This window comes from Dasypus novemcinctus, chromosome X, assembly GCF_030445035.2.
Source record: "Dasypus novemcinctus isolate mDasNov1 chromosome X, mDasNov1.1.hap2, whole genome shotgun sequence".
Classification (NCBI taxonomy): domain Eukaryota; kingdom Metazoa; phylum Chordata; class Mammalia; order Cingulata; family Dasypodidae; genus Dasypus; species Dasypus novemcinctus.
Window position 1 is genome coordinate 20,280,585 of NC_080704.1, and position 144,179 is coordinate 20,424,763.

The following is a 144,179-nucleotide window of genomic DNA, read 5'->3' on the forward strand; positions in this document are numbered from 1 at the left end:
AGGACCAGCTGAAGCTGTAACCCTACACGCGGAGCGGGCGCCTGGTGACGATAAAAGAACGGTCTCGCAACGGCTTTTCCGCCTGTTCACGGTCCCAGGAACAGCTGGATCCGCACTAATTGCTAGACGTGAAAGGAAGCGCCTTAACTTTAAAAGCAGGCGTGCAATCCTCAGCCTCTCGCCAGCACAGTTTCAGACACAAGTGTGCTGCACCACCTAATGGGTTTATTTTAAAGGTACATTCGCAGTTTCTCATTTGGGCAGGTGGCTTTCAGCCGTCAGCTAAGAGCCCCGCACTGTTCTCACCTCCCAGGTACCCTGCGTTCATCTAGCCGCAAAGCGCTAAACCGGGGCTCCTCCACTGCTGATCTTAGGAGCTGGCTAGGTCACTGTTGTGGGGACTGTCCTGTGCATGGCAGGAGGTTGAGCAGCATCCCAGGCCTCGACCCACCAGATGCCCACAATCGTGACAACTGGAAATGTCCCCGGACATGGTCAAATGTCCCCTGGGCTGGGGAGCACAACTGCCCCAGCTGAGAACTACTGGGCAAAATTTATGAGCCAGCTTGTAATCCATCAGCAGCTGACTCTTCTCTCATCTGGACTGGCCTTGGGCAGTATTTTGGACTTGCAATATTTTCAGTGATTCAGAACCATGCTCTCACTGCCCTTGAAAAGAGGGTCCTTTCCAGCTAAACATGTTGGGGAGGCGGGAGGGCCATTTTCCCGGCAGTGACATTTGTCTGTTTTATTCTATGGAAGTTTCCGACACAGAATTTTACACCCAAGGACCATCTGAGCTGGAAGGGGCCTTGAGTACTTGAAACTCTCCTCTCCCCGCCCCATCGTTTTACCAATGAAGAAAATGAGGTGTGAGGGGGAAGTGACTTCCCTAAGGTTCTACAAATCCCTAATCCTTCTTTTATGGATTCTTTTCTCCCCGAAATGCCCAAAGAGCTGCAGTCTCCAACGCAGATAACTTGCAGCATTTCACCAGAGAGACTTTTGCCCAAACCCTCCCAATTAAGGAATGCACATTTTGTAAATGACAGCATACTGCAACCAGTTAGTGCAAACAAACATTTATTGTGAAATATTCATCCTACCCTTTATCAGGTATTACATCATCAAAGCACTTTGTGGCAATGAAAATAGCTTTTTTACCCCTCTGATTCACCCAATATTCCATTAAAGCTGCAAAAAATGTGCAATCTGCTTGAAAAATAGGTTGCTCTTATTTACTTATTTGTGAAAAGTCAAAAATTAAAAAAGAAAATGACACTAGCTTACAAGGGCCTCTAGAGCCCCTTTACCTTCCCTCTTCCCAACCACTCCCCCAAATAATTAACAAAGATAATTTGTTTTAAACGCCTTTTTATAAAACCAATGCACCTTTCCCCATATTATAATCATAAAAATGTTTAAAAAGCCATGATTTACTTCCTTGGAAAAAAGGTGGCCAGCCGTTGTTTTTTGATGGGAAGCATGTGTATTTCCTGGGAGTTCACTTTCTTTAACTTTATGCTCCGGTTTTTGACGGCTTTCCTAAGAGGCTCTGCATTTTCCACGGATTCTTCTCCTTGGCTGTTGATGTCGTAGCCCTGAAGCACGGAGTCTTCTCTTTTGAAGGAGAAGTTCTTGGTGGACACCCCCGAGAGGCCTTTAGCCTTGCCACAGAAGATGGCAGGCACGGCGTCTTCCACCGAGACAATCACCTTGGCTGCCTGGGAGTCACTGACGAGCTCCCTGTGGTTTTCGGCCTTGACCTCGCCGCCGGGCTGGCGGGGCTGGCTCGGCATCTCGGGGGCCTCGCCGCTGTTGCCGTGGCTCTCCATCCTGGCCGAGGCCTCGTGGGGCGTGGCAGGGGCGAAGGGCATGTCCCTGCCGCCGTCATACGGCGTCTCCGGGGGTGGCTCAGACTTCCGGTGCGCTGCCAGCGACAGGTCCAGGACCGCGTCTTCCGGGAAGGCGGGGGGCCCCACTTCGCCTGCCTCGAGCCAGGGCACCGACTTCATGGAGAGGTCCAGGGCCTCGTTCTCGCTCCCCATCTTGATGACCGTGTGGCGGCTGAGCTGGAAGTATTCCCTCGGCTGGAGGATGTCGAAGGGCTTCCGTTCCTCCTTGTCCAGGGGGCTGGGGGTGCCCTTGCAGGGGTGCAGGTTGCAGGAAGATGGTGGCTTGGGAAAACCGGGGCTGAACTTGGATTCGGAACTCTGAGGCACCGGGATGGGGATGGGAATGGGGACTGGCACGGGCAAGGGGACGATGACAGGATAGGGCACCAAGAGGGTGGCCGGCGGGACCAGGGGGGACAAGGGGGCGGTGAAGGGCTGGGGGGGCACGGAGGGGTAGCCAGGAGGAGGCTGACACGGCGGGGGTCCCAGTGCGCCCTGGGAGGGAAACAGATTCTGGAGCACAGTTTCAAACGGCAAGGGGGGCTCCTGCGGCTGGCTCGGGTTCCTCAGGTCCAGGAGCTGGGGCTGCGCCTCGGGGCTCTCGGCTGCCTGGAAGAGGTTGCTGTGCATGGCCCCGGAGGAGCACGGGGCCTCCTGGGGCAGGACCAGAGGGGAGTTGAGGTGCTGGAAAACGTGCTGCTCCAGCACCACGGGCAGCTGCACGGGGCCCTGCGCGGCCATGACGTAGGTGGCATTGCCGCTCGGGTTGAGCTGGGGCGCGGCGCTGCCCTCCACCTGCATGTGAATGGGCATCACCACCGGGCTCTCCCCGAGGCAGAGGGGCTGCAGCACGGTGGCCGCCACCTTCAGCGCCATGCCGCTCTGGGACTCGGCGGGGGGGTTCAGGATGCTGGGGGCCGGCACGGTCACCAGGGCCTTCTTGACCAGGTCGGTGGAGTTGATGTTCCAGGCCTCGGTCGTGATGAGCTGGGCCATGCCGTTCTCCAGTCTGTTGTTGGCCAAGGCGGGCGGGGAGTCGGTCATGTCCATGGCGAGGTTCCGGGACTGCAGGTCATCCATCACTCGGCTCGGCTGTCGCTCGGCCTGCAACACAGAACACACAAGAGCAATCTCGCTGCGGACCAGGCTGCCGCTGCCCTCCCGAGCACTGCCCAGCCTTACACAGCCACCCGACCTTGGGTAACCGGGGAGCCTCACGCGGCCCTCCGCGCACCTCCGCATCCGAGGCATTTCCTACCATAAACCAACACACCCAGCCCATCAGCTGTGGGCGGACGGCCCCAATTTAACAGACGATTAAGCCACAAACACAGATGATGTCATGACTCAAGAACCAAAGGAGGTTAAGCGGGGGATTTTGTAGCCACTCAGCTGAGGTGTTTAGCCTTCGACCAGCACAGAGTTTCCTTCCCGGCCGCTATCTTGGGCAGAGCTGTGACCCGTTTCAGGTCAAAGCAGCGGCAAATGCTACCTTTCCTTGAAGGACAAAAGACAAAACCCTTGTCACAGGGGAATCCTCTGAATAGGAAAGGGTGCTTCTCCAATTGGGAAGTGGTTTAAAAGAATTCACGGCAGGAATTCTTCCAAAATAGATTTGACAAGAGGAACAGCGGTGTGCTGACACAAGGGTGTCACAGTTGTCCCACTGTCTCCCTCCAACCCAAGACGCCCCGCTTTCCTCCCTGTAATAGAAAGCCCGCCCTGGGAGCAGGGCAGTGATGATGACTTGCGCCATGTGTCGTAACGGGTACAGGAGGGCATCGGGCCCAGCTTCAGCTTGCCCCAGTCAGCTCCTCTGCCTGACCCATGATCTCTTCTAACTTCTACCTGTGGGGGGGGGGGGGGGGGGAGGGTGAAATGCTGATGATTCTAGGGGAAAGGGAATGCTTCTTGGAAAGAAAAGTCTCGAAGGTGAGCTGACCATTCCTGATGCCCAAAGCCCCTTGTGCAGCCCTCTGGCCACCTCTGGAGAGGCCAAAAGAACCCAGAGAGGGTGCTTCCTGGAGGAAGCGCAGCTGCAGCTGCGCTATGGCTCTCCATGGAAACTCATCCACATTTAGCATCGTTACCATGGAGAAGGCAGGCACCATGTCGAACTCAGGGATCTGTGCAGCCCTGGAGCCTGGTTGGGGTTCAATAATAATTCGATAAGCCTCAAGTTTGCCGGGCGGGCCTCTGGTCATTCAGTGGCCTGCCCTCACCTGGCTGGCCTGTCTACAACGCCAGCCCTGTCGCCCTCCCGTCCCCCTCCCTCCCACCCCCAAATGACCAACACACCCTCCAAAACCGGGAAGGGAGGTGGACCAGGGAGGGCATCCTGGGTTGAGAAGTAAACACACGCAGCCTCACTCCAGGAAGGCAGCTTTCGCAAATGAACAGCTCGGTGATATTTCCAGGCTATCAAAACGTGTCGACTGCACAGAACAAGGAGTTTCGGTGCAGCAGGAGGAGGGGAGGGGAGGAGAAGGAGGCTGTGCAAAGAACTCTACGAAGGACTGGTGGGGGATGTTCTTGCAGGGCGCGCTGTGGGGCCTTCTGGAAACCTCCAGGTGGCCCAGCTGTGCCGCCTGATAATCGCCTTGGGGCAGAGAGAATGGATGCAGCCTCGCCCCCAGAAGGGCTGAGGGGGCTTGCTGCAGCTGGAGGGCCTGGCTCTTCCTGAGATGAGCGTTCCCTGACTCAGCTCAGAAAATGCCATGCCTCCAACACACCACTCGCTCATCCATTCATTCGCTCGTCCAACCAATTTCTTGACTGTCTGTGGATGCTTTGCTGGGGGAGGGCGATGCTGTCGTGAGCAGGGCACGCGAGGCCCCTGCTGTCGTGAGCGGGGCACACGAGGCCCCTGCTTTCGTGGAGGTTATAGCTGAGAGGCGGGACGTGACTTTGATCAGAGATTTCTTGAGCGGCAAAGGCATCGACTTTATGCCAGGAGAGACACGGACGCGGCAAGACCAAGCCCTGTTGGCCCCCTGCACACAGCCCTGTGAAGGGTCTCCAGATCCCAGGCCTCCTCCAGCCCTGGAGAGGCACAGACGGGTCTGTCCAGTCCCTTGCAGCGGCCAGACCCCTCGGGGGCAGTGAGGGAAGACTCAAGGGCAGCTGCGAACAAGGACAGCGGTGGATCCTTAACGGCCTGAGAAGAAGTCAAAGGCATGGTCTGTGCCACCTTTGGGCTTCCTGAGGGTTTAGGAGCACCCCGCTGAAGAACGCCTTCTCATAATGGCTGCCCCTGCCCAGCCTTCCAGAAGCGGTGGCCCTCCCTCTTCACCCTGCCCGCCTCCCTCAGCCTCCTCTCAAGGGCGAGAAGGCACATTTCCGGATGCCCCCTCCAGCTGCTCCTCACATATACCTTCAGGGAACGTGTCAGTTCTCGCCTCTTCCTGCAAAACCTCACTGCCCGCCCGGACAGGCCCTGTTTCGAGGCCTGCAACACCCCCAAAACCCTCCTGCTCAGAGTATGAGAATGGGACTGTGCCCCAGGGCACCCCCCACAGGCCCCTGCTCCTCCCATAGATGGCAAGAGCTAAAATGCACTGAGCGCTTACTACCTGCCAGGCCCTCTGCTGAGGGCATTCCATGCACTACCTCATTTCATGCTCAGAATGCCCTGTGAGAGGGGTCCTATCATTCTGTACATTTTACTGGGGAGAAAACTGATCCCTCAGGGGAGGTAAGGAAGTACCTGCAGGTTGCACTAAGGCTGGCTTTAGAGTCCAGTCCAATCCCAGGCTCCTTCTCTCGTATTGGCGACAAGAGGGTCATCCCCGAGTGCATGTGTCTACAGAAGAGTGCAAGAGAACACTTGGGCCTAAGATTTCTTCCAAGGGGTGGCCCGGTCCTTTCCAGTAAACTCTTCAAACTGTTTGTTCATTCCCTCAAGGGCCTCCTCCATCTGCCTTACCAGGTACGGTGGTTTGGAGGTATATAACCCAGAAAAGCATGGGTTATTTCAGCTAAGGTGTGGCCCACCTCAATCAGAATAGGTCTTAATCCTGTTCTTGGAGTCCTTTACAAGCAGAGTGAAATTCAGAGAGAGAAAGAAAGCCATGGGAATAAGAAGCAGAAGATCAATGGAATCCAGAAGAGAAGGAGAGGCCCAGAGAGGCCGCCATGTGCATTGCCATGTGACAGAGGAGCCCAGGACCAAGGATGGCCAGCTAACAGCCCCAGAACACCAGTCTTTGGGAAGAAAGCATCACCGTCGTGACACCTTGATTTGGACTTCTCCCAGCCTCCAAACCGTGACATTCCCATTGTTTAAGCCAACCCACTGCGTGGGAACTGCTTGAGCAGCCAAGGAAACGAAAACACCAGGGAAGGGTAAGAGGCCTCCATTCCCTCAGCCTAGCTCTAGTGACCCACCATCCCTACCCCAGCCTGCATTCCTGAGACAGATGACACAGGGCTGGGAGGCCCACTGGCACCCACGATTTACAGGGGGCCTTGGGATCCCCAGCTGGGGCTTCCGAGTCTCTGGGTCTAGAATCTGGGCCAGACAGGATGCAGGGCAGGTTGGGGTGTGGGTGGGGGCAGGCAGCATGCAAGTATCTGAGGGATGCCAAGGGGAAAGGAAGCCACGGGCCACTGCCTCTGGCATGCCAGCTCTGGCTTGGTGGCACAAGGCGTGCATGTCCTCCACCATCGGCTGAGTGCCCAGCGGTCATGAGGCCAGGCCCAGGGATACGTGGGTAAAGCAAACATGAGCCCTGCCTGCATGATAGGCTTCTCACCTCCCCTCTTTCTCTCTCCACCTCCTCCCCTCACCAGCCCGCCAGCACTCATCGCCCCCCACTCTGTCAGCAGCTGATGGGCCTGAGCTGGCACAGAGACCGGACAGTGACTGTCACCACCACAGGAGGCAGCCCCAGAAGCCATAGAGCTGTTCTGAGAATAAAAGCAGGCTCATGAAGTGAGGGTTCAAAGGGCACATCTCCTGCCCTGGGGACAAGCCAAGAAGCCAGATAATGACGAGAGAGAGAACACGCAGCCAGTCTTCCCTGCTCTGCCGCAAAGCTGCTTATTAGTGTGGGCAGAGGGTGGGTCCGGGACCTCTTCAAACCACCGGAGTGTCACATGAGCCACCGACTCATGCTCAGGCAGAGGGGCGGGTCTTCCTTCAGAGGCGGCAGGGAACGTTCTGTTTGGGTTTCTCAACACCTCACGTTCAGATGGGTTTAAACGAGGCGGCCCATCCATCCCGCCTGCTACCCATCGTCACTGGGAGTAAACGGTGGCAGCTGAGGCAGGGTGGAGACTCTGGGGACAGCCTCAGGTCCCAGGGAAGCTGGGGAAGGCCTGCTTGTGGGCAGTAGGTGGGCTTGGAGACTTGGGGGGGGGGCTGGTCACAGAGTTGTCATTTGAATCCCCTAGTCTAATGGTCACGAGGAGTGCATGATACCAAACGCCACGAAGCAGCCCAGGGTGGCCGCTGGTCCAATGGAAGATGGAAGGCCAGAAAGCCGGGGCCTCTGGCCAGTTCTCCCTCGAGTCTGTCCCGCAGCCTGGAACCCTCTCCAGTACTTGCCTTCACCTGGCTACCTCTTGCTTATCTGTCAGACTTTGGGGCTCAGCCTCAATGTGGCTTCCTCTGAGATCTTCCCTTACCCTCGATGAGCTCCCACAGGACCCCAGCGTATCCCTGTCTAGTCCTGACCCCAATCCTGGGATGGACTTGTTTCCCCAGGAGGGAAGAACTGTCTCTCTTCCTCACCTTTATGCCCTTGTATCTGGCACTGTATCTGGTGAATAGTAGGTGCTCGATAAATATTTTCTAAACAAATGCCCACATGCATGGATGCCCAGGCCTCCTGAGCCTGGCATTCTCTTCAGCCTCTTGTCACAGGCTCCCATTTAAAGAATCGTGGCAAGTTGAGGCTAGTCGGGGCATTAAAGCTTACAAGAGCTCTATCCTCTTCCTGACACTTTTTATAGACGTGGAAACTGAGACCCAGAAAGGCTAACTGACTTGTTCAAGGCCGCTTATTACCAAGGTCACCACAGTCTTGCTGCGGAAATTACAGAAAGTCAGGCGCCACAGGTGACATGGGAAGATAGCATGGGGGCCGCCCACCTTCACAGCCAGGAGGAGGCAGTCGATGAGAAAGCTCTTTCTGGATGGAGCTGGGACTCATGGGGGTGAGGCATGAATTCATTCATCTGGGGTTCCCATGTGTTTCTGATAGACCTCCGCGAGGAAAATCAAAGCGACACAGCATGTGGGCCATCTTCCTTATGAAGAGCCAGGTTCACGAAGACGCCAACATCGGAACTCACGCCCCGGTAGTCGGTGAGCAACTTGCCCCCACAGTCCCCCCACCGGGTGCTCACTTGGCGGGAGGTTCTGCCACACAAATCTGGCCTGCCTCTCAGGCCTTCTCTGCCCAGAGGCTCACACAAAGCCCTCATTTCCCCCCTCAAGCTTCTGTGGAGACTGACCAGGTCATAATGAAGATTCATATTAGGACTTAATTTTAAAAAAGCAAAAATAATTAACCGCTCAGAGAATGTGACTTTTCTCCTGGTCTAAAGCCCATTTATTTCCTCCCTCTGGGCATTTGACACTGTGTCACACACACACAAATAACCTAATATCCTCACCCCTAACACCCTCAGCCATGTGCTAAAGGATCTGAGTCAAGAGGAAATTCACACCCTCTGCCGACCCTGTGCCAACTCAAACTGAACGACACTCAAGAATGTGACTGTGGACCCCACACTGACCCAGAACAGGGTCCCTGAAAGCACCCCAGCCTGAGCCTGGTTGCTGAGCTAGGAAGGCCTGGGACATGCCGGGGCCCCCCTTTCAGAGGCCTGCCTCGTCTTCTCCAGGGTGGTTTACCTTTATTTTGTGAATGGGAAGCATTTCCACAGCAGAAACAACTCTAAAGGCAGCCAGGAGGCTCCTGGGCAGCAGGCCAAGCGCCTGAGGGAATTCTACAGGAGGGGGCGCCCTAGGGCACTGTGGGGAGAGGCCTGAACTCAAGCAGGGCCTGCTGCTGCTCTAGGGCTGCTCTAGGGTCTCGAAGGCCCCTGGGATACCTGAGTGAGGTGCCTGGAAGGTGAGCTCAGCCTCGGGGGAGCCTGCCTCCGAGGGCCATACTTTAGGGATCTGGGCCATACTTTAGGGATTTAGCAGGGATCTGCTAAAGCGCCACTCCAGCAACTCTTGGTCCAAAGGCCAGAGAACAAGACCCCCGGCCAGCCAGCTACCTTCTTGGTGGCTAACCGTGCCCCTTGCTTTACAGAAAAGACTCAAGCCCTCAACACTCCAAACTCCCTCAACTTTACCCCTGCCCCTCACAGTCCCTCCCCCATGGCCCCCCTACCCCCAGGAAGAGCTGAGGAGGTGACTCTCCCCATGGCAAGGCTGGTTTCCTAGAGACCTCTGCTGAGAATCCTGTGGCCCCCAGCAGCCCCGCCCTCTCCTACATCTATTTTCTGATTGTGAGCCTGTGCTGACACCCTCAATGCCCGACCTAATTCTGTACAAAACTCACCAGCCACTCACTAGGAGTCAAATTAGAAAAGAGTATTTTCTGTCCTTTCATACAACATGGATATGGTGTCACCATTTGGGATCTGAGCTGCACTAAATATCTAAGTAATTCCGACCGGGTTAAAAAAAAAATGGCTTTTTTCTCCCCATAGGGTGTAATAATTGTCAATTACTTGCCCCAGTGATTAAATTTTCTGAGCTTTAAACATCAGCACAGGGCTTTTCTACTGAAGCTGTGAACATAATTACCGCAGGAATGTGTTCCCAAATGGGCTAAAATATGGAGAATACACAAAATAGTTGCCCATCTTAAGGCAGATTGCCTTTTACACCCAGAGGTATATATGCAGCTCTCCAAAAGGAAAGCAACTACCCCAGTCAGGTTCTGAAATAAGTTTCCCTAACACACGACCCAATTCATTGAAGCAGCAGTGGCTGTGCGGTTTACAAGTGCATCTAAGCTTAGTGAAGAGGGGCAGTGGCCGTGGGGGAGTTCCGCTAGAGAGGAAGAGGGTGAATCTCAGCTTATACTGGATTTGCCCACAAATGCTGGTTGAAAAATCAAAGTGGTGAGCCAGCCCGAGCACCTAACCTGCCCATCAACACCAGGGTACTCGAAGGTCTCCCCTGGTAGTGGGGGGCGGGCAGGTCATACACTAGGGTGCCATCAAACTGGTATCTATGCTCATTTTCTCATCGCATCCTTTTTATCCCCAATTTTCTATTGTATGTAATAACAAAATATAGGAGGATTTGCATGGAATTTAACAATGAGCAAATACCTATATATTGAGGGGGTGGTCAATTATTTTTTTCTGATAGAAGTCCAAGAATGAACAAGTTGCAGCTCAGCAGGAGAGAGGAAGCTCTCAAGTCCCAGCAAGGCTTCCAGAGTTCCTCTACCCAATAGAGTGAATGGTGTCCCCACCAAAGATACGTTCATGTCCTAACTTTGGTCCTGCGAATGAGACCCAATGTGGAAATGGGATCTTTGCAGAGGAGATCAGTCAAGATGAGGCCAAACTGGATGAGGGTGGGTCCTTAACTGAATATGTTCTTCTCAGCAGAGGAAGTCTGGACCAGCAGGAGTGGGCCAGCCATGTGATGGAGGCAGAAAGGGAGTTACGCCACAAGCCAAGGAACATCATGCATTGCCCGCCCACCACCAGATCCCCATAGACTTCAAAGGAAGCACCACCCTGCTGACACCTGGATTCAGACTTCTGGCCTCCAGAGCCATGAGACAATGAACTTCTGTTGCTTAAGCCCAAGAGTCTGTGGTACTTTGTCCCAGCAGCCCTAGGAAATGACTCCACCCTGTCTGAACCAGTCTTGGAGTCAGTGGCCCACTCCACCCATTTTGTAGACCAGGAAGCTGAGGCCCAGAAGCTAAGTAACTTGTTTGAGGTCGCACAGCATAGAGTGAGTTAAATCCCAGTCCTGTGCTTCTTCCTCAAAAGTGCATTACCTCACGCCTGGCCAGCTGCTAGCAGGAGGCACTCACCTGATGGGGGACTGTGAAAGTCAGCGAGTGTCCATCCCTGCATTTGGCCAAAGCCCCACAGCCTTCCCGCCAACACCCAGAGCCCACATCACCCACTGGTGCTGAGGCCGGAGCGGCCATCTTGTGAAGGAGTCCAGGTCACAGTTAAGCTCTCGGGCCAGGGGCTTGCATCGTACAAAGCTATGGTTTGGGGGGATGTTTTCCTGGCAACAAAGAAATCTCTTAAATTCGGAACAAAGAAGGAGAGAAAACCTGCCCCTGGAAGAGAAAATACTTCTAATTAGATTGAGATACAAAGGTTAAATTTTTGTTCTGGGAAAAGGACTGTTTATAATCCTGTGTCATTAGCAGGACATTTTCCAGAGACCAGTGTGCCAGAAATAGACCCTCTGAGGGGTCACTAGAGGGAAGAGGTGTAGATTTTTTAAGTACAAAGGACTGGAGATGAGCTTTTCCTCTTCCCTTAAATCATCTGTGCCCCTCACCAACCACTGGCATGGAGACAGTGCCAGCCACACTTGGGCACTGGCCCCCCTGGGACCTATGAGAATGGTCAGGGGGACAAGCTTTGAACCCAAACAGGCCTGGGTTTAAATCTCAACTGTCTAACTTTGCTAGTGTGGCCCTGCACGAGTTAGTTCTAAGCCTCAGTTTCCCTCTGTGTAAAATGAAGATTTAAAAAGAAGACCTGTCACATGCAGTGGTTGTAACGATTAGCAGAGATAATCTATGTAAAGCACTGGAAAATGCTCAGTAAATCATGGCTATCATCACTGTCATTGGCACCATCACCATCATCCCTGTCATAATAGTGGCTGTCATTGTCATTGTCATGATTGCCTTCATCGTTGTTCCCTTTGTCATTGCCATCATCATCGTTGTCATCACCAATGTCATGGTTGCCGTCCTGTCATTGGCATCACTATTATCAGCATCAGATGTTGTCAGCTTTGCATCCACTGACACTATTTCCTCTAAGCATTTTGAGTAGCAGTACAAATGCCCTCTTTGTATCTGAATGGATTTGCACATTCAGTTCCCAATTTACATCCCTGTTGGTTCAAAGGTTATTTTGAAAATCAGCTGCTAAGACCTGGGAAGGTATTTCCCATAGACTACCTTCTGGTGAGGTTTCCAGGCCAGTTAATGCCCAATGCAGCTGAAATATTAAACATTTGCAGTGAAAATGGAAAACAACACAGTTGCAATATTAGAAATTAAAGACAATGGGAAAACACTCTAAATAAATGCAAAAAGCTATTTCTTATTCAGGCTGTAAGGCTGGTAGAGAAAGAAGAGGTGGCCAGAGCCTTTTGCAGCTTGAATGTGGACTTATGAGCAGTTTCAAGGGTTCTGAAGTGACCCCTGATGGCTACTATACATAAATTCACTTCAGATGCTACCATTTTCCTTCTCTTTGACACACGGCCTAAGTAGCTCTTCTCTCCTACTTATCAGCAGTGATTAGGGTCATTTTCTCATTCACAAGAGGAACAAAGACAAAGGAAGGGGGAGGAGGAGAGGAAGAGGGCAAGGATAAGTGAGAGAGAAAAAGCAAAGAGATTTCTTTGACACGACTGGGCAAGAGTTGAAGGAGCAAATGGGGGAATTAAAAAGTTGTATAGCTCCAAACAAGAAAGAGATTGCTCAGCTAGAAGATATAGGACACAGAGAAACTGGGGAGATGGGAGGGGGCCTAGAACAGGGAAAGAAAGGAAGCTGGGAGGGCCACAGTGAATCTGAGTTATTCACCTGGCCACAAGGGGATGTCGTTGAGTTACAACAGCTTGGTAGCTGCCCAGTATGGTAGGAGAGGGGGAAATGAAACATCTCAGCAGAGTTAAGGATGTGGTAAAATGAAAAAAAAAAGAAAGAAAATTTTCACAAGTATTAGAGGTACATAAGGAAGGAGATCTGAATTTTGGCAGAGCTTCTCTCATGCTTTTAAAATCCCCAAGCACATGTGCTTGTGACTTGGCTGCAGTATCTGTCAGTTCTACGGAAAAAACAAACAAACTGTAAATGATCTTCATTTTTGCCTACTCCCTTCCCCTCCTTGGGCAGTCAGTACGGGGTTTCCCTCAACAAAATTGGGTTTTCCAGAAAGAAGCTGATAAACTCATTCACACTGAGGTGTAAAACCGATAAAGCTTAAGTACTGTGTTTCCTTCACTGGCCTAACTAACATAATTCAGTCAGTGATAAAGCTATGAGCAAAGAAAGCAAACTCTAATTGAGGAATTGCAGACACCAGTCCCGAGGAAGAATCTTTCTAATTGTCTTGAAATCTCTGCTTAGGAACAAGAGCTTACAACTCTGACCAAGTTTGCTGGCTCCACCTGAGGTCTTAAAAAAAAAAAAGAGCAGGCGAACCGGTGGCCTCAACCTTTAAACACTCAGTGAGAGGAAAGGAAGTGAATGTGAGGCAATCATTCTTTCCTTTGTAGAGCCAATCAACCAACACTTATTGCTCACCCAATAGGGGCGTCAAGAGAATGTGCCTCCTGAGACTTCAGCAGTATCTGGGATGGTCCTGACTTTACACTACAGGGTCCAGTTAACAAACTGCCTACCTCTTGAATCTCTGGTTTCTGTCCTTCCATGTTTTCCAGGCAGAAGTTATGGGCTCTCAAAGGACGGAGACTGTGCTCACCTGCACGCACGCATGCCACTGTGAAGCTACAGTAGCGCTACAGTCACAATGGAAACTCAAGGAGCATCACCAGGGGTGATGAACATTGTGAGGGAGGGGCAGGAGGGAGGCTGCTGGGTTTTGGTGAACCCAAGGGGCTAGTCATCTTAGTTTGGGTTCCCTCACAAGCAGACCCTGAGGCAAGATTTGACTGAAAAAAAAAAGTTTAATTGGGGAAAGATTTCAGGAAACACCAACAGGGGAGTAACGCGGTGAGAGAGGGGAAGGAAGAAAGCCAATTTACCAAGCAGTTCGCCACTGTGGGCAATGGGAGCTCAACTCCACTGGGAGATGCTGGGAGACAGCATAGAACACATGCCTTAGAAGGATCCCAACTAAGAGGCCAGGAAGTTGTGTTTCTTTGCCAAGCCCAGTCCACCATGGAGGATGCATTCATTCCTCTGCACTTCCCACTAGGCCAGCATGCAAGCCTAGTGTCCTCTTGACACCGATAAAGTGAAACTTTTAAAACCCTTAGGCAGACTCCCAGGGATTTGCAGCGAGCAGTCATTGACGTATAGAGTAAATCCCCACGGATATGGGCAGGGCACCAGCAGTGTCTGTTACACAAGCCATGCCCTGGAAAGTTCCAACCATGCTTCGCATGGGAAGACCCAAATGTACTCATTCAAGCCATCAAGATCATCGGTTTCTCTGATAAGAGGCCCCTTCTCTGGCCCCTATGACGACAATACTATAAGCCCCACACTGCAGAAGAATCAGCTCAAAAGGAGGGTGGATCAAGGTCTCATAGTGAACCAGGAACATGAGGAGGCCAGAAATGGCTGTCTTTCCAAGAGCAAGATGGCCCAGATATGTGCAGCTTGGCTAACGTGTTCCTCTGCTGGAATATAACTGAGGCCCTTTAGAAAGTTCTTTTAATCATATTTATGCTGGCTGGAATGCGAGATGTTCCTGGGATGAGTCACAGAGGGAGTTTCTTTTCTGGTGATCTTGTATTCCAACTCAGGCACATAAAAAAACAACAAATAAACAAACACCACTTCACTTCATCAGCTGCATATCGCTCAAAAATCATCAAAACAACCTCCATCTAAGGACGCAGACAAGCAGGAAGGAGAAGAAGAGGGAGGAGGGGTGCTCATCTTTTAAACAGGGAGTCTTCTTTCTGGAATTCTGTTTTGTTAAAAGCACCCTTCTGCCTGGAGGCGAGCTCTCTTGAAAGCAAAACAACCTACTTTGCAGAATCTTGAGGCTGGTGAGTGTTTTGAAGCGCCAATAAATGTGCTATATTTATCTTAAATCAAGTACCCTGGTTGGAGCTAAGATAGCCTAAACAGTGCAAAGTTGGAGTAGGGGAAGGAAAAAGATAGGCTGTTTAACATCTGGCTAGTTGACATTGAAGATTATAGGTGTTGTTTCTTATTTACTTTAGGGGAAGACTTCTTCTGGAATGCAAATGTTCATACACATACACACACATGCACACACACACACACACAGGTGAGCAAGGAGGAATGAAGCCTCCTGTTGTCTCTCTAATTCTCAAGGCAGTTCCTCTAATCAGGCTTCATGTCAATTCTCCGTCCTCATCTGCTCCACCTCATGTATTTTTCCCTGAATTCCTGGCACTGAATCTCTTTTCCTGGAGTAGGTGGCATGGGATCTGGGCCTGGCCGCATGGGCAGGATGTCAGCAGAGGAGACGGTGGAATGGAGGGTTTTCCAAAAGTACAGGAGAAAAAGTACAAGAGGAAAGGCGTGCCCTGGGGGAAAGGCAAGCAGGCTGGGTTGCTGGAGGCCAGGCTGGGGAGAGACAAAGATGCTGTCTCTTGCAAAGGGTGTTACAAGTTGTCCTTCAGCAATTAACCCTGTGCCCTACAAAATCAACAATGCACGATGCCAAGTAGCCAACCCAACCAATGCAATTTCGATGCCTTTGCTAGCTCCCTCTTCGCGTGCGCACGCTCTCACTCTCTCGCTCTCTCACATACACACATGATGATGATGATGATGATGATGATAAACCATTTACTAATCATTTACTTAGAATGTGCCAGGCACCCTGCTAGGTATTTTACATTTCATTTTCTCATTTCAGCTTCTCAGCAACCCCAGCAGATCAGGACCATCTTGGTGTGAATTGGTTTGTCGGATTTTTTTTCCCCCTAGGAACTGAGCTGTGAATCCCTGGAGAACGGTTGGTTGGATGGGAGGGAGGAACAATGCTTTCCAGAACATGAACAACATTCACTGCAGAGAAGGCTGGGAAAAAGGGTGGGCAAATGTTCCTGGCACCCTTATGAGGGTAGGTGGGGGGGAGGGTTCTTATCTCTGACCTTGGCCTACTTCTGTGTCTGGGATAGGCCTGCCTAGTGTTGCTTTCTCCACCCAGCTCTAAGCTGATGCCTCCACTACTACCACTGCAGCCAGTGATTCCCGGTCCCTGAAGAAAACAGCCTGAAATAAATGTTCCCATATCTTTTTGGAGCCCAACTCCTTCTTCCTTGGCTTCTATACCAGCTTGCATCCCTGGCAGGGATCCATTCCCGTCTTTCCCAGGAATATTTCATCTGTGGCTGACTGGCAAGCCATTCGGAATCTGTTTCCGTTTCTTTCTTGGGCACCCTGCTGGGCTACATTTCCCAGCATCCCTGTGGTGACCCTGTAACAGTTCTAGCCAATAGGACACAGTTGGAAGTGATGCGCACTACTTCCAGGCCTGGCTCCTAAAGACTTTCCACCCATAATCCTCCAATATCTTTCCCCTTTCTTTAGCTTGAGGCACAGTGACCTTTTAGAAGCTGTTTAATGAAGATAGTAGAGCCACCACATGGCAGGGGCCTGTGAGCCTGACTCATGGCCTGGAGGAGAGCCGCCTGCCACCAGGATGTCCATTTTGGACTTTATGTGAGTGAGAAATACACACTTCTTGTGTTTGAGGCATGAAGCCCTTTTGATTTGTTCGTTAACGGCAGCTGGCATGACGTCAATTGACATAGTGCCTCCTGGGGCCCTCTCTGTACCCGGTGCTGGGGGCATACGGCCTGGCCCCTGCCCACTGGGAGATCCCCCTCTCAGTGTCCCTCCGAGGCACGGCATCCTGAGACCCACCAGATGGAAACCAGAACTGCAGGAGTCGCCCAGCTGCCCCGAGTCCGCTTCTGAGCCCACCCGTGCTAACTTTTCCTTGGCCGTTCCTCCTGACTTGAATGGATTTATTGACGTGGGTTCAGGGTCAGCCTTTGGTCCCTGTGTCTCATCGGCATTCGTGGCGCTGGCAGGAGGCAGGTGGTGGGCGAGACGCTGCCTTCAGAGAGCAGGGAGACCCAGGGCACAGCGGGTGGCCCTCCCTTGCGGGAGTGGGGAGTGGGTGTGGGAGCGAGAACAGCAGGCCCCCAGCACAACACGGGCAGGCAGGCTCGGGAAGCCAGCAGGCCTAGCATCATGCCAGAGGCAACTGCCAGGCCCGTGGCACCCCGTTCTTCCTCCGTCCCCTTTGCTAACGACCCTCTGCCTTGATCTGCGGAGCAGGGAGGTCTGGGGTTTCTGCCCGTCCGCCTGCCACACCTCCCCTCCCCAGCACACCAGATTCCTTATGTCCCCGAGTATCCCCCCATGCCACCCATGACGGAAGCCCCACCGTTTGCAAGCTCTTGCATTGTGTTTAACATTATTGCCCTCTTTCTGGATGTCTCTCCCAAAAGCCTGACCCTTCTAAGTCACACCGTGGGCCATGGCGGCCACACGGGGGTGACAGAACCGATCAGAATGCTCTGCCCATGGTGAGGGCTTTCCGGGGCAGAGTCCCATCCAAGTCTCATTTGTCACCTTCAGCACCACCCCAGGAGATAGGCAGGGACCGCTGCCATTTTACAGCTGAGGAAACTGAGACTTGCCCCAGCCTGGCAAGCAAGAGCAGAACTGGCTCAGAGCCAGGCCCTCCCTCCCTGCCCCTGCCGAGGCCGGGAAAGCATCCCTTCAGCCCGAGCTCCCCAGATCCCGGCCACCCTTGACGAGGGGCTCTGATGTCTGTAAGGTACCCTGAAATGCACCAGCACCCACAGCGGGACCTTCCGGCCTGGGGGAAGCTCTTGCCCAGCGGGCCAGCTTTCTAATCAAGACGGCCCACCGCAGGGGTGGCCAGCTCAAGTTCTAACCAGGAAGCCACAGCCCGCGGCTGCCCCGGCCACTGGGTGGGCTCTTTCTCTCCATCCATACTTGCAGCTTGGCTAATAAGCCCAGACGCTGTGGGAAAGGAATTTTTTTTAGGCATGAAGTGGATGGCTCGTGAATTACCACGATGACAAGAAGAGAGTTAACTGAGTGACAGTCAAGATATGTGGGCTGGCTCTGCTATTTTCGAGGCCGTTCCCACCCTCGCGCCAACAGGATGGGAGAATCTAGGAAAGCCTGCAGCGGGCCCCCCTCAGCGATGGTTCTGCGGCTGGCCCCCTGGCTGGGCCCAGGCCAGGCTACTGGTTTTGGAGGCGCTCCGGCTGCCTGCGCTGACTAGAAGGTCACAAAACCCTGCCTCGGACCTGCCACCCTCCCTGCCTGAAGTGCAGCTTTCCCCCGGTGTGTGGGAACAGCAGCGAAAAGGGCGGCTGGCTGGCGCTCCCTCAGCAGCGTGGGCCCCGGTTCGGTTCGTGCCTGCCGGCTGCTCACCTGGGAGGCCTGCGCCGCCGGTGTGTGCCACACAATTTGCTCTGAGGTTTGCCTCCACTGGCAGCTGGGCTCGGGGTTGTGCGGGAATAGCTACCCACTCCTTTTCCTCAAGGAGAGGCCCTGACAGTCCCGCGGCTGTCCCCGAGGCTGTCATAGTGTGACTCCAAGCTAGGGCCGGGTCCCCCTTTCCTCTCCTCTGCCCTTCTTACTTGCCTCCTTCCCCTTTCCTTGATCTCCCCCTCAGGGCCTTTGGCCTTGAGCTTGCCCTGCGGCAGCCCACAGGGCTGGAAGGATTCTGCTTGAGGGACAGGGATGAGTAGCTGAAACCTCCTGTCTGTAAACATTTAACCCTCGCCTTCCTCTCCTGCAGGACCTTTTCGGTGTCTGAGCTGGCATCAGCTGACATGCTTGAAAATCTTGAAAAATGTCCTTAAGGAAAAATAAAACCCTAAGCAACTAAACTCCATCCAAATGTCGGGAAGGATATGGAGCAACCGGAATGCTCAGACGCTGCTGGCAAGAGGGTCCGACCACTTTGGAGAACTGTCCGCCCATTTCTTAAAAAGTTCAACAACTGCCTACCCTATGGCCCATCAATTCCACCCCTCATTATTCGCCCAGGAGAAATGAAAGCACGTGTGCCCCCAAACACTTGCACACAGGCATTCACAGCAGTTCTCTCCTGAAGAAGCACAACCTGAAATCAGCCCGAAGGTCTGTCAGCAGGAGAACGGATAAACACGCCGTGGGACACCCACAGCGCGGAGTAGTACTCAGCGATGAAAAGGAAAGAAAGTTCAGCCACAGGCAATGACAGAGATGAAGCTCAGAAACATTACACTGAGCTCAAGAAGCTGGACACAAAAACGGACATACTATAAGATTTCCTTGGCACGCAGTCCAAAAGCAGGCAAAAGTAATTCCTAATGACAGGCGCCACAAAGTGGTTGCGCTGCGGAGGGAGGAGCAGGCATAAACTGCCAATTATCCCTCAATTTAAGAAAAGAGACAGTTGAAATGCTGTCAAACAACTGCGAAGAGGAAAAACACCCCACACCTAAGTGGTGCCGCGTGATGACCAGAGAGGGGAGCAGCAGCGGGGGGCGAGGGGGCGCGAGCCCCTCGGGTGCAAACGCAGGAGGCGGCCGTGCCTGCCCTCAAACGCGGGCCCTCGGTGAAGTCAAGTAACAGAGACCCCGAGGAAAGCTGGCCCGCAAGTGTGGGAGAGGCACCGGGCACTGAGCCAAAACCACCTTCCAGGAAATGCCAATATTTTTCTATTTGGGAAAGCAGAGGGAGTATTAAGGCGAGCGGGAGCCCAAACGTGCTGGTCCTTGGCCAACGGCTGCTCGACTGAGGGGCCCCGCGGGAGGGGCTGCTAAGTCCCTGCTACTGAGATCTCCTCCGCAGCTCTCTGCACTGGAGGCCCCAATCAAAGCCGTGACCGGTGCGGAGTGGGAAGTGCCCTAAAAGGCAAAGGTCTCCTGTTTTGCCCCGTGGAAGGGGGTCTCTTCTATTTCCCTAGTAAAAGGCCGGCCAGGGTCTCAGCGAGCCCCTGCCTTGAATCCTCGAGTAGGCAATGGGGCTTCCTTATCTACTGGCACCGGCGGGACTCAGGGCTGCACCACCCCCCCAGACGTGCCCCCTGCAAACGGGGCGGCCTTAGGAAAGGCACTCACCCTCTGAGCTGTATGGGGAACCTAACACCCACTTGGCTGGCCGAGGAGAAACTGCCCGATGCCTGGCAAACGCTCGACGGAGAACCACGACTGGGCTCCAGAGGGCTTTCCCGGCCATCGACGCCCGTCTCCCGGCCGGAGGCGGAATCCCTTCCAGCCCAGCGCGCGCCCATTTGTTTTTCAGTTTCGGACTTCGTGTGCACAGAATTCACCTGATCATAATTTTGGGTTCAGGCCATTTTCATACGTGGCTTACTTTTCTTTGCGTATGAAAATTTTAAGATCATGACATTTGAAAGGATGCCATCCCTGTGCACTACGCCCTCCCCCAGCCCGACAACCCGGGAGCCTGCCTCTGGGCTCTCTAGGCTATTCCATGGGTTCCTCTGACCATCCCTGCACCAGTGCCACACGCCTCACTGTTCTTTCTTCCTTACCAGTGAACAGGGTAAATGGCCAGAGAGTGACATGGGGAGGGGGTGGGGAAGGGACAACTTCAGGTAGTCTCTGAGGTGGGGTTATTTGAGCAAAGACCTGAAAGAAGAAAAGGAGATACCATGGCATAATGGCATTCCAGCATTCCAAGACAATATGTGTGTGTGTGTGTGTGTGTGTGTGTGTGTGTGTAGGTGGGGGAGTGAGCAAGTTCCAGAGGGGCAGGAAAGAAAGGCGGGGGTTAGATCCTATATGGCTTTCTAGTTTCCATTTTATAAAAACCATCCATTCTACAGATGAGGAAACAAAAGCTCAGAAAAGGTGGCTTGCCCCAGGCCACACATCTAGTTAGGGGCAGAGGTAGGGTTAGAGTTCAAGGTCCTTCTAGGCTCTCTAATAGTTCGGATTCCACAAAACGCCTCCAAGTGCCTTTCAGGTAATGTGTGATCTAAGTGACAAATAGTATATTGAAACTGTGTTCTTCCAGCAGAACTTCTTTATCACGCAAAAAAGATAATTTCAATGCTAATTAGGATTCTGACATTCTTTAAGGCAAATGCTGTAGGGCCATGTCAAAATCCATGTGAATAGCTCCAAATAATTTTCTTACTATAAGTGATATTTATTCTCAAGGCGAAGTTGAGGAAATGTTTGTGACATTCTCTGAGTTCGAGTTGGGTGCTATGATTGTATAAGTAGAAGCAAGACTTCTTTACAGCCTACAAATAACTGAGAAATACACAAATAGTACATGAGCAATTTTACACGTATTTGAATACCATCTCTTCAGCTCAAGAGAAGACAAGAATCCTTATTCCTAATAACGTGGTTGAAAATATTAAGGCCAGGTTTTAAAGGCTCCCCTACCCCTTTCTTTTGAAATTCTGTGCTGGGTACCAGATAAAAACAGGGTCTCTCCCCGTGACTAAAGACATTTGAGTAGGTCTGACCTGCATTCCCTATTAAACTTTCAGTGTAAATGGATTTCTCAAATCTGTTTTCGTCTTTGGCCTGCTAATCCCTTTCCTTCAGTCCCCAACTCGTCTATGGCAACAGCCCCACGTGCTATTCCCATCTTGCGTCCTTACCCTGGGCTCTGATACAACTGCAGAAATTATGACTCAAGAGATCAAGATTCCTGACTTCCGAGAGCCTCTGATTTCTCCCAGGAGAAAAAGCAGATGAGACGCTCAACGCATTTTCAAAGACAGGCGAAATTCAGGCTGTTTCTGAATCACACCGAGGCTTCCCTGGGTCTCTCGCTGCGTTTGCAAGGACAATTCTGACAGCCTGCAGATGAGAGAGTGCTCGAGTCCCCTCGGCAGAGGGAAGGACTGTCAACTCCATCCGGTGACTGCAGCTAAAGTGAATCAAACTCTTATGAAGGCAGAGGGACTGCAACGCCCCCCTCGAGAAAACTGTCACTTATAATACAAAAATGATTTGGAAGTAGTCACATGGATTTTGACACGTACTCGCCCTGGCAAGCAAGTTCCTTAACCTCGCTGTGCCTCAGTTTCCTCATCCACAGAGCGAGGAGGATGGTAACAGTCTACCTCCCACCAGATTGTTCAGGGGAGGAAATGGGTTAACATATGCAAAACATACGCTTCCAACAGTTCCTGGCACATGGCAAGCGCTCACTAGGTGTTAGCGATGGTTCTAATAAAAGATAGGGAGCCAAAGAAGCCCTCACAGTGGGGCACTAAGTGAGAAAGGTGACAATATTTTAAACTGTGAATACACAATAAATACGATGGAAAGGAGGTGCTTTTCCTCCATGGCAGTTTTTCGTGGCAGTAGGTTAGCCTATTCGAACACACACTTGCTGCAACGCTGGCCTCCCCTGGCCCCGGTGGGCAAGGGGTGCTGGTGGATGGGAACCGCCATCCAGCCCAACGCGGCAAGTGTAAGGTCAAGAGCAGAGGCGGTGGGAACCTGAGGGAGGGATTTCATTAGGCCAGATTCCTTGGGGTGAGGACCCCTCTTCCCGAGCCTGGACCCCTCCGTGAATGGAGAGCCTATCGTGGCCAGTTGGCAGGAGACCCGGACACAGAGTTTCAATTCTCTTCACCGCAACAAAGAGAAAGCCCACCGAGCCACATCCAGAGCAGGAATTGATTATTATCTGTCTATGAACGCACAGCCTTGGTGCTGAATCAATAAGCGAATGAATGAATGCAGGCACGCATGAACGAAGGCAGCGCCAGAGCAAGTATCTGCTGATATGGAAGTAAAACTGGTTCGAAACTTTCTGGAGGGCAATTTGAAAGCATTCATACCCACTGACCCTGAAAATCTACCTCTTGGAATCACCCCAAGGAAATTCAGGCCCTGGCAGTTCTGATTAAAGAGAGCGCCGTGGCCAATAGGGGCAGCGGGGCGGACCCTCCAGGCTGGCTGTGCTCTGGGGGCACCCTCAGGCAAGGCCCAGGCCGTGTTTCTCTCTTTAGGGTTTGCGCTCTGCCCAGATTTTCAGATAAGAACTCAGCTGTTCAGCAGCCTAAGAACAAGAGGCTCTTCTAGAAAGAGAAAGGTTATAGAAAGGTCCCTGCCAGCCAGTCACCTAGGCCATAAAAACCCAAACAAGAAAAAACCCAAACCCACAGCCAGGCAGAGCCAAGGGCCAGATTTGAGCAGCCCTCTATCAGTGCCCCCCACCACCCAGGATGAGTTAACTGTCAAATGTGCCTCCCTGTGGTTAATGATGTGACCAGATCCTGCCAGCTGGTAAGAACAAAGATGTCAGCATTTTGAAGCCTTGTGCAACACACTAAAGGCAGGTATTTAACTTGGCGGAGTTAGAAACCTGCCCTTTCTGAAAACGGGATAGCTTCCCCTTCGAGGTCCTCTTTTTTTTTTTTTTTTTTACAGTTTAATTGGCAGGTTTTATTCTTTCTTAGCAGTACATAAAATTTGGGGTGTTTTACCATGGCATCTTAGATTTGTTGCAAATACAGTACTTGTATGGTTTTAATGACAAATTATTCACTGATCATCTCTTTGTTCAGGGCCATCGCACTTAGTACTTAAGAGAAAATAGAACCTTCTTAAATTTAAAAACATTCCCTGGATAAGACCACTTATAAGAAGTTCAGTCCAGAAAAAATATTATTCTTGTGTTACAAAATCAAAGCAGTAGGGGGGGGTGGAATCAAAGGGAATGATCAGGCAGGAAAAATGTCTAGGTTCCAAAATGCTGTGGGAGACCGCAGAAAAAGCACGGCAACATTTAAGCTTGTGCTAAACATACTTTTTTTCTACAGTCACTTTTCACCAAGTATAAGTTTCTAGGGACTTTGTTAAATGCCTCTTGGAGGATTTATTCAGAGGGCTTTCCTACTACTCTTGGCCTTCCAAGTTCAGGCAAGGTTAAGGGGCTGGGTAGACCCTGGAAGTGAAAGGCCACACAGACGACAGCCAGCAGGCCATGGCATTGAGGAGGCCGAGGTGTCCCCTCTGAGCCCCGCCTGGCCCCATTTATCCTTAGATTAGATACATAAGGTAGGGGGTGAGGGCAGGCCTCCTGCTCTGTCACAGGCCACTGTGGCTGGCCATTCACAGTGAACGTGGGTCACGGAGCACACGGAGGCCCAGGGGCTGGTACTGGCCCATAACTGGAAGATCACCCAAGGAGTAAGTGGCGGGCACGTAGTGACTTCTTAGTCGCCAAGGATGCTCTCGCCACCACCACTCTCGTTGTGACTGCAGTATTAAGAAATGTTAGCAAAGTATCGATCACTCCAAATGCAAGTGCCTATTCCTTGGTGACACTGTAGGTTCTAAAACAAGAAGCCAGAGCAAGCAGCTAGTCTCTACTTCACCATGGAAACTGCTCGGGTTAAGGTCACATCAACCTCCCCATGGCCAGATCCCCTGGTAGATTCTCTCGGCCCTCATTTCACTGATTTCAGCAGCATCCGACACAGTTGAACATTCCCTCCTTCTTTCAAAACATAAATCAGATTGTTTTAGTCATCTGCATAAAATGCTCCAATGGGGTCTTCTACTTTGAAAGAAAAGCCAAACCCTACGAACAAAGCCTTATCTGACCTGGCCCCACTTTAGCCCTTTCCAATCTCATCTCGTACTGCTTTCCTCCTCCATCAGAACACTTTTTTCCCTAGACGGCATCGAGCCATTTCCTGCCTCAGGACCTTCGCACCACCCGTTTCCTCCACTTGGAATGCCCTTCCCACAGCTAGTTCCTTTTCAGCCTTTAAGTCTCAAATCAAAACAATCTCCTTGGCGAAGATTTGATGACCATCAGATCTGCACTTCTGTCCTAGCTATTCTCTCTCATGTCACTCTGTGTGTCTTTCCCACAGCACCAATTACATTCTCAAATGATCTTTTGTTATTTGTTTACTGTTTATTGTCTCCTTGGGAACAGAGATGGACTACCGTGTTCACTGGTGTATCTCCAGCACCTAGGTTGACATTTGGTTCATAGTTAGTGCTCAGGGAATATTGATTTAGGGCAGGGGTTCTTAACCATTTTTGTCCCATGGACCCCTTTTGGTTGTCAGGTGACAACCACAGACCTCTTACTAAGTCTGTGCTGTACTGTGTATTATTTAATAAATCTATCACACCCGTACCAACACATCCCCACAAGAATAATGTTTTTTCTGAATTTTCAATTCAAGCTCATGGACCCCCTGAAGTCTTTCCACAGACCCTTTCTGTGGACCTCTGGTTTAGAAGCCCTGATTTAGAGGAAGGAAGGGAGTGAGGGAGGAAGAGAGGAAGGAGGGAAACAAATACGGTAGGTCAGTTTTCCAACTAGTGTGCCCAAAGACTGGTATCCTTCACATCCCTCATAGACGTTCCACTACACTTTGGATAATGGGTCCGATGTATTTTGGCCATAGCTGAGGAGACACAGAGCTGGGTTGCTGTCAAATGGGAAGTTGAGCTGAGGTGGTTGCGTGGTGCAGGGCAGAAAGAGCATTCGACTTGTGATTTAAGAAGTGCTGTGTGGGGCGCTGAGGCCAGATGCTGTGTCCACTGGGATTTTGAGGCCTTTACTTGGAGACTGTCTAGGGAAACACGGCCAGGGCAGTGGGCTCTGCTCCCACAGTGCCCCCTAGTGCCGAGAGGGAGTGATCCTCTTGCAGGCTACAGAATCCCGCCTAAGTTACTGCTGGCCTATGGCCAAACTCGGAGCATCTCTTGAGGAGGGGTAGGTGCTTCCGCAGCACCCAATAAAGAGTGGTTCAAGGATGTATTTGACAGAAGTGCCTATTATGCTCCAGGTACCCTTCTATAGGTTTACAAATACTTCATCCTTACAGCAACAACACTATAAGGGAGATCCTAGTATGCCTGCTGCTTTACAGATAGGAAACTGAGTCATAAAAAGGATAAGGAACTTGTTACTAAGTGGCAGAGCCGGGATGTGAACTTGCACAGCCTTGGCTCCCAAGTTCATGATCTTACCCACCAACTCGGGCTACCAAGATTTTCCAGGAGTACAGCACCCTGGACCAAGGGCAGGGGGGAGGGAAGGCTGCGTGGAACAGGGATAAATGGAAAAGCTGAGTACTTAGCCCTTACGGGAACCCCGGATGAGGAAGCCCCACACCCTTTACACACCGTTTCCCGGATCCACTCTGCTAGCTGGCAGAAGATGGAGCAATGGAACTTTGGGGGTCCTGCATTTCCAACTCAGGCCCCCGGACGCATGCAGCAGATTATTTGGCCCGTGGTTCTCCATGGAGAGCAATTCTGCCCATAACCGCCAGGGGGCATTCAGCCATGTCTGGACATCTTTTTTGGTTGTCACAAGATGGGGCGGGCATGTTGGCGATGCTCCTGGCATCTAGTGGGTGCAGGCAGGAGATGCTCCTAAACGTCCCACGAGGTACAGGATGGCCCCCACAGCAAAGAATTATCCGGTCCAGATGCCAGGGGTGCTGAGGCTGAAGACACCTGGTCTCAGCCCAGTGACCATTTTTCAGAAAAAGTTAGGAAGGTGCTTGCAAGGCAGGCCCCTCTGGGAATCCCTGGGAAAGGCCAGGCTGGATCCTGCTTCGCTCTGGAAACATCTGCAGGGAAGAAGGTGAGGGCCTTCCCGCTTGCTGCCGCTCTCTCCCGCTTCCTGGCACCACATCTGCTCCTGCCTGGTGAGAAGGGCGGCCCTCGGCCACAGGGCACACAGCAGAGGCTGCTAACACCCACTTTCTTTGGCAGTGTCTTGATATTCTTGGCTTGGGATTTGGTATTCCTCGAGTCCTGTTTCTTAATTGCGTTCTAGAGATGACAGGAAACCTACGTGGGATTCAGGAATGGCCCTACCTTTGATTCCTCTCAAACATGCCACACCAGCGCTGTTCCTCCAAATGGACCAGGGAGATCTCTGAAGAAGTGGCCGTGAGTGGACCTGGGTGAGCCCAGCCGGGGCAGGACCAGGGCTCCAAGCTGGTGCCCAGGGCAGAACTGAACAAAATCGAGAATGTTCCTTATGGATGATGAAAAGAAGGTGCCTTGGAGTCAGCCTTGGGGTGGGAGAACTAGGTGGCACAATCATCCGTGGCAGCCTGGATGTGAATCAGCCCCAAGAACGGGGGCCTGGGGTCATCCCTCTGCTTCTCCCATCTGCGCAATAGGCTTCACAACATCGCCCTCATAAAGATGCTGTGAGGGTCGGGGTGGGGGTGGGGTTGTGAAAGGGTCTCCCACTGTGTGCGGATTAGAGGAGAGACCTACTGAATTTGTGTTCACTCACTTGCCACCATTGATCCTTTTCTTCTCTTAGCACCATGTACCCTTTCAACCATCCTGACACCTGCGGAATTCAAAAGCTCTGTCTCTAGCCCACCAACCTGGGAGTCATCCGATGTCCTGAGCACGCAGTAAAATAATAACAAACAAAAACAAACCTGGAGCAAGAGTGTGTGAAGTGATTCATAATTGCCTGAAGGAATCGTGGAGTTGGTTGTATTTTTAAACCGGCTTCAGCTGATGAATAAATGTTCAAATCGGAGCCATTCAAATCGGAGCCAAAGACATTTGCTGAGATACTATTTCGTGGCCGCCCGTGCAGCAAAAAGTTGTCTAGGAGAGTTTGGGTAGAATCTTGTCTGGGAAAAATGGACTGGAGCAGCTGTTCTCAAACGGGGCTAATCGTCAAGAGGCCTGGGGAGCTTTCTGAGCTCCCAGGCCCAGATTCTCGGTCCCCCAGCAGCCTGACCCGATACCTCTTACGGGATCCAGGAATGGGCAGGGCCAAAGCTTCCTCCAGATGTTCCTGAGGTCAGCCGGATTTAGGAACCTCATGAGGAGGTTACTATATCGTGGGGAGCAATTTACCAAGTGCCAGCTACTAACCCGTGATCCTTAAATCTCTTCCCAAATCCTTAACCAAGCCATTTCACCAGCATTGTTTGAAGTTGTATTTGCTTTTACATCTAAGAGAACATTTTTTTAGATATGAGATTTGTTTTCCTTCCAGCAAGATGCTCGGCGTCACTACTACCAATTAGGCAAGTTCATTTAAACGCTTTGAATCCATACTTGTAAAATTCCCCCCTTTACCCATCCAACTTTATGTCTAAACAGTGCAGCTGATGGCTGTACAGTTCCATTTATGAATTCCACTCTTGTGAATGTATTTCCAAAATTGTTTCAGAATTTCTTTGTGTGGGAAAGCCAGGCCTGCTGGTTTTAATAAGAACATGGTTTAAACATAGTTATCCAGGTCACTGATATTTCAGACAGCTCACAGCACCGACAGTACCTTCTCTTCTTAAAGCCCCAACTGCCGCCACCCAACTCTACCCTTTGCTCTTGCTAAAGGACTCTCTTCTCATTCCTGTTTTCCATGAGTTGTTCTTAAGAAAAAGTGACATGTCTTAAGAGAAGGAAAATGGAGTGTAGACCAAGTGAAAAGTAAGTCCTGCCTCTGGTTAAAACTCACCAATTTTACAAGATACACACCAGTGCCTAGCAAAGGGGCTTGCACACAGTAGGTGCTCAACCACTAACTGAATGCATCCAGGTCTTTGAAGGAATTCTTACACCTCCACTTAGGAAACCACAAACAAGAATTCCCTAAACAATTGGGACCTTCCATAGCATCCACATCTGAGGACATGTTCAATGACATAATCAACAAAGTAAAAAGAACTTTATTTTTAGCTACCGATTCGCAGGGAAGATCCAAGTCCTATTTAAACTTCCCTTTCATCCCTAACCTTCAAGTGACACTCCTATGATTTGCTTTTCAAATTTGTATTTTTTTTCAAATGACTCAGTTAAAGACGGCCTCGAGCATGTTTAAAACAATACAAAACAACAGGAGAAATAAACCAGATGGCAAAAAATCATAAATCAGGACAAGCCGTGCTGAACGAGCCACAAAGAAAGGCAGCATCAAACTGTAAAGGGAAAAGACACTTAGTTCCTCATGGGTAAATCTCCATTATTGCTTCCTTGCAAAGGAAAGTTGGAAGGCCATCCAGGGGAGGGTGGCGTCATCCTTGCCTTAACCAGTCACGTGTTAGACTCGCGAGAGCTACGTGAGCGCTGGGAGCCCCAAATGGTCAGTACTCAGGGCAGGTATGTGGTGGGTTGCTTCCCATGCGATTAAAAAGAAAAGGATAGTTTTGCAGGATCTCTGTTTTAATTGCACAATGGCAAAGGAAGGGAAAGAAGAAAAAAAAAATTAACCCAAGGTATCTGCGCTGTTTCTAGTAAATGACAAACACAACAAACACTCCCTTCTAGAAAAGTCCTCCACCCCTATCTCTTCCACAGCCATCAATCAAAGGGCACACCTGATAGAAACAGCATGGGCACCTTCTAGGCTGAAGAGTACACATGAGGGGCTCTAAAATTCAGGCCCACCCTGCTTGGCTCTGTCTCAGGCACTAGACTAAGTGTTGAGACCTTCCCAGGGAGATAAGAGCTTTAGTTTGGGGAGGTTTGTTCTGTTTTTCTGGATCTGTTGGCTGGGTGGAAAGTCAAATATTCACGGGCCCATTTGGGCACATGTACACACACACACACATACACACACACACATCCAGTACAGTGTCTGAAGTACAGGAAACTCTCTAGATAACTGTTGAATGAATGAATGAAGTAACCTGCGTTGGGCTGGCTTTTCCACTCTTAGAACAGCTGCCATCTATTTCTGGTATGTGAAAAAGGTTTTTTGGGTTTTTTTTCATAACCAACAATAACTGGGCCTCTTGGGCAGGAGACCATGTCCATTAGTTTTAGATATTTAAACGGTACATGCTGTTCTGTTGTAACACAACACGCAGAAAATCTGGCACTAACTCTTCGGTACTGGAGCCCTGTTTACAAACGTACTGAATTAGCAACCCCAGTACATCATCTCGGCTCTCCCCCACATCCCTTTTTATCTACATGACTGGGAGAGATGCAAAGGTAAACTCCAACGACTCCTGGCCACCACACAACTGGTTGCTTTTTCCTATCCAACAGGGACTGAGTGGGAGAAGAAATGCAGCAGGAAGATGCTTTGGGGTTTCGGAGCAGTGCAAAGGTATTCAATCAATAGACCGAAACCTGTCCTAGTCCTCCTCACCCCTGTCCCTCCACCCTCTTTGTGCCATGGCTATTTTGAACGCATCAGAGTTTGCTGGTGGTTGTTCTTCTGAGGTGCTCTAGAACTCTGTGAATAAGCCAAGGAGAGAAAGAACCGGTAGGGGAATAGACGCCTTTCCCACCCATTTCCATAGCCTCCAGAACTTTTTTTTTTTTTTCAAATTCTTCTCAATTTATTCATTTTTTAAAAAAATATTGCATTCAAAAAATATGAGGTCCCCATTCACCCCCACTGCCCCCACCCCACCACTCCCCCCACAGTAACACTCTCCCCCATCATCATGACACATCCATTGCATCTGGTGAGTACATCTCTGGGCATCGCTGCACCCCATGTCCTGTGGTCCACACCATAGCCCACACTCTCCCACGTTCCATCCAGTGGGCCATGGGAGGACCTACAATGTCCGGTAATTGTCCCTGCAGCACCACCCAGGACAACTCCAAGTCTCAAAAATGCCTCCACATCTCATCTCTTCCTCCCATTCCCCACACTCAGCAGCCACCATGGCCACTTTTTCCACACCAATGCCACATTTTCTTGATTATTAACCACAGTAGTTCATGAATAGAATATCATTAAGTCCACTCTGATCCTTACTGTATTCCTCCTTCCTGTGGACCTTGGCTTGGTTGTGTCCATTCCACATCTATGTCAAGAGGGGGCTTAGATTCCACATGGATACTGGATGCAATCCTCCTACTTTCAGTTGTAGGCACTCTGGGCTCCATGGTGTGGTGGTTGACTTTCTTCAACTCCATGTTAGCTGAGTGGGGTAAGTCCAATAAATCAGAGTGTAGGAGCTGAAGTCTGTTGAGGCTCAGGGCCTGGCTATCATATTGTCAGTCCAGAGATTCAAATCCCGTAGATATATCTTAAACCCCAGCACCAACTACAATTCCAGTAAAGTAGCATGAAAGGCTTGTGAAAAGAGATCCCATCTGAGTCCAGCTCCATCACGCTGAAACACCAGCTCCAAAGAAGGGCCAACTGGCATGGCAGTGAACCCCATCTGCCATGACTATAGAACATGTGGGTCTCTTTAGCCTTCAAAAGAACTAATACCTGGGGTTGTATCTACTGAAGTTCTTTTTTTTTTTTAATTGACTTTGTAATAATATTACATTAAAAATATATATGTGAGGTCCCATTCAACCCCACCCCCCCACCCCACCTCTCCCCCCCCCCCCCCCCCCAGCAACACTCGTTCCCATCATCATGACACATCCATTGGATTTGGTAAGTACATCTTTGGGCACCTCTGCACCTCATAGACAATGGTTCACATCATGGCCCATACTCTCCTCCATTCCATCCAGTGGGCCCTGTGAGGATTTACAATGTCCGGTGATTACCTCTGAAGCACCATCCAGGGCAGCTCCATGTCCCAAAGACGCCTCCACCTCTCATCTTTTCCTGCCTTTCCCCATACCCATCGTCCACCATGTCCACTTTTCCCAATCCAATGCCACCTCTTCTATGTGGACATTGGATTGGTTGTGTCCATTGCACCTCTATGTCAAGAGGAGGCTCAGATTCCACATGGATGCTGGATGCAATCCTCCCATTTTCAGTTGTAATCACTCTAGGCTCCATGGTGTGGTGGTTGTCCTTCTTCAACTCCATCTTAGCTGAGTGTGGTAAGTCCAATAGATCAGATTGTAGGTGCTGGAGTCTGTTGAGGCTCAGGACCTGGCTATCACATTGTCAGTCCAGAGATTCAAATCCCCTAAATATATCTTAAACCCCAACATTAACTGCCATTTTGTTGCTTTATTACCCCTTTGAAAGCGAGCTTTGCACTGAACTGCAATCACTTCTTTAGATCCCATCTTTCTCACCAGAAGAAGTACAATGGAAGAGGGGCAGGTATGAGGAATGCCCTGTTGATTACCACCCTATCCCCCAAACCTTGCACGGTGCAGGGTCTGTAGTAGATGCCCAATAAAGATTTCACTGAATGCACAAATGGGTGAAAAGGTCTCCCTTTTCTAGGCCCAGGACTAAAGGAATTCCCAGGACATGTGATCTTCTGGGCTCTAACAGGGACAGTCCCAGGCAAACCGGATGGTCAGTCACCCTCCTCTCGGTTTCTGCATCCTCAGGTCCAGCTTGCAGATCGGCCCCTCCCAGGAGTTCCCAGCCCTGCTGCACCTGTCCACCCCACCCACCAGCGGGAAGGAGGGGGCAGCCTCCTAAGATGACCAACCTTTGCGCCCTGTTCCTGCCCACTGACAAATGCCTACGCTGGTCCACCTGTCTGTTCAGCTTCTTTATGAGAGGTAATAATGGTTTCTTTATTTCTCAGATTCAGATGATGGGAAGGTGTCAGAATGATAAGGAAAGGTGCCCACATTTGAATGTGTCCCTGTGTCTGCGGGCATTCCACATGAGGAATGGCCACGCCTTTCCCTTCCTAGCTGCCTTCCAAGCCACCCCAAGTCCCACCTTCGCACCTGTTTCCTGAGCTATAGATAAGACCGGCCACAGGCTTTGCTTACTATGTAATAGCCTTCTTGTCTCTCCAACCTGCGGACATGTGGTGAGAGAGCACGAAGCCAGCTTGACTCTTTAGGGAAAGAAAACCAGACAGTCTTATCACTCAGAGTATAGAATGCTTGTTCATGCAAAGGTGAGTGGCTTTTGTCACCAGTTTGGAACAGGTTCACTCATGGGCACATCATTTTTATGTACTTCTAGGATGCCTTTCTATAGACCATATAGCAAATACAGTTTAAGTTCAAACTAAAGGCGAGGGGAAAACTAGAAACAACCTAAATGTCCATCAATAGAAGAAAAACAATAACTTGCTATACTCACTCACTAGAATATTCCAGAGCAACAAGAGAGAAGGAATTAGTGAGACACACACCACCACGGATGAATCTTGATGATATCACATTGAGCGCAAGAAGCCAGAGGCAAAAGGACATACTAGATGGCACATTTTGTAGGAAGTTCAAAGGCAGGCCAAACTGATCTGTACTGTTAGAACTGAGGAAAGTGGTGGCCTCGGGGATGGGGGGAGGATGGCGGAGGGGGGGGGCACCAAAGAGGGAGAGGTATAGCGATAGGAAAGTAAAATTTTGCAAGGATGGAAATGTTTTATATCTTGACTTGGGCGGTGGTTATATGAATGTATATGTTGGCAAAAATTTCTTTGGGTTGTCCGCTTAAGGTTAGTTTCCATTACTGTGTGTACTTTATACCTTAATTTTTTAAAAAGGAAAAAAAAAACAAAACAAACAACCCAGAAATACAAAGGCAACAGAAGAGATGCTTTTACATCCTGGTCCAGGAAGCCATGTCATTGAACCTGAGGGAAGCATCCTCTGTAAGTACGCTACACTACCTACCTGCTTCAGCTGTCAAATTAAAGATGAAACGAGTGTTAAATGTATGCCTGACAGAGGCAACGCTGTCAATTCCAATGAAATTAGGGTTTGTCAAACAAAGGATCTGATTTACACACACACACACACACACACACACACACACACACATAAAGAGGCAGCTCTCTGAATTTAGGACTCTCTCTCAAATACTTTTGCAGCAGCTGTATCTCTCAGACTATTAGTCAAGGGCAGGCACCCAGCCAGCTGTTCGCTGGATTTGACTTCCCGCTACATGAGCATTTCAAAGGTCGTGTATATGTTAATTTACTACCTGGTTGTTATTTAAGAGGATTTTATTATACCATTTTATGTTGATTTATTCGTTCTCCTCCTCTAGGAAATTCTGGATTCGAGAGCGACCAATGGCGGGGTAGCTCTGCGTGAGTACTGAGACATCAAAGAAATCACTGCTGTCACTTTTCAAATTAAACATGAACACACACCAGCAACGTGTTTTGGTCAGACATGATTTTGATCGCCATTGTCTGGAGCTGGAAGAAAGAGGTGGTTTAGGCAAAAATTGTTCATCAAAAAAAAAAAAAAATCAGAGAGCGAGTGAGCAAGGGGGACACCGCAGCAGCCCTATCTAAAGAATCGCTCGCGGCCACGCCCAGATGCTGAGTCTGGTCATGCCTGCCTGCTTATGACCTGACTCAATTTACGTCCTCCCCAGGCATACCTGTTTTATTGTAAGGAAACGCGCTTTTATTTTCTGGGGGTTCTGTGCGGCCGATGGTATTCAAAGGCTGGGATCGAATGGGCAAAGCGCATGGGAGACGGCGGTGAAAGATGGCTGTGCGGAGGCAGCTTCTCGGGGAGGGTGAGCGGAGGGGCGGCGCACGTGGGCGAGGCAGGAGCCACATGCCGGTTCTGGGGTGGTGGTGGAGGGGCAGAAGCGGGGACAAAAACAGGAAATGACAGGGGGCCACAAGAATAGGGGGCTTGGGGGTGGGCGAAGGCCCTCATAAAGGCACTTTCTGGCTCTCAGGTGAGCCTGCCGGGGCCTTGCATCCTTTTGACCGGCACCTGGCACCTGCCAGCCCTCGCCCCCAGGGGCTCACGGTGGAGAAAAGAGTGACTCACGCTCCAGCGTGGTCAGCGAGGGATCACCATTGTTCTCCCGCTCAGATGTCACTGTTCAGGTGCCCGTACGCTGCCATTCAGAAATCTATTAGCAGCAGAGCCAAGTCATGAACTGCTGTGACCTACTTTTGCCAGACAGTGGGTTCTTCTAATTCTGCAATCAGTGAAACAGCAAAAACGATGAGAAGACAAGACGCGGGCGGCCGGGTGCCTGCTCGGGGCAAGATTCACAGAAGGTGCCTTAAAGGGCCTGGGTGCTGCTAAATGCCTGCGGGCGCCCAGGAGCCCAAGAGGGAAGGGAGCCTTTGAAACCAAGCCCACGCCCCCCTCCCTCCAGCAGCCCTCACCTTCTCCCACCCAGCCCTTCGTGCTCCAGCTCTGCCCCTGACAGAGCTGAACTAAGGTCTCTAGCTGCAGCTTGACATCTTGCCCTCTTCCAATGCCGAAGGCCTCAGGATAACCCCGGGCCCCCTCAGAGAGGACCATGTGCACCGTTCCAGAACCGCCAGTTCACACTCACGTCCTCCAGTGCTCGCTCTAATGATATCCCCCTGCCCCCAGCCCCACCCTCCTCCTCGGGTCCCTTCCTCAAAAATTGTGTGGGAGAAACACCCCTCCAAGAGAAGACGGAAAAGAAAGAACCCGGGCCAGCGGCTTTGGGCACCACGGTTTTTCTCCCCCACAAGAATTCGTCTTAGAATTTGTTAGAGATGTTTCACACCTACATTACAACCCCGTTTTGGAAAAGCAAAGGCAAAAAATTCCATTCAGGAGTCTGACGCCCAGAACAGATAAAAACGATTTTTTTCAAGGAATTAATCTATCACCGCAGAGAGATCTTTTTTTTTTTCACTCTGTATTTCATGATAAGCTATTTTTCCCCAGGGCGACAGAGTGGCTTAGAATTCCCTTAAGTAGCAACGCCCTCCCCCCGAGGGGAGTCTGAGTGATTCCATTTGCCCACACCTTCCTGCAGTGACACATCTACCACCCACATCCCTGAGAGCACGGCGGGAGGGAGCAGCGGGATGAGGGCTGTCTGCCTCCATCGCAGCTCCAAAATGAAACACTGTTATTGTCCTCCCCTGTGTCGGCCACTGATCTCGAACTTCTCCCCAGCAAGACACCAGGTGGGGGATGGAGGGATCCCCGGCTGGGTGATACAAAGGAGGGGGTCAACTTCCCAAACAAAATTAATGCAGGTGAATTTTTTGCCTGGGGAGGTAACTGCCCCAGCTTAGGTCCCCCCACCTCAAAGCAGACCCTGAGACAAAGATTCGAGTGCCTAGAGTTTATGTGGGAGAGGGTCCCAGGAAACATCAGCAGGGCAGTGGGGCAGTGTGTCCTGGAAGGGAAGGCAGCCACCCCAGGGTGCGTCGACGAGCAGGTGACCTCTGGGGCCGCTGGAGCTCCATCCCACTGCGACTTCACCTCAGAGTCACTCCAGCCGAGGGGGCGGAAGCTGGGGCCTCCACCGCCCAAATGCATCACATCATTGGTAGAGAGCTGCTTCCTGGGACATAAAGTCTCCAGCGCCTTGGGCTTGCTTGGCACAGGGGCCCAGCCTGCTTCCAGGGCCAGGGCCGACGTCTCGGAGCAGATAGCACACGTTCACAGTGGGGGCACCGGGGTGTGGCAGTGAGTGCCAGGGGCTCGGGAGTGGGCACTGCGCGAGAGCTTCTGCTCTAGAGAGGGTCAAGGGTGAAGGTGCTGCTGACCCCCAAAGCCCTCTGGGCAGGTGCAGGCCTGTTCTTCCTTTTCACTCCCTGGCATCCCTTCTGGTTCCTTGTGGACAGGCAACCGGCTTGGAATTTTTCCAAGTCCCAAGTTCCCTAAAAGTACATTTGGTACCTTCAGAGGCTGTCTGCATTCAGTCTTAAGGGGGCTCCCGGTAGAAAAACTCTTGGCTTGTAGTTGGGGCTGAAATCATCGCTCCCTGAGCCTGAAGCAGCTAATGCCACCTCCAAAGACCCCAGTGTACCTTCAGAGAGTATTTTATGCACTGGGGAAATCTGGCTCCATAAATACTAAAATGCTCACCGATGGTAGCAGTACTCCAATTCAAGGGAAGCCTCACACTTCAGGGAAGTCTATTGCTTCATTCTTCTTGGGAAACCTGCTGGGGTAAGTTGGGCGCTGGTTTGTGAATGTGTGTGTGCGTGTTTGGTTGGCGTTTTGTTGTGTTTTTGGCAGGGACTGCCTTTCTGCAAACTCTAGCTTTGTCAAATGCTATCACAGGCAACATTAAGACAGCTCTACATATGGCCACCGAGAGACACATTCAAGAATGCTCACAGCAGCTTTATTTGCAATGGCCTCAAACTGGAAAGCACCCAGATGTCCATCAGCAGGAGATACATCCAGACTGTAAGATACTACATGGCAATAAAAAGGAACAAACTACTGATACATGAGACAGCACGGGTAAAGCCCAAAAAGCATGATGCTAAGTGAAAGCAGCCAGATCCTAAAGATGACATACTGCATGATTCCACTTACATGAAATTCCAGAACAGGCCAAAGTAATCTATGGAGACCGAAGTCAGAACAGCGGTTGCCATTGGGGGATACTGATGGGAAAGGGGCTCAAGGGAGCTTTCTGGGGTGCTGGAAATACATTCTAGTTTGATTGGGGTGGGGGTGGCTACATGGGTGTGAACACATGGAAAAATCCAGACACTTGAGAACTCTGCACTTTACTGTATGTGTTACATATGCCTCTGTAAAAGGGTAAAATGGAATAAGAACATAACAAAAAGAGAAGAGTCTTAAAAGGTCCAGAGAACATGGCCTCCTCTTCTCTAACCGTGGCAGGTCATGCAGTGACCAGCAGAGACTCTAGCCCTCCCCTAGAGCTTGTCCTTCTGTGGGAGGACACAGTCAAGCGCGATCTCCGGGGCGCAGTTGGCATTGTTGCCACAGGAAATAGGGAGGACAGGAAGGAATACTCAGAGCCAGCATGGAGCCTTTGGCCTCTGGGGATTGGAAGGGTGCCCCTCCAATACATACACACATACCCACCCCCTGCCCTGCACCGATACCACAACAGACCCCTCAGTTCACACACGTACCCCACACACGCATCATGCTCACACACACGATGACATCACGCCGCACACATCCCCGGCTACCCACATTCACACACAGCCGCTATGTACCCCACACACAGCACCCGCACACACCCCTCGGGAGCGCACGCCCGCACACACGCACGCACTCAGAGGGGAGGCAGGTTTAGGCTCTGAGCGCTCCAGCGCTCCTTCCTCCCGCTGCCCACGGGGCCCACCGTCGTCATAGGTAGCATCACCATCCTCAGACCTGGAGCAGCCCTCAGGGACAGGGAACGTCCCGGCGCGTGCACAGCTGTACACGCAGACAAAGACATCTGTCCCGAGCTGCCTGCTCGCCCCAAAAGCTGTCCAGGCACATCGGGTTTGGGCCTGGCTCTGAGCAGGGAGCCCCAGCGTGACCCTCGCGATGACGCCCCCACGTCCTCCTTCTCCCTTTCCCTCTGTCCTCCTGGCCACCGCCTCCTCCTTCATCAGGAAGCCTGGCTTCCCTGCTCGGTGTGGAATGGTGTCTTCCCCGGCCCCAGGTGGACCCTGCCCCTCTTGGCCACACGACCCGCCTTGCCGGGAGCATGCACGCCTTCTCCATCTGGGAGGCCAGTGCCTCCTCACCGTGACCCTCTGCCACGGGCTTGAGGTGTGTCTGCAACCTTCGGATGGCCTGGAAACCTTTGTTGCCACTGTTCTGTGTTGCCTGAACTGGGAGAACGAAGTCCCTTGAATCCATTTCAACAGCTAATGACCATCTGGACCTTCTGCATAAATAGGACTCTTCATGTGGAAGACATTGAAAAATGCCCATCCGGGTGCCTGCAATTTCCCTCGTAGGAACCTATGCACAAGATACACGCACAAACACGGTTACCCCAGCTCATTTTCTGTTATAAAGACGAGAAACAACTTCAATGCCAACGGAGAGGGAATTGGTTAATTATCACGGATTATTACCCAGACAACAGCCCAGTTGTTGAAAAGGATGACAGAGACCAGTACGTCCTGACATGGAAATGATGTCCAAGGAAATTATTTAAGGACAGAATGCACTTCATAGTCACACGATGGGAGAGAATAGAGATTGATTCTATACAAGGTGAACCAGTTTGTGTTGAGGGTGCATGTGTACCGCATTAAGGACTTCCAGAACAAAACCAGACTTGAACCAGGAGTTTTCTCTGATAAGTGAGATGGCAGAGGATCATTTCTTTGTTTTATATCTCTACATTGCTTGTATTTTTAAATATATGTTACTTTCCTGGTCAAAAACCCAAGCTGAGAGATGAAAAGGCTGTCTCCTAAGTGTCCATCCTTGGCTCCGCACCCATTCTTTTTGAGGTCTTGGGTTACAGACACCCTGAGGCAGCTGGATCTTGAAGCCAGACAAACAGCAGCCCCAGCACTTTCTGGCTGTGGGCCCTGGGCACGTGGCTCTGTCTCGCCCAGCCTTCCTTTCCTGCATCTTCCAGCTTTGCTGAGGGCCCACTCAGTGCCACGCTCTGTGCCAGCTCTGGGGCGACCATGGGGGGACGTGCTCTTCAGTCCCATCCCACTCGACAGATTGAGCTGTATATCTTTAAACCAATGGTACCTTGGAAAAGATGATTACTAACATAAACAACTCCTGACACAGGAAAGGCCTTCGAAAATTGTCAGCGACATCTTTTTAAATATCCAAGGAGTGTGTCTCACTTAGGGGAGGACAGGCTGCCCGACAAATACCTCCAAACCTGTAATGGCTTAATAAAGGAAGTTTATTTCTTGCTTGTGTAACAGTCTAGGGTGGGGATTCCAGGTCAGGCTATCCTGTTCCATGCAATTCTTCTCCCCAGGCAGAGGAGGCTCTGCCATCTTTCACAGTACCTTCCAAGGTTAACCCTGGGGTTTTTCCACCCGTCCACATAGCCAGTGGAGGAGAAAAGAAGCTGGAGGACAGCCCTTAAGGCTTTCCTGGTTGGACCAGCAGGGCACATATCATGTCCACTCATATCCCATTGGCCATGACTCAGGCACATGGCCACACAAAAAACTGCAAGGGAGGCTGGGGAAGTAGTCTAGCTGGGTGCCCAGGAAAAGGAAGAAAACAGATTTGGGGGAATCACCAGCAACCGGGGCCACCACGAATTAGAGGAGGAAACACCTAGGTGACACTGCACGTTCGTGTAGGTGTTTGTGTGTCCAGTCTGCGAAAGGCAGACGCTCGCACAGCCCTTTGCTCTGGGAAGGTTGGAAGCTCTTTTTGGCTGAGCTTTTTAGTTTTTCAGAAGACCTCTAAGAAGACATCTTCTTCAGCCTCTTTATATCATCAAGGTTGCCCTGCCACTCTCTGAGATATTACTGAAAAAACAACACCAGCCTCCGGCTTTGACTTTCACAAGATTTGAGATACTGTCAAAAATAGATGCCGACTCATCAGATTCCGTCTGAAAGAGATGCCAACACAGATCTGCCTCAAACTTTGTCAAAGCTTCAGACAAGAAGCTGGACTGCGCATATGTTGCCACTCATCCTCCCCTGAAGAGCCTTCTATGCTGATTCCACAGGCTTAATAATGGGAACTAAGAGGAAACATACTTTTTTTCCCCCTAAAGCTGGAACTTGGCAGACCTGAGACTTACGTGGCTGTCTGTCAGAAGCTTACGTTATAGATTCAAAGGGCTAGAGAATTAATTCTACAGTTTGGCTTGCTTTTTGCGATTCTGGAGGCTGCAGAAAGCCGATGGTGCAGTTGAGATAGAGGTAAGATATGTACAATGTGATGTTATTCATCCATTCATTTATTCAATCAATCAATAAATCTGTGTCGAGCAACTTCTCATTTACAGGCACCGTGGATCCCAAGCTGAGGACACCAAGATGGGTGAGCTCATAATTACAATGCAGCAAGACGCTGGCTGCAGGGAAAGCACATGCAGTGACAGTGGGAGCCCCAGGAACAGATGATTAGAGAGGCCACTTGATTCTTTACCACTTCTCCGATTTACTTGGCATAGAAGCTGGAAATCTGCATAAAGGAACTCATTAGAAATTCTTCTATGCTCATTAGATGAAGCAACTAGAAATGTGGAGAGAAAGGCAAGGGCTCTGTATTGACGCTGTCATTGGAAAGAGGAGGAGGCAAAACACTAGTCTCCACAGCTGGGGGATCCCTACTGGGTACCAGGCACCGTGCAGGCTTGCCACTTATCCTGCCAGGCAGGTACCACCAGCAGCCACTCCCTAGATGGCATCTCTGAGGCTCACAGAGGTTGAAGTTAAGTCAACCTCTTGTTGTTGAGACTTCCTCAATGGAAGTCTTGTTCCATTATGCACTCATCAGCGGACCTGGGAATTCAGTCTGTTTGACTTGGAAGACTGGGCAGTTTTCACTACCACCCCATCCTGCCTCCCCACGTGGAAGATAAGAGAGAGTAGACGGACAGACGTGGTGGGACCTACGGCTTCATCGGGCTGTCAGGAAGAGGCAGCAAAGTCCTGTGGGAAGAGATCAGCCTCAGGAGTGGATGCTCACTTCCTAGAAGTCATGAGTGAGTAAGCTGCCTTCCTCCATTTGCTCAACGATGGTTATTAGCAGACACTCTCCTAGGTGCTGGGGACATGGCCGTGAACAAGCGGTGGGGGACAGTGCAAGAGGAGGACTAGATGCCCGAAAGATGTGTCACAGCTGAGAGAGCTTAAGGGAGATGTCCTTTCATTCCTGATGTTACTAGTGAGAGAAATGTATGGTAAAGGAGGTTTTGAAAAAAGGAATTCTAAGCTGAGGAACACTTCAAGTTGTGGAACACACCTTCCAGCTTCCCAGGAAAGATAAAGGATGTACGTATTGGGGAAAAAAGGCTCTAAGGACATGAACCTAAAACGTCCACAGTGGTGACAACGGTAGCAGGATTACAAGTGATAATTCTTCACTTCTTGGCATCCTCCCACATTTGTAAATTTTCTAAGATAATGGCGTTAACTTTTATAATCATAGAAAAACACATTTTACTGAAAAGTTAAAGAAAATAAAACACCAAAGACCCAAAAAACAAACAAACGAACAAAAAAACCCAAGAGGCTGCCTCGTGTTCCGTGTCCCTTTCTCCCCTGGCATTTAGGCAGCAGCTGTGAAGACAGGGCAAGGTCTCCCTCCTACGGCAGTTCCGGATGATGCCTTATGTCAACACACTCCCTCCCAGGAGCAGCCACGGAAGGAGACACACATTCATCCCTGAGATACGAGGGACTGAATCCCGAAGCTTCGTTTTTCATTAGGGCATTGGGCCATTTTTCAACTAAGACAGGTTCATCCATGTCTTTCTTTCCTTTCTTTCTTTTTTTTTTTGAGAAGTGCTGATGTGCACAACCTCATTTCCTCCCTTAGCACCCTCGCCTATGGATTTTATTTTTAATTTATTTCCATGTGCTCATAAGCGTGGCAGAGAAACTGAGCTGGGGAGCTGTTTTACCACAGTACTCCTGGAGCTGGAAGGGCAACTGCAGCTTTGTGAGAACAATGCTCTGGAAAATCGGGAAAACCAAGCTGAACACACCTAAGGCTTGGGCATGTGGAAGGCGGGCACAACTGACAGAGGCTCTGACAGTGAGAAAGGACACAGAGAAGCCACCCAGCCCCTCAGCAATGAACGTGTCTGGATTAATCGGTCAGGCATCACCTAGAAGCCAAGGAAGAATTGTCTAATGATGTCTGGATATAGTGGCTTCATTGCATTATCTCTTTATTAAAAGCATTTGCCATGTTCTTAAATAAGACTGTCCTTCCACCCTGCAAGTGTCAAATCTAGAAATGAAAATACCCTTATTCCAACGAACAGGGTCTGTGAGGGGCTTAGGTTCTCAGCATAAGGCTCTGTTTGCTACTAGAAATACTGTCTCAGAAAAAGTAGAAGCCATGATAGAAGGACCACAGGAAACATCTGTGTATACAAATAGGCCAGCTCCCCAGGAATAAAAATGCATTATGCATCACGAAAGTCTAAATATTTTTATTAGCACAGTTTGTTAACCAAGAACTGAGAAGTAAGGTTCCCTCAGAGTTCCCCCCTCAAATGCTTTCTTTAATATTTTATTTTATTCTTAGGAGAAAACCGACTGTGAAATCTTATCTTAGATTTTAGCAATGAGTTTTCTATTAAAAGTTATTTCTTTTCCATCTCAGGCTGAGCAAAGCTCTGGGCCAAGGAGGTTAGGGAATTTGTTTCATAAAACTGACAGCTTGGCAAGCATTCAATCACTCGGCACTACACGGCCCAGAAGAACAAATAAGTCCTTTTCGGATGCCATTCTGGACACCTGACGGTGTATGTTCCATAGCTTTATGCCTGCGCTTGTACTGTTTGCTTCCTGAGGCACAAAGAACAGAGGGCAGAATGCACATCGAAAAATACGATGAAACCTGGGAGGAAGCTAAATCAATCAATCACACTCCCCGTCGGAAGATGGAGGAAAATGTCCACACTGGAGATGCTGTTTCAGTGGCTGGGCCTGACCTAACTTTCCAGAAGGCCGCTACGCGCAGGGGACTCCCGGCCATTTTGTCACCCTGTCCTTAGTCCACTGTCTTTCCAGATATGTGTCTTTGCAAGATCTGAAGGAGGGTTTAATAGAGAGAGGAGGCAAGCTCGGCGGCTGCCTGTGGCCGAGGTGGCGCCAAGAGCAGGTTTACCAACTTACAGCAAGAACACGGCTCTGAGGCTTCCTGCTTAGCAGGCCTAATTCGGAGAGGCCACAGAAAGGAAACCACTGAACTTTTCTGTCCCCCACCCCAGACGAAATCACAAAGAGATATATATATATATATACATAGTATGACACACAAAGCCACAATGAAAAAACTCCTCTACAAGCCTAAACAAATCTCTGCTGTTGGAAGAGAACAGTCACCCTCGGTGAGGGGGTTCATGAGGAGGGCAGGAGGGGGCTTTTGGGGGGGTGCTGTGGGCTGTCAGTGGACATTCTTTGTGTGCAACAGGTGTACTTTTCTGTATGTACCTTAGGATTTTAGGCAAAAAGCCTCAAAGGAAAATCTTGTATGGATAATTCTGAGGGCATCTCCCCTTCCTAGAGTTGGCTTTAAAAATCAAACCTACCAAAAAACATATTCAACCATATCCATCCACTGCTTAAGAATTCTGACCTATTTAAAGTGCATGTGAAATTGGGAAGTGGATTTGGTTCAATGGATAGAGCGTCTGCCAACCATATGGGAGGTCCAGGGTTCAAACCCCGGGCCTCCCTGACCCGTGTGGAGCTGGCCCATGCGCAGTGCTGATGCGCGCAAGGAGTGCCATGCCACGCAGGGGTGTCCCCTGCGTAGGGGAGCCCCATGCGCAAGGAGTGCGCCCCGTATGGAGAGCCACCCTGCATGAAAAAAGCACAACCTGCCCAGGAGTGGCGCCGCACACACGGAGAGCTGACACAGCAAGATGACGCAACAAAAAGAAACACAGATTCCTGGTGCCGCTGACAACAACGCAGGCGGACACAGAAGAACACACAGAGAACAGACAACTGAGGGGGGTGGGGAAGGGGAGAAAAATAAATAAAATAAATCTTAAAAAAAAATTATAAATAAAGTGCATGTGAAATAGAAAACCTTTTTCAAATGCCGATGCTATTGAAGTTTTTACCCATCACGGGCTTAACGCTTGGGAAAGAATACACTGGAGGCAATTTTCCTACAACCAAGAGCCACTCTTCACAAGACGGTGAGGCAGGACACACATAAATGACAAAGCTCATCTTCATGTTCAGATTCGTTTGAGGACAGGGTGCTGTTGGGGGAGAGGGGCTTCTTTCCAAAGACCCTAAGTCCCACTCGGACTTTTCTCACTCCTTCCCTAGCTGAGCCGCGAGCCCAAAGGAGTCTCCTCCATGCGTTTGTCAGACCTTGCTCTGTTCCGTTCCTTTCTCTTGGATTTTCCCGCACCGATTTCCTCCTAGAGCGCCACCCTAATTCCTGCCGCAGTGTGTGCGGACACCTTCACGAGAGTGCACGGAGGGCTTGCCCCATCGCTGTCGTTCTAAGACGAGTGTCTGCATTTCTGCTTGTGTCTGAAGGCGCAGAGCAGGCCTTCACAGGAGAAGGCTGCCCTATTGGCGTCCTATTCTAAGGGCTCCTCTGTCCCCACCACTCACAACGCGCTGTTTCTTTATCGAGGCTGATTTTGCAAGGGAGAATGTTGAGGGGTGGGGCCAGGGAAGGGAAGTTGTGGGAGACTTAAAAAACTGCCATTTAGTTTCAGAAGAGTTATGAATAATGGTGAGCTACTGTCGCTTTGCAAATTAAGATCTAAAGAGCCTACCGCTACAAATTATGCAGCATTTCGCTGCTTTTTATAAAGTGAAAAAATTTTTCAAAGACGTAGGAATGCATTATATAAAGAAATGGCTTTTCTCACCCAGGACCCAATTAAAAATATCCCCATATCTGGCTGAGGACTTGTAAGTCCTGGATTCTGGCAGGCCCAAAGAATTTGTCCACGCACCCAAAATTCACCAGAAATGCCTGGAAAAGACCTTGGCAAGGCAGGATTATAAGGAGGACACGGCACAATTTAGTTTCCACGAAAGCAGAACGGAAGTTCTTGGGTTCCTATTTTAAGAGAAGCACTTCATTCAGAACCAGAGAAGCTATCTGAAGAAGGCTTGGGATGACTTCTCGTGTTTTCTATTCCCAAGCTCGCTTTCTGCTCCATGGTGGCATCCACAGACCCAGTTCCCAGACCGAGCTGCGTTTCCCCTGCTTTGGCCCCAACCAGGGGGGCCAACTCATCCCCGTGTGCCCGGGACCGTCCTGGTTTTAAAGCTGAAAGTTCCGTATCTCAGGAAACCCCTCAGTGCTGGGCAAACCCGACTGTGGGTCACCCTACTGGCAGGCCACCAGCCCAACCCGTCTGCCCCAGCTGGCCTGGGTCGAGGCCTGAACCAGCAGGCTCACGGCTGCCAGGGGTGCCTGGCCATGGAGCACGGCTGTCCCCCGATTCTTCCCAGAGTGGCTTTAAGAGGCTCACCCCCCTCCCGAGGCCCCCGGCCCACCCAGGGGCACTAAAAGACAGAAACCAGGGCACTCATCGTTTGCCCTCAAGTCCCACACAGTCCGCCTCCTAAATACGTTTACTTTTATTTTTTAAAGATTTTTAAAAATTTTCATCCCCCCCACCCACCCATTGTCTGCTCTCTGTGTCCATTCGCTGTGTGTTCTTCTGTGTCCGCTTACATTCTTGTCAGCAGCACCAGGAATCTGTGTCTCTTTTTGTTGCGTCATCTTGCTGCATCAGCTCTCCGTGTATGCGGCACCACTCCTGGGCAGGCTGCACTTTTTTTGCACTGGGCGGCTCTCCTTATGGGGTGCACTCCTTGCGTGTGGGGCTCCCCTACATGCAGTACACTCCTGCCTGGCACGGCACTCCTTGCGCGCATCAGCACTGCGCATGGGCCAGCTCCACACGGGTCAAGGAGGCGCGGAGTTTGAACCCTGGACCTCCTACATGGTAGGCAGACACTCTATCAGTTGGGCCACATCTGCTTCCCCCAAATACTTTTATTTATTTTTTAACATCTTTTTTTTCCTTCCCCTCCTCCTCCCTGCTGCTGTTGGTTTTTTGTTTGTTTTTTGCTTTCTGTGTCTATCTGCTCTGTGACCCTCTGTATCTATTTCTCTTTTTGTCTTCTCTTCTCATCTTTCTCCTCTTGGGTTCACCAGGATTTGATCCCGGGGACCTCTGACATGGAGAGAGGTTCCCTGTCAATTGCGCCACCTCAGTTCCTGGTCTCTGCTGCTCTTCACCTTGACTCTCCCCTTCGTCTCTCTTTTGTTGTGTCATCATCTTGCTGCGTGACTCACTTGCATGGGCACTGGCTTGCCGCACGGGCACTAGCACAGGCACTCGGCTTGCCACATGGACACTCAGCTCGCTGCGTGGGCACCTGTGTGGGCACTCAGCTCACCACATGAGCACTCGGCTCACCGCGCGGGCACACGGCTCACCATGTGGGCACCGTATGGGCGCGTGGTTCACCGTGTGGGCACTCAGCTCACTGCATGGGCACTTGGCTCACTGTGTGGGCACTGGCTCACCATGCAGGCACACTTTCTCTTCTTTTTCACCAGGAGGCCCCAGGGATTGAACCCAGGTCCTCCTATATGGTAGGCGGAGGCCCTATCACTTGAGCCACATCCGCTTCCCTAAATACTTTTGGAATCCAACAACTTTCATCCCTATCCACCATCACCCCTGTTTTGGTTCTTCATCTCTCTCCTGCCCAGGAGCCTTTTGGGCCTTCCTTCCCCCAGCTTCCCTCTCCCCCAATTCATACTCCACTGGGAAAACACCAAATACCTACAATAGCTAGAGTCACCAGCCTTCCTGAAATGGCTCAGGCTAAAGTCCAAGTTCTTTACCAAGGCTTACAAGGTCCGTCAAGATCTGGCCCCTGCCCACCTTTTCTGTGCACATCTCCCAACTTTTACTCCCAGGGTGCTTAACCTTTCACCCCCAAACCTGCCTTATCAGCAAATGAAAATACCTCTTTTCAAGGATTGCTGTGTGGTTTAAGAGAGATGGCAAAAGGTCAGTTTCTGGCCAGGAATCCCCATCGTGAATTTGAGGAACTTGGGGTTCTTTACCCCCATTCTCAGAAGTGATAAAAAAGGGATGAGGGATAAGGGTGGGGCATTTGGCACAGTCCACTACAGGGGGGAGGGGGCAAGTGACAGATTTGAAAGAAGGAAAGTATCCTGTATGGATGGGGGATGAGCTTTGTGTTCCAAAGATTCAAGATGGAGTTGAGAGCATGTCCAGTGTTTAGAGCAGGGGTTCATAACATTTTCTGTCCCACGGACCCCTTTGCCAGTCAGGTGAAAACCATGGACCCCTTACTAAGTCCACACGATACTGTGTACTAATTAATACATACATCACACCTGCACCAACACATCCCCACAAGAATAATGTTTTTCTGAATTTCAATTCAAGTTCATGGACCCCTGAACTAGAGGAAGGTGAGTCCCCTCCCCAGATGAGTGATGGTGATAGGGACGAGAGGGGCAGGGGCGCAGAGACCCAACCATGTCTTTGCCGTTACTGAGCTCTCGCGTGGTAGGTGGCACAGGGCTAGGGAGCGGGAAGATGGAAGTACTCAAAGCACAAGAATTAGACATTTGAACACCAATTAATGGGGACAGAAACAATAGAAACAAGGCCTTGGGTCAAGCCTTTGAAGACTTGCTTCTGGAAACAGGCAAACTGGGGGACATTTGTATGTCTGTATATATATAGTTAAATATATCATCAGCATTCAGTGCTATAGAATACACTGCCCGGAGCCCAGGGGGCTTGAATTGTTAGAGATGGTGTTTAAAATGAGCTTTAGGAAGTGCTGCTTGGCTCAAGAGAATGATTGCTGGTTTGAGCCCAAACTGCACAAAAAGGCCCACAGTTCCAATGAAAGGAAAGAGGGACAGAGGCACGGAGGGAGGCAGGGAGCAAGAAAGGAAGGAGGGAAGAAAGGAAGGGAGAAAAAGCTTGGGTTATTTGGGAGAAAACACAGATTTGTGCACACTTAGTAAAAGATGAGTTCCACTTCACTTTTTTTTTTAATGTTACATTCAAAAAATATAAGAGGTCCCCACATACCCCCACCCCCCTCACCCCACTCCTCCCAAATCAACAACCTCTTTAAATACTAGTAAGAAAAAGAGCTTAACAGCTATTCTCATGAGTAACTTCAGCTACTTCTTTACAAGCACTTTTCCTTAACAGGAGAATATCTTCGGCGCTCTTGGAATCTGGCTTGCCAGTCGAGGTGGCCGCTGTCATAGGCCGCCTCTCTGGAGAACCTTCTGGTGTCTGCTCGCCCCCTTGCCGCTCACACGCCGTCTCCCATCCTGCCCCCCAGCATCTGGCTTCTTGCCCACCAAAACAGACAAAAATTTTAATTAGATTGAAGAAAACGGGATAGGGCCCTGCTTCGTGATCTAATTTGCCTCCCTTGCTTCAGTTTTTCCTTTCCCAGCTATCTTTTCTGTCCCCATCTCATTACAGAGAATGGCAGATGAGACAGCCTAAACCACCAGGGCGGGGGGCAGCTCCTGGAGACCGTGCCTCCTCCTTCACCCCGCCTGGCTCGCCACCCCTCCCAGAGAGGCTCCCCCCAATGAATACATTAAAGAACTCCCGAGGGAATGACAAGAGCTAACTGTCACCTCAATAAAACCAGGCCAGGGAGAGGGTCACTTCCCCAGGACAGCAGTCAGAAGGAATTTTCCCCTACCAAAGGGTGGGCCAATGCAGTGGAAGGAGCCTACACCAGAGCGGCGTGGTCCAATATCGCTCACCAGTGGTAAGCTGGTGATCACGAGCTGTAAGTGGCTATGCGTGTTTAAAATGTATTAAAAATAATTGCATAGGAGTTCTTTATATGTGCAAGATATTAGTCTCCTAACCCACTGAATGTACTAGGGGAGAGTGTAGACTACAATGTAGACCACTGTCCATGCCGGTGCAGCAGTGCTCCAAAATGTATTCACTAGGTGCAGTGAATGTGCCACACTGATGGAAGAGGTTGTTGATGTGGGAGGAGAGGGATGGAGTGGGGTGGGGGGAATATAGGAACCTCTTGTATTTTTTAATGTAACATTTTTTGTGATTCATGTATCTTTGAAAAAAAAAGACAATTTAATAAAAAAATATATTTTAAAAAATGCAACAAAAAAGTCCAGGCTCAGTCACACTAGCCACATTTCTAGTGCTCAATGAAGGACATCCATCGCTGCAGAAAGTTCTATTGGACCAGGCTTTATGGAATCCCAGTTTCACCTCCTGTGAGCTGAGTGACCTGGGGTTAAGTTACTAAGCTTCTCTGAGCCTCCGATTCCTCTTCCGTGAAATGGAGCTCCTTACACCCACCTACCTCGTGGGGTTGTTACGGAGCTGGAAAAAATAATATATGTGAATTCCCCTGCGCAGCTGCCCAGCCAATAGCAGGAGCTTGATAAATTATTGGTAATATTGTTGTAGTTGCTGAAGATGTTTTCTAATGGAATGAACAGTCTGCATTGGCTGGATGGACTCCTAGTACTACGTTGCCATTTCAAATTTCAGAACTTTAGATCAGTGGCTCTAATTTCAGCAGGATAAACCAGCCCTTCCTTTCTGAAGCAATACCCACTCGCTGGAAAGTTAGCAAGTTGACATTCTAGACTTGCAGTAAAGTTCATTAAAAATTCTTTTCCTTTCAGAATTTATTAAAAATTCAATTCTTGAAGCCAGAAAGCCTCATTTCACTTGGGGCTTTCTGTTCTTTACCCACTAAGGCCATAATCCCTGGGACGCTCCCTTACAGTTGACTCAAGGCTTCAGTTTTCTTCATCTAGAAAGACCCACAAGAGATCTTGTAAACCTTCCCCCAGAGAAGACAACAAACAAAGCGCAGTCCAGAGCAGCTGTACACCCTGGAGATACCCTCCCGTGATCCAGGCCAGGCTGGGCTACGAGAATGGGGACTGGGCTAGAAACAGGGGAAGAGGGCTCATAAGAGGAGCTTTATTGTAATTAATTAGGACATAGCGAGTCAGTGGACGTCCTTGAGCTAGGGTGTTGAACCCAGAGAGGTGCTTTAGCAAGGGCAAGCTGACTCAGATGTGCAGGACAGCAGCTGGAGGAACAACGACGGGACACAGGTGGAGCAGTGAGGAGGCTGAGGCAAGACCCAGGGTGAGCTGTTCCAGGTCTGTGCTGAAGGTGACGGCGGGCAGGGCTGAGGAGAGGATGCGGGTGAGAGACACAGAGCCTGACAGGGTTGAGCCCAGGTGAACCGGCTGGAGAGTGGACCTCGGGAAGTAGGGATAAAGTGGTCTCAGCGCCAAAGCTGGCCACTCAGACGTTAGTGTCCCAGAGACCAGAGCTACCCCTTCCGATTTCTCTGAAGAAACAATTCCATTCGTTGTGTGGGCTTTGGACAAACCCCACTTCCTGTGGGAGAGATCAGAAGAGTCAGGCTAAGGGACTGGGGGCAGCGGTGCCAGCACCCTCACTCAGATCGGGCTTTCCCATCCAGGAACCGTAGCAGAGGCTCCCCTTCTGGATCCACACAGGCCTCTCGAGCGAAGCCCCTGCTCTCTCATGTTCTGGATCGGGCAAATGTAAAGGGGGTGGGAGTGTCCAATACGAAATGGGACAGCTTCGTCCTCTGTCAAATAAAGACGTGAAAAATACAAATGCCACCTTCTACCTTGATCATTCATGAAAGAGACTTTCACACCAAGAAAAGCTGGAAAGGCCTTTTTGGCCTAAAGGGCACTTCTGTAGAATGGAACGTTTTGCATTTTTAAAAACCCACTACGTTTTCACTGGCCATTTCACTGGGAACCGGGAGAAATTCTGTCCCATCCAGGTAGTGGCCCGCAAGCCTGGTTTCGGGGGACTGCTGGTTTATGTGACATTCCAATATGGTTCCCTGGGTGGTCTGGGTGGCAGGCTGCAGTGGGGATGGCCTAGCTCCTAAGGGTAGACTAGAGCTTGAGTTCCCCGGTGCAGGGGTGTCCCACGGGCAAAGGTAGGGCAGCATGGGGCTGCGCTGGCCTCCTTCAGATGCAAACGAGACGCTACAAAGTCTCCTAGCACAAACGGTCTCATATTGATATTTTCACGTTCAATAATTTCATATTTAGTCTAGCGAGCCAGTGACTTTTTTTCATAGGAGGAAATTGCAGCCAGAGCTAATTGCTCAATCTGAAATGTATCTGGACATGGTTTAGACGTCAGAAAGGAAACAGTAACACTGTACCAAAGAGAATGGCATTATTTTAGGGGAAAAAATTGAAATGCAAGTTAATTAAAACTTTTAGCCCTTATTAAAGCTTTAGCCCTCAAAGCTTTAATGTATACAGTTGAAAGAGCACCCCTATTCTGAGATTTCCTTAACATTTTTTTTCTGATTTCTAAAATGCACAGGGAAATTCACCAACACAGGCGCAATCCATTCCCATCCATTGATCTGTTAGCCAATCAATGGCCATTGTAAGCTGGAAAAAATAACACCAGTTTCTATGAACCTTTCCAAGCGAGGCCGTGCTCAGCTAAGCTTAATAAAGAGCAAAACGGCAAGGGCCATCTGGAAAACACTCTTCCGGAGTCGCAAAAGAAGAGAGTGGCAGCCTTTGCCCAACCTGCTATAAATAAGTGTCTCCGGAAAAAAAAAAGAGAAAAAACAACGAATTTCAAATCTGTTTCCACTTAATCCAGCTGCAATAGAGTTTATTTAGCTTTTCCTGATAGCAGGAAGACTGTTTGCATTTTTATGACAAGGGGCTAAATGTTTTTCACAGCCATTTCCATTGCCACTATTTTGAGGAACAACATACCACTTGGACCTGTCTGTCTGCTTCTGCAGCACAGTCGTGGCCTCAGTGGCCTCGGAACCACGAAACCTGGCCTCCAAGGTCGAGAGCGATGAGCCTGTTTCCTCTCCCGCTGTTGTAACCATCACCCGAGTCCCAGCCTGCGAGGGGCTGGCAACGGGACTCCAAGAATGACCAAGTGTCATGTGCTGCAAATCAATTATTTACTCGCCTGGACCCAGCAGCACACGGTGGAGGCCTGCCAGCTCACTGCCTCGCCTTTCACTACAACGAGGAAGGCTCCCACCACTCCTCAAGTCAGGCTGGAGCTCAGCCCTTGCTGGCAGGCTATGTTGCTGGCTTGGCACCCCCCCAAACGCCCACCTTTCCACCTTTCCTTACTACTGGCTAAGCCTGCGAAGGAATCCCCCTAAACATGGCATTCTGAACTCCAGGGACCTTTTGGAAAAGGTCCGCTTACCTTGGATGGCTGCAAAATGAAGTGGCCTCCCAGGATTTCTGTACGAAGCAGCAGTCAGGGCCCTACAGCACCCCTGACACCCACCCCATCCCCAGAGACAGGAAGGGTAGGGTGGACCCCTGTGGCGTGTTCCCTGTGTAATGCGTGATCCCCTTCTCTGCCTCCCCCAGGCCCCCAGAGCCCATCCCATTTCCATGTACGTGAGGACAGGGCTTACCCCCACCCATGGCCCGTTCTCTGTGCAGTGTATGATCCCCCCACTTCCTGCCTTTCGAGGGACCATCAGAAGGAAGAGCAGGTGGGGCTTGTCCCGGTGGCAAGGATACCTGCTGACTGTGGCAATGACCGGATCCTAGCGGCCTGCAGGCAGCCTATTGGAGTTATCTTTCCTGGAGGAGTTTCCCAAGCAGAATGATGACAAGGAAACAAAGGTAAGAGGAAGAAATGGGAGTGGGGTGGTGGGAACCACCTGAATTCTACTGTCCAATAATTTTGCAAAATGTTCCACCTACCCAACGTTGACTTTCTTTCCCAGCAGTGCTGGAAAACAGAGAAATTAGTGGTGGGCAAAAGGGCTGCTACAACCTGAAATGAAGCCTATTACACTGCTCCGAGCTCTCACAAGGAAGCTAAAGGGCTAAATTAAATGGCTCAGGCTTAAGATGCTACAGGAGAAATGACAGTGGGGCGGCATGGGGGTGGAGGAAGGTGCTTGGTGGCTTTGAAGTCAGATCTAGAATCAGGTGCATATGAATAAGAAATTAGGGAGGAATAAACGCGTCCTCTTTATGAAAAACCAGAGAGGCTGCTCCTTGTTACCGTGTGCCCTCGAATTACCTATGACTTATTCACTTGCCTGACTTAAAAAAAAAAAATCGGTGCTTATACAATCTCAAAGACCCTTCTCCCCACCGGAGAATTAAATCAGGCACATGACCCACTTTCAACTGTTAATTAATCACCCCCACGAATAGTATATAAAAGTCAGAGGGGGGGGGATTGTGTCTGTTTTATTATTTTAAATTGAATTTGCCCAAAACCACAGATTACTTATTACATTTTGTTCTAAACCAGTGGTTCTCAACCAGGGGCGATTTTGCCCCCAAGGGGACATTTGGCAATGTCTGGAGACATTTTTGATTGTTACAGCTGGTGGGGGGGGGGTTGGTGCTCGTGACATCTAGTGTGTGGAGGCCAGGGACACTGCTCGCCATCCTACAATGGACAGGGCGGCCCCCACCACAGAGTGATCTGGCCTAAAATGTCAATAGGGTCAAGGTCGAGAAACCCTGCTCTGGATGAAACCAAATATGCTTGTCCGTTAACTTGGCTTTGGCAGTGACCAAAAAGAGCCGACCCCGTTTCTTTGAAATCTAAGGTGGGTCTGCGTAAATGCTGGCTTAAGACATATTTACTCCCTTTCCACATAAATGAAATAGATTCTTAATCTGAAGCTAGAGACCTTAAAGAAATACTGCAGCGCTGGTGGGGGTATAGGTAGGGCACATTTTATAAGCCAGTTTCATCCGTCTAAATGAATAGAAATTAATATCTCATAAAATAAAATGTTCATCTAGTTATGTTCCCTGCAAAACCAAAATCAATACATTGTATCTTACTTAACCTGCAATTAGAGTTTAGAAAACAACAACAAAAACAACTCAAAGAAAGAAATGCCAGTCTTTTCCCTTTCTTGCTAGTTGGATACACACTTCTTGGCATGAGGCATTAAAAAACAAACAAGCAAACAAAAACCTTTTTTTTTTAAGCAGATTTTTCCAGAGCATAAAAAGCTTCCTGAATCATTTGTTTTATTTACTGAAGATTCCATCATTCTTCAGTGTGCAAAACATGTAGCCCATTCTCTTGGTTATGCCTGCCCTGCTTTCCAAATGCCCTCAAAACCGGGATGATGAATCACATACTTTGGCCCCACTGTGCCAATTAATAATAAGCAAAAGAATTCCACACAGTCAAGGCAGGACTTTCTGCCTCCTGCCTGGTGGGGGGGGAGGAGGAGGGGGGAAGCGGTGGGGGGTGGAGCTCCTTCAGCTAACTGCTTTCAGAGGGTCTTAAGGGCAGGTGCTGAGAGTCCCTAAAATTCCTGTAGTTCTGGAACATTCTATGTGGCTCTGCCGCTGCCTCAGCTTGGGGAAGGGCTTTGGTCAGGAAAAACCTATATTCCTAGAGTCAGCCTAGAGCTTCCAGGCTTAAACCCTGAAGGAAGGAACGGCTGACAGCTACACCATTTCGACCCTTCTAGGCCACCGTTCCTTCCTCTGAATTATAAGGCAAGAGTGGCCACACACCCAAAGGCAACAACAACAAAAACGCCCAAATGCACCCAGCCTTGGCTGCCAGCGAAGCTCCAATCGGCTGCTGAAAGAGAAACAGTTGCTACAGTGCAGCTGGAGGAGCTCTTCCAGGGAACTGGTAATACCCTGGTTGTTAATGAATTATTTTTCGCCAGAATGTCGGATTCTTCCTGTGCTCCAGTAAACAGTCTGCTTCTGCCATGGGAAACAAAACCAGCTCCTTCCAAGGAGCCCAAGGAGGTCAGCCAAGGGTCCCCCTGTGGGGGCAGCCCCCTCAGGAGCCAGAGCCCCGGGCTCTTAAATCACTTATAAATCACCTCAGTCCCAAGTTCATTATTGCATCCCTTTCCATCTATTCGGGACATGCTCAGGGCCCAGGGAAGGGCCCAGGAATGTATTGCCATGGCTTGCCACGGGACGGGGTGCCCCAAACCCCTCAAATGTCCTTGGTCGGGTTTCCCCACGGCAGCAGCACAGGCGTGTGAAATTGGGCTGCCTTCCATTTATTCTTCCTCCACCAGGGAGATCTTATTTATTTCCTTGCTCTTGCTTTCATCCAGCTGTCAGGAAATGATTGCGTGCATCCTCTTTTCTCCTGTTTCTTCTTGAAGGTTGGCTCGGGTCCCGCATAACCAATGTCAGATTAGGGTGTCTACCTGGGACATTATTCTCCATGCACAAATCCCTGGGAGGGTATGGCTTGAAGCTGCTACCAGAGCACGCGTCGAAGAAGACAGCTAGCTCAGGCAGGAGGCAACTCTCCAGTGGACGAGGGCAAGGGCTTGGGGTGGGGTGGTGAGAAAGCCAAGGAAAGGGGCATTTTTTGTTCAAGCCAACTCTTACCATTGCTCTCTCGTCTCCATTAAGTTTCTGGAGCCCATGCGACTCACAGGACTTGCCTGAGCAAACAAGCTCACGGGTAAGCCTGGTCAAGACACCCCAAAACGGCCCCTTAGCTACCGAAAATCAGTCCCTGGATACCAGGCTGAGGCCGCAGAGTTGGCAGTTAGTTTGTGCTGGAGCAGTGCTCTCCAAGAGAAAATATATATAATTTTCCATTTTCTAGCAGCCACATTAAGAAACAAAAAGAGGCCAGGGAAATCCATTTTATTGTATAATTTTATTTTATAGTATATCTTTTCTTAGGATAGCCGATCTTATTTCACCCAGTGTATTCGAAATATTCTCATTTCAACACGTAATCAATATAAACATTATTCATGAGCTATTTTACATTCTCTCTTTTTTTCGTACTAAGTCTTAGAAATCTAGAAATCTACTTTATCCTTAGAGCATATCCTAATTTGGACTAGCTATATTTCAAGTGTTCAGTAGCCACCTATGTACTAGAGAGCACACATATAGAATATACCTGTCATCACAGAAAGCGCTGTTAGGGTGCCGCTGAAAGGTCAAGAAAGTTCTGGGAAGAGAAGTGATAGGTGTGAGCAGGATGTGCTTCAAAATTCTCTAAATGAATGAGTGGAACTAAGAAGTCCAGCAGAAAAAAAAAAAACCCTCAGAATTACTAGGACTGGAAGGTTCTAGAAGCCCAACCTAACTTCCAAGTCGGGATTAAAATGGGCTTTTATGACAGGTCCAGGGGCCACGCCTACCCTGCCGGGGCCTGCCCCACAGCAGCGGGGAGGCCAGCGTGTGTCATCACTCCCCAGGGCATCTGCTCATGGCACCGCCTCCATCTTGGCTGTTCTGCTCATCTGCGGGCAGGGGCTGGGACAGAAGCCCACCAAAGTCACGTACGATCTTTCAATAACAATTCTGGGGAGGCAATCTAATTTGGTACAGCAGATACAGAAACGTGATCAAATTAAGTGTGCCTGTTGTCTGCCCGTGCGTGTGTGTTCGTGTGTGTGTGTGTGTTCCTGGCTGGAGAGAGAAGGAGGGTGGTGGGTGAAATCCAGAAGAACTAACGTGGCCACCGAAGTCCCCTCCTCACCAGCCACCGTCCGAGCACGGAGGAGTGGGAGCTCGAGAGGTGTTTCAAAAAATTGGAAGCCACAAATGGGAGGCCTCGAGCCCTGAAAGAATGAGATGACGGGGCTGGGGGGTGGGGGGTGGGGTGGGGGAGATGATCAGGTGGGAAGGAGAAATGGTAACCAGAGGCATTTTCCAGAGACAAGAGCTGCAGTCGCAACTCGAATGCAAGGACTCACCCTGATCCCCAAATCAAGCTTGATTCATAATCCCACACAGGCTTTTGTGCATAGGAAAAATGCAGTTAGCCATCTTCCCCACTCCTGGGGAGCCTCTTCCTCTCAGGTCCCCCTCATCTTTTGACTGGGGAGACAGCAGAGTGGGGAAACTCCTCGTGTGTGGATGCCAATCCTGGCTCTACCAGTGGCTCCAGAATTTCTAGGGGGTTAAAGGTCACCATCTGGCTGGAAGGGGACTAGGCGGTTGGCCTTGACAATGCCTTTGCATGGCAAGTCCCCATCTCATGTAGAGCATTGGCTTCACCCATTCTTTGGTCCCACTCTGGACGTTGGGCTAATAATCCGTAACCTGCCTGAGCCTCAGTTTCCTCATTGACAAGATGGGAACAGTACCGCCCACCTCACAGGGGTGCGGGAAGGACGAAATTAGGGCTTGTCAGCGCGGAACTGCCAAGGGCTGGAACTGGAGCTTGACACCAGGAACTCTGGTTCTCCAACAAAACACACAAACCTCTGGATCTCGCCCTGCTGGGTTTCCCTTGACAAGGATTCCCAGTTCCTTCCCCACCACCATCCCCTCCACCAGCGAGATTCTTTAGTCACTCGACTCGCATTTATCAAGCCAACAGCTGAGTGTTGGGGATTCCTGAGATGTAATGGCACTGTGGTCATCAGGAAGACTGAGGAACCATTTCTCTCTACTCAGCACCTAAGCACCATGGGTGACCGGCTGCCTCACTGGCGAGCTCTTCTCCTCTAGGTAGGTCCTACATTTTGTGAAGGGGTACGGGCTGAGGAATCCGGCCTTTAAGAGAAATAAATAAGGGACTCGGAGGAGGGGTTAAGGGGCAGGTTGCCCCTTTGAACCGTAACCACAAAGTCTGGAATCAGACAAAGGTCTGGACATTTCTCTGAGCCTCAGTTTCCTTATCTACCAAAACAATGCCCTCGCCACAGAGCAGTGGAGAAGATTCCCCTCGTAGGAAGTGCCTGGCAGACAGAGGGCCACAGCACATGTTAATCCCCCTCTCAATTTCTTTTCCTCCACTCACCCCCTCCCTAAAGCGTAGGGCGAAGCGAGGAGCTGGAGAACACACATTTTCTATTTACTCCTCGTCGTTTCACAGGACACTGTTTGGGGTCATCTTCCTTCTCCATTCCGGGTCAGAGGGACTTGGGGAGTCCATACTTTCCAGGTCCTTAGCTAGAGCTGTCTCCTGGTGCACGCCCAGCAACACCTCATCACACGCTCCAGTCTTTTTTTTTCTCTTTCTTGCATTTCTAATGACACTGCCCCAGTGATCCTGCTTTCTGGGCACCACGTTTTTATTTATATCGCGGTTCTTGCCCAACTCCCTAACTCCAAGCTCTCACACTGGCAACGGGAATCGCCTGGAAAATGGTTTTCTCATTTGTTCCTGAGACCGGCAGGTTTTCCAAAGTCAAGCCTCACTCTAGGAGGCCTGGGGCTTCTTTGCATAATAAAGGACCCCCGCCCCCCCACCTGGTGGTTAAATGACCCCAAGTTCCAGTCTGACTTGGTTCACGGTCATGCCTCTGGCGGGCATCTGTTGGGATGGAGAAGCAAGGGTCCAGTTCCAGAAGGCTGTGAGTGGGAGGGGGAAGAGGAAGCTGCTCTGGGCTTCTCAGGGACAGAGAAACTGGGATGCTCCCGGGCGTATGACTCCGTGCCTTCAAACGCACCCTGAAGGTGGCAGAGCCCCCCACATCCACCCTTGAGAAGAAAGCATGAAGCAAAAGCCAGTGAGGGGGCAAGAGCCCAAAGCGCTCTGGTGAGCTGCCCGCCAGCCCCCCAATTGTCCCCAATCCAATATCACCACTCCTTCACTGTAACAAAGGCACATTCACACTATGTTCTCAAAGTTATCATGAGTGTCTACGTCAATCCACAGACAATTCTGTTGACTCCAGAGTGAAAAGAGAGACCTCTAGAAAACGGTGGAAAAGAGTCCCTGGGAAAAGCAGAGGAAAACCTGGCCTGATGCATGCAAAGCTCGGAATTATTTTCTCCCTGCTGGCTGCTTTGCTCTCTGTTCTGAAGAGAAGCTTTCAAGCATCAGCCAAATAAAGGGATCACACCAGAGGATGTGAGATAATACTAAACCAACAAAAACAAAGACCCAAACGAAACAGAGCGAGCCCTGAGAAGACGCGGCTATCAAAACTTTGTTTGGCCCTATCTATCTATCATCGCTGCACACCCGGGCTCTGCGGAATATCATTCTGTTGATGTCACTTACCCTCGGCAAAATATTTACACATCCTTAAAAACGCCAGATTTGGGGAGGGGGGGCAGGGCGGGCCGCAAGTCGCCCTTCCAGCCCCATCGCCGAGATCTGGGCAGACCGATAGGAGGGCGGTACGGCGGCGGGTGGCTCCAGCGGGCACAGGTAAGAGCCAGCGACAGTTCCCGGCCCGCGGCCACCCAGGCGCTGCGCCCTGCTCTGCCCGGCCCACCTCTCCCCTACCTGCCTGGAGGCAGCAGCCACATCCCCGCTATGGTGTCAGCGCCACCGCCGCCGCCGCCTCCTGCCTTGCTCATTGATTAAGTTCTCAAACCATTGTTAAAGCCGGGCTGTCTTTCCCAGGAAAACTGGGCTGCATTCATTAAGCTTCCCCCTGCCACAAAAGGAATATTCATAAAAGTTTGGCAGGCAGAAAGGGAGGTTGACTGCGTGCCATGGGGTGGGTGACAATTCTCGCCTCCAAGGCCACCTTCTTCCTCCGTGCCTCTTCCCTCCCTCCATGCAGCCGTCGTGCCCCAAACCCACTCCAGGGACTTCTGATATGGAAACACAAAGCAGCAGCTGTTTGGCAACATTTCTACCCCTCGCCAGCAACTGGGGTGGGATGCCATTTCCCCACCCAGGCGCAGCTCCGCCGGAACAATAGTCGGGCTTTAAATGGCAAACAAGCCAACACACGGAGCACAACCCCGAGCCCGCGGGAGCCAGCGCCGACAGCGGCGCCCAACTCCCTCCGCGGCAGCAGGCGCCCCCGAAACGCACGCCCCGAGGCGGCGGGGGCCGCCGCTCCGCGCGGAACATGGCAGCGGAGCCCGCCCGCGGCGGGGCACCAGGGCCCCCGGCCGCCGCCGCACACTCACCCGGCTCCGGGGGGCCGCAGGGCCGGCCGAGCGGCACAAAGAGGAGCCCGGCGCGATTGGGCAAAACCCAACTTTCCACCCGGCTCGCCAGGGCCTCCCGATGCGTCAACAGAATCCATCTTCCGAAGGGCCTGGAAGGCGCCGGGGGTTCCGGGCCGGGGCAGAAGGGCCGAGGCGGAGGCGGCCCGGTGCGGTGCCCGGGCGCGGAGTCCGCCGCGCGCCGCCCCTCGGCGCCCGCTGCCAAGGCGGGCGGCGGCCCAAACCCCACTTCGGGGCCCCCGCCCCGCCCGCCGGCGCCGCCTCCCCGGCCGGCCCCGGCCCCGCCGACCAGTGCGCGGCGCCCCGAGCCCGAGCGCGGCCCCGGGCGCGCCTCCCGGCCGGCGGCCTCGGCCCGCGTCCCCGCCCCCGCCGGCCCTGCCCGCTGGCCCCGGCCTCCGGGCGCCCGTCCTGCCCCCCGGGCGCAGGCCCCTCCCCGGGCGCCGGGCCCCGCCGGGCGCACCCAGCCCCGCGCGCGCCCCGCGCCCCGCGCCCCGCGGGCAGGTCCGCGCCGGGGAGGGCGGGGGCGACCCCGGCCCGCACGGGGGCGCCGCGTCCGCTACCTCGCAGGCGCGGCCGCCGCCTCCAGGAAGCCGCGGGGTGGTCGCGGGTGCGGGACCTCTCGCCTCCGGCCTCGCCGCCGCCGGCCTGCAGGGGCTGCGCGGGGGTGCGAGCCTCCGTCGCCGCTGTCACCGAGCCGCTGTCGCCGCCCCGCCGCTGGTGCGTGAGTGTGTGCGCGCCTGTGTCCGGGCGAGTGTGTGTGTCTGCGAGCGGCGCCCGGCCTTTACTATATACACCAGGGGTGGGAGGAGGCGGGGAAGGGGAGGGCTTGGGGGAGGTGGCGGCGGAGGGGGGAGCCGGAGGGGGGCGAAAGGGTACCCGAGGAGGCGGCGGCGGAGGAGGGACAGGTGATCTCGCCCACGGGGAGGGCGTGGCTGTGGGCGGCGCGGGGTGTCAGGAGGAAGGGACGCGACGGTGGGGCGGGAGGGGGGGTGGCCGGGGAAGGCCCGCGGAGCGGGTACCCTGCAGCCTCCCGGCGGGCTGGGGACCAATTCCAGACCCCGGGAGGACGAGGAAAGAGGAAGAGAGCGAGGGGGGAGCAGAGGCTGGCCGGGGAGGGCGGGAGAGCTGGGAAGGACCCAGCCATCAGCCCGAAATCCCAATTGTCATCCAGGTGACTCGCCTTCTCGCAAGATATGAGAGGATTGGGAACAAACGTAGTCCACGCACAAAATCTAAATTTCCACCTCCTCGCCGGCGAGGCGATGCGTGTGTTCCTCTGATGGCGTTTATTAAGCACCTCGTGTTTGCCAGACACCAGACCCAGAACCAGAGTTGCCGAGATGCTGGAGCCATGGTTGCCGCCTGGAAAACGCATAACAAGCTTCAGTCGCACCCTTGATCATTTACAAATAATAATAAAAACAGCAACCCCCGCCCTTAAAAATGTTTTTCAGAACGCAGAGGAAACGACTACGTTAATTAATCCCTAAAGATGTAAAGGGTTTTTTTTTTCTTTCTATTATTCAAAAATAGGGTGAAGATATTTGAGAGACCACAGAGAGCAGGAATTACTCTCATCAGGACAGAGAGCAGGAGGAATCCAGCTGTCCTGCGCGTTTCAAACCCCCTCAGGCCGCGGGTCTGTAAGTAAGAGCCATGACAGCCCTCCAGTAGAGTTTAGGGTGGCCATCGAATGTGCCAGACCCGGACAGCAGGCTTGCTTATACTTGGTGTGGGAACCGGAGTGTGTTGCAAACGTTCTGTTATGACGGCGATGTGGGCTAGCAAGATGCCGTGGCGAGGCGTTATGACGTTTCACGGGCGCTTTGGTCTTTGTGGGCCCTTTCCTCAAAAAAATAAATAAATTTATATATATATATTTAGAGCTGTCTTGATAAAGACAAATATATCGATAGATACAGTAAAGCCTCTTTTTTTTTTTTTTTACCTAAAAGGTCATTTATTTTTGCCTGATTTGAAAAGAAATGTAAACATTTCGTGGCGTCCACAAAGTGTGCGGGGGGCCCAGGCACTGTGCCTGCTGCGCTCGGTGGCGAATTTGGCCCCCCTGGATGACCATTTCTTGATACCGAATTTCCTCTTTTGAAACAGAAAAGTTAAGAAGGACCCAATTGAATTGGGGCAGAAAGACACACAATGAAAGCCCAAGCTTCGATAATAATGAATACCAACAGACAGTACCAGTTCTCATTTGTTTCGGTCAGGCTCTTGGGGTTTTCAATCAGCTCCGAATCATTAATGATACCTGTGGAAAGAGTTGCCTGTGCCTGTGTCTTCAACCATTTCAGTAACGGAAGGCTTCCTCTGCAGATCTCGTAACTGTTCTGAGTACTTGGATCAGGTATGTGAGGTGTTGGTTGCCAGGACCTAGGTTGAATAAAACTAAAGACACAGCTGGGCAATTATAATTGGGCAAGTTCATGGATGAAAGATCCATAAAGGTTGTGTGTGTGTTTAGGGGGCATGTGTGTCTAAGGTAGGCTTGATATCCTGCAAGGCAATTACCAGCCTGCTTCTTTTGTTGGCCTCGTCACAACCCTGGGTTAATGTTTCATCCTCTCTGGCAGTCGTGATTCATATTTGCTGCCCTTTGAGGTGTTTCTGTTTTCGGGAGAGTCTATATTGATTGACATTAATACATAATAAACAGGCATCGTGGCCTCCATTCCCAAAGAAATGTACAGTGATACCTTTCTGTATAAAAGAATTGTGGCTGCCCTTGCAGAGGAAAGGAAAAAAGGAGTCCCCAAAGGGCAGGTCTGGAAATTGGGGGGGGGGGGGGGTGAGAAAGAGAGACAGAATCAGAGAGACAGTGGGAGAGAAGGGGGCATGTAGGGGGAGGTTGGGGACTGGAATAGGATATTAATATGGAAGAATTGTGTTTGCACAATTAAAGCGGTGCATAAGAAAATGGAGGGCATAAAGGACAAGCCCAAATAGCAGGAAAGAAGAATAACAACAACAAAATCGAGGGTCAGTCCGGATGATTTTTGAAATCTGTAATTCTAGTATTTGGTGATTTTCAGTAAGGACCCAAGACATTTCCCATCTCAGATCTGATTCTTTGATCTGTATCTTACTTTTCTAACCCAGTATCTCCTCATAGTCTAGTCTTCCCATACTCACCAGATGAACGATTCATTTATTTAGCCAATAAAGGTTTATTAAGCATTGACTGTATACCAGGCACTGAGCTAAGGACTGGGATTAGGACTGGGATTAGGAATGATTGGTGACACAAAGGAATTCACGGGCCAGTAAGTGAAGAGTTAATAATGCAATGTGTACATGATACGTTCGAACATGGGCTCCTTGACCCGCTCAGGAACGGGCCTGTCCCTGTACCGAGAAGGAGTGGGGAATGGGACGAGGGGGCAGGGCTGTCAGAAAAGATTTCACAGAGATGGTGACAGAAGCTCAGTGTTGAGAGCTCAAGAGGAGTTTTCTAGGGCGAGGGGAAGGCATGACAAGTGGCGGGAACAGCAGGCACCAAAGCATAAGGCGCAGAGCATCTTCTGGAGGCCTCAGTTATTGTGAGACTGGAGGCAGAGAAGAAGAGCAGAGGAGAGAGAAAAGGCAGGTGGGGTCAGCTGAGGTCCTTGGTCTGCCTTGCAAAGGAGCTTTTCCTGGTAGTTAGCGGGGAGCCACAGAAGGGCTCTCAGCGAGGGAGTGATGAGGAAAGAACTGGATTTAGGAGCCAGGACTCTGGCAGTCAGTGCGGAGAGCTGACTGGAGGGACACCAGCCTGGCGAGAGGCTGTGGCGGTGACTAGGGTTGGAATCGAGACAGTGCCAGCAGAGCTGAAGAGGAGGCACTGGAGTCCAGTGATCCTAATGGTGCAGACTCCGCAGGACCTGATGGTAAAACCGGCCTGGCGGGGGGTGTGGTCCCTGAGACAGAGGGCCTGCAAGTTCATTTGGACAGTGAAAGGAACACTGGTAGGGGAGTGGGGAAGTGAGGCAGAAGAGACAGCAGCCACTAGGGTTATGTTATCACGGCCTTTTACCCCTGCGGGCGTCTGGAGCTTAATCTCACACACAGACTCTTGGACATGGTACAAAACACCCACTTCAGAATTATCCCGCTCAAGAGGTAAGAAAGCTAGTTGCGGGTCATCCCAGGGAGGCTGGCAAATTCTGGCCCGCTGCCCGGCTGAGGCAGAGGGTCCTTCTCAGGTACGGAGCTGCGGTACTGGCCGCTGGGGCACACACCCACGGGGCATGCGTGGAGCAGGGTCAGTGTCTGCTCCCGGGAGTTCTGCTTAGGACATCTTGAGTTTGAGGAACCTGTTGGGTGGCTACATAGACACGTCCACAAGGTGTTTGGAAGTTCAAAAGTGACGCTGGCGTTGTTAGGCCACGGGTGTTGGATGAACCCGGATGGGGATGCGCTCTGCAGAGGGCATGTGTAAATCGAAAAGGTGACTGAGCCCCTACTTGGAGGCATGCCGATATTATTTGACCTGACCTGCCTGAACGTCATTTGGGGCTTCTCAAGGGGCCCCTGAAACCCCCGAAGCTGTAGGTGCCAGTTTAGTGCTCATGAGTGTGGATGTGTTTGGGGGAAGAGGGCTCGTGGCTTTTAAGAGATTTTTAAGAGCTTTCTATTTGAAGCAGAAGATGGTATTTAAAGTTGAAACTTCTTTTAAAACATTTTTTGGTGGTCAACAGTATTTATAGGATGATTCAGTGCTTGAATGAGGCAGACATTTGAAAATATAAACACAATGCAAAGGGCTGCATAAGGAGGGAAAAAACACATATTGTCAGGGGTAACTGGAACACAGAGGATTGAAATCAAATCCAGGCTTAGGAAAAGATGATGGCAAGCATTCAGAGACAGAGTCCAGCAAGAATGACATTTTTACCTGAGGAAGGTTCAGAGCCCATGGGGTAAGGGAAAGATTGAGTATTTTGATAGCACAGAGACTTCTAATGGGGTCTGCACGAGGGCTGCAGAATTCTTCATGAGAAGATTTCCTGTGAACTGTGTAATGCCCGGGGGGAAAATGAGCAAAGATGGAATCAAAGGATATGTGCCCTGGTCCTTCAGGTAGTCGGCCAATGAGCATCAGCTGAGCAGCTGTTACTTCCCAGTACTGGCCCAAGTGCTGGACCCCAAAGGGTGATCAAGCATCATTCCTGCCCAGCACTGAGTCCCTCTCAGTGGTTGTAGCTCCTTCTAGTTTCAGTCAGTAGAGCCTTGTGAGAAATTAGCAAGAGCAAGGAGCAGGCTCCTCACGAACAACTGCTGGTGGCCGTCCCGCTCTGCCTGCCCCCATTCCTCTTTCCTAGGGGAAGCCCAGTGCTGTTCGGGGATCCATCCCTCTCCTAGGAAACCCACGTGCCTTTAGAATTTGATCCCAGCTTCAGGGAGGGTCTGTTTGATCTAAGGAAAATTGTATTCCTCATCACCAAACAGATCAGAGAAGAGATTTGCTGGGGGCCTAAGGGTAAGTATTTATTTGTTGAGGAGAGCATCCCTTCTTCTACCGATGGATATGAACAGGATGCAACGAGCAGCAAAAACGTGATGCAGGTGACCGTAGAATTTAGCATCTAAGCCAGGACCCTACTGAAGGAGAAAAGGGTTGCTATTAATGGCTGTGTTGGGCCCAAAGGCATAAACTGGGTCTCCCCAGCAAACCAGGCTGTGTGGTCATCACCCCATCGTGGTGCTATAGAGCAGGCCTAGGAGGAAGCGGATGCTGAAGGCAACACCACAAAGAAAGAACCGGGACCATGCTGACGTTGTTGAGCTGCTAGAGTAACCAACTCCGGAGCCCCTCCACCTTGGCCTTCCTTTATGCCAATTATTACATTGCTTGATAGGTTCAATTTCTTTGAGTCAGGTCTCTATTGCTGGGTGGTGAAAGCATCCTAAGCCACACACGAAACCAGCTTTTTGGATAGGATGGTTTTTGTTTTGTTTTGTTCTTGTTTTGTTTTAGTCCCTGCGGGGTACAGCCTATTCTGGAGACAAGTGATCTAGCAAAAGCAAGTACAGGGAGGAAGTGGGTCGGGAATCGACCTTTTAATCAGTCTGTAACGAGAAGTGAAGAAAATCATCTAAACCAGAACGTGGTTGAAGGACGTGGTTCCGCTGGCATGGAAGGCCAGTCGTGCGCGTTGTTTTCATCCTGGCTGTGTCTTAAAGGCATGCTCCTGCCTCTCCAAAGGTGCAACTCCTCGCCAAGGGCCAGGACAAGTTATCTCCATCTCCCACTCTGTCACTAAGTAGCTGAGGTCTTTGGACAAGCTATCTTCTCCCTCTTGGGACTTGGACTCCTGGGAACGGTCGTAGCCATCCTCTCCCTTAGGTCTTGTCTTCTAACTTGACTGTTAGCATCGAGGGAGGCTCCAGGGAGTATATCTTCCACAGAACCTATAGAGTACGTGAGCCAAAGGAGATAACTCTGAAGAGATTACATAGTACTCTTTATACACATAGGAGGTCCTCGATAAGTCAGTGTCAAATTTGTCGTTCTCTCCCCTCACGTTTGTAGTCTGGTCTCTTATTCCTAAACTGCTTTGACATCCGTCATCTTGTACAAGCAATGTAAGGCTCAAATGCACTTCCCTTTGGGCGTGGAAGGAGGATGGTGCCAAGGGGGAGGCTTGTGGTTGGGGGGTCACATGACTGTCACGTGAGGCCGGCGGGCTTGCCCACATCAGCGGGGCGTGGCAAGTCTGTAGGAGGCACGTGAGCAGCCAGGCTGCGTGACACAGAGCTAGGGTCTGTGCGTGTCACCAGGACAAAAAGGACAAGAAAGAGGAATCAGAGCCAGGATAAGGACTGGGAGTCGGGGACATGAAACAATAAGGCCGTGGGTTTCGCTTAAGTGGAAAAGCCACCCAGACTTGATCTTGAAGAGGTGACTTGTTTTTGCCAGATGGGACACCTGTGCCAACTATGGTGCGAAAGTGGTTGAAATACCGACCCATAAAGGACCGGGAGGGGCCGGCTCAGAGGGGACACCACAAGAGGGGCAGAGCAGGTGCCTTCACCCAGCCTTCAGCTGAGGAAAGGAAGGCCTAAAGAGGATGTGCAAGAACTGACCGTGCGCACGCCGGCCCACGCTTTCCACAGGCCCGTGCCCGTTCTGCAGCTGGCCCCACCTTTTCCTGTTTACAAATTCAGTCACAAATGACCAGACTGATCTCCCAGAAAGAAAGGAAAAATCTGCAAAGTTGCCCTGGAGTAACGAGGTGGACACTGAGTACAATCCAAACCACACCATAAAAAACGAACCGCTGAGACCTTCCCAGACGAGGAAGGTCTTAGAGAGGACGGCCAAGTGGTGGCCTGCAGTATCTCCAGGCACCCTGTATTAGTCAGCCAAAGGGTGCTGATGCAAAATACCAGAAATTGGTCGTTTTTTATAAAGGGTATTTATTTGGGGTAGAAGCTTACAGTTACCAGGCCATAAAGAGTAAGTTAACTTCCCTCACCAAAGTCTGTTGCCATGTGATGGAGCAAGGTGGCTGCCAGGGTTCAGGCCTCCTGGGTTCCTCTCTTCCTGTGGTTCGTTTCTCTCTGGGCTCAGCTCCTCTGTTTTCTTCACAAGACCAATTGTGCCAGGTCAGCATCTCCTTGTCATCCCAAAATAGCTCGCCATCAGCCTCTGCCTCCCTCGGCCCCTCTCGGGTGAATCCTCAGAAGCTCTCCCCACCTAAGATCACCCTTGCTGGTGCCTGAGCCAGCCCGCAAGACTTTGGGGTTGGAAATGAAGCTGCCCCCTCCTGCCCGGGCTCCTCATGCTCCTGAACTGAGCCCACGGGGCTTTGCTCATCCACGGAGCCATGGCACTCACCTGTCACCCTCCCCGACACCCTCCTCGCACACCGGGCGCCCAGAGAATTAGGCTTCTGCATCCATTTCTCCTCATAGCTCTCAAACTTTCCATTGGAAACGTTGCTCCCCCACAGAGTGACTTTGCCAACGTGCCCCCATCAAGGCTGGTGTCTATGTTGCTGGCCACGTGGGAGAGAGGAGGCTTCTCATTCTCTGATGTCCTAACAAAGCGATGGTCCCCAGACTTGACAAGAGTGCTCATGCATTGCAGACTGCCACCCTCCTCCATGATCACTTTCACGCCTTCTAGCAGATGCGTCTTCATTAGAGATTTACAGTGCTTGTTTTTGTATTTTGCAGAATAAACGTTTTACAAGCAAATAGATATGACCTTTAGGAAAATATAATAGTAATGCTTTAGAAAAGTATTCACAATTAAGTAGAAATACTGTATAATACATTCAATTTATTCTTTTTAGAATGAATTTTTCATGATAATTAAACATAAGTGTAATAGAGTATTTTATCTGAAGTATAAACATTCAATAACCACTTTTAATTGTGTTCATATTTTTTTCAAGTTTTTCCTTTTATAAAGGTATTTACCACACTGAAATAGTATCACCAATGATTTTCTTCCTGCTTTGTCTCACAGTATCTTCAACTAATAAGCATTTCCCATAACTTCACATAATCGCAATTAACACTTTCAATGGCTGTATACAATTTTATTAAGTCAATTCACCACCATATACTTAGCTTTTCCCTTACTGTTGGAAGTGTAGGCTATTGCCAAATTCTGCTCTTATAAAGAACACTACAATTAGTGTCTTTGTGTATATCAATGTTCACCACTAATCATGACTTCTCAGAATAAATACACAGCTGTAATATTTCTGGGGCAGACAAAAACATGTACATGTTGTCAAACTGCTTTACAAAAATGAAATCCCACTTACCACTCCAAATATGGGGTTTGAGAGTACCTGCTTTCTGAGTACTGCCAGCCTAGACCAAAAAAAATTGTCTCGTTTTGTTTTAAACTCAGTTTCTCTGGTTACTAGGGAGGCTAGCCCTTTTTATATGTGTGCTTGCTACTTGTATGCCAAGGGAACTGTCATTTCTTACCTTCATCTACCTTTTAGGTAAATCATAGTGTTTGCATCTTATCGTTGTGGGTATGTCCTTTATTTAATAAATAATAAATGTATGTCCTAATGGCAACAAACATATCCTCCCTTTTTTGTTGTTTCGTGAGTTCTGACAACTATTTTATAGACAAGTTGTGTATTTTTCCAAAGTTAAAGTCTATCTTTCTTCTGCTTTGTGATGTCTTCTATTATTTGAGTCACAGCTAATCTACCCTAAAGAATTCCTTTTATATTCATTTAGAATTTGGATTTTTTTTTGGTAGGGTGGGATGCTAACTGTATCGTTTTTTCCTCCAGTAGTTGACTAATTGTCTCAAAACTATTTAATATGAATATGCTTCTTTATTGATTTGGGCTTTCCCTTTCAGGAAACAGTAAGCTGATATTTAATAGCGTCTATTTCTTTGCTGTCAGTTCTGTTTTGTGGCTCTGGCTCTCTATTTTTAAAATTAAACTCTTGATTTTAAGGTAATTGTAGATTCACATACAGCTGTAAGAAATAATACAGAGATCCTATGTGCCCTTTCCCAAGATTCCCCCGAGTGTTGACGGATCTAATCCATCCATCTTATTCAGTTTTTCCTAGTCTGACTTGTAGTCCTTGGTAGGTGCATGTGCACATGCGTGTTTTTTAGTCCTGTGTTACTTTATCACGAGTAGGTTTGTGTCTCTACCATCACAGACAAGATACCGAACTTTTCCATCACCATGAGGATCTCTCCTGGTGTACTTGTATAAGCACATCCATCTCTCTTCCAGACTTCCATTCCATCCCTAAGCACTGACCACCCCCACTCTGTTCTCCACTTCTAAAATTTTAAAAATGTTATATAAAAGGAATATAATTTTATGTAAATGGTGTATACATGGAAGCATGCTGCTTTAACCTTTTGAGATTGGTTTTTTGCACTCAGCATACTTCCCTGGATAGTCACGCAAAATTTTGCACGTCTCAATGGCTTTTTCCTTTTTATTGCTGAGTAATATTTCCTGATATGAATTGTGCCTCCGATCATTTAGCCTTTCACCTCTTGGAGGTAATTTGGATGGTTTTCTGTCTGGGGCTATTACGAATAAAGCTGCTATGAACATTTATGTACAGGTCTTTGTGTGAAAGTAAGTTGTCATTCTTCTGGGATAAATGCCCAGGAGTGCAAGTGCTGAGTCCTATGATAGTGTGTGTTTAGTTTTCAAATAAATTGCCAAACCAGTCCAGAGTAGCTGTCCCATTTTACATTCCCATCAGAAGTGTATGAGTGACCTAGTTTCTCTGCATCTTTGCCAACATTTGGTATTGTCACTATTTTTCATTTTAGCCATTCGAATAGGTTTTAATTTATTTCCTTAATGGCTAAAGCTGTTAAATGTCTTTTCATGTGCTTATTTGCCATCTGTATATCATCTTCAGTGAAAGGCCTGTTCTTTCCTTTGCCCATTTTCTAATTGGATTGTTTGGTTTTTTACTGTTGCGTTTTAAGCATGTTTTACATAATGTAGATAACAGCCCTCTGTCAGATATGTGGTTTGCAAACACTTTCTCTCAGTCTTTAGCTTGTCTTTCTAACCTTGTAATAGGGTATTTCATGGAGCAAAAGTTTTTACTTTTGATTAAGCCCAATTTATCAATTTTTCCTTTTATGGTTTGTGCTTTTATAGTCAAGTCTAATAACTCTTTGCAAAGCCCTTGATTCCAAAAATTTTTTTGCTGTTTTTTTCCCTAAAAGTTCTATAGTTTAACATTTTGCATTATATTTGTGATCCATTCTGAGTTAATTTTTTTTTTTTTTTTTTGGTCCCAGTGCCAGGATTGAACCCAAGACCTGTATGTGGCAACCTGGGGCTTAGCCACTGAGCTACATTGGCCTTCCTGAATTGTTTTTTTTTGTTTGTTTGCTTATTTGTTGTTTGTTTTTGTTTTGAAGAGGTACTGGGGGCCGAACCTGGGACCTCCTATGTGGGAAGCAGGTGCTCAACTGCTTGAGCTACATCCATTCCCGTGCTGAATTAATTTTCAAATGACTTGTGATGTTTTGGTCCAGGTTCATTTTTTCCCCTATGGATGTTCAATTCCTCCTGCATCATTTGTTGACAAAACTATCCTTCTTGCTTTTGCACCTTTGTAAAAAATCAGTGGGGTTTGTGGGGAAAAAAATACACTAAATATAAGCTATGGATTGTAGATAGCAGTAGTAGTATGACGGAGTTCGTTCATCATTTGCAGCAAATGTGTTATAACAATTTAAGGTGTTTGTGGTGGGGTGATATATGGTAATCCTATATGATATGCATGATTGTTTTGTTAACACACCACTTCTCAAATAAAAAAAGAAATTAAAAAATTTTTAAAAACCATTGGGACATTTTTGTGTGGGCCTATTTTTGGGTTTTCTATTTTGTTCCATTTTTTTTTTTAAAGATTTATTTATTTATTTATTTAATTCCCCTCCCCTCCCCTTGTTGTCTGTTTTCTGTGTCTTTTTGCTGCGTCTTGTTTCTTTGTCCGCTTCTGTTGTTGTCAGCGGCCGGGAAGTGTGGGCGGCGCCATTCCTTGGCAGGCTGCTCCCTCCTTCGAGCTGGGCGGCTCTCCTTATGGGTGCACTCCTTGCAGCGTGGGGCTCCCCTACGCGGGGGACACCCCTGTGTAGCAGGGCACTCCTTGCGCGCATCAGCACTGCGCATGGGCCAGCTCCACATGGGTCAAGGAGGCCCGGGGCTTGAACCGCAGACCTCCCATGTGGTAGACGGACGCCCTAACCACTGGGCCAAAGTCCGTTTCCTTCTATTTTGTTCCATTGATCTATGTGTCTATTCCTCCACCAATACATATTGTTTTGATAACTCTACCTATATAATAAGTGTTAATTTTGGGTAGAGAGATTCCTTACACTTAGTCCCCCTTTTCAAGTTTGTTGTAGCTTTTGTAGGGCCTACACCTTTCCATATGAATTTTAGAGTAAGTTTTTCTATGTCTACAAAAAAATCTTCCTGGGATTTTAATAGGAATTGCATCAGTTTGGGGAGAAATGACATCTTTAGGATGTTAAGAGTTCTAATTCATGAACATGGTATGCATTTCTATTTATTAAGGTCTTCTTTACTTTTTTTCATCAGCATTTTGTAATTTCAGCATACAGATGCTGTACATGTCTTGTGAAGTTTAGGCCTAAGTATTTTATTTTCTTTTGAGTGAATGTAAATGGTTTTGTGGGTTCTTAAAAACATTTTATTTTTAAAGAAGCTTTAGATTGCATAAATGTTACATCAAAAATATAGGGGATTCCCATATACTCCACTCTCTTCCCCCTCCCACACATTCCCACATTATCAACATCTTTCATTACTATGGTACATTTGTTACAATAGATGAATACATATTGAAGCATTGCTACTAACCATGCTCTGTAGTTTACATTATAGTTTGCACTTTGCCATGCACAATTTTATAGGTTTTGACAAAATATATAATGACCTGCATCTGTCATTGCAATGTCATGCAGGACAATTCTAATATCCCCAAAATGCCCCCACATTACGACTATTCTTCCCTCTCCCTCCCCTCAGAACCTCTGGTGGCCACTGCTTTTATATCAATGATACAAGTTCTTTCATTGCTATAATTATAATATCTACTTTAGTCCATATTTGCATTCCCTCCTTATGTTTGTTCATTCCTCAATCTTGAGGATTTGGGGATGGATGCCCACTCTGCTTCTGATTGAAAGGAGGCTTAGATCCCAGGGACAGATGGATGGAACTGTCTTGCTTGCGGTTGTAGATACTTTCTAAGTTTGAGGATAGGTTTTGTCCATCATTATCCTTTTGTTAGTTGTCCTGGGTGAGTCCAGTGAATGGGAGAGTAGATGTTGCAACTTTGCTGAGATTCAAGGCTCAACCAGCTAATGAACAGATTGAAGATTTAAGTCTCTGGGACATATATTTTGAAAGTATAGTGTTAATTGTAGGTTCAAATAAAAGAGGTAGAAGTGCCATGTGCAGGGAAATTATAAATGAGCCTAACTCTGTTAACATTGGAGAACATATTTTCCAAAGTAAGGCCCACTGACAGGGTGCCAAATTCCTGAGATTATCTGCCCTGCTTATGTGTCTAGAGCCCTCACGAGCTCCGCTGTTTGAGATACTGTTTATTGTGGCAGTCAGTGAGGTCCTGCTGAGACATGCATAAGTGTTCATAGCGGCATTCTTCACTATTGCCAAAAGTTGGAAGCAACCCAAGTGCCCATCAACAGATGAATGGATTAGCAAATTATGGTATATATATATAATGGAATATTACTCAGCTGTAAGAGGGAAAGCAGTATTAACACACGGGACAACATAGATGAATCTCGAAGATCTTATGTTGAGTGAAGTAAGCCATTCACCAAAGGACAGCTATTATGTGACCTCACTGATATGTCTTAAGCAAATTGAGCAGGCCCACAGAGCTAGAGTCTGGAAGATAGGTTATCAAGACAGAATGGGAGTAGAGTGTGGTGAGCCGATGCTCAATATGGGCAAAATCTATGCTAAGGTAGATGGATGGGGGTGATAGTGGGGCAGTGATGTGATTGGGTTCAAGGGTGTAGGAATGGGATGGGGGAGTAGGGTGGGGGGGTTGGGTTAGACTATCCATGGAACTGGGGGGAGGGTTGGAGGAAGGAACAGGTGAATTCCAGAGATTTGCAGGTCTGTGGTTAAAACTAACAATAGTGGGAATGTTCTTTTGGCAAATATGGTAGAGGAGGGTTACTGGTGTAGGGTGTCGGTGGTGGAAGGATATGTGGAATAGGGCATACCTGGGGCATACCTCTGTGGAATATGGAAGTGTTCATCTTGTCATAGTGTGTTATCTCAGTGGGTGGAGACCTACACAATAAACAATAAAATAATAACCACCCATCCTGGGGATTTCTGCTATGTTCTCAATTAGAGGGGCAGGAATCTCTCAAGAACATAGGCAGTGCCTAATAAAAGAAAACAGCCCAATATGTCAAGCCCTCAATATTATTGCAGGAACCTTATTCTTCAAAAATTGAAACTTAGTGATTACCATAGATTCTGAGGGGAGGGGGAGGGAAGAATAGAACAGATGGTATTGTGTTTTTAATTTCAGTTTTTGCATATTCACTGTTAGTATGTAGAAATGAAATAGATATTTGTGTATTCATCTTGTATCCTGTGACCTTACTGCCCTTATTACTCACTTACTAGTTCTAGAAGTTTTGTTGTTGTTGATGTTGTTGGTAACTACCTTGGGATTTTCTACATAGGCAATCATGTCATCTGTAAATAGGAACAGTTTCATTTCTTCCTTTTCAATCTGTATGCCTTTATTTCTTTTTCTTTGTTGCAGTGGCTAGAATTTTCAGTACTATGTTAAATCAGAGTGGTGAGAGTGAATAATCTTTTCCTGTCTTAGGAGGAGAGCATTTAGTTTTTCACCATTAACTATGATGTTAATTATAGGTTTATTGTAGATGTTCCTTATTACGTGAAGGTAATTTCCCTTTACTTGTAACTTGCAGAGAGGTTTTATCATGAATGAGTTTTGAATTTTGTCCACTGCTTTTTCTTTATCAATGAATATTGGTTATCTGATTTTTCTTATTTTGCCTGGTGATATGATGAATTACACTGGTTTATTTTTTTATATATTTTTATTAAGCTTATGAACTTACAAAACAATCATGCACATATGTGGAATTCCCATACAACATACCTCCGCCAACACACTACATTGTTGTAGAATATTTGTTACCAATTATGAGATAATAACATCAGACTATTACCACTAACTGTGGTCTATAGTGTATATCTGGCGTATTTTTTCCATACCCCCGATTATTAGCACAGTACATCTTTGGCATTAATGCAAGAATATTACAGTATTGCTGTTGACTTAGTCCGTAAGTTGCATTAATTATATTTTTCTGAGGCGAACTTGGCCCAGTGGTTAGGGCATCCGTCTACCACATGGGAAGTCCGCGGTTCAAACCCCGGGCCTCCTTGACCCGTGTGGAGCTGGCCCATGCGCAGTGCTGATGCGCACAAGGAGTGCCCTGCCACACAGGGGTGTCCCCCACGTAGGGGAGCCCCACGCGGAAGGAGTGCGCCCCATAAGGAGAGCTGCCCAGCGTGAAAGAAAGTGCAGCCTGCCCAGGAATGGTGCCACACTCACGGAGAGCTGACACACAAGATGACGTAACAAAAAGAAACACAGATTCCCAGTGCCACTGACCAGAATACAAGTGGACACAGAAGAACACACAGCGAATGGACACAGAGAGCAGACAACTGGGGGGGCTGGGGGGGGAGAGAAATAAATAAATAAATAAATAAATCTTTTTAAAAAATTATATTTTTCCCATGCTTCTCCACATTCTTACCATATTACAGTAGTGATGTATGTTTGTTCTGGTTCACGGGTCCTTAACAAGGAGTCTGTAAGCTTGAATTTAAGTAAAAATAAATTATTCTTGTGGGGATGTGTTGGTGCGGGTGTGATCTATTTATTAAATAATACACAGTAGAGTGTGGACTTAGTAAGGGGCCCGTGTTTTTCACGTGACTGGCAAAGGGTTCTGTGGAACAAAAAGATTAAGAACCCCCATCCTAGTTCATGGAAGACATTTTTGTATTTGTACTATTAATGACAATTCTCACCCACCTCTGGGTTCACTGTGTTATTCACTCCCTAGATTATTCTCCAGCTTTCTTTCAATTGACACTTACATCCCTAGACTGCCCTTTTCAGCCACAATCCCATTTATAAACCAGCTGTGTTCGTTCTACTCTCTATAATGTGTTACCACCAACTCTATCAATTTCCACACTTTTACTGTCAGGTTAATTAAAACTTCTATATACATTAAGCATCAGTACCCCTTCTCAGCCTTCTTCTTATCTCCTAATAACCTATACTCTGTGTTTTAACTCTATGCATTTATTCTTCATATTTAGTTCATATTAGTGAGATCATGCAATATTTGTTCTTTTGTGTCTAACTTATTTCACTTAGCATAACGTCTTCAAGGTTCATCCATATTATCATATGTGTCCCAATTTCATTTATTGGGCATAGTATTCTATCTTATGTATGTACCACATTTTGTTTAGCCATTCATCAGTTGATGGACACTGGGTTTTTTCCACCTTTTGGCAATTGTAAATAACGCCTCTATGAACATTCACGTGCAAATGTCTGTTCGTTTCGCAGTTTTCAGTTCTTCTGGATATATTCCTAGTAGAGAAATTGCTGGATCATATGGCAGTTCTTTATTTAGCTTCCTGAGGAACTGACAAACTGTCTTCCACAGAGGCTGCACCATTCTACATTCCCACCAACAGTGGAGTGTTCCTATTTCTCCACATCCTCTCCAGCACTTACTGATTTTTTTTTTTTAAATAATGACCATTCTGTGTGGTGTGAGATGATATCTCATTGTCATTTTGATTTGCTTTTCCCTAATAGCTAGTGATGTTGAACATTTTTTCATGGGCTTTTTGGCCATTTGTATTTTCTCTTCAGAGAAATGTCTGTATAACTCTTTTGCCCATTTTTAAATTGGATTGCTTGCTCTTTTATTATTGAGTTGTATAATCTCTTTATATAGAATAGAAGTCAACCATTATCGGATATATGATTTCCAAATATCTTCTCCCATTGAGTGGGCTGCCTTTTAACCTTCTTGACAAAGTCCTTTTAATTACAAAAGTGTTTAAGTTTGAAGAGGTCCCATTTATCCATATTTTCTTTCATTTATTGGTTTATTTTTTTTTAAATGAAGCTTTGTGTTTGTTTTTTTAAAAAATTTTATATATATATATATATATATATATATATTTAAAGGTTTATTTTTTTATTTATTTCTCTCCCCTCCCCTCCCCACCCTCCTGCCTTGGTTGTCTGTTCTCTGTGTCTATTTGCTGCGTCTTCTTCTTTGTCCGCTTCTGTTGTTGTCAGTGGCACGGGAATGTGTGTTTCTTTTTGTTGCGTCATCTTGTGTCAGCTCTCCGTGTATGTGGCACCATTCTTAGGCTGCACTTTCTTTCACACTGGGCGGCTCTCCTTATGGGGTGCACTCCTTGTGCGTGGGGCTCTCCTATGTGGGGACACCCCTGCGTGGCAGGGCACTCCTTGCGCGCATCAGCACTGCGCATGGGCCAGCTGCACACGGGTCAAGGAGGCCCGGGGCTTGAACCGCGGGCCTCCCATGTGGTAGACAGATGCCCTAACCACTGGGCCAAGTTCGCTTCCCTATTGGTTTATTTTTGAATGAAGAACCAGACTTGCATATCTGGAATAAATCCCAACTGATCATAGTGTATAATTCTTTTTCTACATTGTTAGGTTTGATTTGTTATGATTTTTTTGAGGATTTTTGCATGTAAGTTCATTAGAGACATATTGGAGTATAGTTTTCTTTTTTCTTTTTTCTTTTTGTACTATTTTGTCTAGTTTGGTTATCATAGAATTTTGCCTCATAAAATAAGTTGAAAAGTTTTCTTCCTTTTCTGTTCTCTGGAAATATTTGTGTAAAATTAGCATTAATTCTTTAAATGCTTAGCAGAATTCTAAAATGTAACCACCTGGGCATGGATATTGGGGGAAGGGAAGCATTTTTAATTACAAATTCCATTTTGTGTGTGTGTTTATAGGTCTGTTCAAATTATCTGTTTCATCTTGGTTGAGTTTTGGTAGCTTGTGGTTTGGGGAGGAATTGTCAAATTCTTCTACGTTGCCAAATTTGTAAGTGTAGAGTTGTTTGTGGTATTCCCTTATTATCCTTTTAATGGCTACAGGATCTGTCATGTGGAAACCTTACTTCAATTTAGTTCCTTTTACCTTTTTTGCTTTTAGATATCATTGTCTTTAATATCAGATGGTACTATAACTTGTTTCAATCATCAAATATAATTTATAAAACTTGTGAGAAGAAGGGTAGTCTATTGTATGTACCCATATGTACTCTTTCTCTGTTCTTTTTTCCTTTCTAATGCTCCAAGTTTCCTTCTTTTATCAGTTCCTTTACTGTTTGAAGAATTTCCTTCAGCCAGTCTTTAAGCGTAGGTCTGCTAGTGACAAATTATATTATTTTTCCTTTGTGTGAGAATGTCTTGACTTCCCCTTCATTCCTGAAAGCTATTTTTGCTGGATATATATATCTGGATTGACAGTTCTTTTCTTTTAGAACTTGTAAAATATTCTTGTTCCATTTTCGTCTGGCCTCTATAGTTTCAGGTGAGAAATCCACTTTCATTTGAATTTGGGTTCCATTATAGATAATGCATCATTTTTCTCTGACTTCTTTCTAGTTTTCTTTTTTTTTTTTTTTTTTTTTAAAGATTTATTTATTTTATTTAATTCCCCCCCCTCCCCTGGTTGTCTGTTCTTGGTATCTGTTTGCTGCGTCTTGTTTCTTTGTCCGCTTCTGTTGTCGTCAGCGGCACCCGCTTCTGTTGTCGTCAGCGGCACGGGAAGTGTGGGCGGCGCCATTCCTGGGCAGGCTGCTCTTTCTTTTCACGCTGGGCGGCTTTCCTCACGGGCGCACTCCTTGCGCGTGGGGCTCCCCCACGCGGGGGACATCCTTGCGTGGCACGGCACTCCTCGCGCGCATCAGCACTGCGCATGGGCCAGCTCCACACGGGTCAAGGAGGCCCGGGGTTTGAACCGCGGACCTCCCATATGGTAGACGGACGCCCTAACCACTGGGCCAAAGTCCGTTTCCCTCTAGTTTTCTTATTTTCTTTAGTTTTCATAAGTTTGACTGTGATGTGTCTGGGTGTGGATTTCTTTGGTTTTATCCTATATGGGAGTCACTCAGCTACTTGAATGTGGGAATTCTTTTGCCAAATTTGGGGGTATTTTCAGTCATTATTTCTTTGAATACTCTTTCAGTATTCTCCTCTCTTTCTGGGACTCTGATGATATGAATGTTGACTCTTTTTTATTGTCCCATAGGTCCCTGAGAATGTTCATTTTTTAAATATCTACTTTCTCTCTGTTTTTCAGGTTGGGTAAAATTCATTGTTCTGTCCTCACATTCACTGATTGTATCTACTGACATTTCTATTCTGCTATTGAGCCCATCCAACAAGTTTTTAAAATTTTTGTTCATATACTTTTCAGTTATAAAGTTTCCAATTAATTCATTTTTATAACTTGTATTTGTTAGCTGAGATTTTCTATTTTTTTTCCATTTATTTCAACAGAATTTGCTATTGCTTTTTGAAGCTTTTTTATTATGGCTGCTTTAAAATCCTTGTTAGATACTTGCAATATCTGATTCATTTCAGTGTTGGTATCAGTTGATTGTCTTTCCTCATTCAAGTTTTGATTTTCCTGGTTCCTGATAAGGAGGTGATTTTGAATTGTATCCCAAACATTTTTGCTATTGTCTTAGAAGACTTTGACTCTTATTTAAATCTTTTATTTTAGCAGGTAGTCACCCTGATTAGGTTTAGCTAGCAGGTCCTGGCCTACTTTTGTGGACTCTCATTTCAAAGATAGTTTAATGTCCAGAACCTTTGCAGTGTTATTTTAGTCTTCTTCATTTGGCACTGCTAATGCTTGCACTGGTCCCTGGTGGTATTGCCTGAGGGGACCAATGAGATTTCCCCAGGCTGGGCCATCTACTGCCTCTGGGTAGAGGAAGGGAGTCCCCCTGGCCATAGGGATGAAGAGTGTTTCCTGGGCTAGGTGGCTTGCTGTAACAGTATCCCCCTTGCTGATGTCTTTCAGGTGCCCCAGTATCTCTTGGTCAGAGAAGAGAGTCAGGTTTATGGGGAAAAAGAGGCTTCCTGGGCAAAACTACTTGTGTGTGGTGGAATCCCTCTTGCCAGTGGCAATCTAGCACTCTGGTATCTCTTGGCAGGGGAGAGACGTCTCGGGTCTTGTGAGGGAGGAGAACACTACACTTAGCTGCTTATTCTTAGTAGGGCTCCCAATCCATCCCCCTTGCCATCACTGCTAGGCTCATCTGGTATTGTCAGAGAGATTCCTGTTTGATCTAGGGGAGGAATGGACCTGTTTCTAGGTTGGGGTTGGGAAATTCCAGGCCTGAGTTTCCTTCTTCTGTTAGTTGGGGGACTAAGAAACCTTGCTGCTGTGTTGTTCCTCCAGTCTTAGGATCCCAAACCAGCTCACTTTCCTCTTACCATCTTTCTGAATTCTCCTTTGGTTGCATCTTGAGTTTTTCCTAGGGTTTATAGTTGTACTTAGAAAGGAAGAGCAGGGAGAAACAGGTCTACACCATCTTGTCCAGGCCAAAACTTCTTTTTTAATTGTTCATTGTTTATTTTAAAACTAAAGAACAATTCAAGAAAATGATTGTTACTTATTATTATATGATTGATCCTAAAAATAATTTTGGCATAGAATAAAAGGGGATTTTTAAAAAATTATCTTCTCCAGGTGTCTAATATACTAGCTCTGCCGCTGGGAGTGAGCTAAGTAAAAGAAGAGATTAGAAAGATTGTGAAGAATGGCCTTGAAACCAAGAGTGGAAAGAGTGTTAAGAAGCTGAGAGGGTTTATTATTATATGTGTTTTCTGCTGGGATTAGAAACGAGAGGATCTGAAGCATTAGGTGGCTTGCCCAAAATTGCTTGGGCATTTGGTTGCAGGATGGTTGCAGAATTCAGGATTATGACATTCCAAGGCCATGGTAACAGCACACAGTTTCCCAGGGCGCTGCTTTCAAACTCCAAACACAACACTTGCTAGAAGATGTACCGCAACAGTGAAATAGACCTTTGGCCTATCTGGCAAATGAACACAAAGCTTCAATAGAAACAAATGTTTATGAAATTTGACTAGTATTAAATGTCTGCTATTTATTGTCTCTTAATCATTCTGCTTGGAGGGGGCTCAATTAATGTTCATTTCAAGATAATAATTACCAAGTAGAGTGCCTACTCATTGAGGGAGAGTATTAAATTATTACTGGCATTTGAATAAATTTGTGAAGCCATGGCTTATGCCTTCCAAATTTCAGCTTTTGACCTTTAGAATTTATCCAGGACAATTTCTAATATGTCATAGTTCTCTGAGTTTCATTTGCCCATGTTCATTTCCATATTGGCTAAACCTTTGCTCCCAATAATGTATACAGGATTTCAGATAAAAGGTGACCACTTAAATGTCTTTGAGACATTTCATTAGATTCCTAAATTGACCCTGAAAAAGGCTGAATATATACAATGGATTTTTATTTTTTCCTTTTCAAAATGAATTATTTTTTAAAGAAGCTCAACACAAGAGACAAAAAGCAACAACACACACACACAAAACCAAGCTGAAGATAGCATGCTGGATGATCTGCTTCACAAACAAATACAAAAAGTCTGTATATTTTGGCAAGTGCAATTGGGCTGTGGTTATTTGTTATAATGAGCCGTGGGGAACTATTCACTCTAAGTAGATTAAGCTATCTTTGGAAGCTCTATTAACACTTTCAGGACATTGGCATGCCATATCTCCTACCCCAAAATTTCCCCTAGCACATTAAATAGCTTTCCAGCATCCTGGAAAAGTGAGCCACACTTCCCAAAGTGTCCATCTCACAGTTAGCTGACACTTCTGTCTGAGGAGTAGCTGGCTCCGGGGGTCTTAGCATCTTCCTGCACGCTTTACAGTAGTTGTGGCAAAACTTTATGATGCTTTGCTAATTTGAGACCTCAGAGCTGAGCTAATGAATCATGACTCTACGAGGAGGTGACATGGCAAAGATTTGGGTAAGAATGACCGATTAGGTTTATAAATTACAGCTGCAAGAATTGGTCCACTGGTATAGATTATTTCTTAACTTGGGAGCATTTTAAGGGGTCAGGTCCACAAAATATCATTCTTATGATGTGCAAAGGACTCACCAAGAGACAGGGTGCACTCATTTACAGGGCAGGCTTTAACATCTATCATTCTGCAACGCATTTGTCCTTCAGTATCATGTTTTCAACTGATGCTTCAGAATATCCCCCTGCACCAATTATTACCCCAAAGGGAAGTGAAAAAAAAGTCATTGTTACTTTTTCTACAGTGTGGCCAGTTCTGCAGCCTCAAAGTCAAGTGGAGAAATAATGATTTGGTATTAAATAATTCTTTGATTATTTGATATTAAAAGAAACCCAAATATCTCCGAGATCTTGGGACTATGAATGAGGTCAAATTAATCCAAACTTCTTGGCTGTTAATTCCACCTACTTAATCAGAGTTACCATCTTCCCAGAAAATCCCCTCCCAACCAGGGATTCCTGGATGTCCCTGGGGACAGATTTCACAGGAAGCTAATGCACCAGTATGGAAGCTGTAATCCCCCCTCAATACATCCACTGTGATCAAATTGTCTTCCTCTCCTACAATGGTTTCCCCTTTTCAGTGTCATCTGCTTAAAAGGGACGTGAGTGTCTCTTCTCAGTGCTGCTGCTGCTGATAAAAATTCCAACTTCCCGATCAAGTGAGCTCTCTCATAAGACTTCCTAAACTGTTGGTGATGCAGTAACAGAGGGGCACTCTGTTGTGGGCAGCAGCTAGGAGAATGTCTGTCTTCCCCCACCACATGATGTTCTTTGTCACCTGAGCCCCAATGCACACAATGCTTCAGTTCAGTCTCACCACGATTTCTCATAAGGACAGCTCCTTCAATGTTGGAACCCAACACCTTTCTCCATCAGGGCTCAAAACCATTCCATCAAACCAGGCAAGGACAAAAATCTTGCTTTCTCCTCTCTGGTCCTCATTTCTAATTTATCTGCCCTTCTCTACCTCCATATGCATGCATCTAACTCCTCTTTTTTCCTTCAGACATAGCACTAAAGAACTCAAGGACTCATGGACATCAGTTCTTGGAAATACTGCCCACTCTGCCACAACCATCCCCTCCCTGTGGTAAGTGATTCCCTGTAAGCTTCATTCTCCATTGGCCTCAATCCTCCACTTGGCTTTCGCTGTTTAGACCTGGCCTTAGATTTTCTAGAGCAGGGGTAAGTAAGATAATTTACTGGAAGTGAGGGAAACAAAGATTAGAATGGATAGAAAGATAGATACAGATAGGTAGGTAGATAGATTGATTTGGTTTTATTACTCTTTAATATATAGATCAACACCAGTGTCCTCCCTTTGTTCATATGAGAGGGCCTATGTCCCATGTGGTTTTCACGGTGTCCTGGGAAAGGAAGGAATGTTCCACAACTTAGATGAGTTGGCATTGGAGCCTTCATGTGACCATATCTTTCAGCATATTGCAAAGTAGGACAGTTTATGTGTTCCAGGTTAAGTGGCTTTACAAATTATGTTACCCAGTTTTAAATAATAGCCCTCTAAAATTAGGCAAGTGACCTTTAAAAAAATGCCTGAAAAGGTACCATAACTCAAGATACTATCATTAACGCAAGCCCACAGGACTACAAGAAAATGGCAACACTGACAATTCTCTGACCCCCAGTGGTAGCTCAGCATTAGACATATATAAAACAATGACATACCAATTAGATTACTTTAAAAAATGAGAAATTATTAAGGAGACCATTTGAAATATGTTATCAACAATCATCTTAGTGGGGTTCCCCCACACACACACATAAACAGACCCCAAGACAAAGATTTGGATGCAAGTATCTTATCTGGGAGGTGATTCCAGTAGCACAAAGAGGGAGTAAGGAGGTGTAGCACGTTGATATAATTGATGAATTCCAAAAAGAAATATTGATTTATGCTTGTAATATGATCTGTACCTGTTATGATTGAGTTAGGATTAGGGCGTTGCATCCCCACTGCTTGGTGGGTGAGGATTCACAAATAAAAGGCATGGCAAAAGACAGAGTTGGGGATTTCTGATATTAGAGTTTGATGCTGAAGACCTGGGAAGTCAGCATGCAGAGGAAAGAGAAGCCAGCACCAGGAAGGAAGGAACCTTGAACCCAGAGAAAAGCAAGCCCCAGGAACGTAGGAACCTGGGAAGCCTGAACCCTCGCAGACGTCGGCAGCCATCTTGCTTCAAACAGACTTTGGTGAGGGAAGTAACTTATGCTTTATGGCCTGGTATCTGTAAGCTCCTACCTCAAATAAATACCCTTTATAAAAATCAGCCAGTTTCCGGCATTTTGCATCTGCACCCCTTTGGCTGACTAATACAGGAGGCGACATACAAATGGCAGGGAAGCCGATAAGGGGTATGTTGATGAACTGGGTTACCTCTTTGGGCACCTGGAGCTCCATCTTGCTGGGGACCCTCTGAATTGTCCCTCTGAGGGGCAACTCATTGTTGGAGAGTCATTCCTGGGGCGTTAGAGCCCTGGCGCTCCGGGCCTCCCCCGTGCGTACTTGACCACACTCTCAGTCAGAAAATGCATTCATGCAGAGACGTGGAAAGCTGTTGCTTGCACAGGAACTTTCTGCAGATGATCATGAGGGTGGGCCGAGGGGATGGAGGCTAGGTCCTGGTGGTGTCGGCCACAGCAATCAGCCTCGTTGTGACTGCGTATTGTTTGTTGCGCTAGTAGAAAACTATGGTAGGGAACCCTTGTGATTAGTAAGATACTTTAAAAATAGTATTCATTCTATCTTTTCTTCTAGCTTCAAGCTATATTGGTGTGTACATGTCTCATGATGTACATAATGCATTTGAGTGGTAGTAGACAAATATAATTTAGAAACAAGTATATCTGCACAGGTGGTTCCTGCTCAAAATATTTTTATTGATAGGTGTCTGGATGTGTTTTGGAGGCCACTCATCTAAAGGGGGTTGGAAGTACAGAGTAGTCTATCAGCATTAACTATAAATCCTGTTGTAATCCCCCAAGCCAGAATAGCCATGGAATAAAATGCACCAACTCCTCTTTTCCCCGGAGGCGTCTTACAAAGAGCTCTCTCCCTCTGTTCTCACAGGACTCCTAGCAACCTGGTTGCTTCTTAACTTCTCTTTGGATAACATGGCATTTAAGAGCAGGTTGTTTTGTAGATTAAAAATGTCTAAATGTGGGGTTCATGGCAGGCAGGGGAGGGGAGGAAATAACAATGAGAGACAGTCCCATTCCCGGCTCTCATTTTACCCCTGTGCCCTGAGAGAGGAATGAGTAACCTCTTACGGTATTTGCCTGTGATGCCTCCATGTTGAGATGGGTCACTTCTTCTGGGGAGTGGGGTGAGGATGGGGGAGGAGAGCAGCAAGGACCTACTGATTGATCACATTGATCTTTCTGAGTCACTGATCTTTCAGCATCTGTAGCATCTCCAAGAATATTAAGCCTCTGCCAGGAGAACCAAAGGACACATTTTAGAAGGCTCTGTCTTTCTTGCAGACTTTAAGGCTAGAAGGATACTACCGAAATATAGGAACTCTGCTCAGCCGCCTCACCTCAGCCAATCAGCAAGTGCTTCCTTAGTGTCTATGCTAGACCATGTGGAAGATGAGAAAGGAAGGAGGAAAGGACGGGGTGGGGGAGGAGGGAGGGAAGGAGGAAGGAAGGAAATAAGAAGGAAGGAAGGGATGGAAATCATCTTTGGTCTCCTTAAAAGGTAGTTAATCTCAAACAAGGTTGCATATGGTGGCTGCCAAATGAGGTGGGCAAATATGGAGGCACCTCAAGAGCTCAGACAAAAATTGTGGTGATCACAGATAGATTCAGAAAGAGATGAGATGTGAATTTAAAAGTATGTTAGTCCATGGCCTGCAGTGTGAGAGCCACTTCTCTAAAGGGGAAGGACTGCCATAGGTTGAGATGAGGAAGGTGTTAAAAAGAATAAGGTGGGGGAAAGGGGAAGACACGTTTAGGAAGATTCTGAAATGAAGGGATTATATAATAGAAGAGTGGGAGAAAAGAACGTAAAGACCTGTCTGAAGATTTTGGAATTTATCCTGTAGGCAACTGGGAGTCACTGAGTGTGTTTGAGTAGTGACATGATGCATTGGAAGCTTTATTTTAGTGCTATTTAATCTGTCAGCAGTATATCCTATGGTCTGGAGCAAGGCAGGGGGAGATATGGAGGCAGAAAGACATGGAGAAACTAGAGAATTTATCTAAGCAGTTTAAAAATCAATTTATATACTGTTCTTTCCAAAGAGAGGTGAAGAAAGAAGTGCTTCTTGAGGGTTTAAATTTTGGTGAGAAGCGTAGGCCAGCATTCCTCTCGGGAAAGAAGACAGAGGCAAACAAACGGAGTCTGAGCTTTGGTCTTCCAATATTCAAGTTTTCCTACAAAGTGACAGCATGTAAATCCTCAAGTCTGCTCAGAGTCTGCGCCAAGTTGACGACAGAATCTGCAGATTTTCAGGCAGTAAGTTGATCCGCCATGGCCTTCGACCCAGGAGTGAGGAATTTTCTGTTTATCGTCTTCACTCAAAAAGGATCCAAATTTGCCCCACCCTGGAAGTGTATCACTAACGGGGAATTTTCAGTGTTTAAAAATGGTTTATAATAAGGTCACACTGAAACTCTCTTCTTCTTTTTCTCTCTGTGAAAATAAACGCAATCTGTATGACACCGAGTCTTTGTCAAGGAAGACAATTGTCCTCTGAGACCACACGCATGTCCATACAACACTATTGAGCATCAGCCAGACTCTACTTTGAGACAGATGCTTGGGCATATTTATGCATGAAGCAAAATCAATATGGGGGACCCTGAAAGCCACCTGTTGAGAACTTCTGGACAGGTAGATGAACAAGGAGATGGGGGGCAAGGGTGAAGACTTCGGAGACAGTCCAAGGAAGCTCTTTCGACAATTCAAATAATTATTTAACATTTATGGAGCTGCCTATGAGGGCCATTGTAGGGGTAGGTACTATTAAAAGCAAATCCGTGGCATCTCAAAATGTTGCTGGGCTTGTGTTCCCTGTGGTTCCACCTTGCCGGGCCACTCTGTTTCTCCTCTGTGGGTTTTCTCCTATTTTCTGTTTTGTGCCTTCTTCTTTAGCCACCATCCAGCTCCCTATGAGTTGAATAATAATTTGGTACAAGTTCAATTCTTTCAAAATGTTCTGCAGCGAAATGATTGCTTTTGTTCTCTGTGGTTAGAGGCACGGTGGCCTGGTATGACTGCTCTCGTTTTAAAGGCAGGAATTATAGGGATAATGGATCAAGTGACTTGCCAGGGATGAAATGAATGAGATTAGTACCTGTTACTTTCTACTCTAGCACTTGAAATAAATATAAGAGACAGACCGTAGCCATTACTTGGGAAAGCATTGAGAAACACCATTCTTTTGTGTGTGATTCTCATATAACAAATGTGGTAACAGAGAAGATGTCTATGCCAGTTTTTAACTCAGTGGAGATTTTGAACATATTTCTAATTCCTTTGCCATGTTCCCAGTTTTCTCATGCATAAAATGCAGCTAATACAATGATTAGTATCTACCTCATTGGGTCGTTGTAAGGATTAAATGATTTAAAGCATGCTGGGCACTTAGAACAGTGCATGGCATCTAATAAACACTAAGTACATTTCACAACAATTTGGTTGAAGATGACAACCTCAATTTTCATATCTTCTAAGAACTTATACCAGATAATGCCTAGATATGAATGAACCATACTAGTTTGCCTGAGACTCTTATTAGAGTGAGAAAATGAGAGGTGGGGACTGAGGGGTTGAGGGGGTCCACCACTCTCCTAGAACATTTTGGAAATTATTTTCTACCAGAGTCGGCTGTGCCTATGGGGAAATGGAACCCAAATGTCACAGATGCTGCTCCTGTTCCCATCCACCTGCGCCCCATCATCACAGGAGCCATTTTCCAGTTTCTGGTAGGCCAAGAGTATACTGTAATCAGGCCCTGATGTGACATCAAATTTATCTGTGACTACCAAGACAGCAAATCCTACTTGTCACGCCAGTGCTGCCACCCCCCAAATATAAGTCTTACATGTCATCTCTCCCCTCCCAAACTCTAGCCAAGGGTTGCTTTGCTCTGCTTTTCCCTTCTCTTGCTCTTCATGTCCCTCCCAAGCGCCCTTCCATAGCAAGCAACCTTGCACCGCCTGCTAGATCTTCTAGTGTTAATTGAAATCTGGCTCTCCCGTGAAGCTCTACTCCCTAAAGCTTTCTAGGTGGATGGTATTGATTTCATGGAAATTGTCATCATCATCCACCTGTCCTGCTTCCACCCTTATATGAAAACCTCTTGAAGAACATCCACTTCCAGGAAGATGGAGTACGTGTACTTTTCCCTATTCCTCCCACTAAGTGTAACTAAAACCCTTGGGCATATGTATAAAACAAACATAAGAAGACTCTGAAAGGTGGAGAGAAGAAGGCAGACCAGCTAGAGACCACAGGGCCCAAAGAACGACCGGGTGCTAAGTTTTCTGGGTTTTCTTTTTGTCTTGTATATCTCAGACTTGGAGTTGAAGAAACTAAGAACCCAAACAAAATCCTGCTCTTCCTAGCCCAAGGAAAGGGACAGCCTATCAAGACAGAGCACCTTTAGACAATAACCACTCTATTCCAGCCAAACACTACCTAAAGAACTGTGGCCTCGGCCCTGCCATGCCAGCAAAGGCTGAGTGGAGTCTAGACTTCCACTGTTTCGTGACTATTACAAGGCCCCCCACTCACTGGGGTGGTGTCAAAGAAGGCCAAGTAGGGAGCTGGGTATTTCATCTCTACCTGATAGTAACAGGACCTTCTCCCTGCGGTGCCAGTGGAGACCACATGGGAAGCTTTGACTTCCATTCCCACCTGGAAGTAATGAGGCACCTCTTACTATAAACCTCTAGCACAGGAGTTCTTAACCTTTTTTGTTCCACAAACCCCTTTGCCAGTCAGGTGAAAACCATGGACCCCTACTCAGACTGTAGCGGCAGATAGTTTTATGACACTCAACTAGCATCAGGTCTAACAACTACCATAATTTCAAAGTATGGATGAGTGTAAGCAATTTTTTGAGATATGCAACAACTGTAATGTGATATGAAATGAATGCTACTGTAATTGCATACATTCATAAGTGAAGGAAATGCTAGATTTCAGTTAGAGGTCAGAGAAAATAATCAGTTGATTTTTTCAATTCAAGCTCACAGATCCCCTGAAATAAGGGGTCCATTGACCTCTGGTTAAGAACCCCTGCTCTAGCAAGAGTGACAAATGAAAAAAGAGAAGACAACAATTACCAACATCAGGGATTAAACAGGGGTTATCAAAACAGGCCCTGCAGACATCAAAAGAATATGAGAATACTACAAACAACTCTACACACATAAATTTGACAACTTAGATGAAATGGACCATTTTTCCCCAAAAGCACAAACCATCACAACTCACCCAATATGAAACAGTTAATTTTAATAGCCCTATAGCTATTAGAGAAATTCAATTTGTAATTTTAAACCTCCCCCAAAAGAAATTTCCAGGCTCAGATTATTTCATTGGGTAATCTAGCAAATGTTTAAAGAAGAATTACAACCAATCCTACATAATCTCTTCCAGAGAACAGAAAAGGAGGGACCACTTCTCAATGAATCGCATTAAACTAGCATTACCCTGATGCTAAAACCAAACAAAGATGGTAGACAAAAAAGAAAACTACATCGCTCATTAATTTAGATTAAAAATCTTTAGCAATATTTTAGCAAATAAATTCAGCGATATATATATCACTATGATCAAGTGGGGCTTAGTCTAAGAATGCAAGGCTGCTGGTTCAATAATCAAAAAGTAATCAAATGTAATCTATCATAATAATAGGCTAAAGAAGAAGAACCACATCATCATATCAATTGAGACAGCAAAAGCATTTGACAAAATCCAACACCTACCTATAATAATTTTTTTCAAAGCTAGAAATAGAGGGGGACTCCCTCTACCTGATAAAGATCTTCTACCAGAAAAAAAAGATAACATTATACTTAATCATGAAAGATCAGGAAGCAGGCAAGGATGCCCACTCACACCACTCTTATTCAACATAAGACTGAAAGTTCTACCCAGCACAATAGACAAAAAAAAAAGGAAATAAAATGCATGCAGATTGGGGGGGAAAGGAAACAAAGCTGTCTCTATTAGCAGATGACATGATTATCTATCTAGAAAATCTCAAGAAATCTACAAAAACTCCTAGAACTAACAAACAAATTCATCAAGGTGGCAGGATACAAGATATACATACAAAAAATCAATCACATATCTATATACTAGCAATGAACACATGGGCATTGAAATTAAACATGCAATAAATACCATTTACAATTGCTCAAAAATGAACTATATATGGGTAACTCTAACAAAACTTGTACAGTACTTATATGCATAAAACTACAAAATAGGGAAGCGGACTTGGCCCAGTGGTTAGGGCATCCGTCTACCACATCCTTGACCCATGTGGAGCTGGCCCATGCGCAGTGCTGATGCCCACAAGGAGTGCCGTGCCACACAGGGGTGTCCCCTACATAGGGGAGCCCCATGCGCAAGGAGTGCGCCCCGTAAGGAGAGCCGCCCAGCACGAAAGAAAGTGCAGCCTGCCTAAGAATGGCGCCGCTCACACGGAGAGCTGACACAACAAGATGATGCAACAAAAAGAAACACAGATTCCCGTGCCGCTGACAACAACAGAAGCGGACAAAGGAGACACAGCAAATACACACAGAGAACAGACAACCGGGGCGGGGGGGAGGGAAGGGGAGAGAAATAAATAAATAAATAAATCTTTTTAAAAATTTTTTAAAAATTACAAAACACTGATGAAAAAAATCAGAGAAGTTATAGAGAGACATACTGTGTCTGTGGATTGTGAATCCACCTAAAAAAGATGTCAGTTCACCCCAAATTGATACGCAGGTTTAATATGATCCTGTCAAAATCCTAGACAATTTTTGTAGACATCAACACTCTTAATCAAATATTTTCATGGAAAGGCACAAACCCTACCATAGGTAAAACAAACTCGAGAAGGAAAACTAAGTGGGAGGAATCACTCTACCCAATATTAATGTTTACCATCTAGCTCCAGTAATCAAGACAATGTGTATTGGCAGAGGGATAGACACGTTGTTTAATGGAACAGAATAGAAAACCTAGAAATAGGCCCCCACAAATATGCTCTACTGATTTTTTGACAAAGGTGCAAAGGCAGTGCAAAAGAGAAAGGACAGTTTTTTTAACAAGTGGTACTGGAGCAACTGGACATCCACAGGGTGATAAAATGAACTTGGACCAAATCCTCATATGTTATAAAAAAAACTAACTCCAATTGGGTCACAAACAAATGCAAAATGTACAACTATAAAACATTTCAGGAAAAAAACCACCAGATCTTTGGATCTAGAGCTAGGCAAGGAGTTCTTTTGTTTGTTTGTTTGTTTGTTTAAAGATTTATTTATTTCTCTCCCCTTCCCCCCCCACCCCGGTTGTCTGTTCTCTGTGTGTATTTGCTGTGTCTCCTTTGTCCGCTTCTGTTGTTGTCAGCGGCACGGGAATCTGTGTTTCTTTTTGTTGCGTCATCTTGTGTCAGCTCTCCGTGTGTGCGGCACCATTCCTGGGCAGGCTGCACTTTCATTCGCGCTGGGCGGCTCTGTCCCTTGTTGATCTTTTAATGAATCTGTTGGCCTCCAGTTTCATCCTCAAGCCCTTTTAACTACCACATCTATGCAGATTCTCCCCAAATCATTGTCTTCAGCCTTTCCCTCTCCCTTGAAGTTCCAACTCATAAAATCTATGGATTGTTGGACACTGTTGAGATAGCACTTAGGTACCTACCTGTTCTAGTTATTCATTAATGCATAACAAATCACCCATAAACTCCGTGGCTTCAAACAATAACAATAATTTATTATCTCTCAGTTTCTCTGGGTCAGGAACTCAGGATTGACTTGGTTGGGCAGGTTTTGGCTCAGGATCTCTCAGATGGATGCAGATGGCTAGGGTAGAAATCATCTACAAGCACACTCACTCACATAGTTTGGCACCTGGGCTTGGAATACTCAAACCATTGGTCCAGGTACACCTCATCAATCTCAGGGTTACACAATACACAATGTAATCGTGGGGAATGCCGTTTTCAAGCATAAACAAAGTTGTATCCATCACCCTCCAACTCTCTGGGCTGGCACAGTCTAAGTACATACCAAAACTCAGTGGTTTGGAACCAGAATAGGGGTTGATTTCCCAGATATGGGACAGAATCCGACCCTATCAGGCTCTATTATTCCCATGTGTCCATCCCAGGCAGTCTCTTCTTCCAGAATGCTGCTGCACCACAGCCAAAACTGTTCACCTGGACCCCTGAAACCACTGCACCCCCCATATAATGCATACTAAGCAAAATTCACCTGGTTGACCAGCCTTACAAACCTCTGTGTGAGCTCTGGTGAAGGCTGCCATGGCATGAGAACATTCTATCTGCCAGGGTTATCAGATGACCCAGTCTGCCAAGACAGACATCCCAGTCTTAGACCTGTTGCCTCATCTCAATTATGAATAGTGGTCCCTTCGCTCAACTGAGTGAACTAAGTTTGTCCCCAACCTGTTTATGCTGGTAGTTATAATCTAATTAGATTTGCCCTAAATTGATGACAAAGGATTGCAAAGAGCCTAAGAGTTGTTGAAAAGACTTGATTAAGGCAAGTTGCTAGGAGTAAAACGAGGAAAAAAAAGGTCCATCGGTTTGGATGTAATGGCTTCAGTTGTAAAAGATTAGGTGGAAATCAGTTCTAGAAAGATGTACCCAGATTGCCTTGCAAATGTGAGGAAATTGTAAATTGTGTCTATGCAGCATCTTTTGAAAACACTTCGTAAGTTTGGAGTCAGCTAGCTCTCAGAGATAACTGTTTCACACCTTCTCTTATTTCTTCAAACCAGAGACAACTTCTCTCTCTTCCTCCCTCCCACGTGATCACTTTTTTTTTCAGAGATTGGACAGAAAACTTTCTTTTTTAAAAATCAATTTTATTGATACATATTAGTAAAGGACTTGGTCTTTTTTGTTTTTTTTAAAAACTGCTCCAGATGCCTCTTTTTTTTTCTCCCCTGCCCCCCACCCCACTGTTTTTGCTGTCTTTGTCCATATGCTGTGTGATCTTCTGTATCTATTTCTCTTTTTTGTCTTCTCATCTTTCTCCTCTAGGATTCAGAGGAATTCAATCCTGGGGATCTCTGATGTGGAGAAAGGTTCCCTGTTAATTGCGCCACCTCAGTTCCTGGTCTCTGCTGTGCTTCACCTTGACTCTCCCCTTCGTCTCTCTTCTGTTGCATCATCATCTTGCTGCGTGCCTCACTTGTACGGGCACTGGCTCACCATGCAGGCACTTTCCTCGCTACATGGGCACTGGCTTGCTGTGCAGACACTGGCTCACCACACGGACACTCACGCGGGCACTTGGCTCATCACACAGGCATTGGCTGACCATGCAGGCACTGGCTGACCACGTGGGCACTCACATGGGCACTCGGCTTGCCATGCAGGCACTCATGCGGGCACTTGGCTTGCTATGTGGACATTCAGTTCACCACACAGGCACTTAGCTCGCCGTGTGGGCACTCAACTCACTGCATGGGCACTTGGCTCACCACATGGGCACCCACGTGGGCACTCAGGTCACCATGCAGGCACTGGCTCACTGCACAGGCACACTTTCTCTTCTTCTTTTCCACAGGAGGCCCCAGGGATTGAACCCGGGTCCTCCTATATGGTAGGTGGAGGCCTTATCACTTGAGCCACACCCACTTCCCAGGACTTGGTTTTTTGATTCCACTGGAAAGGTAAAAAGAGTTCAGAGAATCCCTCAGGTTCCCCCCACCATATGCATCACCCTCCCTACAGCCATGCCTTCCCCTCCTCCGCTGCCCCTAGGACCCTCACTGGTGCAGTGGATCCCATCCCCACTTGCAGCCCCGGCTACGTAACTTGCGAGGCTCAGTGCAAAATGAAAGTACAGGGTCCCTTACTCCAAACTCATTAAGAATTTCCAGACACCAAGAACAGAGCATCAAGCCAAGTGTGGGGCCCTTCTGAAACCAGGGCAATGTGCCACTGCACAGGTCACACACCCTGGGAACCGGCCCTGTCTGGGGACCTACCTGGAGCGGGGCACCCAACCAAGGAGGCCTGATCCTCGGGACCCCTCTCCCGCAGGGAGATGGCAGTGGTGAGTAGGTCTCTCTCTGAGGTCACCTGAGTAGGTACTTGGGGGAAAGATATTGTGGTCCAGAGAAGCAAGGACCCCGAGCAGCCTAGGTGGGCTGCCGGCAGGAGCCACTTCCGCCTGGGCTCCTTTCCCTCAGCCCTGCAAGTCTCAGGACGGGCTCGAAGGGAGGGGCCGCGGGTACGTCTCGCATGCTCCCCACAGTCAGCACCCCAGCACGCCTCCCCAGCTCGTTCTGGAGCAGCAGCGAGGCGGCCTGCACAGAGGGAACTTTTTTCTCTCTCCTCCCCTGCTCCCAGAGGCTGCTTGCTCCACCTTCAGCTTCTTCCTCGCGGAGGGGGCCCGAGGGTTGCAGAGCTGCAACTGGGCAGCCTCAGGAGAGTTTGGGCCCACTGAGAGGTCTCCTTCTTCCCCCTTGCCCCATCCCCGTGGGGGCCTCTTTCCTGCTTGACGACGGGCAAAAGCCAGCCTGCAGGTCTTGGGGTCACCTCCTTTGAAGGGCCAGGTGCTGGCAGCAGCTGACACCTTAGCCCCAGCCTCCCGTTTGGAGGAAGCAGAGGGCTCTTGTTGCCCAAACGGCGAGGGAGGATGTCCGCAGCTGAACGGGGGATGATGTGGCTCTGCTCGCCCTAGCCGGGTCCCTGCCTCCTGTTCTGGTCACCGTCTCCCTGTGCTTGGTCACCAAGGAGACCTCCTGGGTTGGCCGACGGCTCTAAAGCCCCAGCCCAGCCCCAACAGAGACAGCTCCAGGTGGAAAACAGCCTTCCCACAAGCAGGGGTCCTCCCGCCCCCTGCCTGGGCTGGGCCCTCTCCCCTGCCCCTTCCCCCATCCAGTTCTGCCCCATCGCCCACTCTCACCTCCTCTGCCTTCTTGCCTCCACGTCGGCTGGGCTTCCTTTGCTAGTGGATTCTCTTGAACGTCTCGTCTTCACACACTTGCAGCTTCTAGGAAAGCATCTTGGGCTCCCTCTGGCTGTATTTCAGACTAGCTGATATGCTTCTGCCGGCAGCCCCCTCCTCTGGGGAATTCCTCTGTCCATCCAGGCCCTCAAAGGTGGCCAGGATATCTCCAACTGAGGTACAAGCTAGATCCTCCACGGAGGCGCCTGACCAGGGCCTGGGGGTGACTGTTGGGGACATCAGCCAAGATAGCCCTGAGCCACAGCTCAGTTGGGCCAGGGCAGGCCCCCTGGCCCCCTGGTCTCTCCTTCATCCTCCTGGCACCTCAGTGGAGAACAGCGAGCTGCTCCGGGTAACAGGCACACATTCCAATGTGGCCAAGAACTGAGCGGGGATGGAGTAAAAGGAGAGGTGTCTTGACTTGCCAAGGCGTAGAGAGGGAGCAGGCCAAGCAGGGGGCAGCCTGCCTCCTCTGGCCGGGCTCCAGTGCCCAGACATTGAAGTGGAAGGAGTCCTGGAAGGTGTAGGATGCAGGCAGGTCGACTCTGCCCTGTCGGGAAGGATGGCTTTACGGGGTCACCCTGTGCTCAGCACACAGTCTTCTGGCCACCACGGTTCTGGTAGTGCATGAACACCCTGGAGATGTGCTCCTCTGCTGCATCTTCTCCCGCTCCAGGCGGCCACATGCCCACCCCTTTGGGCTGCCCTTACCCCTTTGGAGCTGTGCCCACATGGGCAGCGCAGGGGGCTGGAGGGGACTGGGGGCTGCCTTACACAGTTGGAGAAGGACAGGCAGCCCACGTCGGGGCTCTCACACCTCCTCAGCCAGTCTCGGGGTCCTAGGACTTCTTGCAGGAGGTCACCTGCTGTCGCTGCAGCAGCCAAGGCTTGCCGGTAGTCAGAGACTTCTGCTCCAGCACCTTATGCTAGTAGGACCCCAGGGAAAGCCGTGTTTTAAGGACCAATGAGGCCTCCCTGCTGGCAGTCCGTAAACCTGGACCCTGGGCAAGGACAGCCTCTGATCTGAAGTCTAGGCTCTTGGCAGCAAGGGAAGGACATTGGGCTCTGGATGCCTGGAGAAGGGCGTGTCCCTGTGCCCCACTGCCCACCCGCTGGCTTTCCCCCTGTCCTCTGTTCTGGGGGCCTCTCCAGCCTTGTCTCCCTCCTCCAGGAAGCTGCCACATCCCCATCGGATTCTGGGATCAGTGGGAGTCCTTGGGGGGTTGTCTGGGTCCGCCTGTGCTCATACGGGTTACTCTGGGTCGTGAAAGCACGGGAAGGGCCTCTCGTCTGGGTGGGATCAGATGTGCTTTGCCAAAATGCTGGGCTTCCGGCAGCCCTGGCCCCAGTGCGGGCACACGTACCTGCCAGCCTTGCTCACCTGCACGGGGCTTCTCAGGCCCGGCCACAGGACAGGGTCACGGCCAGCACTGGGGCTGGGGGCCTCCCCAGTTGGACAAGGCTAGGCCCCTCAGACAGCAGCAGCAGGGGGCCTAAGGGGACAGAGGCTGCCTTAGGCTGCCTGTCCCTAGAGGAGGGCGGCCGGAGGCCCCTGGAGGCCGTGTGTGGTAGAGCACAGGGACCAGCCCTGCTCCAACACCCAGGGGACGAGGCCTGCCTGTCTTGGGCCCCTGCAGGGGCCCCTGGGGGCTGGGAGCAGGAGCTGCCTGGTCCCTCCCTGGCAGACAGAGCCAGGCAAGTGGGTTCCAGCCCACTCCATCCCACTTTATTCAGGGTAGCCTGGGACACCTGGCAATCGCAGGCAGCGACCAGATGTCACCATGGGCACTTCCCTTCTTGCGTTGTACTGTCAACTCTCATTTACTCCAGGCCAGGCATTTCCATCACCCGATTAGAGCCTTCCACCAAGCCCCCAAGAAAAGCACTGCTGTTGCCATAGAAGGAAAGAGGACACCGAGGCTCAGAGGGCTGAGGTGACCTGTGCGGCTGATAAGTGGCAGCGCCAAGATTCAGGGCCCTAGGCTTCTTGGAATCCTGTCCCGTGCTCACGGGCTCAGCAGGGAACTCTTGATTCTTGCCCTCTACACAGGCTCAGGGCGGGCCTGTCCCTGGCAGGTCTCCAGCCCCTGGCGCAGGGCCTGGTACAGAACAGACACTCAAAAACAACGTGTCGGCTGCCTGAGGAAAAGGCAGGCAGCTCGTCCAAGGTGCTCAAGGTCCAGGGCTCTTCCTTGCATTCTCTGGGGCCACATGTCCAGATCTGTGAAATGGACAGGCAATCAGCAGCCAACCAGGGCCCTTCCCACTCGGCGTTTTGAGCCTCAGACCTTGGCAATGGAGGGTAGGAAAGAAAACGCACCCAAGAGAAGGAAACCCTGCCGCGGCCCCAGCATCGGGCTCTGGTCTCTATTCAGAGATGGGGCTTCTGAAGCCCCTCCAGCTATGGGCAGGGCAGAAACGGTTCCCTCTGAGCCCGGAGGAGCAGCCAGGCAGGCAGAGCTCTTTTCCTTTCCTTCCGGGAAAGGAAAGCAGGGGTTATGTGGGACAGGCCCACAGCGAACGCTCCCAATCAGGTGCCCCCTCCGCGGCCTTCTTGGGTGCCCACCCCCTGCCCCCAGGAGCTACCATAAACACACTTCACTCCACCCCCAGCTCGGCTCCTGAGCAGCAGGGGTGTGCTAGAGCTGGCTCCTACCGGTTCATACTGGTTCATACTGGTTCCTGCCAGCTCATACCGGCTTACACTGGCTCAGGAGAGCACATTGTTAAATTTCCAGGAACTTTGCAAGCTGGTTGTTAAACACAGCTATTATGAAAAGTCAAATTCAATAAACTTACAATTACATAAATTACATTAGAAACAAAGGCATTAGGCGCTCAAAGCATGCCATTTACTAATTATTTTACTGCATTTTACTCTTGTCTGCGGGTTTTCACGCCGATGCTATGTGGAGAGTGGGAATGCTGTCCACGGCTTGGCTGCTGTGCCTCCCTTCCCACCTCCACCTTCAGTGACATCCCGTGGGCCGCTCAAAATCAACCACGGCGTGGCGGGAGTCTTCACCCCACAGAAACTGGCAAATGCTACAGACCAGACCTTTGGACTTTCCCAAGAGTCCAAAACTGCTCCACGTTTACCAGCACCCCATTGGGCGGGTAAGGCCATGCACCCGTTCTCTGTTCCTTCTACAAACTTCTGTCTAGCATTCTGGATCTTGCAGCACGTGCAAAGACCCTTTGCCTCCAAAAATCTGCGATCTTACACTCTTTTTTTTAAAGGAAAGATTTTAAAGAACAGAAATCTGTAGAGATTAATAGCTGTTTAATGACATTGATAAGAACTGATGTCAAAGGAAGATAAAGGCTCATCTCAAGACCCTGCATCACTTCTGCTGGCTGGAGTGCTGCCCAGGAAAATGGCCTGCCCTGAGTTCCTGTCAAGGACAGCCGTCCTCAGCTCTCAGGACAGTGGCATTGGGGCAGGCTGACTAGGAGACGCAGATGAGATCTTTTATGTGAAAACATCTGGCGCAGCGTGGGCACAGAGTAGATATCCAATTTATTTGAAATTCTAATTCTATGTAGGGCCAGTTGCATAATTTGTGGGGCTCAGCACTAGAGGAAAACGTGGGGCCCCTTGTGCAAAAAGCAGGATAAAAGGTCCTAAAATACCAAGCTCTTTCCTGTCTTCTTCAGTCTCTCTCAGCTTGTCATGGTGCTCTTCTTTGCTATTTAAGGTCATTCTGAATAAAGAAAAATTTTTGATTATTGGCGTACATTTTATCCCACATCTTTGGGCCTGATGGCCGCCCCTCCCACCAGCCACTGGGTCAACTTGCTGCACCGTGGCCAAGGATGAGCTCTGGGGAAGTAGAGTCAGGTATTTCCCTTTCCCACGGATGCGCTGCCTCAAGGATCGCTAAACCTATGCACCAGGGCACAGTAAGTACCTGACTCTGGTGGGCAAGAGGCCCCCAACAAGATGCTGCCTCCATTAAGCTGCCCAGACAGGCCTGAACCCGACCATGCCCGCACCCAGGCCCCCACTGGGGGTGGAGGGCGACAGCAGGAGGCAGCCCTCAACCCCTTCTCTGCCCACCAATATGACCCAGTCACCACCTGGGTGAGGGGACATGAGCTCATGGGGGCAAGGGTGGGAGAGGAGGCCACGTGGGGCCTGGGGCACCTGGGGGTGGGGGTGGGGTAGCAGTGGCCAAGAACCCATCCCAGGGAGGAGGTAGGGGGAGGCAGGACTGGATGTGAGCCGAGGCTTCAAGCTCCTGGCGCAAGTGCCTGTGTTTCATCGGCCTTCACATACAAAGATACAATTATTAAGAATTTCAAGACGGTGACAACAGAGCGTTAAACCAAGCATGGGGCTCTTCTGAGTGCAGGACCCTGGGCAACTGCACAGATCATAGCCCCTCTCATCTGCCCATGCAAGGCCTTACTCCAGCAGTGCTTTCTCCTACATCATCACTTTCCGCCTCTGACCTGGGGAAAGCTGTACCAGCTTACAAACATGCTGGAATAGCTTTGAAACTTAAACCACACACATGCGTCTCCCAACTCTATGTCTAATGCCAGTTACTGCCCTAATTTTCTATTCCTTTCTACAACAAAATTCCTGGGATGAGTTGCCTATACTGGCCATCTTTACTTCCTCTCCTCTCTTTTGAATCTGCTCCAAACGGGTTTCGCCCATCATGTCCATTGCAACTGCGGTTCACATCAGGCCCTCTCGAGTCTCCTTCTTTTTGTCCTCTCTTAAACACAGGTGGTTGGCTTGGGCAGCCTTCTGAACGTCTCTGCCTGGTACCGGTTCACGCGGTTGCCTCCATAGGTGTTGCCGTCTCTTTCCCTGGTTGAAAATGGAGCTGGAAACATTCTCTCCTCTTGGAGAACACCTCAGCCACAGCAAAGATTCAAAGGGAAGACTCAAGCTGCCTCACGTAGAGCGACTGATCTATTTTCTTCTCACCCTTTTATTTCTCATCAAAGAGAATGCCTTATTTCTCATCAAAGACATTGCATATGACTAGCGGGGGCATTAAAACTCTCTGGATTCAGAACATTCCCAAGTTCTCATTGCTACAAGATGTTTATCTAGAGACCATAGTTTGAGTTCAGCATTTTTCCACTGCTAACTTCTACTTTCAATATACCCCCTGTGTTAGTCAGCCAAAGAGGTGCTACTGCAAAATACCAGAAATCGGTTGGTTTTTTATAAAGGGCATTTATTTGGGGTAGGAGCTTACAGATACCAAGATACCAGGCCATAAAGCATAAGTTACTTCCCTCACCACAGTCTATTTTCACTTGTTGGAGCAAGATGGCTGCCAATGGCTGTGAGGGTTCAGGCTTCCTGGGTTCCTGTCTTCTTGGGGCTGGCTTCTCTTTCCTCTGTGAGCTTACTTCCCAGGGCTCCAGCTTAAAGCTTCAGCATCAGACTCCAACATAAAAACTCCAACATCAGAAACCCTCAACTCTGTCCTTTTCCATGCCTTTTATCTGGGAGTCCCCACCCACCAAAGGGTGGGGAACAATGCCCTAGTGGCACAAGAGGTTTACCTGATTACTTTATCAAGGAAACCTCTGAATCCAATATAATCTAATATGCCAGGAGGAAAAGATCAGTTTACAAACATAATCCAATATTTCTTTTTGGAATTCATCAATAATTTCAAACTTCTGTAACCCCCAAATTCAAATAAGGACCAAGATGGTGTGACTGTTAGTTATGAAACACCTGCTTCTTTGAATACATAAATCCTCTGATCATGCCACCAGTTATTGTGTTTAAAAGTTAGAAATATGGTTACCTTAGACGTTTTCTCTTTGAATCCCACCTTATTGTTAAGAAAGGAGCTCTTTATCAAACTCTTACGTTTTTACGGTTTTTAATGTTTTCTAATGTAACGTTCTTTGTGATCTATTGACTTTAATAAAGAAAGTGTAAAAAATAAAATAAAATATGGGGTAACAAAAAAATTTTGCTATCTATATTAACAAGAGTCTTCACTTTCAGAAAGTCCATTTTTCTATGTTTGATCTAGCCATCCTCATGGGCCATCTTGCTTAGTAGCAAAGTTCAATTTCATTGATCAGGTCTTCATCTCTCCCAGTTTTGAAACTTCTTTTTCAATAAACAAACAAACAACAACAAGAAACACTTTCTGGGCTAATCTCCCTCACATATATAAAGAGTTCTTAAAAATCAAGAAGAAAATGATCAAAAACACAATTTTAAAAATGGATGAGTTCTATATGTTACTGGAATTAAAAAAGTTTAAAAATGCAACAACATAGGAATTTACAACACAAACATTGAATGCTGTTGTAAACAATGAACTAGAGTTAATAGTACAATTAGAAAAATATTCTTTCATGAATTGTAACAAATGTACCACACCAGTGCATGATGTTAATAATAGGAAGGGGGTGGCAGACTTGGCCTGGTTAGGGCATCCGTCTACCACACGGGAGGTCCGCGGTTCAAACCCCGGGCCTCCTTGACCCGTGTGGAGCTGGCCCGTGCACAGTGCTGATGTGCGCAAAGAGTGCCCTGCCACACAGGGGTGTCCCCCATGTAGGGGAGCCCCATGCGCAAGGAGTGCACCCTGTAAGGAGAGCCGCCCAGCGTGAAAGAAAGGGCAGCCTGCCTGAGAATGGTGCCGCACGCACGGAGAGCTGACACAGCAAGATGACACAACAAAAGAAACACAGATTCCCTTGCCGCTGACAACAACAGAAGTGGATAAAGAAGACGCAGCAAATAGACACAGAGAACAGACAACCAGGGTGGGGAGGGGGAAGGGGAGAGAAATAAATAAATAAATAAAATCTTAAAAAAAATAATAGGAAGGGGAACTCTGTATTCTATGTATGATTTTTCTGTAAACCTACAATTTCTTTAATAAAAAAAAGAGTATAAACAGACCATTCACAGAAAAAGAAATATAAATGATTCTTAAATATAAGAAAATATGCTCAACCTCACTCGTGATAAAGCTACACTCAGACTGCATTGCTCAGTCATTAGTTGGGCAAAAAGCCAAAGCTTGATAAAACATTCTGCTGTCAAGGCTGTGGGAAAACAGGCACTCTTCCCCATTACTGATGAGAATGGAAAATGGTGTAGCCACAATGGAGGGGACTTTGACAATATATGACAGAATTACATTTGCATTTACATTTGCATTTGCATTTACCTGTTGGCCCAGCAATCTTATTTCTGCAAATCCACTGTGAAGAAATACCTCTATAAATAGAAAACAATGCATGCCTAAGATTATTTGCAGTGGCATTCTTTGGTACAACAAAGGATTGGAAACAATCCCTAATGTCCCTCACTTTACAGTTGACTAAATGATGGTACATCCACTCAAGGGCATATTATGCAGCTGTAAATAAAAGCATGAGGAAAATCATTAAGTTTAAAATGTAAGGGATAAGACAAGGTATATTGTACGTTACAAGGGAAAGCAGTAAGACATAGGTGGCCATTTTTTAATTTTTTGCACATAGAAATAGAGGAAGGATAAAGCAGAAATGAACAAAGTTTCAGCCAGGGGAAAGTGGGGACAGGGTGGAGGTGACATATAGGGTATGTTTAAAGTAGAAGATAGCAATAGAAAAATATGGAATGCAAACAGGGTAGAGGTGACAAGTCTACCATTTTTATGTAGTTCAGACTTTTCAAATGTAAAAATATTTTGCATGTGGAATGTGGTAGTTTGAGGCTTTTTCCTGGACCCCAGAAAAGATCACACCCTTAGAACTAATCCACTCCTGTGAGTGTGAACCTATTGTAGGTGGAACCCTTTGATTCCACCTGATGACTTCAGTAAGGTGTGACACAGGTTTGGTCTTAATCCTCTTACTGGAGTCCTTTATAAATGCGGTGAATATGGAGAGAAGGAGCTGAAAAGGCAGACACAAGAGCCAGAGAGAAACCCACAGAAGCTGAGAGAGAAGGCCACCGACAGAGCAACCAGAAGTTGAAAGCAACGGACTCCAGAGGAGAAGGCAGAGAATGGCAGATGCTGCCATGTGCCTTCCCATGTGAAAGAGAAGTCCAGGATCTCCTGCAGGTGATGTTCAGGGAGAAAGGGTTACCTGATGCCTTGATTTAGATGTTTTCCTCAGCCTGGGAACTCTAGGCTTATAAGCCAATAAATCCCAATTGTAAAAGCTAGCCCATTTCTGGTATATTGCTTTTGGCAGCTTTTAGTACACTAAAACACTCAAAATCCAATTAAATAAAATTTTTTTTTAAACCCAACCCTAAAATTGGATATAAGAACAAATGAACCTAACTGTATGTTAAGTATACTGTAACCACTCAGAGAAAAGAATTAAGTAACTTCTGAGCATAGTACTCTAACTATACATCTTTGAAGAGCCATATTATAAGACAAACAAATCTTAAAATTTACTTACTAGGTTCATTGTTAGTAGTAATTCCAATATTGTAGTTTTGAAACCATTTTATGTACATTGTTGGATAAAGCAAATAAGTAAGTTTATTAATGTTAGTGTGACCAGGTTTTCAAAATAAGATAAAAATAGAGACAAAGATAAAATTTTAAAAGAATAAAGCTCTATAATGTTTACATTTGAATTGTAAATATCAGTACAAACTTATAACTTTAAAAAGTGTTTACTAGCTCTGTCCATTGAAAGGTCCTAGAAGCAGTGACACCCTGATAGCACTGAACACATCTAGTGCTCAGAATTTGGTTTCTAAATTCCATTCTCTACTAAAGGAACTAAGGATTCTTGAAGAAATGGCTGATTCCTGTTCTGGGTCAGAGAAATTTTAGGGTGAACCTGGAATAATTTGCGACAGAAAGTAAGGAAGCTATCCAAGAGTACTGGGGCTCCTACTTGCCAAATTTGTGACAGTTTAAGTGCCAAATAACTAATGACAAGAATGGATTATAACACACAGTATGCTACTAATTTCCAAATGTTTCAGCAAAAACTGTGTGGGTTGGTGTGTGTGTGTGTGGAGAGAAAGAGAGAAAGAGGCAAAAAGAAGAGGGCAGGAGTGAAAGACCTGTGATGTCTTTGTAACATCCTCCATGTCCTTGTCAGCTTGGTAGCAATGGCCTCCCCAGCCATTTGATCCCTGTTCACCCTGCTGGCTCACCCTTCAGAGTCTGCTGGTGGTCAACTCACAGTCTGACTCAGCTGATCCGGGCCCTGAGGCCTCTTTCCTGGCTCAGCCTTACCTCAACTCTTAAAAATGCTGTGTATCCCCTGAAAGTCTATCCTTGACTCCCTTTGGCTCCCAGTCTGGGGTTCATGTCACAGCTCCCACCCTGAGATCACTCTGCCCCACTGCAGGATCTCCTCTGGTGGGCTCAGCAGCCACCACCATGGCTACTGTCAGTTTCCCTCTATGGGGCCTGGGAGAGCTTCCAGATGCCTTCCCTGCTACCCCAGAACCTAGCCAGCCTGGAAAGGATATGTATCACTTTGGTCCACATTTCATTGACTAAGACTCAGTGACATGGCCCTCAAGCTAGGGGGGCCTGGGAAATGTAAGATTCCTGTGTACCCAAGAAGAAGAAATGGTCTGGTGAATGACTATAGCCTGACTGCTTCATAGATACCCAGAGGAGCAGGGAGAGGCTAGGACTCCCTGGGGCCTCATGCCAACCCTGTCAGATCTGAGACGGGCTAAGAGAAGCCTGGCAGATATGGGAAAGGGATGGGAGCAAAGCCAGAGGGTTCCCAACAATTCAGGGGACTGTTGGAATGTTCCAGGCATGCTGCTTATGGTTCCCTGGCAAGTCAGCTTGGTTGAAAGCCACAGGGCTTTGTGGACACAACAGCTCCCAACTCCATTAAAGTAGAATTTGATTTATTAAAATGGGATTCACATAGAAGATTTCCATCTAATGCTTAGATCAGGTTTTCTCAACCTCAGCACTATTACTATCTGGGGCAGGATAATTCTTGGATGGGGGGTGGGGGGGGGATTGTCCTGAGTACTGAAGGATGTTGAGCAACATCCCTGACCTCCACTCACTACACACCAGTAGCAACCCCTCCAGTTGTGACAACCAAAAATGTCCCCAGACATTGACAAATGGCCCTGGGGGACAAAACTCCTCCTGATTGAGAACTACTGGTCTACAGCAGTGTTCTCAAATTGCAATGGGCAGCAGATTCTGTTTCCTGGGCCTCTCTTGGGGGGTAGAGGGGAAGAATTGGAAGAACTTGGGAGGTCTGCCCTACAAGTGAGACAGAAGGTGAGGAGACCCACCCGCACAGTAAATTCCAACATAATTTTGATCCGATAAATTGGGCTTTACGAAGACTGTCTCAGGGCCACCTGCTGTCGCACTGGTTCTCAGTGGGCCAGTACTCACCCAAACAAGCACAGGGAGCATTCAGAAACCTTTGAGGGCAGTTCTGATAGTCACAGACTGGTGCGTGTTACTGGCTTCTAGGGGCAGGGACCAGGGATGCCAAGTGCCTTGCAGTGCACGGGACAGTCCAGAACAACGGACTTTGATCCCGCCCAAGATGCCCCATTGGAACTGCTATGGAGAAACCATTACAAGAAGCATATGCTATTTGAGTTCTGTTCATGAAATTCCTGTTTGTGCAGGATACCTGAAAATCCAGAGATTACCAGGTTCGCTTAGGATATAAGTTTCCAGAGGGCTTACCTTGCCCATAGATTTCTGAAAATCATGCTGCAAACAAATGCTGTTATATAATTCCTTTGGAGTCAGTTCTTCATGCTCAGGGGTAGATCCAGGTATTGTGGGACCTGACATTTATAGAATTTGGAAGGGAGGTGCTCTTTAAAAAAAGCATACCAAATGCAAAATTAGGTTCAAACAGGATTATGTTTTTAGAATGAGAACAAAACCCGCAACAAATTATAAACCTCAAAAAGATGACACATGCCCAAATAAAAATAAGATTCTGTGTTATTTGGCTTCCTGAAACATCTCTATAAAACTTTTTTTTCCTTCTTTTTTTTTTGACTAGATACACTTTGATCACCTCTTCATGTGACAATAATTTTGTAGTATTTCTAGAGAAACAATAGAACTAATTCAGCCTTACCTCCATCATAGCTGATTGAATTTTTCAAAATTATGGATAGTTGAGATGCACGTAACATGCAACTTCTTAGATGTGTTCTTACTACTGTAGCAGCGCTCCAGGGTTATACCCACAAGCACAGGGATTCTGACATAGTCCATTTCTTCCAATTAATAGGAGAAAGGAGACTACTACATGTTTACAGTTGTGAATGCTACATTTCTCAAATACGTTCATGCCAGAGGAGAACTTCCATTTTGATCAGGCATCAGTAAGAACTGAATCTTCCACTTACATCTTTTGCCTGGAAGAATTTTCCACAGCATCAAGCTATGTGCTTTTCAAACCTGTTCCTCCTCCATTCCCCACATATTTTTGGTTTATACCTCAATACGTTAAACTCGTGGCCCGACATCTGTGTCACAATGCCGGCTGTGTTAGCTATACACAGACATCTCTGTGAACCACACGTGTATGTCCCAGTAAAAGTAAACTCAATATACTCCAACTCAAATTTCCCTCAGCCTGATCTCAAAAATGTCCCCAGTCCCTTCAAAATTACCAGACTGATGAGAAGTGTGACAGAAGGGAATTAGAATGGAAAGAGACAGAGAACTTAACCAAGTAGGGTTAGAGTATCTTATTTTTGCATATTTTGCAAAAACATAACACATGTGAATACATTGCTAAGGCTTGGGAAATGTCTGTGTAAGTGAGGGCCCTAGACATTTAAATTTTGTCAGCTTCCTTGTAAACCCATCGCTGCTCATGCCATTTAACTCTTTTGATAGAGCTAGCCAACCGTTCGACAAGGGCAAGGCCATAGGCCGTGTATCTGGATTTCAGCAAAGGAGTTAGCCAAACTCTTCATCATTCCTTGACGACCAAATGAAGACCACTGGAATGGAAGTGGATAACCACATCTCAAGAAGGTTGCTGGTGGATCAGTGGGAACCTGGAAGGATGCCGCAGGCCTGATTGAAAGTGTTTCCATTCTCTCTTGCCTACTCCATTCCAGCCACCCTGGGCTCCTGCTCCATGCCAGGCATTCTCCTGCCTCAGGAACTTTGCACTTGCTGCCCCCTCTGGCTGGAATGTTTTCCCCCCAATAGCTGCATTGTGGGCGCTCTCATTTCCTTGAGTGTGGAATTGTTGCTCCCCACTCAAGGGTATTTCCCTTTGTATCTAGGTGTGAGGACATGTGCTAGGGTGACCAACACAACCCAATTTGTCCAGAACTTTTCTGACTTCAGCACTGGATGTTCCACAGTCCAGGCAAGCCAGGGTGGCCGGTCTCCCTACGTGTGGCTGAGTTCTGGTCAAAGGAATGTGGGCCAAAGTGATTACATCATTTCCAGGTCTGACCCATAGCCCATAGGAACCTCTTGAAAAACCCTGTTATTTCTTTTCCCACATGTACTGGTGTGATGCTAACACCAGAGCAACTCTGGCAACTTCATGGTAAGATGGCAGAGACTTCATTAGCCTGGGGCTCGGAATGGAACAGAATCCACCTGATGATTCCAGTCTGTCCACACAGCCCAGTGACTAGAGCAAGAAATAAATTCCTATTGTTGTTAGTCATTGAGATCTGAGGGCTTATTTGTTATATCAGCTAGCTTATACTAACCAATACAGTCATCATCTTCTCAGTGAGACTCTCCAGGACTACCTTATTTAAATCGCAACAATGTCCCCACCTCTCTACCCCCACTCCCTCTTTCCACTCCTGCTTCATCATCATCTGACATGTTATGTACTTTACTGACCTATTTGTTCATTGTCTGCCTTTCTCATAGAATGTAAGCTTCATGGAGACATGAATTTTATCTGTTTTGTTTACTGCTCTATCTCTAATATCTAGATGAGCACAATCCAATAGAATATTCTGTGATAATGGAAATATTCTATATCTGCCCTGTCCACTATGGTAGACGCTAGTTGCATGTGTTAATTGAGCACTTGGAATGTGGCTCGTGCAACTGAGGAACTGAATTTCTAATTTTCTTTCATTATAATTAATTTAAATTTAAATAGTCACATGCCACATGTGGCGACCATACTGGATAGGACAGATCTAAAACAATAGCTTAGTATGGCCATCCTATTTGTTGAATGAAGCCATCAATGGATGAATTCACAAGGCTTTGAGTTTCTGCTATGTGCTTTACACAAATGAGGCACTCCTTACTCTTGAGTTGCTCACAGCCCAGTGAGTGCATCAAAGAAGTGAATCATTCTAGTGGCATAAGACATGCTCTGTGGCAGGAATAAGTAATGCGTGACAAAGCAAATAAGAGACAGAAAACACATTTGTCAAGTCTGTGAGTGACTTAGAGAGGGGAGGCACAGCTGACATGATCGAAGGCACGATCAGTAGTCCACAAGATCTTGGACATGAAGGATGGACTCAGACTAACAATAAACATCAATGCAATCAGATTCTTTCCTTAAATATGAAAATCCAACTTTACATGAATGTGATAGATTCGACTGTCTTTTCAGCAGCACATAATGAAATGTACTTGGGGGTTTTACTTGGCAGTGGTATGGCTATCAAGAAATGCTAATGTCCTCTTAGTTTGCATTCATGGTGGTGTGGTGTCTAGCTTCAAAGAGGGCAAGATTTCCCCATGTTTCTCTATCCAGAGCCCTCCTGGTGCCTGTTCTCTGGAAATTATCTTCTGGTGATACCGGCACATCCAGACAAAGAAGTTTCAGAATAGTGGAAGGACTGGAAACCTGATGCATGAGGGGCAGTGGAAAGAACCAGGAAAAGAACATATATGGACAGAAATTAGTGGATATTTTTAACTATTTCAAGGGACCCCAAGTGTAAAATGCATTTAATTTGGGCTAGGTCTCTTCAGGGGCCAAATTAGGAACAATGAGCTGAAGATACTGGGAGGCAGATTTCGGTTTAGCTGAAAGAATGATTTACAAAAGGTAAAGTGATTTAGAAGTGGAGTGGGTTGCTTTGTGATCTTGTAGAGTCTTGTCTTTGGCTCTGTCCTAGTGGGCAGGAGCTGCCCTGGATGATCCACTCAGATCTTCTCATGCTGTTTTAGGTTTATCATTCCATGATCAGCAGGTTCCATGTTTAAGAAACAAACCTAGAATTTTTACCCTTCAATGCGAGTTTAGGTTGGAAAAGATTCACTTCTAGAACACGGCATATTCAATCTGGGTGGGTGAATTCCTTCACCATTTACAACCACAATGCCAAAATAATTTCAGAGAAGAAAGGTTTGGTACTTACTGTAGGATGATTTTAAAATAGAAAAGTTTCATCTCCCAAGAGCATCCTTCCTTCTCTTTTATTTCCATGCAAATCTGAGTTCAACTTATCAGAAGGTGATAATTATATCTGGTCTCCAAAAGCCATGTCCTCTTCTTCTTGGAAACACAGCTAGACTGCATTTACCAACTTCTTTTACAGTTAGGTGTGGCCATGCTACTGAAATATAGCCTATATGGTTCTTTTGTGGGCTATTTGTGTTATTATTTCCCTCTTTCTGGTTTCTTTAGAAATTTTCTCCTTTTCTTGGGTTTTCTGTTTCTCTGCACCTCCCCCCGCCTTTTATTTAGGTGTGGATTTGTTTTAATTTATCTTGTCTGAGACACGGTATGATTTTTTTTTTTAAAGATTTATTTATTTATTTAATTTCCCCCCCTCCCCTGGTTGTCTGTTCTTGGTGTCTATTTGCTGCGTCTTGTTTCTTTGTCCTCTTCTGTTGCCATCAGCGGCACGGGAAGTGTGGGCGGCGCCATTCCTGGGCAGGCTGCTCTTTCTTTTCACGCTGGGCGGCTTTCCTCACGGGTGCACTCCTTGCGCGTGGGGCTCCCGCACGCGGGGGACACCCCTGCGTGGCACGGCACTCCTTGCGCGCATCAGCACTGCGCATGGCCAGCTCCACACGGGTCAAGGAGGCCCGGGGTTTGAACCGTGGACCTCCCATATGGTAGACGGACGCCCTAACCACTGGGCCTAAGTCCGTTTCCCACGGTATGATTTTTTAATCTAAAACTCATGGGTTTTGTTTTGACTACTGGAAAGTTTTCAGCCATTATCCGTCCCGTGGACTATTGCTTCTCCCCTTCTATGTTTTCATTCTGCAACTTTGATTAGACATACATTGGAACTTCCACCAAACCTCTTAACCACTCTTTCATAGTTCACTTCTCTATCCCTGTCTTTCTCTTGCTCCACCCCCCCCCCTCATATTTTGGGTCATTTTCTCATAGCTACCATATAATTCACTACTTTTATTTTCATCTTTATCTACACTACACTACTTTTTAACCAATCCACTGATTTCCAGGACTCTATTTTTCATTTCTACGCACTATTTAATTATTGTTCAAATCTTTCTGGCCCTTTTTCATATTGTTTTGCACTTATATTTTAGTTTCTTCTCTTTCATGTCTTCAATTATTTAAAATACACTTGTTTATAACCTCTTTAAGGCAATTCTATTATATTATATACAGATAGTTGTGTTAATTCTCTTAGTTTTCTAACTCTCCCTCACAATGAATTCGTTTTTTCTGTACATTTATCGTTTATTATTGTGAATTTATCTTCAACCTGGTTCTTTTTCCTGAAGGAGTCTTGTGAGTCACTAGATGTGAAAATGAATGCAGAGTGTTTTCGCATTTGTTTCCATTGGGAATTCTGGAGGTTTCAAGAAGTAGAAATCAGAGTATTGGTTTTTGGTTTTTTTAAAATAGATTTTATTTAGAGCAGTTTTAGGTTTACAGAAAAAATGAGCTGAAAGTAGAGAGATTTCCCATATACCCCTGTCCTCCACCATCCTGCAGAGTGTCCCCTGTTATTAACATCTTGCATTAATATGGTACCTTTGTTACAATTGATGAAACAATGTTGACAAATGATTATTAACCAAAGTCCATAGTTTATATTAGGGTTCACTCTGTGTTTACGTGCGGCGAATTAGGCCACTTCGCTCGTGAGTGCCCCAACCTTCCAGCCCCACCGCAGCCAGTAGCCCAGCCTATAGTGCCACCGCCGCGCCCTGCTCCTGCCGCCCGACCGCCCTCCACCCCCTGCCCGCGCTGTGGAAAGGGGTATCATTGGGCACGCGACTGTCGTGTTCCAAGACAGCCTTTAAACGGGCGACGGGGCAGGCCTCAGCCCCTCTCCCAAGAGGCCCTCCGGAAAGCTCCAAAACCATAATGTGGACAATGCCTATTAAACGTCACCAAAAACCTTCATTAGAGCTCAAAATAGATGGGCAATGGCTTGATGGACTTTTAGACTCTGGTGCTGAAATCTCTTGTGTTCCCTTCGAAATCGCTGCGTTCAATCACTGGCCCCTCGAGACTGGCCCTCAAGTCATAGGTGCCACGGGAGCCGCTACCTCCTGGAGAACATCCCAGCCCCTGCACTGGAGCGACCGAGAGGGACACGAAGGCCAAATTTGCCCGCTCGTACTCTCTTCGGTCCAAACCATCCTGTGGGGGAGAGATGTCCTCAGCCAGCTAAAAGCTCGAATCACTACAGAAGCCTTTTTAGCTGCGCTGCCCCCCCCCCCTCATAGGGGCCACTGCTCCCATCTCAAGACCTGACCCTATCCCTCTGGAATGGGACACAGAGGAGCCCATCTGGGTCGAGCAGTGGCCCTTGCCAGCTCACAAGCTACAAGCGCTCTCTGCCCTCGTCGAAGAGCAATTGCAAGCAGGGCATATTGAGCCGTCCACCAGTCCCTACAATTCGCCAATCTTCGTCATTAACAAGAAAAACACGGGCAAGTTCCGCCTCCTCCATGACCTTCGAGAAATCCACAAGCACATTAAGCCAATGGGATCACCTCAGCCAGGTTGCCCGCATCCCACCTCAGTCCCCCAGCATTTTTATGCGGCAACCATCGACATCAAGGACTGCTTTTTCTCTATTTCTCTTCACCCGCGAGACTGTCCGCGATTTGCATTTACAGTGCCACGCACTAACAACCAGGGCGCAGCGCTTCGATTCCAATGGCGGTTACTGCCACAGGGTATGCGGAACAGCCCAACCATATGTCAGCTCTATGTTAACCATGCCATTGAGCCGCTGCGCTCTAAATTCCATCCAGAGCAAACATACATCCTCCACTATATGGATGACCTTCTCTTAGCAGCGAGCTCCAGCGCGCTCCTCAATGACCTGCTCTCTGCAGTGATGACAAACCTTTCAAGCCTCGGACTTACCGTGCAATCAGACAAAATAAACCTCCAACCTCCTTTTCAATTTTTGGGCTTTCATTTTCATCACTTCATTCAGCCCACAAGCCCACAAATTCATGTCGCTCACAAGATGACGATGACTGAACTCCAACGACTTTGTGGACAAATCAATTGGCTTCGCTCGGCGCTGCCCATCACAACAGCAACATGACTAGCGAAACGTGTGTCCTCATCCTCCTTACGCCTCGAGTCATCTATCACACCCCAAGACATTTCTTTGAAGCTTTCGATCACACTCAAGAGGCCATCTACCTCCACAAACGCGAACCTATCACTGCTGTACTCACTGTCACTTCCCTTCTGGTCGCAGCCCTATCCACACAAGCCTCCGCCCTCCAAAACCTCAGACAAGCAGTCGACACTGACATTATCTACCTCAGAGATGCAGTCAAATATCTTAGAGACTCTCTCAATTCCCTTTCAGAAGTTGTTCTGCAGAACCGCCGAGGCCTCGACCTCCTTCTCCTTAAAGAAGGTGGCCTGTGTGCAGCTCTAGGAGAAGAATGCTGCGTCTATGCCAACTACACTGGCCTAGTAGACTCCAGCCTAAAAGAACTTGAAAAAGGCCTTAACCAACGCCAACTCGAGCGAGCCCAGGCTGCCAGCTCCTGGGGTTTCCTGCAGCCCCTCCTCCCCTACCTCCTGCCCTTGATAACCCCAGTCTTGCTCCTCGTCCTAGGTCTCACCGTTGGTCCCTGGGCCGTTCGACGAATCATTCGCCTTGCCAAAGATCAAGCTAACAGCGTATTTTCTTCCTTTGTCCAGATTCATTACCAACGCCTCGCTACTACTGATTCCACTTCCCGCCCTCGCCCACGTCCTCGTCCCTTTCCCCACCGTACATCCTGCCTGTAAAGCTACTTGCTGTGAGACTCCCTGCCTCTGGCCGCCGGCACGGGTTTGCTTCCCTCGGCGTAAAGGGTCTGGGTGCACCCTCCGCCCCCCTTTATTGCTATATGTCCAGGGAGTCTTCACAGTCAAGTTAGCCACAGTGCAAGCCACCCCTAAAAGCGTGTACAACATCATGCTAGACATCTCGTCTAACACCAGCACGCACCGACCCTAAGGGCTATACATGCATCCTGATCAAATGCTATGTCACTTGCCCGTGGCCGGTCAATCCTGCCCCCTTACCCCTCACCCTCCCCAGCCTGATACTCTAATTTCTTTTACTTTCCTTTAAAAAACAGAAGGAGCAATTGTTGCTGCCTCCCTCCACCCCTTCCCCCAGCCTTTGTTATCTTCTTCTTCCAGCCGTTGCTGTCCTTCCCGCCAGTCCCGCCCACGTTGCCAACATATAATCTGCCTTCTTCCTTAGCCACTGCTTACCTCATAGCCGCCTGCCCAGTCCCGCCTATCCATTATCACCCCTAGCCAGCCCGCCCTAGCTCCAACCCCTCCCTCTACCCAACCCTATATAACTAAGTGTACTTCCTCAATAAATTAGACTTGCGCATAGACCTTGTCTCCATGGTTTCTTCCATCTGACCGCGCGTCCCCTCCAAGCCTTGAGCCGCCCGTTGCCGCCCCGGTCCGGCCGTGGCGTAGGCCCGACCCCCGGCAGCGATCCGCCGGCTATACTCCAGCAGTAGCAGAAGCCCGCACAACATTTACAGTTCTGTGGGTTTTGGCAAATGCATAATGTCCCATAACCGCCATTACAGTATTAAACAGAAAAGTTTCGCTGCTCTAAAAATGCCCCATGCTCTGCCTATTGTCTCTTCCCTTCTCCTCCTGAGCCTGTAGCAAACACTAACCTTTTTACTGTCCCTATAGTTTTGCCTTTTCCAGAACATCATCTAGTTGGAATCATACAGTATGTAGCCTTTTCAGACAGACAACTTTCACTTAGGACTATGCATTGAAAGTTCCTCCATGTCTTGTAGTGACTTGATCATTCATTTCTTTTTATCACTAAATAATATTCCATTGTATGGATGTACCACAGTTGTTTATGCATTTGCCTATTGAAGGGCATCTTGGTTGCTTCCAGTTGTTGGCAATTACGAATATAGCTGCTATAAACTCTGGTGTGCAGGGTGTTTTATGACCTAAGTTTTCAACCCATTGGGTCAATATCTAGGAGCACGATTGCTAGATCTTTTGGTAAGACTATGTTTAACTTTGTAAGAAACTGCCACACGTGGCTGTACTGTTTTGCATTCCCACCAGCAGTGTATGAGAATTCCTGTTGTTCTATATCCTTGCCAGCATTCGGTGTTGTCAGTGTTTTGGATTTTAGCCATTCTATTAAATGTACAGTGGTATCTCGTTACTCTTAATTTGCAATTCCCTAATGACATATGATGTTGAGCAGCTTTTCAGATGCTTATTTGCCATCTGTATATCTTCTTTGGTGAGGTGTCCATTCAGATCTTCTGCCCATGTTATAATAAGTTGTTTGTTTTCTTATTGTTGAGTTTTAAGAGTTCTTTGTATATCTTGGATACAAGTCCTTTATCAGATATGGGTTTTGCACATATTTTCTCCCAGGCTGTGGCTTTTCTTTTCATTCTCTGAACAGTGTCTTTTGCAGAGCTCTAGATCAGTTTTCATGTTGGCTCCTTGGCTTGGGTTTCCTGCGCCATACAGGTAGTATAAATTTGCATTCTCCATTGAGAGTCCTAGGTTTTTAATTTCCTGCAGATGACCTTTTCCATCCAAGGGCCCACACTCAGACCTCTTTGTAACTTCTGTGGCCCTGGGTTGCTTGCCTAGCAACCTTTCCAGTCCCCTTTTCAGAAGTTGGCTGGGACAGTTCCAACACCTTATTGCTTATACCACACTGGTTAGAACCCCAGCCCCCAGCCTATGAGCCTGTATCTGGGTGAGAAAGCTCCATGGCCCGCTGTGGTACCTACTTGGCCTTACTACTCTGACAATGATTTCTTTCTTTCTATCTCTTCCTTGGGGGTTTCTTTTTAGAAGTTCTCAGAAGGACTCTCTAGTCTCTCTTTTCTCTGATTTCTTCTGATATTCTTGTGATGGGGTTGCTGCTGAACATTTCTAATATAGATTGAATGCTCCATCATCCAAAATAAATCATAGGGACACATAATTTATGTAAACTTACTCCAAGAAAGACATAATCTACTTGTGTACGCTCGTAATGATAGTCAATATAACTCACACAGTAGCTTGGAAATTAGGGTCAGAAAACAGTGGCCTTTGCATTCTTCCGAATATGTCCTTGGGATAAATTGCATTTTATTGCATTATCTTATATTACCTCACTGCAATTATAGGAGACTCATTGGAATTCCGAATCCTTCTCTTTATCATTTTATTTATTTATTTATTTTTTAAAAAAGATTTATTTATTTATTTAATTTCCCCCCCTCCCCTGGTTGTCTGTTCTTGGTGTCTATTTGCTGCGTCTTGTTTCTTTGTCCGCTTCTGTTGTCGTCAGCAGCGCGGGAAGTGTGGGCGGTGCCATTCCTGGGCAGGCTGCACTTTCTTTTTTTTTTTTTTTTTTTTTAAATTTTTTTATTTTTTATTGACTTTGTAATAATATTACATTAAAAATATATATGTGAGGTCCCATTCAACCCCACCCCCCCACCCCCCCTCTCCCCCCCCCCAACAACACTCGTTCCCATCATCATGACACATCCATTGGATTTGGTAAGTACATCTTTGGGCACCTCTGCACCTCATATACATTGGTTCACATCATGGCCCATACTCTCCTCTATTCCATCATGTAGGCCCTGTGAGGATTTACAATGTCCGGTGATTACCTCTGAAGCACCATCCAGGGCAGCTCCATGTCCCGAAGACGCCTCCACCTCTCATCTCTTCCTGCCTTTCCCCATACCCTTTGTCCATTATGTCCACTTTTCCCAATCCAATGCCACCTCTTCTATGTGGACACTGGATTGGTTGTGTCCATTGCACCTTTATGTCAAGAGGAGGCTCAGATTCCACCTGGATGCTGGATGCAATCCTCCCATTTTCAGTTGTAATCACTCTAGGCTCCATGGTGTGGTGGTTGTCCTTCTTCACCTCCATCTTAGCTGAGTGTGGTAAGTCCAATAAATCAGATTGTAGGTGCTGGAGTCTGTTGAGGCTCAGGATCTGGCTATCACATTGTCAGTCCAGAGATTCAAATCCCCTAAATATATCTTAAACCCCAACATTAACTGCACCTCCAGCACATTAGCATGAAAGTCTTATGAAGGGAGATCCCATCTGAGTCCAGATTCATCACACATACACACCATTTCCAAAGAGGGGCCATCTGCCCTGGTAGTTAACCCCATCGGCCATGACCATAACTCCCATGGGTCTCTTTAGCCCTCAAAGGAACCAATATCTGGGGGTTGTATCTGCTTTATCTGTCTCTCTGACTCTGCTCAGTTGTGCATGAGGGCAAACCTTCTGCCAGCCTCCAGACTCTTTTTTAGAAACTCGTAGCCATATAAACTCATTTCTCCTTTCCATTTCCCCCTTACTTTAGGTCAAACAGCATTTTAAAGTCATGGTATTTTATGTAGACATGGATATTCTGCTGATCCGCATTGAACCTTCCTTTTCACGCTGGGCGGCTTTCCTCACGGGCGCACTCCTTGCGCGTGGGGCTCCCCAACGCGGGGGACACCCTTGCGTGGCACGGCACTCCTTGCGCGCATCAGCACTGCGCATGGCCAGCTCCACACGGGTCAAGGAGGCCCGGGGTTTGAACTGCGGACCTCCCATATGGTAGACGGACGCCCTAACCACTGGGCCAAAGTCCGTTTCCCTCTTTATCATTTTAAATATGCATGTATATTTAAATGTTCTATAAGCAAAATTCATTGTACAAAAAAAATTTTAATGTGATAAGTCCAGAATGCATAGAAATAAGTTCTAACACAATAATTAGAATAGAAATTATATGGCGTTGAAGAATAAATATCTAAAGCCAATCAGACCATCATATTAGGCCTAGGAAGAAGAACCACTTTTCTTGAATATGTCCATATACCAAGAGAAAAACAAAAGGAATTGATTCTCAAAAAAAATGATTGTTGATACCTTGCAAGTCTTACCAAGACGTTTTAGTAGCATACAGAAACCATGGCATGAAACGACTTCTAGTTTTCGCAAACAATAATTAAGGTGTAGCAAAGGCTATACTTTTCATGCTGGATGCTTCTGAAAAAGTGGCGAAAAGGATCTTTTTGGCTTTTCTCAGCTCCCTTGAGAAAAATGCTGACAACAAAGAAAGACAGGGAGAAAAACTTGCCAGAATTCTACAACACAAACAAGACACACAAGCCATTTTCCTAACTTCACACTGTTCAGGAGAGTGACAAAACACCAATTTCCACAAGATGGTCTGTTTCGCAAATATGGAACACTTCCCATTCAAATAGGTATCTGGGGCATTCTGGGTAAGGCAGCCAACACGGGTAGCAATAGCATGTAAATTAAAACAGCAACCTCCCCCATCCTGAGAATTCATCGGTGCCACTGACACACTGCAGAAAGCACACCAGACTTTCTACTGGCATAAATCTCCTGTCTGTAGCTCGCTGGGAGATCTCCAAAAGGCACCCCTTCCAGCACAGAGGGTTCCTTTGTCGGTGACGTGCCATTTAGGGGAGGAAAATCACATACCATGTGGTGTCCCCTGGGCATGTCCATGAGCAGACTTGTGCTGGGTGCCTGTACTGCTTTGTCAAGATGTTCAAGATCTGCATGTGCTACGCGCTGCAGCGTGTGAGCAGCGGATAAACAAACCTGTGTTAATTTCCAGGAAAGCGCAACTACCATTTCAGGAGACCTATTGCCTTTGCCTCGATCCAAATGATTTAGAAAATGCAGAAATGTAGCTCGTGTGCCTGCCTGGTAAGGCCACGCCTGACCCCTCGAAGTCAACTTCAAAGGAGGCCTGGACTATTTATCCAACGGTGCCGCTGCCTGGATCCCCGGGTCCTCACTGCCTCAGCGCCTTCCAGTTTGACTTCCACTTGCCAGAACCTGCATTTCTCTGCCTCTTGTGGTCCGGGACGCCTGTTTTGCACTGCCATGCAGCAGGCCAGAAGTGCCGGGGAATTAAAGGCAGTTGACCAGGGCTTGACAGCGTACGGTCATTTGCTGCCTTCCCTTCCTAGTTTCACTGTCCTGCTCCTCTCCAACCACCCCTCAAACACACCACGCACACGCCAGTCCTTTCGGGGCCATCTTCTGGGGCAAGCCAAGCTCAGACAACTCTCTTCTCCTCGACTGCCTGGCCACCAAGCATCTTGGTAGACTTCAAGGTGCCAGGGTTTCAGCCGCAGAGGACAACGATTAGAATAGTGTCAACCGAGCTGAGCGCACGCTTGCCAGTATGCTGGTCATTTCTAAAGTAATTTTTGCATTCTAAGCGCATGTCCATATACCTGGTGTGTCTTCCTTCCTTCTCCATTACTTTGGTCAGCCTTGCCGCAAGGCTCTTAGGCTTCTAGGCTTGCCATAAATTCTCTAATCTGCCTAAAACTTCTTCAGAGAGTGGAGAAGCCATTTGTATGCAAGAACTAACCAGTCGACTCCTTTAGGGAACAGGCCCAAGGAAGGAATTGCTGGACTATGTTACATTACAAGTGGAGATACGGCCAGACTAGAATGAATGCTGAGCCACATACTTTGGAACTAAAAACACTAGTTAAAATAATTAGGCTCTTTTGCTTGAAAGTCACAGAGAGCCACTCCTGTTGCCTTGGGGCTTGTGGACTTAAGAACGCATGTGAAGGGAAGTGGACTTGGCCCAGTGGTTAGGGCGTCCGTCTACCACATGGGAGGTCCATGGTTCAAACCCCGGGCCTCCTTGACCCGTGTGGAGCTGGCCCACGCGCATTGCTGATGTGCGCAAGGAGTGCCGTGCCACGCAGGGGTGTCCCCCACGTAGGGGAGCCCCACGCACAAGGAGTGCGCCCCGTAAGGAGAGCTGCCCAGTACGAAAGAAAGTACAGCCTGCTCAGGAATGGCGCTGCACACACGGAGAGCTGACATAACAAGATGATGCAACAAAAATAGAGACACAGATTCCCATGCCACTGACAACAACAGAAGGGACAAAGAAGAAGACACAGCAAATAGACACAGAGAACAGACAACTGGGGTCGGGGGGGGAGAGAAATAAAATAAATAAATACATCTTTAAAAAAAAAGAACGCATGTGAAAAATCATCATCATTGTGACAAAAGTCAATTAAGCACTTACTATGTGGGAGGCGCTCTTCTCCATGTTTTATACATGTTGATTTATTTAATCTGCACAAAACGCTGAGAATTGATTATACTGTTACCTCCATTTTGAGGCTTAGTAAAGGTAACAGGCATCTTGAGCGTGTGGGTACACCTAAAAGGACAAGCAGTCACGGCTAGACAGCTGGGCCTTGGGAGAACCTGGACATGGCTGCCATGCCTTTCCACTGGCAGCTCGTGGCCCTCTTTCTTTTTTTTTTTCTTTATTTTTTTAATATTCAAAAAATGTGAGGTCCCCATAGACCCCCCCACCCCCCTCACCCCACTCCTCCCCCCATAACAATAACCTCCTCCATCATCATGAGACATTCATTGCATTTGGTGAATACATCACTGAGCACCGCTGCACCTCATGGCCAGTGGTCCACATCATAGCCCACACTCGCCCACAGTCCACCCAGTGGGCCATGGGAGGACATACAATGTCCGGTAACTGTCCCTGCAGCACCACCCAGGACAACTCCAAGTCCCAAAAACGCCCCCACATCTCATCTCTTCCTCCCATTCCCTACCCCCAGCAGGCACCATGGCCACTTTCTCCACACCAATGCCACATTTTCTTCAATTACTAACCACAATAGTTCATGAATAGATTATCAGTAAGTCCTCTCTAATCCATACTCTATTCCTCCATCCTGTGGGCCTTGTAATGGTTGTGTCCACTCCACATCTATATCAAGAGGGGGCTTAGATTCCACATGGATGCTGGATGCACTTCTCCTGCAACTTCAGTTGTAGGCACTCTTGGTTCCATGGTTGGTGGTTGACCTTCTTCACCTCCATGTTAGCTGAGTGGGGTAAGTCCAATAAACCAGAGTGTAGGAGCTGAAGTCTGTTGAGGCTCAGGGCCTGGCTATCACATGGTCAGTCCAGAGATTCAGGTCCCCTGGGTATATATTAAACCCCAGCACCAACTACAGATCTGGTAAAAGTAACAGGAGAGGCTTGTGAACAAAGATCACATCTGAGTCCAGCTCCATCACATAGAAATACAAACTCCAAAGTAGGGCCAACTGACATGGCACTGAACTCCATCTGCCATGACCATAGAACCTGTGGGTCTCTGTAGCCCTCAGAAGAACCAATACCCGGGGTTCTATCTACTTTATCTGTCTCTGTCGTGGCCCTCTTTCTGAGCTCTGCCATTTCTATGGCTCAGTGTGCCTTTCGGGATTTTTTTTTCTTTTTTAGGAATCCCTGAGGCCATGAAGGAAGACTGGTCCTTGAGAGCAAGGGAAGCCCGTATTTCTGTTGCTGAGCTCAGCTTGGCATTCTGCACTTCCTTATTTGTTAAAACATTGGACCGTCACCTGTACCTGTGATATGGTTTATCACCAGAAATGCAGATTTTTATTTTTCTAGCTTGTCCGTAAAGAAAATGACCTTTATTCATAGTGTCCTCTGACCCATTTAAACCAGATGAGTTTTTCCATAATGGAAATTCAGATTTAAAAAGACATGCAGAATATGAAAAGGGAGTGTCCTTTATAATGCTTGTATTTGGAAAAAGTAAATAATAAATAGCAATGAGGGCAATGTGTTATTAAGAGTTTAGTCCAACATAGCCACAGTGGGTGCACTAAGAGAATGGCTTCTAGCATCGGAGTCTGGGTTCAAATCCTGTCTACCACAGACAAGGTAAGTGACCTTGAATAAATTACTTAATCTCTCTGCAGCTCAGTATCTCTATCTGTAAAAAGGAAGTCCACCAGATATCTAGCTCTTAGTGTTGTGAAAATGAAATTATTTAATACATTAGAAAAGTGCCTGGCTCATTGGAAACCCTCGATAAATGTCAGCTATTGCTACAACCTATTGAAGCCCTCATTTACTTGTGGTATATCTGGATCCATGCCATAGAATAAAAGGAAAACCAAAGAATTGTCCCACTGGGTCAGATCTAGAGTCATTTCTGTTTCTTCCAAGAATACCAAAAGTCAAGCTTATGGGCCTGGGGTGTGGGGAGACCTGGGAGGCTTCTCTTTTAATATCCAAGCTAAGGCCTATTAGTACCACACATATTTAAGAAATTTAGTAGGGAAACGGACTTGGCCCAGTGTTTAGGGCGTCCGTCTACCACATGGGAGGTCCGCGGTTCAAACCCCGGGCCTCCTTGACCCGTGTGGAGCTGGCCCATGCGCAGTGCTGATGCGCGCAAGGAGGGCCCTGCCACACAGGGGTGCCCCCACGTAGGGGAGCCCCACGCGCAGGGAGTGTGCCCCGTAAGGAGAGCCACCCAGCGCGAAAGAAAGTGCAGCCTGCCCAGGAATGGCGCCGCCCACACTTCCCATGCCGCTGACCACAACAGAAGCAGACAAAGAAACAAGACGCAGCAAATAGACACAGAGAACAGACAACCAGGGGAGGGGGGGAATTAAATAAATAAATAAATCTTTAAAAAAAAAAAGAAATTTAGTAATGTGCATCAAGAATTTCAAACACTCTTTGACCTAACAACTTCTGGGAACAATTCTAAATATATTCTAATTTATTTTATCTACTCCAAATACAGACCCGGCTATAAGGCACAAAGGTGTCACTGCAAGGTGATTTATAATAGCTGGAAGTTGGGACTGTTCAGGTTTCCAAAAGGGTATAGTTTAAAAGGAAAAAAAATATATGGTAATTCCTGTTGGTAGAACTTACATGGGAAAACAATGATTAGGAAAACTGTGCAATAGGATGCAATATGTTTATGACATAATGTTAAGAGGGGAAAAGCAGTATTCAAAATCACACATGCACTATGAATACAACTATGAAAAACTAACAAAAAAATGTATGCCTACGAAAGAGTCTAGAAGCGAAGCTGGGATTGGGTCTAGGGCACTGGGTTTGCGTATAGAGTCTGAGCCAAATCAGTCTGTAAATTCAAAAGGCAGAGGCATAAGGCCACACCAGTGCCCGTGGTATGGTCATCAGTCAAATCCAAGAAGGCCAAGTAAAGCATCTAGTCCAAAGGTTAGCTTCTAGGTGAGAAGACTGGAATTAGGGGCCACGTGAGGGGAGTTAAGAAGGACAGGAGCAGCAAGGGTCCTGAGATATGGCCACTAGCAGCTTTGGGGGATGTGGGGAGGATTTGGCTGGCTTACAGGGCCGGTGAGAAAGCAGAGAGGAAGGAAACAACCTTACATGTGAACAAAGGATGTGTTTGGGTGAAATGGTTCCTACTTTTGATGTTTCTTTCCCAACTTGTTAAACATGTGTTTTAGTTTGCTAAAAGCTCCTGGGAGCAATATACCAGAAATGGGTTGGTTTTTATAATGGGAATTTATTGGGATAAAAACTTACAGTTCTGAGGCTATGAAAATGTCCAAATCAAGGCATCATCAGAGATGCTGTCTCACCGAAGGTTGGCTGCTGATGATCCTGGACTCCTGCCCCGTGGCAAGGCACAATGGTGGCTCTCTGGTCTGGGTCTCTTCCTTCTCCTTCAGGCTCCCTTTCTCCCCAGGCTCAGCTGTGGGCATTTGGGCATATGACCCGTCCCTCCACTCTCCTCTGGACCTCATCTCTCTCAGCTTCTGGGCAGCTCTTTCCATGCCTCTGTGCTCCACTGATTCCAGCCTCCAGGACCTCTCTCCCAGCCTCTTGGAATTCTTTGTCTCTGCTGATTTTTTTCTGGTGTCTGCTGCTTTCAGTCCTCTGTTTATAAAAGACTCCAGTAAGAAGACCAAGAGCCACCCTGGGTCATGCCTCACTGAAGTAATCCAATCAAAGGCCCACAACAGAATCTGATTCAGTCAAATTGTCCCACACTCACAGGAATAGATTAGCTTCAAGAACATGATCATTTCTGAGATACACATGCCAAAAAACTGTCACAACATGTAATACTTGTATAATGGAAATAAATTTATTTCTAAAAGTCTATGCTATATGTGCATAGCTGATACTTTTAAGAATACATCCTAGAAATGAACAATTAAGGAAATAGATGACAGATGGTGGGAACCAGGTTTCTCACTGACAGTGGGAATTTATAGATCAGCAAAGAGAGGAGGCTAGAATGATCCATGTGGTAATGGATTAGAGTTGGAGACACCATAAGAACTCATGCTTAACTTAATATAGGTATAGATGGCTACATATAGAAATGTTTACAGATATGTGTTAGATACTTGGTTAGTAGGTACACATTTTTCTTGGCTCAGTGAGTTGACAGGGCCTAGATGCAATGCCACTCTAATAGCAGCAAGCACACCTAGTCCTAAATCTTGGTTTCTAATACCATTCTCCAATTAAAGAACAAGAGCTTCTTGGAGAAATGGCTGTTTCTAGGACTGGAGCTGGAAATATACAAGATGAGCCTGGAGAATCTTCTAGTGCCAGAAAGTAAGGAAGTGCTCAACAAAACTCACCCTCATTGATACGGGTATGTCAAAGGTACATCATAGGAACCAACTGAAAGAGCTCCCAGAGGCCAAAACTGGAACAATTTAAACAACAAAATCAATAATGTAGTATTGTATTATAAACCAAAGTATAAAATAAATATCCATGAGTACATACGGGGATAAATGATTGAAAAAAATAATAAATGAAGGAGAAGAGACAAATCTCCTATTCAAAAGATTTCCAAATAAATTGCGTCGGTACTCCACCCTAAAAGAGGGAGAGCATAACTCCCCATTCTTTAAATGTGGGCTGCACATAATGACTTGCTTCCAGAGAGTACAGTATAGAAAGAAGGGGAGAAAACAATAACTTTACAGAGGAGAATCCTGACAAACATTAATTCAGCCAAGTGATCAAGGTAGCATCAACAGTCATAAATCATGCTAGTAGCATGTACTCTCTTTTTTGGAATAGTAAACTTTATTTTCATAGAAGTTTTAGATTTACAGTTACAGAGGAATTATTGCAAAAGTATAGGGAATTCCCATATAACCCCACACACACATACCCACACACATAGTTTCCCCTATTTTTTGACATCTTAACTTAGTATGGCACCTTTGCTACAGCTGATGAACCAACACTGAAGCATTGCTACTAACCAAAGTCTATCATTTACATTGTGCTTTATACTTTGTGCTGAACAGTTCCATAGACCTTGACAAATGTATAATGTCTTGTGTCCCTCATTGGCAGATCATATAGAAGAATCTCACCACCCCAGATATGCCCTGTGCTTCACCCATTCATCCCTCTCCCTCCCTTCTGAACCCCTGGCAACCACTATTGACATGATGAAACTGACATTTTACCTGTGTGATCTTCCTCCCCAAATCCCATCACTCCAGTCTAATCATGAGGAAAACAGAAGACAAATTCCAATGGAGGGGCATCCTACATGACCTAACACAGTCAAGGTCATCCAAAACAAGTGTGAGAAATTGTCACAACCAAGAAGAGCCCACGGAGACATGGTAAATAAATGTCATGTGTTATCCTTACATCCAGAAAAAGGGAATTGTGTCGAAACGAAGGAAATTGGAATACACCGTGAACTTTAATTAATAATGTATTGCTATTGGCTCATTTTTTTGGTAACAAATGCACCATGCTAATGTAAATGTCAAAAATAGGGGAAATTCTATGCAGGGGGCGCATATGGGAACTCTTTGTACTATCTGCTGAGTTCTTCTGTCAAAGTCAGACTTTCTCTGAAGTCTGTTGCATTTTGGTGGTGGCTGTCGGCCATCCGTAACTCAGTCTCTGCCTTGGTCACATGACCATCTGTGTCCTTCTGTCTCCTCCTCCTCACTGTGTCCAAATTTTCTCTGCTTATAAGAACTTCAGTCACACTGGATCAAGACCCACCCTGATTTGATTTGGCGTCACCCTAACTAATGACATTTTCGAAGAGCCTCTTTGCAAATGGGTTCACATCCACAGGACCAGGCATTAGGACTTGAACATGTCTTTGTGGGGGATGTGTTCAAACCATAACAAGCCACATGTAGCTACTGGCACTTGACATGTCGCTAGTCCAAAGTGAAAAGGGCTGTAAGTATACATACCAGATTTTGAGGACTTAGTACAAAAGAGTGTAAAATACCTCATTAATAATTTTTATGTTGGTTTTGCATTGAAATATTTTATTATAATGGGTTAAATCAGGTGTATTCTTGAAATTCACTTCCCCTGTTTTTTTTTCTTTTATAATGTGGCTACTAGAAAATTTTAATTTACACATGTGGCCTACATTGTATTTCTAGGGTACAGCACTGACCTATATCTTCTCAGGGGATAAGGAATTCCATCAAAATATTAGTAGCATGGGAAGGACACAGGACTATAGGATCATTACTATTACCCTTTGAGGGATCATTTAATGCCCTCGTTTTAGGGAACTGAGGCTCAGGCAGGTGAAGTACCTCACCTAAGGTCACACAGCTGGTGGAACACGACAAAGTCTCCAGTCTCCTGTCATCCAGTCCAATCTCTTTCCCCTTAATCTTCTCCCTGTATGCACCCCTCCCCCCACCAAAAAAAACCCACCAACCTAAAACCAAACAGCTTACACAATCCTTTATGAGAAAGTGGCTGTTCCTGAACTGAAAGAGACCACCATTTCATAAAATCTTGCCGGAGATCTGTAAGTAGAGCTGCCAGATGTAGCAAATAAAGATGTAGGATACCCAGTGAATTTTGCACTTCAGATGAACAAGGAATGATGTTAACTGTAAGTCTGTCCCCAATATTTCCTGGGACATATTTATTCTAAAAAAATGATTCCTCGTTTACTGGAAATGCAAATTTAACTGGGCATTCTGACTTTTTTGGTATAAGTGTATCCCATGCAATATTTGGGATATAGTTGTGCTTAAAATTACTCATTTAGATGAAGTGCAAATTTCACTGACCATCCTGTATTTTTTTTAGTGTAAGTATAGCCCATGCGATATTTGGGGACATACTTATACTAAGAAAGTATTAATTGTCTATCTGAAATGCAAATTTACCTGGGCATCCTGTATTTAATCTGGCAACCCTACCATTAAGCCTTTTTGCTGATTTCTCCCAAGCTCTTACCTTCCTGAGATTTTCTAAGGAAGGGCCCAAACCAGTGAGTCATTTGGTGGCCCCATAATAAAAAACAGAATCTCTATAATTGCCTTCCCATCTGCAGGCTGTCTCTCCTGTCAATGTTATCTTTCTAAACAGCCAACTTACCCAGGAATCAAACCACAGAGCTCATGGTCCCTCCCAACCTTTATAATCAAGTTGAGTTGGGCAAAATGCCAACTTAAAAAATGCACAGAACCAACTCTTGTAGCTATGGAGATAAGAGGGAAGGAAAAACCCAAGGAAACAGATGAGCTCTTTTTTCTTTACAGAAGCTCCTCTAAATGTAACAGGCGGCAATTGGTACAAACATGCAAGCCATTTCCTGGAAATATATACCTATCCAAGAAAGCAAGGCAAAAGTTATGTGGATTTTACATTGTATGATTTTGCTTTCCTTCATTACTATTACTTTGTGGCACACCAAGAGGAGGTGATGGGGGGTGGTCCAACCAGGGTGCAGAAGGGGGTACAGGCAATAAGGGGTTCATTGCCTGTCAAGAATTTAAAAATAATAATAAAACTGACTAATAGTTGTTCTGCTTTGTATTCCACCATGTGCTGGCAATTCTAAGTAATGTCATTGATAAAATACTCTTCCCACTGCCCACCCCCTTGGACTGTTCTTATTTTAAGCAAGACCATCAACCATAAAAAATCCATTCTTTATAGAGCTTTTCTTTTTTGTTATTTTTGGAGGGGGTCTGGAGGACGTGGAAAGGAAGGGAGTGTATTGAGAAGAGTTCGATGGGGACTCTTAAACAATCAAAAGAGCACGAGTTAAGAGTTCTCATGACTGGGCACTTCCCTCTCATGCACACACAGAAAGAGGCCTAGAGATTGCAGTGGGGATGTGGGTAGGGAGGAGGCGGAGGAGCAGTGTTAGAGTAAAAGGAGCACTGAAATGGGAATCAAAGACCTGGGTTCAAGGTGTAGTTCCGTATCTGTATAGCTGTGCGACTGAGGATAAAAGGCAAGTCCTCTCTGAGCCCGTTACCTCTCCCGTCAAATGAATGTTCTAATCACTCCCCTAACTATCTACTTGAATGGGCTGTCTTGCACAGCAAACAGATAAAACATATGAAAGTGCCCTGTAACCTGGATGGTGCTGTATCACTGTGTTCATTTTAACAGAGACCAAAACGGCAGTGGCTTAAATGAGATAGATCTAGCTCCCCGTCAGGTGGAAGCCCAAGCTTGTAGGTGGTTGCCAGAGGTAGGATGGCTTTGCTCAGCAAGGTCACCTAGGGGCCCAGGTACCTTCTCTCCTATCACTTCATCAATTTTTGTCTTCAAGATTGACTCTGGACCACAGCCACCATACCCTCATTCTCGCCACAGGAAGGGGAAAAAATTAAGTGGAGGATGAGCTGTCTCCTTTAATGGCATGACACAGCCACATCATTGCAGCCTCTTTCTTATTGGTTGAAACTTAGTCACCTGGCCTCACACTGCTACAATGGACACTGGGAAATGTAGTCTGTGGCTGAGAAGCCATGTGTCCTGCTGATACTTGAAGGTTCTATTGCTGAATATTGAGAGTAGATTTAGTGTGATAACAGGCAGTTTTGCAACAGTTACTGTCATTATTTTTCAAGCTAGTGGATAAAAGGTTATTTGTTTGTTGTTTTATTGCTCTGGGGAATGATACAAGACAGAAAGTCCCGTCTTTCCATGGTGGCTGATGGATTTTGGACGCAGATTGATGTCAATTATTATGGTTTAAATAGGGAATCAATTCCCAGAGTAATGGACTTCAAAGCACTTTCATCTGGGGCCTTGTGTGTGAATGTTCCCAGGAGACCTTGTCAGTGTGAGTTTGGACACATCTTATAAACACAGGCCTGTACCTCTTCAGGACCAGGCCCCGATCCTAGGAGAAACATGGAATTTAGCCCACCTTGACATTAGGCTGACTCTCCTACCCAATTACTCAGTGAACTCATAACTGAGAAAGTGGTCCATCATCTGGTTAGTGCATTATCATCCTTGAGGTCTTGTGTCACTGCCTCCATAATTAAAGACAGGCCATTAGCTCTAATCCACTGCACTCACATCAATTACGCCCGTTTGGATAACAGCTGCAGAAAACGCAGAAACCTTCTTTTCCTGTCTTCTGCCTCTCTGGAAATGATGCTGGTCGTATCACACAGGTACATTTAGAACTGCCTTGGCCTTTATAAGAAGTCAAATTAGCAAGCCTGCCGTGCCATGATGGAACAGAAGCCTTACTCTTCCATGTGCTGATTAAAAGGTAATTTAACCTCTTCCAAAGGTGGCCTAGCCAACCCCCAGCAGTATTGACATTGTGTTAATGAGAAATTGCTCTCCAGAGTGACAGATTAGCCCTCTGAGATCAGGATGCGAATGGAAACTTTACCGATGACCCAGCCTTAAAAGTCAAACTTGATAGTTTCACCACCCTCTGCTTCCCCTCCCCCCAATTAAATGTACATGGACTGATGCACCATATCTGAAATACTGAATCTGTGTAGATTAAAGCTCACACTTGTAGGCTCCTCAGTAATGCTCGCAGTCCTGGCTTGCTGATTTGCTCTCATGTGCCAGGTCTTTGGCGAAGTTGGCTGTGATCCTCGGTCATATCCATGGCAATGAGTCTGCTAAAGCCACCTCATTTCTTAGAGATGAGAAACTTGACAAACCCAAAGAAGTTCAAAATGGGGAAGGAGCCTTAGCGTTCACTTAATCCAAGCTATTTTACATTTGACAAACTATTTCACATTTACATTTGACAAAACTTGAGCCCAGAGAGACAAACTACCTTGGCCAGAGTCACAGGAAGCTTAAACAGCAGAGATGGACTTGAATCCATTTTCTCTGACAAGGAAGTCACCTATTTTGACCTTCCTCTACACATCCTACCAAACTGATCACTCGAGCTGCACCCAAATTCTCACAGCATCTAAAGATACTCATTACATCTCCTCCATTTTCTTCCCAGATGAAGGCAAGCACTTGTTTTGCTTGTGAATATGAGCCTGACATCCTCTAAAGCAGTGCACATCAATCTCAATCCGCAAACTAAGGTGAGCAGGACTTTATTTTCCATGAAGCAACTAATCCCGTCTTGCCAAGCTGGTGGGAAATTCAACCCCAGATGACATTCTTGCTCCCTCCCCCACTCTTTTGAGTGTGCCAAGGTTCTGGGGCTCAGGCAGAAACACGACCTCAGCGTTACCCTCTGGACCTCAGGCCTTGATCCCCACTGGTATCACTGTGCTGTCACAGGCTCAGCCTGCAGGGGGCCTCGAACTCCTCAGGCTCTGCTGGTTCTTGACTGTGCTGGGAAGATGGGAGGTCTTGGCTGGCTGGGTGCCTAGACCGGGGCCCAGCTCCAGTCACTCAGCTCTGCCTGGAACCCACCTCATCTCCCTGTACTGTCAGGATGCAGAGTGCTTGCACCTGTGGCTCGCCAGGCTCTCAGACACTTCTCTCTTGTCCCCAGCAAGAGGAAGTTCTTTTTGGTCTTAGAAAAATCCTTCTTTTTTTTCTCAAAAGTATTCTCTCTCTTGTCTCACATTCTCTAGGACACCATTACAACTCCCTGGAGGGGATGAGAGTTTTGGAAACAAAAGCCAAACAGGGAAATGTTTTGTAGGTAGATTCTACTCTTTGTTCAGTCCCACATCTTAACCATGGCAAGAAAGCAGAGTAGGGAAAGAAAAGGAAAACTGCAGAGAAGAGAAACATAAATTACTTCTCAAAGATGTATATGGCACAGAGCAACTCAAAGTTCCTTGATCAGAAGAACACCCCAAATTCCAATTCAGTTTCTCTGGGGAAAAGAATGCTGATGGAAATTTGTCCTAGCTTCTCTTGAAAAGAGCATGAAAACCATGGAGTCATTTCTATGGCCATGATCTATTTGTCCAAAGCAGTGGCCAAACCCAGGTTTTCATCCTCTTCTGCCCAAAAGTTTTCTCTGGGAGAGGGCTGGTGACACCGGACCTTATTGGTTCTTCCTCTTTACTGACACTCCCTATTTGATTTCTTTGATGGCTTTTCTTCTTCCTTTCCTTTCCACTAATCAAAGGCTTCTCTAGAGACCTGATCTTGGCTTCTGTCTCTAATCTATCTTCCTCCTTGCTTTAATCTACTCCTACAGCTTGTATTGTCTTTAAATCTACATCTCTAGCCCCACACTCAATTTCGTGAACTCGAGACCGAGAATTCCAACTGCCTTTTTTCGTTGTCTCCTCTGGGCGTGCCACCAGCACCTCAAATGCACCATGTTCAGAACCAATTTATCTTTCTTCCCTAAACCAGCTTCTCTTCTGAATGTCCTTATTTCCATGCATGCATCACCATTCTTCCAAACTTTAGATCCATCTTTGACCCCTCCTCTCCATTTCCCCCACATCCAATACTGTTTGAATGTAAATGGAATCTTCCAGGTGAGTGGTACACAATTCCCTTGGAACTACAAGTATAGAATAAAATGGGACAATCCCCTTCCCTTCTGCCTACTATCTTCCCATTAATGTCATATATCTTTAAGTTAACCATGGTTAACATTTTTGTCTTTATCTTTCAATAATTTCTTCTACACATATGTGTATTTTTCCATAAAAAGGATCATTCTGTTTTGGAATTTGCTTTGTCCCTTATTATGCCATGAACATTTTCCTATGCCATTAAATGTTCTTCTCTACAGTAATTCTCAAATTTTAAGTGTGCATCAGAATTATTGGAGGGTGCTTGTTGAACATGTGTTTCCCTGGGCTCCCCAGAGACTCTGATTCAGTGCTCTGGGGAGGGCCTAGGAACTTGTATGTTTTACCAGCTCCCCAGGTAATTCTCATGTTTTCAGATCCCGGTTTGAGAAGCATTGCTGGTTTCTCACAGTTTTTAAGGATTGCCTCATTTTCTTAAAACACGGCACAGTTTTTAAGGATTGCCTCATTTTCTTTTGTTTGCATAGACGATAATTTAGTTACCAATCCCCACTGACATATATTCAGGCTGCTACCCAATTTTTAAATATTATTATTAATTCTGCACAGACCTTACCTCTAGGCTCTCTCTTTACTCCTACCCCACCCATCTTTACATACATTTTTTCCTTCATATAAATTTCTAGAAGTGGGATTGCTAGATAAAAAGAATATACAAAATCAAAAGGTGTCTGTGTGTGTATGAGGTTTTATTAGTCTCTAGTACAGGATTTACATTTACCCATGTTAATTTCATCTGGTTATATTTCACCCATTGCTTCAAGGGTCATGACAGTTTTTGTACCCCTACTCATCATTAGAGGCATTTGCTATTTTTCTAATCTCCTGCAAATCTGATAGGTGGCTTCTATACATGGATGAGATATAGTGAATATGGTCATATAGCGAAAAGCCTTACTGTTCTACCAGAAACCTATGCTACTTAGCACTCTTAGGATGTAGTTCTTCAAATATTAATAACTTATTTTTCTTGATTTTTTTGTTTTGTTTTATTTTTATTAGAGATGTATTAGGTTTATGGAAAAACTATGCAGTAAGTAAAGGATTCCCATATATCCCCCCTTACTCATGCAATTTTCCCTATTATTAACATTCTACATTTGTGTGATAACTTTGTTACAATTGATGAGACATTATTATTATTATTATTATTATTATTATTACTATAGATTGTGGTTTACATTAGAGTTCACTGTTACTTTTTAAATTTTTTCTTCTGGTAACATGTATACGATCTAAAATTCCCCGTTTTAACCACTTTCAAATATACAATTCAGTGATGTTAATTACATTCACAATGTTGTGCCGCCATCATCATCATCCATTACTGAAACTTTTCCATCACCCCAAATGGAAACTCTGTACCCATTAAATATTAACCCTACATTCCCTACCTCCATCCCAACCTTGATAACCTGTATTCTAGTTTCTGACTCTATGAATTTACATATTCTAATTATCTCAAATCAGTGAGATGATATATGTCTTTTGTGTCTGACTGATTTCACTCAACATGATGTCTTCAAGGTTTACCCATGTTGTTGCATGTATCAGGACTTCATTCCTTTTTTATGGCTGAATAATATTCTAATAACCTCATTTTAATAGCATCTGGCTTCTGATCCTTCATCTCTCCTTTAAGGTTGTAGGGACAGAACTTACTGCATGTTTGTCAAAGATCCACTGCCATCTATCTTTGGCTCTGACTTACCAATCAAAGGAGAAAACTAGGTGTATTGGTTTTCTATTCCCACATTAATGCTGCATAACACAGAATCGTAACAGGGCAGAGGCCTATGACATCAAGCATGTGTTCAGTGCATGGGTCTGAGAGTACACTTGGGGGCTCTGCTCATCTCGGTTGGGTGGGCTTTGCATCTGTGCCCTGTTCAAGTAGCCTGGGTTTGGCTAGGTGGCTGTGCTTCAGGCTACAGTGGCTTCATGCCTCTTCTTTTCATCCCAAGATTAGCCTGCTGGCTAGGACAGATCCTTCTCATGACAGCGGCAGAGGCACAGGCAGAGGCACAGGCACAGGAGGACAAGGGGAAGCACAGAAGCCCCTTAAGGCCTACGCTCAGAATGAGCACTTGGGCATTTCTGCTCCATTGTATTGGCCAACACACATCACATGACCAAACACAAAGTCAAGGACAGAGCAAATAGATCCCACTCCATTAGTGGGAGAGACACCCATGGCAAAGGGTGTGGGTATATGGATGGCTGAATAACATGTTCTCTCTCACTAGGTGATTCTCACCTGATTACGTTTGGCAAACCCATGACAGTGTGTAGTAGTTAGCTCTTTTTTTCCTAGATTCTAACAAACAGCTCATTAAGGGTCTGTCCCAGGATCTGACAAGATCTGCTTAATCTCAGGGCCCTGAGTTTGCCAGATCTTTCCTTACCATTCTGAAAGTCGGAGTAACAGTTCCCCATTTTCAGGCTTTGACCTCGGTCACTCTGTCAATGATTTAATTTTTAAGTTTGCTCAATTCTTTAAGATTCCATTTTATTGGCTCCCCAAAGTTCATTCTTCCAAATACTCACTTATTTTATCAATGCTGCTTCTACCCTATTCAGAACAAAGAGCACTGTCCTTGACAGAAAAGGTAGTGAAATGGGTAACTGATATTTACTTATATTCTGTATAGTAAGATTTGCTCACCTGGTTGCTGTTGAACTAGCAGACATTGCAGAAAAAAGAAGAACATGTTCTAGCAGGAACAGAACCTTAGTTTCCCACCCAATCAGAAAATAACCAGCAGGATTCCCCTGTAGCCAATATTTTATATAACACTGAAAGAGACAAATGGTGCAAATTTTTCAAACTTGGAAGTGAATATTAAGATAAAATCAATTTCATGCTCAGTAGTAACCTATATAACAGGTATTCTATGGCTATTTGTTATCTGCACATTACATAATATTTTGAAAGAGACTTCCACCATCTTTTTTTATTTTATTTTTTTAAAAGATTTATTCATTTATTTAATCCCCCCCCCCCCCGGTTGTCTGTTCTCTGTGTCTATTTGCTGCGTCTTGTTTCTTTGTCCGCTTCTGTTGTCAGCAGCATGGGAAGTGTGGGCGGCGCCATTCCTGGGCAGGCTGCACTTTCTTTCACGCTGGGCGGCTCTCCTTACGGGGTGCACTCCTTGCGCGTGGGGCTCCCCTACACAGGGGACACCCCTGTGTGGCGCAGCACTCCTTGCGCGCATCAGTACTGCGCGTGGACCAGCTCCACACGGGTCAACGAGGCCCGGGGTTTGAACCGCGGACCTCCCATGTGGTAGACGGATGCCCTAACCACTGGGCCAAGTCTGTTTCCCACCACCATCTTTTTTTAATGTTTTTTTCCACCATTTCTTTTAACCAAACCATTTTAATTATAGCTGATATTACTATTGTGGGTCCTTAAAATTTTTACATCTTTACATGCTTTCCCTAGGTAAAGTAGTTTCCTATCGAAAAATTGCACTAATAAGCAAAAAACATGCCTCCATCCTTGATCTGTACAGACATCATCAGGGAAGTAAAGAAGTTGGAGATTAGCATGACCCAGGCACCTAGGAGATCTGAAAGACTTGAAATATGAAATATAGCCACTAACTCTTATTCCTTCCCAAACCATTGACACATTTCTGCCATGGCTTGTCCAGTCTTATGTGAATTAGGAAAAAAACACCCCTTCTAGACAGAGGCAGTTCCTCATTAAGAGGAAGGACATGGCTTTCAGCGCTCCTGGGCTCCCTCCGCCAGGTGCTCTTGTGAGGGAGCTCAGCCTACACAAGCCTGCAAGGAAGAGTAAATTATAGGTGGCCCCTTTGGTAGTGGAGGGAGAGAGCAGGAAGAGGAAACAGAAGGTAAGGTGCAGATGGCTCATGGAGGACAGAAGAGGCTGGGATGTGAGAAAGGGAAAGACGTAGATGAGGGATGTAGGTTACCTGGGAGCATAAATAACAACAGAAATAATAATAATCTCTAACCTCAACCAAACCTTTATTGAGCATCTGTCCCTCTTCTAAAGGCTTCACATGTATGAACAAATTTATTCTCCTTACAACTTTAAAAGATGAGTACTGCTATTATCTCCATTTTTCAGCTGGAGAAACTGAGGCACAGAGAGGCTAAGAAATGTGCCCAACAACACCAAGCTATTAAGTGGCACACCAGGATTTGAACCAGATCATCTAGTTTCAAAAGTTGTGCTTTTAATGGCACTCTGCTCCCTCTTAAGCATGTAAAGCACACAGTACAAATCCCATCCTGTGCCATGCAATCACTACATTGCAGCTATTATTATTGATGGGGGCCCATGCACACACACTTGTCATGGCCAGGAAGTGAATTGTCATTGCAATTGCCATTGCCTTTGCTATGGGCACATAAATGAGTTGGCCATCAGAGCCTCTCCTTACACTTATTTTGAAAACAGTATTTTAATGGAATGGACCTTTGGGTGGTACCCATACTTAGGGCGATCACCTCATCCTGGATTGCCTGAGCTTCACTGGCGTTAGCACCAAAAATCCCATGGCGAGGAAAACCCCAAAGTCCCAGGTAAACTGGGTCAGTTGATCACACAATCCGTACTGCTACTGCCTAGCTACTCTACGTTTTGTTATTTCTTCCCACCAGATACATAAGGGCCATTGTAATCATTCAGTTATGCATTCCTCAAACATTTATTGAGCACCTAATCAGAGGTGTGATTGCCGCCCAAGAATCTTTTCCTGAAGATGGAGCACGGGGTGGCAGGAAAGCCAGAGACCTTCCATGACTCCCCATTAGCAAGGATAAACTGCGTTTAAATGAACAAACACTATGTGCCACACATTGTAATAAGCACTTTGTATTAACTCATTTAGTCCTCATAAATACTCCATGAGATAGTTATAGTGTTGGCCCTATACAAAGAAGCAGAGACTAAGAGACTTTAAGTAACTTTTCCACCATCACATGGCTGGAAAATGGCATACAGCAGAATTTAAACACAGGCTGGCCCTCATTGCTCTCAAATCTATACCTTTAACACCCATGCTTTGCTGGAACAAAAGGATCTGAACCCCATCAAGACCTCTGCCTGGTCTCTATCTCTTTTCCTAACACTTTTCATGGTTTTTCCTTTATTAATTTGAAGATCTATATGTAAAATTTTCATTGCTCAGTCATTTGCCACCAGGAAAGTTAAGTAATACCACATAGTGTTACTTCTCTTCAGAGAGTCTACTTTCTCTCTTTTAATCACATTTGCAGTTCTCCTGAGAACTATTTCAAAATTTTCATACTTTAAATTATAAAGCAAGAACAAGAAATGCTGCTCTGGTCAGAGCATGCCATGAATGATTTTATGAGATGGAGTAATTAATTAGTCCACCTAACAAAACATTATTAGAAAAAGCATCTGGCAGTGTCAACCAAGAAAGTAGTGTAAGGTGATCCAGGGTCCCATTCCCCCACTGAATCTCTGAACAACTAGCAAAAACTTGCAAAGCCATCTTCCTCAAAATTCTAGAGAACAGTTAAAGGGTTGCAGTAATTGAGCAAGTGCTGAATCAAGAAAATAGAGCTTTTTTAAATGGTAGGAGAAGTTCATGGTGCCTTTGCTGGCCCCTTCCCTAGGGTGATGTGGAGCCCTGGCCCAGAGGGAGCACACTAACCTCTAGGTGCATACAGTGGTGCCTTTATGTTGGTACCAATCTATCAGGTGGCAGCCTGAAAGACTAAACCAGGAAACTTGCCTCTGTCTTACCCTCTGAGAACATGCCATACAAGCAGAAGCAGCTTGTGGACAGCTAAAGCAGTATAAGAAGCAATTAAGGGAAGCGAACTTGGCCCAATGGATAGGGCATCTGCCTACCATATGGGAGGTCTGCAGTTCAAACCCTGGGCCTCCTTGACCCATGTGGAGCTGGCCCATGCACAGTGCCGTGCCATGCAGGGGTGTCCCCCACATAGGGGAGCCCCACGCACAAGGAGTGCGCCCCATAAGGAGAGCTGCCCAGTGTGAAAGAAAGTGCAGCCTGCCCAAGAATGGCACTGCACACCCGGAGAGCTGACACAAGATGACACAACAAAAATAAACACAGATTCCCGGTGCCACTGATAAGGATAGAAGTGGTCATGGAAGAACACACAGTGAATGCACACAGAGAGCTGGGGGGGAGGGGAGAGAAATAAATAAAATAAATAAATAAGATTTATTTTTAAAAAAGAAACAAGTCAAAATGGCCTAGGGCAAAGGATTAGCTGCTGTAAATTATAAAATAGAGTACCCAGAATTGGGGGGAATGTATTTCATAGGAATTGGAGAGGCCATTCAAATTCCTGTAAATGGGGGATTACAAGTCCATAATTAAGCACAAGCCCAGGACAAGACAAAAGCTCAGAAAAAAATGGAGAGGACCCTGCACTTCACATTTACCTTGGCCTAATCTTGTTGATTGGAGAGGTAAAATCTGAAGGAGAGCACCAACCAATGCAGAGTCAATTTGCCAAGACTGTGAAAGGAGTTTTTTTGCACTGGTTTGTTTTTGTTAGCTCCTGGCATTCAAGGAAATCTCTATCATATCACTAAATGTATACAAACTTAAGGAACCTACAGCTCAGGGACTAAATCCCAGAATTAATATTTTAAAATATTAAAATGTAAAGTGGACAACAAAAGATTACAAGACAAACAAAGAAACAGAAAATGATGGCCCATCCAAAGGAACAACATAAAAAATCCAGAAACCATCAACAAAGAAGAAAAGAATTTGGATGTACTGGTCAAAGACTTATATTCTCAAGGAAATAAAAGAAAACACAGAGAAATATTTAAAGGATATCAGGAAAACAATAAATGAGTAATATGAGAAATTCAATAAAGAGATAAAATTTTAAAAGGGAACCAAACAGAAATACTGGAGTTGAAGACCACAACAACTGAAATGAAAAATTCCCTACAGGGTTTCAAAAGCAAATTGGAGCTGGTAGAAGAAAGAATCAGTTGACTCAAAGACTAGGCAGTTGAAAAGATTCAGATTATGGAGCAGAAATAAAAAGAATGAAAAAAAGTGAATAGAGCCTAAAAGACCTGTGGTACACCATCGCGCATACCAATATACATATTATGAGAGTCCCAGAAGGAGAATAAGGAGAGAAAGTGGCAGAAGGACTATTCAAAGAAGTAATGGCAGAAAACTTCCCAAATTTAATGAAAGACTTGCAGATGCACATTCACGAAACCCAATGAACTTCAAACAGGATAAACTTAGAGAGAACCACACCAAGACTTATAGTAGTCTAGCTTCTGAATGCCGAGAGCAAGGAGTTTTGAAAGCTGCAAGAGAAAAACAATATGTTATGTACAAGGGAATCCCAATAAGATTAAGTGCTGATTTCTCACCAGAAACTAGGGAAAAAAGAAGGCAGTGGGATGGAATATTTAAAGTGCTGAAAGAAAACAATTAGCAACCAAGAATTTTTATCTGGTGAGACTGTTTCAAAAATGAGGGATGGATTAAGACATTCCCAGATAAACAAAAGCTGAGAGAGTTTCTGCCTTACAAGCCATGTTAAAGGGAGTTATTCAAACTGAAAGGAAAGGACACTAGAGAGCAGATCAAAAAGACATAAAGAGAGAAATAAAAATGTTGTAAATACCAATACTGTTGTATTTTTTTTTGTATATAACTCCACTTTTTACTTTGTACATGTTTTAAAATGCAAAGCATAAAAAGTAATAATAAATCTTTGGTCTTGGATATACAATGTATAAATATATAATTTGTAACAAATACAGCAAAAGGTGGGAATATGAAGGGATATAGGAACAGCATATGTATATGCTATTGAAGTTAAATTCATGTCAAATCAAAAGTGACTGCTATAGATTTAGAATGCTAAATTTAAGTTCCATGGTAACAAAGAAAAATATATGGAAAATATATACAGAAAGAAATAAGAAGGGACTTAAAATGGTACAATATAAAAATCAAATAAATATCAGAGTAGATATTAGTGGAAGAATTGAGGGCTAAAAAAGATATAAGACTTACAAAGACCAAATATCACAAGGGCAGAAAAAAGTTCTGAATTATTGATAGTTGTTTTAAATGTAAATGGGGGAAGTGGACTTGGCACGGTGATTGGGGCATCTGTCTACCACATGGGAGGTCCACAGTTCAAACCCCAGGCCTCCTTGACCCGTGTGGAGCTGGCCCATGTGCAGTGCTGACACACGCAAGGAGTGCCATGCCATGCAGAGGTGTCCCCACGTAGGGGAGCCCCATGCGCAAGGACTGCACCCCGTAAGGAGAGCCGCCCAGTGCAAAAGACAGTGCAGCCTGCCCAAGAATGGTGCCGCACACACGGAGAGCTGACACAGTAAAGATGATGCAACAAAAAGAAACACAGATTCCCATGCTGCTGACAACAACAGAAGCGGACAAAAACAAGAACACGCAGTGAATGGACACAGAGAACAGACAACTGGGGGGTGGAGGGGGAGAGGAGAGAAATAAAATAAATAAATAAATCCTTTTAAAAAATGTAAATGGATTAAGCTCTCCAGTAAAAAGACAGAAATTGACAGAATAGTTTTTTTTAAAAAAAAAAGCATGACCCAAATATATGCTTTTTACAAGAGACTCATTTTAAATTCAAAGACACAAATAAATTGGAAGTGAAAGGATGGAAAAGAATATACCATGCAAATAGTAACCAAAAGAGAGCTGGGGTAGCTATACTAATATCAGATAAAATAGACTTTTAAGTCAAAAACAGTTATGAGGGACAAAGAAGATCACTGTATACTTATGAAGGGGTCAGTTCATCAAGAAGATGTAACAATTATAAATATATGTAAAATTTTCCCTATTAGCAGATGACATGAACTTACATAGAGAAAATTCTGAAAAAATCTACAATAAAGCTACTAGAGTTAATAAGCAAATTCAGCAAAGTAGCAGGGTACAAAATAAACATGCAAAATCAGTAGAGTTTCAATGCACTAGTCATGAACAATCTGAAGTAGGAAATCAAGAAAAAAATCCATTCACAATAGCAGCTAAAAGAATCAAGTATCTAGTAGTAAACTTAACCAAGGATGTGAAGAACTTATACATGGAAAACTACAAAATGTCACTGAAAGAAATCAAAAAAGAGTTAAATAAATGGAAGGACATCCCATGTTCATGGATGGGAAGACTATATATTATTAAGATATGAAAGGACAGAATGAAGTGGGAGGACTCACACTTCCCAATTTTTAAAACTTATTACAAAGCTACAGTAATCAAAACAGGATGGTACTGGCACAAGGTCAGACATATAGACCAATGGAGTCAAATTGAGAGTTCTGAAATAGACTGTCACATCCATGGTCAATTGATTTTTTTTAAAGATAGATATATTTTTTTAAAAATTTATTTCTTTCCCCTTCCCACCTCCCCCCCATTTGTCTGCTCTCTGTGTCCATTCGCTGTGTGTTCTTCTGTGACAGCTTCTATCCTTATCAGCGGCACCGGGAATCTGTGTTTCTTTTTGTTCTGTCATCTTGTTTTGTCAGCTCTCTGTGTGTGCGGTGCCATTCTTGGGCAGGCTGCACTTTCCTTCACGCTGGGCGGCTCTCCTTATGGGGCGCACCTTGCACGTGGGGCACCCCTAAGCAGGGGACACCCCTGTGTGGGGGGATACTCCTTGTGCACATCAGCGCTGTGCATGGGCCAGCTCCACACAGGTCAAGGAGACCCAGGGTTTAAACCCTGGACCTCCCATGTGGTAGGTGGACGCCCTATCCATTAGGCCAAGTCCGCTTCCTGGTCAATATATTTTTGACAAGGGTGCTAAATCTACTCAATGGGGAAAGAACAGTCTCTTTAATAGATAGTGCTGGGAAAACTGGATATCCACACACACAAAAATGAAGGGGGACCCCTACTTCACACAACATACAAAAACTAGTGCAGAATTGATCAAAGATCTAAGTATAAGAATACAAACTCTAAAACTCCTAGAAAAAAAACATAGGGAAGCATCTTCAGGATCTTCTGTTAGGCAATGATTTCTTAGTTTTACACTAGAAGCATGAGCAGCAAAAGAAAAATAGGTAAATGGGACGTCCTCAAAATAAAAAACTTGGTCCTATTTGGCAGCTGCTGCCTCACCCATGGCTTCTGACATCTAAGAGGATTCTCTTCTCCCAAACTACCTGTTACTGATTTCCAACCCTCACCCTAGAATAGAAGAAGGAGTTTCCAAAATCGCCCAGTGCATTGTTGCAAGTGGAAAGGGAATACTGGCTGCAGATGAGTTTGTAGGCACCACGGGAAACTGTGTGCAGAGGATCAATGTGGAGAATACAGAAAAGAACCGCAGGCAGTTCTGAGAAATGCTCTTCACTGTGGACAATACTATCAACCAGAGCATTGGAGGCGTGATCCTTGTGGAAAACAAGACTTCTACCAGAAGGACAGCCAGGGAAATCTGTTCAGAAACATCCTCAAGGAAAAGTGGATCATGATGGGAATCAAGTTAGACCAAAGAACTGCTCCTCTTGCAGGCACAAAGAAACCACCACTCAAGGGCTCGATGGCCTCTCTGAGCGCTGTGCTCAGTACAAGAAGGACGGTGCTGATTTTGGGAAGTGGTACACTGAGCTGAGGATTGCTGACCAGTGTCTATTTATCTAATCTTGCTAGCCGAGAGAACACCTATACCCTGACCCACTATGCCAGCATCTGCCAGCAGAATGGATTAGTACCCATTATTGAACCAGAGGTCATTCCTGATGGAGACCATGACATGGAACACTGCCAATATGTTACTGAGGAGGTCCTGGCTGTGTCCACATGGCCCTGAATAACCATCATGTTCACCTGGAGGGCACCCTGCTGAAGCCCAACATGGTGACTGCTGGTCATGCCTGCACCAAGAAGTACACTCCAGACCAAGTGGCTATGGCCACTGTCACAGCTCCCCATCGCACCATTCCTACCACTGTTTCTAGCACCTCCTTTTTGTCTGGTGTCATGAGTGAATAAGATGCCACTCTCAACCTCAATGCTGTCAACCTTTGCCCTCTACCAAGACCCTGGAAATTAAGTTTCTCTTAAGGATGGGCCCTGCAGGCCAGTGAACTTGCTGCCTGGAATGGCAAGGCTGCAAACAAAAAGGCAACCCAGGAGGCTTTTATGAAGTGGGCTGTGGCTAACTGCCAGGCAGCCAAAGGGCAGTACGTTCACACGCGCTCTTCTGGTGCAGCCTCCACCCAGTCGCTCTTCACTGCCAGTTACACCTACTAGGACTTTGTGCCAGCCAGCCTTGCTCTAGCTCTTCCAGGTATCTTAGCAGGAGCTGAAAAGGAGTGATTTTGACTGATCCTGGCAATTAGACATAATTATATGGGAACACCTGAAAACACAAGGAAAAAATAAATTAGTATACAAGTACAAATATCAAGGATCTGACAAATTTCCACAAAATGGTGTTCTTGCAATAATTCCAGCTCCCTACTCTGCTGAGTAGTCAGTCACCTAATGAAAAGTAGATTTTAAAATGAAATCTTCTCTCCCTCCAAATCACAACCACTGAACAAAACAGGTTATAAAGGACACAGCTGCAGCCAAAAAAGAAAGTATTCTATAAACCCGAAAAAAATTTTAAAACTTTTTAGCATGAAAGGACTTCAACAAGTACATAAAAGGACAACCTCCAGAATAGGAGAAATTATTTGGAAACCATGTATCCAATAATGGTTTAACATCCAGAATATATCAAATAAACTTCAACTTAACAACAAAAAGACAAACAACCCAATTTAAAAATGAGCAAAAGACTTGAATAGACATTTCTCCAAAGAAGGTATACAAATAGCCAAAAAGCACATGAAAAAATGCTGAACATCATTAGCCATTATGGAAATGCATTAGAGAAATGCAAATCAAACCTACAATGAGATACCATTTCACACCCACCAGAATGGCTATTATTTTAAAAAACAAAACAAGTGTACAGAAGATGAAGAGACAGGAAAACTCTCGTTGGTGAGGATGTATAATGGTGCAGCAGCTATGGAAAACAGTTTGGCAATTCCTCAGAAAGTTAAGTATAGATATAGCATGTGATGGGGCAATCCCACATCTAGTATATACCCAGAAGAATTGAAAGCAGGAATTCAAACCAATATTTGCACACTAATTTTAACAGTGGCATTATTCACAATTGCCAAAAGATAGAAGCAAGCCAAGTGCCCATCAATAGAAGAATGGATAAACAAAATGTGGTCTATGCATATGATGGGATATTCAACCATAAAAAGAAATGAATTAAAGATAAAACAAATTTAATTAAAATAAGGAATGAAGTTCTGGTTTGGGTGACAACATGGATAAACCTTGAAGACACCATGTCGAATGAAATAAACCAGAACAAAAGGCCAAATATTGTATGATCCACTGATATGAAATAATTAGAATAAGCAAATGCATAGAATCAGGTCACTGAGGGCCAGGATGAGGGTAGGGAATAGGCAATTAATGCTTAATTGGTACAGAGTTTCTGTTTGGGGTGATGGCTGAAAAGTTTGGTGATGGATGGTGAGTGATGGCAACACAACATTGTGAATGTAATTAACATCACTGAATTATATATTTGAATGTGGTTAAAAGGGAAAAATTTTAGGTTCTATGTATGTTAATAGAATGAAAATTAAAAGAAAAAGCCCACAGGCTATACGAAAAGAGTGAACTGTAATGTAAACGATGGGCTATAGCTAATAGTGTAATTATAATAATATTTCATCAATTGTAACAAAGGTAACACACTAATGCAAAGTGTTAATAACAGGGAAAATTGTGTGTGAGGGTATATGAGAACTCTATTATTCTGCATGATTTTTTTTAAACCTTCAACTTCTTTTTAAAAAAAACGACATTATTTAAGTCCCACTCTGAGCCAGGAGTTTGGATACAAAAGCAAAATGATGGAGGGGGTGCTACCCAAGATGGAATAAGCCCTCTAAAGCCTGTTCCCTCCGCCCCACTGATTGCAATTTTAAATCTCTGGACATAATACAAAAGCTACTACCTGGGAACTCCAAAAAGTAAACAATAGCAGGCAAGTTAGGGAGGAAGGCAAAACTTGAAGTCAGTACAATGGTGAATTTCCTGTATTTTTTCCCATCTTTAGCTCTGATTTTGACCCAACAGTGGGCCCAGTCGCAGAACTGCACAGTGACTCCATCCACCTTGGGGCTCTACACTTCCGTAGGTCCTCAACACCCTATTCAGCTGAGGGGAAGGAAAGGCAAG

At 46.9% G+C, this 144,179-nt stretch overlaps 1 protein-coding gene, 1 long non-coding RNA gene and 1 pseudogene across 3 annotated transcripts; 2 read left to right on the top strand and 1 right to left on the bottom strand.

The window, feature by feature from the left end:
• Positions 1–1,066: 1,066 nt before the first annotated feature.
• Positions 1,067–60,581, bottom strand: RAI2 (retinoic acid induced 2). Of its 2 annotated transcripts, none has more exons than XM_058292226.2 (2): positions 60,510–60,581; positions 1,067–2,999 (listed from the first exon to the last, which is right to left on the bottom strand). In XM_058292226.2, the coding sequence occupies exon 2, from the start codon at positions 2,973–2,975 to the stop codon at positions 1,437–1,439; it is 1,539 nt and encodes a 512-aa protein (XP_058148209.1). In that variant the 5' UTR covers positions 2,976–2,999; positions 60,510–60,581; the 3' UTR covers positions 1,067–1,436. The 2 variants fall into 2 exon arrangements, with proteins under 2 accessions (XP_058148209.1, XP_004481618.1); XM_004481561.5 differs by lacking the exon at positions 60,510–60,581 and adding an exon at positions 59,911–60,149.
• LOC111761394 (uncharacterized) lies at positions 60,582–83,997 on the top strand. The gene is made up of 4 exons (XR_009184485.2): positions 60,582–60,666; positions 61,483–61,592; positions 82,716–82,799; positions 83,754–83,997. It is a non-coding gene; the product is annotated as an uncharacterized lncRNA (long non-coding RNA).
• Positions 83,998–139,885: 55,888 nt separating this feature from the next.
• LOC101413242 (fructose-bisphosphate aldolase B pseudogene) lies at positions 139,886–142,172 on the top strand (annotated as a pseudogene).
• Positions 142,173–144,179: the final 2,007 nt, after the last annotated feature.

Bases quoted from the DNA above. Each gene is read 5' to 3' on its own strand.
- RAI2 (XM_058292226.2), bottom strand. From the start codon at position 2,975: ATGGATGACCTGCAGTCCCGGAACCTCGCCATGGACATGACCGACTCC.